The sequence below is a fragment of the Elaeis guineensis genome, chromosome 1, assembly GCF_000442705.2.
Source record: "Elaeis guineensis isolate ETL-2024a chromosome 1, EG11, whole genome shotgun sequence".
Classification (NCBI taxonomy): Eukaryota; Viridiplantae; Streptophyta; class Magnoliopsida; order Arecales; family Arecaceae; genus Elaeis; species Elaeis guineensis.
Window position 1 is genome coordinate 164,331,072 of NC_025993.2, and position 144,179 is coordinate 164,475,250.

A 144,179-nucleotide genomic window follows, 5' to 3' on the forward strand; every position below is an offset into this window, starting at 1 on the left:
ATTCATCATTGTAGATTTATTTTTAGTGATCGCTGGAGACAAGGTAAGCTTTCAAGTTTTATTAACTTCATGCATCTAATTTAGTTGCATAGAACTCCTTGTTTGAAATTGGTTGTGCATATTCATCTCAAATCAATTTAAGGACAACATCCATAACAAGATAAGGTAGAGATTTCATCACCCTCCTTTGGCCCAAAAACAACCAACCAGCATCCCACATTAACCCAAACCTAACTAAAATCAAGTAGACATTGACCCCTAGGATCAATTGAGTTCAGTTTGAGAAGAGTGGTGAAGTCAAGTGCAAAGTAAGTTCGAACTCACCCCTGAAACTAGTGTCTAAGGCAAGAGGTTACAAAGGCTCTGCCTAAGTGGACTCGTGGTTATTTAATTGGTTCCGTTAGCTTACCTGGCCAATTCAATTGGTGTCTAAGGCAAGCAACGGGGGGACCCCCACGATCTCACCTCTTACCTGGCTAGTTGAAAAAAGTGAGAACAAACTCAATTTGTATCTAGACTAAGCCACTCTACATCAAACTGTTAGGTCTAAGAAACCTGTAGGTGTCTAGGTTTAACTATTAGCTAACTTGATTGCAATTAACACTTAACCACAACTAATTCTTCTCATCTTACGTCTTTAGGTCTAAGATTTTTCTTAAGGATCTCACCTTTAAAATATTTTTCTTTCTTTCTTTTCTCTTCTTTTTCTCCTCCTCCTTAAAAAAAAAAAATTTCTCAACAACACACATAATAGGGTTTGCATTAATACATGCAGGTATAATTTTTCTGACCTAGTTGAACCTAATTCTGAAATTGAACGACTGATCCATGTTAAACATGATAATCAAATGGCTAGAAATTCTAAGAACCACCTAGGCAGATGAAAGAATATTTTATTTCTTCCACCTATAATCTATCAATGTTTCCATCATTCTATGAGATCAAATATTCAGACTCTAGTCCTAAGGCCGATCTGAACCTAATAGCCCAAAGATTAGATAAAGTCGACCTTCTTGCCTAGAAATTTGATCAGTTTCTAGCATTAGGTCAACAATCTCCTACACAATACACACCACCACCTAATTATCAGAAGATTTGTTCTATCTGTGCTAGTCCGTCCATCATGTGAGCGAATGTCCCACGGCTGCACAGTTTTCATCTTTCATTCAAGAACAAGTTCAAACTGCTCAAGGTTACTCCAATCCTGTTAATGACCCATTCTTAAATACATATAACCAAGATTGGAGGAACCGTCCTAATTTTTCTTGGAGATCCCAACAGACTCAGACTCAGATCCAAATTTTTTCTTTGCAAAACTTTCAGAGTAGGCCTCAATACCAAAACTATGCCTGTAATAGTGGTCAGCCTAGTCAACCTATCCAGCCATCCTATTACAATCAACCGTTATACCCACCTCCTCAACAGACCAATCTAGCCGATGATAGATTGAACCAACTTCAACAAATGATCATGACCCAACAGCTATCTCTCGCTAGGCTAGAAGCACAAATAGATCAATTAACTGAATCTACCATGAGGAGAGAACTAGGTCAATTACCAAATGAACCAATACCAAATTTTGGAAATGACCCACCCATCCACCAACTACCTGGACCAAGTCATCAATCCAATGTACCACCTAAGAATCTCCAATTTGAAAGTGACAATGCAATTTCTGAGCTTAAAAGTGAAAAGATTCTTAATGACCTATACCAAGACCAGGTGAGTGAGGCTAGTATGATGCTAGTCAAAATGTGAATTTAGAAGAAAAGGTTAGTACTGAAGCTAACCCAATAGAAGAACTTGAGCTTAGTACTGATGCTGATCTAAGTGAAGAAAAGAAGAGAGTGGATGAGTTACCCAAGCTATATTCACCAAAAGTTCTATTCCCTTCAGCCCCAGAAGCCGGTTCTTCCACTTTAAAATTACCTCCTCCAGAACTGAAATTACCCTTGGTCACATCTGAGTACACATGTTTAAAATCAAAAGACATCCTTTCAGCACCTATTACTTCAAACTTAACTCCTAATCCAAAAACTCAATTCATGAGCATTTTAGAAGAACAAATAGGAGAAATTCTCAACAAACAAGGATCTGTGAATGGGTTTGTGAATTATCTTTCTAAAATTAAAAATAGAAATGTGAAATACTTTCTTAAGATTGGCAACAAACTACTAAAATTTATTATAAGCCATCTTTCTGAGATTGGCAATCCGAAATCATTAAAATTTGTCAATCCAATATTCAACACGGGATAGGTGAGAGAATCTTTATATGGTCTGGCTGAAGATGGTAAACTTAGCGCTTCCTGGGAGGCAACCCAGTTTTCAATTTCTGCTTTTGCTTTTACTTTCTTTTGTATTTTGTTTAGGATAATCGAGTCTTGCTTTGTGTCTTTTGTAGGGATCTGAAAATAATATTGGCTAAGTTGGGAAGAGAATCAGTTTTGAAAAGACTTATGGATCAGGTGATATCTCTCCTTTTCTTTCTCTTTACATGCACCGTTCATTTTTTCTACTCCATTGAGGATAATGTCGATTAAGTTGGAGGGGATAATAAAAATTTTTAAATTTTTAAAGTTCTCAAGTAAGTTAGTATTTAGTATTTAAGCATCTGATTATACTTAAGAATTGAGTTAAACCAAGTATTTTTTAAAAAAAATTGATGTACAGATCAGAGAGTTTGTGAGATATTGAGGGATCAAGTATTAAGAAAACTCAATAAAGAGTTAAGTTTAGAACTTAAACAGTTTTCTTTGAATATTTCTAAATATTTTTTTTTTACCAGCATCAAAGGAGAGTTTACTTTCTATGGGTTTGTGTAGAGTAACTATATATTTCTTCATATATTTAAAAAAAAAAAATTTCAAGTACTTCATGTTGAGTAATCGGGCCTCTTTGCCTAAGCAAACATTGAGTTTCACGTCAAAAGGTATGAAGGGCAAAGAAGCTTTGTTGTAAAGCTAGTTTTAACTCGTAGCCTGTTTGATTCGAGCAAGTAGGTTCGAGGGGTATTTTATACCTAGTACCCTAAAGCCATCTGGTTTGGGAGTCATTGACTGAAAACTCGCTACATGAGTCAAACAGAAAGCTTAAGGGGTTAAGACACTCAATAGCGGTATAATATTAAAAAAATAATAATTATAATAGTAATAAAATAAATAATAAATGAAGGATAGAAGTAAATATACTTGTCCATATGAAAGTTAATAATTTGGAGATAAAGGTAGAGATAATTTGAAAAAGTTCAGAAAAAGTTTAGTGTTCTTAGTTTAACTCTCATATTGACTAGTATTAATACCCCAATGATATATCTCATTTATACTCTACTGAATATCAATAGTCTTTTGAAAATTATTTGATGAAATTCGAAACTTTAAGTTAAGCGGTACTTAATTCTAAATTCTTTCTTTACTCAAGGACGAGCAAAGTTCAAGTTGGGGAGTGTGATAAGTAGTATATTTTTATATTTATTGAAAGTATTTTTGGTAATTTATAGTGCTAACATCTTCTTAAAAATCATAATTTCATGAATTTATTAAATTTTTCTAAAAAATAAAGTGATTTTGAAAAAAATATGAAATTAGATATATTTATAAAAAAATAGATGTTAATTTAATTGAGTAATTTAAGCATCAAAATGAAGAAAAATTTTTTAGAAATTTAATGCATATTTTTTTTAATTTTTCAAGAGAAAATCAAAGCAAAAATGGAGCTAAAATATCCTAAAAAAATAAAAAAAATAGCCTCCGGTGTACGGTGGACCAGTCTGTCAGTCCACAGGAATAGTTACGCAGTCCACAGGCGTGGTTCACAGCGAGAATAAGATCTTGGGCGCGATCCAACGGCTGAGATTCAATCGACCCAGATCCGACGGTTCAGACTCGATGCCGACTTTGAATAGGATTCTTTTACGCGATCCGACGGCCAGAACTTCATCAAAACCCAGATCAGACAGCTGACATTTGATCCAACCCTGATAAGGATTATAACTCTAATTTTTAAGCAGATCTGGGCGGTCCGAAGCTGATCCGACGTTCAGAAATATTTTTAAGGAGATTTATACGATTTCTAAGGATTTTAGGACTCCTTTTCCTACCAAAAAATCATAAAAAATTCATCTATAAATAGGGAGTCCGAGAATAAGCTTAGAGAGCAGAAAAATTGAGTAGAGAGTATAAAAAAAAATAGAGAAAAAAAATAAAATAGCTTTAAGGACCCAAAGAAAAAAAGGAGAAAAGTCGGTTCGCTCTACGGAGTACGATGGAAGATGGAGAGGTCATCAACCATCTTTCCGACGAGGCTTGGCTGATCAACTTCAGATTCTTGTTATAGTTTTATTTTTATTTTATTTTATTATTTCTTTTAAATTTTTTGTACTTGAATTTTAATTTTAATTAATGTAAAATTTATTTTTTTGCACTTTAAATTTCTGTCTTTTATTTTTTGCACGAAGATGCTAGGATCTAATTAGTAGATCTTAGTACTAATTTATTTTTATACTTTTTAAATTTTTATTATTTATTTTTATTGTAAGTAGATGCTACGATCTAGTTAGTAGATCTTAGTACCCGATTTATTTTTCGTACTTTTAATTTTTATTTCTGACTTAAATTGCTTGCTCCAAAATTTTATTTTCTTTTTGTAAAATCAAAGATTTCAAATTAAAATCCTGATTTCTCTGTGGATTCGATCCGACTCACTACTTTCTACATATTTTTAATTTTTATTGAAGTCAGAATTTGATTGATAATCACAGTGTCTTAACGACAGCATCGCAATCGCATCAATTTTTGGTTAGTAAGTTATATTTACAAGAAAATCAAAGAAATTTAAAATTTTTAAAAATTACTTTATTTATTTTTTTAAATATATGAAGAAATATATAGTTACTCTACACAAATCCATAGAAAGTAAACTCTCCTTTGATGCTGGTAGAAAAATTTAGAAATGCTCAAAAAAAACTGTTTAAGTTCTAAACTTAACTCTTTATTGAGTTTTCTTAATACTTGATCCCTCAATATCTCATAAACTATCTGATCTGTACATCAAATTTTTTTTAAAAAAAAAATACTTGGTTTAACTCGATTCTTAAGTATAATCAAATGCTTAAATACTAACTTACTTGAGGACTTAAAAATTTTATTCTCCCCCCCAACTTAATCGATATTATCCTCAATGGAGTAGAAAAAATGAACGGTGCATGTAAAGAGAAAGAAAAGGAGAGATATCACATGATCCATAAGTCTTTTCAAAATTGATTCTCTCCCCAACTTAGCCAATATTATTTTCAGATCCCTACAAAAGATACAAAGTAAGACTCGATTATCTTAAACAAAATGCAAAAGAAAGCAAAGGCAAAAGTAGAAATTGAAAACTGGGTTGCCTCCCAGGAAGCGCTAAGTTTACCATCTTCAGCCAGACCATATAAAGATTCTCTCACCTATCCCGTGTGGAATATTGGATTGACAAATTTTAATGATTTCGGATTGCCAATCTCAGAAAGATGGTCTATAATAAATTTCAGTAGTTTGTTGCCAATCTTAAGAAAGTATTTCATATCTCTATTTTTAATTTTAGAAAGATAATTCACAAACCCATTCACAGACCCTTGTTTGTTGAGAATTTCTCCTATTTGTTCTTCTAAAATGCTCATGAATTGAGTTTTTAGGTTAGGATTTAAGTTTGAAGTAATGGGTGCTGAAAGGGTGTCTTTTGATTTTAAACATGTGTACTCAGATGTGACCAAGGATAATTTTAATTCTGAAGGAGATAGTAATTCTAAAGTGGAAGAACTAGCTTCTAAGGCTAAAGAAAATGAGACTCTTGATGGATATATCTTGGGTAACTCATCCACTCTCTTTTTTTCTTCACTTAGATCAGCATTAGTACTAAGCTCAGGTTCTTCTATTGGGTTAGTCTCAGTACTAATCTCCTCTTCTAAATTCTCTTTTTGGCTAGCATCAGTACTAGCCTCACTCACCTGGTCTTGGTATGAGTCCTTAAGAATCCTATCACTTTTAAACTCAGAAATTGCATTGTCACTTTCAAATTGGAGATTCTTAGGTGGAACATTGGATTGATGACTTGGTCCAGGTAGTTGGTGGATGGGTGGGTCATTTTCAAAATTCGGTATTTGTTCGTTTGGTAATTGACCTAGTTCTCTCCTCATGGTAGATTCAGTTAATTGATCTATTTGTGCTTCTAGCCTAGCAAGAGATTGCTGTTGGGTCATGATCATTTATTGAAGTTGGTTCAATCTATCATCGGCTAGATTGGTCTGTTGAGGAGGTGGGTATAACGGCTGATTGTAATAGGATGGCTGGATAGGTTGACTAGGCTGACCACTATTATAGGCATAGTTTTGGTATTGAGGCCTACTCTGAAAGTTTTGCAAAGAAAAAATTTGGGTCTGAGCCTGAGTCTGTTGGGATCTCCAAAAAAAATTAGGATGGTTCCTCCAATCTTGGTTATATGTATTTAAGAATGGGTCATTGACAGGATTGGAGTAACCTTGAGCAGTTTGAACTTGTTCTTGAATGAAAGGTGGAAACTGTGCAGTCGTAGAACATTCACTCACATGATGGGCCGAACTAGCACAGATAGAACAAATCTCCTGATAATTAGGTGGTGGTGTGTATTGTGCAGGAGATTGTTGACCTAATGCTAGGAACTGATCAAATTTCTGGATAAGAATGTCGACTTTATCTAATCTTTGGGCTATTAGGTTCAGATCGGCCTTAGGACTAGAGTCTGAATATTTGATCTCATAGAATGATGGAAATATTGATGGATTATAGGTAGAAGAAATAAAATATTCTTTCATCTGCCTAGGTGGTTCTTAGAATTTTCATCCATTTGATTTTCAGGTTTAACATGGATCAGTCGTTCAATTTTAGGATTAGGTTCAACTAGGTCAGAAAAAATTATACCGTGCATGTATTAGTACAAACCCTAATATGTGTGTTGTTAAGATTTTTTTTGTTTAAAGAAGAAGGAGGAGAAAAAGAAGAGAAAAGAAAGAAAGAAAAAAGTTCAAAAGGTGAGATCCTTAAGAAAAGTCTTAGACCTAAAGACGTAAGATGAGAAGAATTAGTTGTGGTTAAGTGTTAATTGCAATCAAGTTAGCAAACAGTTAAACCTAGACACCTACGGGTTTCTTAGACCTAACAGTTCTATGTAGAGTAGCTTAGTCTAGATACAAATTGGGTTTGTTCTCACTTCCTTCAACTAGCCAGATAAGAGGTGGGATCGTGGGGGTCTCTCCGTTGTTTTCCTTAGACACCAATTGAATTGGCCAGATAAGCTAACGGAACCACTTAAATAACTACGAGTCCACTTAGGTAGAGCCTTTGTAACCTCTAGCCTTAGACACCAGTTTTAGGGGTGAGTTCGAACTTACTTTGCACTTAACTTCACCACAATACTCAAAACTGAACTCGATTAATACTATGGGCCAATGTCTACTTGATTTTAGTTAGGCTAGGGTTAATGTGGAATGCTGATTGGTTATTTTTGGGCCAAGGAAGGGTGATGAAATTCCTACCTTATCTTGTTATAGGTGTTGCCCTTAAATTGATTTGAGATGAATATGCACAACCAATTTCAAACAAGGGGTTCTATGCAACTAAATTAGATGCATGAACTAATAAAACTTGAAAGCTTACCTTATCTCCAGCAATCACCAAAAATAAATCTACAATGATGAATGCTCCTAAAAATTAAGTTTCTACTCTTGTCATATAATTTTTTATTAAATTTATGTGGATGAATTTTAGATTAATTAAAAAAGATAGTAATTAATACTAAAAAAAATAGTTAAGGCTAGGGTTAGGATTGATCTCACCAACTTGGAAGCTTTCTATCTCCTCTCTTTTTTTTTGAATTTTTGAATTTTTTTCTGTAAAAAGATAAAAAAAGTTAGTAAGCAATAGTCATAAAAAAATCAAATAAATTAAACATTAAAATTGATGCCTTCCCCGACAACGGCGCCAAAAATTGATACGATCAAGATGCTGTCGTTAAGACACCATGATTATCAATCAAATTTTGACTTCAATAAAAATTAAAAATATGTAGAAAGTAGTGAGTCGGATCGAATCCACAGAGAAAGCAGGATTTTGATTTGAAATCTTTGATTTTACAAAAATAAAATAAAATTTTGGAGAAAGCAATTTAATTCGGAAACAAAAATTAGAAGTGCGAAAAATAAATCGGATACTAAGATCTACTAACTAGGTCCTAGCATCTACTTGCAATAAAAATAAATAATAAAAATTTAAAAAGTATAAAAATAAATTGGTACTAAGATCTACTAATTAGATCCTAGCATCTATGTGCAAAAAAAATAAAAGACAGGAATTTAAAGTGCAGGAAAATAAATTTTGTATTAATTGAAGTTAAAATTCAAGTACAAAGAATTTAAAAAGAATAATAAAATAAAAATAAAACTGTAACAAGGATCTGAAGTTGATCAGCCAAGCTTCGTCGGGAAGATGGTTGATGACCTCTCCATCTTCCGTCATACTCCGTAGAGCGAATCGGTTTTTCTTTTTCTTTTCTTTGGTTCCCTAAAGCTATTTTATTTTTTTTCTCTATTTTTTCCTACACTCTCTACTCAATTTTTCTGCTCTCAAAGCTTATTCCCGGACCTCCTATTTATAGATAAATTTTTCATAATTTTTTGGTAGGAAAAGGAGTCCTAAAACCTTTAGAAATCGTATAAATCTCCTTAGGAATATTCTTGACCGTCGGATCAGCTTCGGACCGTCCAGATCTGCTAAAAAATCAGAGTTATAATCCTTATCAGGGTCGGATCAAATGTCAGCCGTCCGATCTGGGTTCTAATGAACTTCTGGCCGTCGGATCACGCAAAAGAGTCCTTAAAACAGTCGGGAGCGATAACAGCCATTGGATCGCGTGATGGATTGCTTCTGGGCCGTCGGATCACGCAAAAGATTCTTATTCAAAGTCGGCAACGAGTCTGAACCGTCGGATCTGGGTCGGATTGAATCTCAGCCGTTGGATCACGCCCAAGATCTTATTCTCACTGTGAACCGTGCTTGTGGACCGCATAACTATTCATGTGGACCACGCCCTGGCTCTGTGGACCGACCGACCAGTCCACCATACACCGGAGGCTATTTTCTTTATTTTTTTGGAGTATTTTAGCTCTATTTTTACTCTGATTTTCTCCTGAAAAATTTAAAAAAATATGTATTAAATTCTTCAAAAAATTTTCTTCATTTTGGTACTTAAATACCTCAATTAAATTAACATCTATTTTTTTATAAATATATCTAATTTCATATTTTTTTAAAATCACTTTATTTTTTAGAAAAATTCAATAAATTCATAAAATTAAGATTTTTAAGAAGATGTTAGCACCATAAATTACCAAAAATATCTTCAATAAATATAAAAATATACCACTTATCACACTCCCCAAGTATGGCATTGTAGGCTGTGAGGGCGTTTAATCCGGGTCTTCCAAGTATGGCACTGTAGGCCGAAGGTACTTGGACGACCGCAAAGGTTAGGTGGACGGTGCTTTATCGTGGTTCGGTTTCAACTGTCACGAGAAGAGTAATTTCTCCTTCCACCGTGATAGCATCTCCAGCAAAATCTGCTAGGGATGTAGAGACTCTCTTGAGCCGATCAGCCGACAGTCGCATTCGGGAGAAGGTCAAGTAGAATAAAATATTAGTCGAACTTCCATTATCAACAAGGATCCTTCTTACATCATAATTTGCTATTGTTGTCGAGACAACAATAGCATCGTCATGGTGAGTTTGGATTCTCTGAGCATCTTCATCTGTAAAAGTAATTACATCATCTTGGTGCAGCTTCTTCGTCGACTCCCCTCCAGCAGTCGTCCCCCGATCCAGTCATTTGGAGATCATGTTGATGACCCCGACCGTGGGCTGGTTGTTCGCTGCCTCTTCAGTCGGTTGGGGTCGTCGGTCGGGGACGGGTTGAGTCGGCGGGCTCCTTCAAAATTTTTTGAGATACCCTCGGCATATGAGGGCCTCGATTTCATCCTTGAGTTGGATGCACTGTTCGGTGTTGTGGCCGTGACCCTAATGAAATCGACAGTATTTTCGTCGGTCGAGGCCCTTTGCCTTCAAAGACGGAGGCCGTCACAGATATTCCTCTCCTTTGATCTCCATCAAAATCTGCGTACGAGGAGCAGAGAGAGGAGTATAGGAGTCATACCTGCGACGCATCGGCCTCGACCTCCACCGTCGGAGCGATCTCAAGCTCTGTTGCTGGGGTGAGACCTGTTTGTCGGTCAGGGGCCCACTAGGCTCGGCAGGAGCCCGACCTTTCCTTCGCTTCTCCTTCGGGCCCTTGGTCTCGGTCAGGTGCCGGTCGGAAGCTCCTTCGTCTGCGCGCATGTATTTGTACGCATGCTCCAGTAGTTCAATATATGTCCGGAGGAGGGTCTTGTCCAAGGAGTATGTAAATCGGAACCCTCTCAGCCCCCTCTTTATGGCTGAGATAGCCATATCTTCGTTGAGGTCCCGAACCTCAAGTGTGGCCGCGTTGAATCACGTCACAAAGTATCGAAGCATCTCATTTTCTCCCTGCTTGAGGGAGAAAAGGCTGTCCGAGATTCGTGGCGGCTTCCGACTGATGCTGAAATGGGCCACGAAAGAATGCTCGAGCTGCTCGAAGGAGTGGATACTTTCTGAGCGGAGGCTGGAGTACCAAGCCCTGGCAACTTTGCGAAGTGTGGTGGGGAAGCCGATGCAGAGGAGGGCATCGATTGCCCCTTGGATCGTCATGAGAGCCTTGTAGCTCTCCAGATGGTCAACTGGGTCGGTGGAGCCGTCGTAAGGCTCCATATGAGGCATCTTGAACCGACTAAGAATCGACTCATCGAGGATGAGTCGAGAGAGAGAGGTTGGGCGGTGTAGAAGTCGACGTTGTTCGAAGACTTCTGTCCATCCACCTGGAGCTGGGTAAGCTGACGATCGATTTCTTCGAACCTACATTCGTAGTCGTCGATCCGTCAGTGTTTGGAGACCCCAGGGGTCAAATCTCCTGATGAATCTGAGAAGGAGGTGGATGGTGTCCGCGGCCGCTTCTCCTTCCTCGCTCGCTCCAGCTGGGAAGGAGAGGGATGCTGAGATCGGTGGGTGTCATGCCGTGGCCGTCTCCCCCCTTTTCGGTGGGAATGCTGAGACGGCTGCTCCTGAGGAGGAGATAGAGACCGACATGGGCATCGGCGGCTGCTCCTGGACGGCATCGGGTGCGCCGTCGGTTGCTCCGTCGGTGAGTGCGGCAACTGGGTTGGTTGTTGTTGAAGGCTTTTGACTGCATCCGTCAGCACAGTCATTTGCCGCACGATCGCCATGATCTGCGCCTCCGTGGTCACCATAAGATGCGGAGAGCTGGGTTCCGCCATGGAGGGTGGAGGAGAGGCCTCTTCCCGACGAGAAGAGTACCTCACCGATCCGGTGGCTCTTGATCGCCGACCCTGGTTCTTGTCATCTTGAAAGAATTTTTCAAGCTCTGTGGAGGTCGTGATCCCCCCTACCTGGCGCGCCAAATCTGTTGCGACCAATCCCCTCATCGCCTGATCGTCGGGAACGAGCACCTGCAAGAGAAGTCCACACTGACCGAAGATGCTTCCGGTGGGGACCCTCCAACGGTCAATTCAGAGAGGAGACTAGACAATAATAGAAAAGAATCAGAGGTTCAGCAGGAGAGAGCTAGGGAGAGAGAGAGAGAGAGCCCAGGAGCTTAGAAAAACCTCCTCCCCCCACCAACACTGTTGCCTTTCCCATTTTATAGTAGAGCGCGGCGTGGTCCCGCCATTAATGGCACAGACAACCGGGGAGTTATCAAATCGTCGGAGACTGTTAGAGTCTCCACGGACCGACAAGTCACCGTGGACTGTCAAATCACTGGGACTGACCTATGTCCTTGGCAGGACGATGCCCCCAGGGCGGCCACGTCGCATGTCCTTGTCAGGACAGCAGCCCATAGCAGTTGTACGACGTTTGTGGGAGCTGACCGATCATATATCGATATTCGACTGTGGGACGTCGGGTGAAGATCCGGAGACACCGTCGGCTAGTCTGGTGCATTGCGGGAGTCGGACATCGGCTGCCACCCCCGCCTGACAGTGAGTCGATAATCTGGGCTCCATCGCTCGGCTAGTCGGGAACAGAATGGGTCTGTCCGACCGACACACCTTCGATCGGATAATATCGACAGCTACTGTCGACAGTCGTCGGTCGGTGCAGTCGGTAGAGTCGGGCGTCGGTCGGACAGGTCCGAGGGTGAGTCGGCGTAAAAGAGATCGGTCAGTATATCCCAACACTATGCTCCCCTGAAAAAGTATCCTTCATTTTATTCATAACTCATGGTGTGGTTGATTCACTATAAGTGGCCAAAAGTCAAAGGAGATCAGATCATGGAAGGAACTTCCACATGTTTGGTTCAATAGAAGTGAACATTGAAGTGCCAAATTTATACCCTGATTCCCAAAGAAGTGCTACGATGACTTCAACTGAGGACAGTCAGAAGTCACTTCAGGCAATTTATAGCCCTCACTCTAATCACCTAAGGTGAACCAAACATGCCCTTAGATTGAGTCAGTACACCCCACTAGGTCAGTTTTACAGAAGATGAAGTGTTGTATGACTGCTTTATGCAACTTTAATAAAAAGAGTTTGGTTGTTAAAATCATGGAGTTCCAAATAAATTTAAAAAAATGTAAGCAAAACAAGATAGAAACTAATATTTTAGTAATAATTTCATGGATTCTATAAATCTCCTTCGTGAAAACTAGAAGCAAAATAAAAAGAATCATGATTTTGTCAGGACATACAACTGTACCTTTAGTATTTATAGTTCTTTATCTCCTTGTCCTTCTTTTCTAAATTTCATGGCTCTGATCTGTGCAGTGCAATTTTCTTTTAAAAGAAAAACACTAAAAAGGCACAAATTGATGTTCCAAAAGCAAGGAAAATAATCAAATCTTGCTCAGCAATTATAAAAGGAGAAAGTAAAGAACAAAAATGTTTTCACCAACTCACCACCTAAAACTGAATATATGTCACCGGATCTTTTCTAAACATCTAGCAAGAAAATGAAATTTAATGGATCACATTTGCTCAATCCTATCAAATGATCGTAACTAAGTCACGAATAAAGCAACCATATGCCTTTAACAACAGAGACAAAAACCAAAACCAGATAAGATGCTCTATCTAATCATTTTTTCATTTTCTTTCCTTTTCCTTATTCTTTCTTTTCTCATTCTCTGCAGTTACAAGGTATCGGTTACCTCTTATATCCATCCATGAGACAAACTTCTCTTGTCCCTCTTCATGCATGAAAAGCATTGCCATTCTAAGTATTCTAGTTCCTTCTCCTTGTTTGAGGAAGATGAAGAAGATGAAAGAGTCATTGGAAGAGGAACTATTGACATCGAAAGCAATTCCAATAAAGAGCACATGATACCATTCTCTCCTCTAAAAGAGCTAGGGCCATTAGAGAATGGCCAGCCAATCAGTGTTGATTGGGCTCCTGCAGTAGATTAGGAATCATCTAACTAACATTAAGGACTAAAGAGAAACAAAAGACTACCACATCATACCATCCTAGCTATCTATCAAAACTTAAACAAAATACATATATTCCCCCAAATAAATATAACAATAACAATGTTTTAAAAAATGGATGCAATAAGCAAGCGATCAATGTACCACATAGCACATATTAAGTATGCAAACCACACATACATGCACATCTGAAGTTACTATTTTTAAGGATACCAAAATGAATTAAAATGCATTTAGTATAATAAAAACAATTGTGATATTAATATTTTTATAAATAATATTAATATTAATAATAATAACTAACAAATAGTATTTATTATTCAGTGCTTAAAATTAATAGAGAAAATAATATTGATGAATAATATTAATATTACTAATAATTAATAGAAATCCAGATTCAACTTAACCATCAACTTGAACATGCTCGATCTACATAAGCCCATATAAGAGTGCAACACAAATTTGGCCCATAATGCTAAGCAGATCACATATGTAGCCAACCATACTGATTGACCCACACATATGGATGTGGAGTGTTAAGTTTACTGCCTTTTTGGCCCATATATGGTATTACCATAAACAGCGAAGGCATATAGCTAATGTGGTGCAGAAAATGGACTGCATATGCATGTACAGCCTCATGCATTGCATTTTAAAATAGGGACAATAACAAAACCCCCTAAGCAACAAGAAAGAGAGAAAAGACAACAAATAACAATCATATTTGGATATTTTGGCACCCAGATCAATGCTCCTGCTTTAAGATAACACTTATCCCTGACCCAAAATGCATCATAAGCACAAGAAAACCACATTGTTTCATCCTAGTGAATGCTTTTTCCTGACATTTGAATGGAGTAATATGCATATGGCACATAGATCCACATCGAACATGCAAATAATCTTGGGATTCTTAAAGTCGAATCCTAGGCTTACCTAACAAAATTGTAGTATGTGTCTCAAAAGATTCAGTCAATCGTATAATCATGTTGTTGCTGGGGGCCACCAAACCAAATGAGCCAGCTAGACCAAAAAAAAAAAAACTCAAGGTGGAATTGGTGTATATAAGGTTTACATGCAATAAAATTCTTTTGTTAAAGAAGCATTATTTCCTTGCCTTTCCAAAATTATTGCCTTCTCATAATAGCTTAATTTTGACACTTGAACCAAACAAGATGCATTCGACTTCAATAACTGAACAAACTAGCCATCACATCTATCTCTGAACCAACTAGCTAGGTCAATTTTGTCAACCACATTTCACAACATTGCTGCATTTTTTTCGATAAGTGAATAGGATTGAGCTCATGTCAAGATATTTCTCTCAGTATTATCACTCTTTGGACACCATTAGAACTGAAAAGTGAAACTACCAAAGAAACAACATCTTCTAGAAAGTACAATGACTAGCACAACAAAATATAGTTAGCAATGATGATACATGATCTAGAACAAAAGTGATAGTCAATAAAGCATGCGCAGACTATATATCTGGCATAAGGCACAAGACTAGTATTAGAACAAGTTTGCCTCCACCAACATTTCTGGATTAACAGACACTCCGACATTATTTATTTATTTATTGCTGAGAAGAATGATTATCTTAAAACATGTCAATCAGAACTCAACTCATAAACTTGTAGTCTAGAAGTGCGACAGATTACATGAGCCAAGAATACCTAAAAGAAATATTTGTATTTAGAAATTGCTGCCCATTGAACCCGGTGGTTTTAAGCATGATATATCACCTATATGCTAAATACAATATCTTACTACAAATGCAGCAAAGTGGTTCATGAAAATTTCCATCATATGCATTGTTATGGTCCCACAACTGAAGAGATCTTTTCATATGTAATATAATGAAAAAATATAGAGGATAAAATTAATTTCCATATCACTTTGATATCACAAATCACAGCTGAAAATTCACAAATTTAAGCAATGAACTACCACAAAAAAGAGAAATTACATAACAAGCTCATAACAGATGAATATATCATAATGATATCAGCAGCACTGTAGATACAACTGAAACCAACTGCCAGCAGTACCAGTTTTTCCTGTTTCAATCTATGATTCAGTCAGTCTAATGCAGTATTATTAAAGGATCCAAGATTCATGGATCCCTATTTGAAGGCATAACAAGGTAATTCTCCATTCAACATAACCTCGCACTGGAAATTTAAGCAAATGCCATATAATGCACATGATTGGTAAAACCAACAGATAAATAAAACTAGACTTGATGAAGAAAAACCAAACTGAAATGATGGTCATCATTCATCAATGATTTTCTCTACCATCATCACAAGAAATGACTCTACCTACCACCAAAGTGGAAAGGGTGGAACAAGAAAGATTTTAAAATTTTAAAAAAAAATCTAGAAATTAGTATCATCCAGGAAGAAGCAAGCATGGAAGGGAACAAACCAGCGCTGCAAGATGTGGGAGGATCCTTCTGCAAGTCCTTCAACTCCTTCAGAATCCTCTTGGAAGCCATTGGCGGTTACTCAAAAGTGTCAACCCTATCAAAGCCACTAAAATCCAATTGAAGAATAATCAACCATTTTAAATAAATATCATGAAATAATAGACAAAAGGTAATTTTGATTTCCAGAAAAATCAATAAAAGCTAATGTTACGAAGCAAAAGCTCCTCCATCACATGCTCCCAAATTCTAATAACAGTTTCCAGAATGACAACATAAATTTAGAATCCTCCAGTAAAAATCCGATCTTTTGAAGAAATACCCAATAAACACAAACATAGAATCCATCAAGAAAAACCCCAAGAAACAGAAGAATGTCCCAAACACAGAATCCAGGCTAAAAAACAAAACTGCTATATCGAATCCTCACACCGTATACCCAAACACTAGACCAGAGGAATAGATGTAAGAAACAAGCAAATAATTTATGGCACTTGCCAGGAAAATATCAACAACAGAAACGCAATCCAAGAAAACAAGATCGATCAGAGACAAAAACGTACCGATTGACAAGAAGAAAAATGAGAGTTCTGGAGCCAATCCTTCGACCACTAGGGTTTTTCTCCCGTTCTCAAACTCCCCTCAAATAGAATGCTTCGAGGTATTAAAGACCGGGGCTGGGAAGCCAATTTCGAGTTAGAGCAATGCTGCCCAAATTTGGGACAGTAAGGAGGCGTTTGGTGAGACAAATGATAACATGATCTTAGATCATACATTATCCTTATCCAGGATTATCTTATCCTGAATAATTTAAGATTGTCACATTTAGCATATTATGCTCTAATAATTAAACATTTTTGGATGTCGAATATTTGTAATTTTTATTCTCTTATTAGTTTTTTTTTTTTTCATCGTAATATCAGAAACAATATTATGTTTCTTATTAGAAATATGGAGGGGTTGCTGTCTACGTTTTGGCAGCCTTTCATTCCTTTATTTACAAACATCATGTGAGGAAAGAGAAGGATAAAGGGTTACTATGATGCTATGGTAGTCTTCCTCATGTCCATATAAAAGCAAAAAAAAATGCCACAGCTAAGATTCAGCAGCCTTCTAGTGAATAGAAAAAAAAATAGAGGTTTGCTGTGAAGCCTTTCGGTAAACAGAAAGAAAAATATGTATGAGTTTTGACGGGTTGGGTTAGGATTCGATGAATAGGAAGAAGTGGATGGATTAAGAGGGGAAAAGAAGATATGAGTTGGGTTTAGGGATGGATCGCTACCGGATTCATACAAATCAGTTAATAGGCATGCCAAACAGGTCGTAGGTCATTCGACTAATAGATTAGTGGATCCGATTAGGATTAGGGTTATGATAGAGGACCTAGCTAGGATTAGCTATCCGGCTAGGGTTAGGGTTAGGGTTAGGGTTAGGCTAGGGGGCTGGTTAGGGTTAGGGTTGGGTTTAGGTTCTGCTGAGGGTTAGGGTTGGAGTTAGGTTCTGCTGAAGGTTACAGTTGGGGCTCGAGTTAGGGTTAGGGTAGGGATGTAGAGAAGGTTGGATTGGAGAAGAGAAAATCCTCAAAAAATAGAAACAAATAATCGAAAAGAGGAAGGAAGGAATAAGGAATACGGTTTGCATCAAAACAAATAGAGAAAAAATAGAAAAGAAAAAATAATAAGTGCGGGATTAGGATTAGGGCAGGGTTGCAGAGAAAGTTGGATCAGAGAAGAAAATAAAAAAAATAGAAATAGATGATGGAGAAGATGAAGAGAGGAAAAGGGTTTGGATTTGAAATGAAGAGGAAAAAGATAGAAAAGAAAAAATAGTAAGTCACAAAATCTAAAGATGGTTAGAAATAATAGATCTTGAAAATGAGATTTACCTTGACTTATCTTGAGATGAGAATGCCAGCATGGATCAGAAAAAGGTGTAGAGTACCTTTGCCACTCGTCGTAGGGTTGGCTTTGAGGACACCATCCTCCATCGCATCATCTCTGAAGACGAAAAGTAGAAAGGAAAAAGAAACCAAAAATTGGTGCTGGGACCAAAAAAAATTCAAGACCACCTGTGCCGCTCTCTCCTTCATCCTCTCCGACAATAGAACAGCCACTGGTAGAGAAAATCCAGTGAAGAAAGGCCAATAGTGGTGGTCGGGGGAAAGTGGAGGAGTAGAAGAGGGTTTGGAAGCAGCAGCGGTGGTGGATAGGTGAGAAAAGATTAGGATTAAAGAAAAAAAATAGGCGCATAATAGTTCTATGGGTTCTTGACACATAGGAAGAAAAAAAAATTAAATGTATGAGGGCATCCTCATAAAAATTGTATAGAAAAACTATTTTTAAATTAATAGGGTGCATAGAAATTTTATGAGAGTAGCAGCACAAAATTTTTTTAGGTGTTTCCATGTAGATGGTCCTATAATTTCTCTATAAGTGAACTAACAGTATTTCTAATTTTTTTAAAATATTTTTTTTATTTAAATTAAAATATATATATATATATAACTGAATCGGCATTGTTCTTTTCTTCTATTTAAACAAAATTTTCTCCCTTTTTTAAATTTTTGTTGTTTAATTTCTCACATGAGACATAAAAATTCTATTTCTTTTGTTTAAGATTTTTTTCTAATAAACATAAATTTGTAATAAAAATTGTGGATCAATCATTTCTTAACCCTCTCTTTTATGAAGATTTTTTTGTACAAAAGTATTTCTTAAGTTAACTAATCATGGTGCTTATGAAGTAAAGAAACTATAGCTCTTCTATTTATTATTTCATCTTCTATTCTTCCAACTATATATTTGGATTAGGGAACATCAATTAAATTGATAATTTTCAATTCTTCGATGAATATTTATAATTCATAAATATTTTTATAATTCAAGCACACAATCACTATTTTATGTAATGCTTCTTAACAAATGTTCCAAAGGCATTAAAGATTGAGGATTTTTTGACTCTGCCTTCTATTTATTAAGGCCTGCAGCATAGTGCAGGTTTCATTGTAGTATCTTATTAAGATAGTAAGTCCAACAATTTTTATTTTTTGAGATTAACATAATTCTCATATTTTTCATACTATACCTACCTCTAAAGCTACAAATGGGTCAGATGACTTGACCCACTTAGAACCAATCCGATCCACTTTAAAGGATTTGTAGGTCGGGTCAGGTTCAAAAATTGGAGCCATTTCATTTATTGGGTTGGATTTGGATTCACTAAATTTGAACCTAACCCGACCGACTGGACCCATTTGATTTTTGAGTTAATTTTGGATTTTCTACTCTATGATCCGATCATACTTGATATCTTTAGGATCTGAATCTATTGGAGCCTTTAAGTTGTGATTTAAGACTTATATGAGTAACATTTTTAATATAAATATAAGTTTAAAATTATTTTTATATTCTAATTGTTTACTACCTATTTTGTATAGTTAATAGCAGTTTGTTGTATGGTCATTAAAATATAGTTTGCTATATTTAATCCAGATTTGACTCAGACTCGATCCTGATCCGAATTTTTTGAATATGGGCTGGATTATACATAGGGTCGACTCAAATAACCTATTTGGTAGAAAATTTTGACTGTAAATCCGATCTAATTCAATCCGATTTTCTATTGGGTTAAATATGGATCCAATATTAGAATTTGATCAAGAAACCAAATTAAGTTAGAAGACTTATAATCTAGTCTGATCCAATCCATTTGCATCCTTACCACTTCATTTCTGAGGCTACCTTCAATTGGAATTGCACTTCTATCATCTTTTCCAAATAGCAAGGGATGATACCATCTAACCTAGTAATAAGTTCAGTAAAATAATTTTAAGACTAGAACTTGGCATGCCCTATTTAGATGGGCATGTGAGATTTGTGGTCATACCTTACACACCCCATTTAATAAATATGATCTAAACTACAAGTGAGAATATACAATTTACGAAAAAATGATGACACAGCCACTTTCATAGATGGTATTTATGCAAATATGAGAAATTCATTATGAAATACAAATTTGAGCAATTTAAAAATATTTCCAACATTCGAATTTGATTAAAAAATCAAATCGAGTCTGAAGACTTATGATCCAGTACGATCCAATCCATTTGCATCCTTACCACTTCATTTTCGAGGCTACCTTCAATTGGAATTGAACTCCTATCATCTTTGCCAAATAGCAAGGGATGATGTCATCTAACCTAGTAATAAGTTCAGTAAAATAATTTTAAGACTAGAACTTGATATGCTCTATTGAGATGGGCATGTGAGATTTGTGGTCAACCTTACCCACCCCATTTAATAAGTATGACATAAACTACAAGCGAGAGTATACAATTTATGAGAAAATTATGACACAACCATTTCCATGGATGATATTTATGCAAATATGAGAAATTCATTATGAAATAAAAATTTAAATAATTTAAAAATATTTTGTTTTCTAGTATAAATTATAGTGAATTGTTTCATAACTGTCTTGGATCCACTAGTTGATAGCTTAAAGTAGGAGAAATTGCTATTTTAACACTTTTCTATATCATTCCTTGCTCAGCTTAAAGGCTTGTTGTTTCGAGGTAAAATATTATAAAAAAATTAATCAACTTTTTCATTGACTTACTCATATTCTCATGCTCTGGGCAAAAATATGAGGTTACTAAATTAGTTTCCCTCAAGCAGTATTTCTCAATGAAATAGATGGAAACACCTATCCATATAAGAGATGGATAAATTGGTTCTCATTGATCGGGTAAAATAGCTCTTTTTTTTTGTTCCAAAAATACACCTTTTATGCTGATATTCTAACAAACCTTAACCTCTCACTTGCTCTCTTTGTCTATAACGAAGCATAACCCAAATGGCGGCACCACTGCAATCCTCGATCAATTAATGAATTCTGATGAATTTTTCAGACTCTCACTTAAAATCTCATTCCTTTTTTTTAATTGACGAGTTTTTATTTTTTTCTTTCTTTTCTTTTTCCCCACCTAATGATTATGGGTGATTATTTCTTATTATTCTTTATTAGAGATTAGATCCTTTTATTTTTAGGTTTGTATGGGTTCTATTATTTTTCTTTTTATATACTTGTTGGTGCAGAATTCTGCCGATGTCGGAGAAGCTGAAGTTGAGGGAATCACGGCCGCCGTCGGGACCTGCAAGGAAAGTCTAAACCAGAGTTGGGGGTGCTCCGGCAAGATCCTCCGACGCTCAAGTCAGTACTCTACTTCAACAGAAATGGAGCACTCGAATGAGATTTTAGCAGAGTTTAGAAATAGTGCTTAGAGCTTAGAGGAGAACGTATCTGGGGGGTCTCTTTTATAGACGGAAGAGTGTAACCGATTGACAGTGACATCCGTAACTGCCCGATAGTGGGCCATTCGGGGCCACGTGGAGTTTGTTATGGAGAGTAGTGGTGTCCGTTATCGCGACTTGCTGGAGAGTGGTGGAGTCACGTGGAGTTTGTTACAAAGAGTGGAGTGGTGTCCGTTGTCACGACTTGTCGGAGAGTTCGGACCGGACGGCTGAAGCTCGGTTGGGACGTCTGGTGGAGCGGAATAGCTCCCTGTCTCAGCAATTTAAAAGAAGTCCGGATGTTTTTAAGGTTGCTGATGGGTTAACTGTTGTTGGATGCCTTAGACGTTGATGCTGCAGGCGGAAGTCATCTGCTGTAGAAGTTCGGACGAAAATTTTCTGTTGGAGTAATCCGGTTGGAGTCCGATTGCTAGAGAAATTCATCTGAAATTTGTCTGATGTAGAAGCTCGTCTGAAGACTATCCACTGGAGAGGTCCGGTTGCATGAAAAATCTGGCAGAAGGTCGACCAATAGCAGTATTCGGAAGGCGCTATAGGAGGTTGACCAATAGAAGAGTCTAGAAGGCATTGTGGAAGTTCATCCACTGGAGGAGTCTGGTTAGCACTGTTGAAGTCCGATTGGCGTTGTTGAAGGTTGATGGCTGGAGGGGTACGAAAGACACCGGAGACAGTCGGTCACTGTAGAAATTCGACTGCTGGAGCCTGTCCATTGTAGAAGTTCGTCTGGAATCCAATTCTATTATAGAAGTTTGGATGGAGTCCGATTCTTGTAAGAGTCCAGAAGGAGGCCGCTTACTGTAGAAGCTCGGATGGAGATCGATTGCTGTGAAAGCCCGGATGGAGATCGCTTATTGTAGAAGCTCGACTGAAGTCCGCTTGTAATGGAAGTTCGGATGGAATTCGCTTACTGTAGAAGCTCGGATGAAATTCGAAAGATGGTCGACCACTGCAGGAACTTGGATGGAGTCTGGTTACTATAGAAGTCTTGCTGCTGGAGAAGCTCAGACATTGATGAAGTCCAGAAGAAGCTCGAAGTAAAGTCGATCATGACAGGAGAAAGTTTGAAAGAGATTCGGAGAGTAGTTGATCATTGTAGAAAATCAGCAGATAGTAAATCCTAAAGAGCATTTGGAGCAGTCCGATAGACGACTGAAGAAGCTCATTATCAGAGAAATCTGGAGGGCACGAAAGGAGTTCGTCCGTTGGAGAAATCTGGAAGACACTATGGAAGGTCGACTGTTGGAGGAGTTCGGATGGTACTGTGGAAGCTCGGACGGTCGGGGGAGTTCAGAAAGACGCCGCACAAGGTCGGAAGCCGGAAGAGTCCTGGGAGGGTTGGCCTCTTACGAACTTCGGCTGGGATTATTTTATACCCAACACCAGTCTCCCTACTTTCAAGTTTGGGTTTCGAATGAAGGAAGTACGAAAAAATTTTCACAGCCGAAGTTTTCTCCCTTGATTTTCGTACTCGATTGTTTCTAGATATCTTGGCATTTGACGCGTCGGTGCTAGGATTTTTCAAATCGAGGCGATCCGAAAAGATTTTTTCGAAATTTTTGCTGGAACGTCTCTCCAGATACGGTGCAATAATGACTCTGTCAGTCATCAGCCGTCTGCCATGATGAGTAGGACACGCGGCGATTGTAGGTCGGCTAAAGAAGATCTGCAATCATTTTTGCGTCGGACCCTGAGGTCTATTTAAATCCATCCCCCTCCTTCAGGGGTTTCACCTCGTCTGAGATTTTTCTTTGGTCCCCTCTTCTTCTCTGAGAGCTTCATCCTCCTCCAGCATCTCTCTCGATCTTAGGCGCCCTTCAGGTCGACCTCCATCGCCTTCGCTGCCCTCCTGCATCTTTCGGACCAGCCTAGGTTAGTTTCGAAACCCTTTTTTTTCTTATTGTTCTTTCATTTTTCTTCCTCCGCATTCCACCCGTTTAGTTTCTCCACGCGCGTCTTGTTTCCTATTTTTTCTAATTTTTTTGAGATTTTTATTTGATTCAAAATATCCTCCAACACTTCCTCCTCTAGCAGTTCTAGAAGTTCGTCTACTCCAACCCCCCAAAATCCTGGTACTGTAGATGAATCCGCACTTAGGATCGAACCTCGTCCGATCTTTGCACTAGACACCATTCCCAGCTCTTTGACCTCGAACGAACTCTCGCTGATTAGGATTCAGTACGGGGTTCCTCCGGAGTATGAGCTTGAGCTTCTCGGCCCAACTGATCGGGCTAGCACCCCTCCTCCTGGCCACTTTTGCTTATACCAGAAAGCCTTCCGCATTGGGCTTCGACTTTCACTCTCACCTTTTGTTGCTGCTCTTTTTTGCTTTTTCAATATTTCTCTAGTTTCTGTAGCACCGAACTCCTTTAGATTTTTGATAGGATTTCTTTCCCTCTGTCATTTAGCTGAAGTCCGGCCAACTCTTCCCTTGTTTCGAAACTTTTATACCTTTAAGCGTCACCCTTCGACAAAGGACTGGTGGTACTTCTCCCCTCAGTTTGGTAGAAAGGGATTGCTGAAAGATGCCCCCTCTTCTATCCACAATTGGAAGGAAAGGTACTTCTACGTCCGATGCCCGATCCTAAGGCTGGGGTTGCCCCCTTGGGGCTCCCTGAGGGATTCCGTCCGTCGGGCTTCTAGCTTAGGAAAGGATGACCTTGAAGCCTCCAATAAACTTAAGACTTATCCAGCTCCTCTCCTCTCCTACCTTCTGAAAAAGCAACTTTTATTCAATGTCGGCCTGAGCCCTCTCAACCGTACCGATATTTTTTCCTTCTCAAGTCATTCGCTGCTTCCTCTTTCTCTTATCTATTTCTAAGCTATGTCGATCTTTTTTCATTGCAGATATGGATGCAGACGCAGCTTGGATACTAGCTAAGGATCTCAAAGCCCACAAGAAGAAAGGCGCCGCAACTTCTGGGTCGGCGAAGAAGGCAAGGGTAGAAGAGACAGGCTCGGTCGTGCTTGCCCAGGCAGCCATTGCTGTCCCCCGAGCTTCTTCAAGAAGCCCTCCGGTCGAGGTTCTTGCTCCCGAGTCTCGTCCTGAAGAGGTGTCGGGGGCCGAAAGGAAGAGAAGGAAGAAGACGGTGGTCCGCAAGATCAGCAGCAACAAGGCTGCCATCGAAAGGTCCAACGGCTCCGAAGAGGATCCGGGGGAGAATCCCTTCAATAACAGAGATTTAATAAAAAGGTTGGTCGATGGGTGCGTTTTGCCCGAGATCGTCCACAGGATCGTCCAGGCCGATCCTGAACAGTGGATTTGGGACTCTTTGGGATCCTTTTTTGAGGTAGGCCGGTTTACTTTTTTCTTCTTTTCGCTTCTTCACTTAGTACATTCTTTAGCTTTCATATTGACTTCCTGGCCGCTGTTGTAGATTGGACACCAGCTCATCGCCAATATCTAGGCGATGAACAATGCCAAGAAGGAAGTAGCCCAGGCGGAGGAAGGTCGCCAGGCCGAGGCCACCCGTCTTAAGGAGAAGGTCGCTGAAGTCGCGAGTCTCCAAGAGGCACTCCAGAAGGAGGGACAAACTTCGATGGATCTGAAGGCTGCCTTGGAGGAGGAAAGAAGAAAGGCAGAGGCCAAGGTCTCCAAGCTGAAGGAGCAGATCCCGACCCTAGTCTCGGAGGCAAGGGCCCAAGCAGTGGAGGAGTTCAAGACCTCCTCCGAGATGAGGGATCTGAATATCAAGTTCGGCCAGGCTGCCTTTATCAAAGACTTCGAGCTTTGCCAGGAGAAGGTGGTCGAAAAGTTTCTCGAACTTGACCTCAGCTTTCTGGATGAAGCGTCCGACGATGAAGTCGGACCTTCCGAAGCTGCTGCCGGTCTCCCTCCAGTCGGGACCTCTTCAACTGTCGCAGCCGCTATGACCGACCTTTCGAGGGCACCGAGCTCCTCCACTTCTGCTCCAGAGATCCGAGACCTCTAATTTTATACTTTTCTTTTGTTATAATTTTTTTTTCATCTTGTACTTAAGAATTATTCAATTAATGAAATCGAATTCCTCTTTCTTGCAATGATTTGCATTGTGACGCTCTTGTTTTCCGACAACAGTGTCCTACCGAAGCTCTTTTCCTACCGCAGGGGATTCCTTTGAAGTCCATGATCTGGGATCTGAGAAGAAAAGTTTGTCATTTGACAAAAAAATTGAAGAAGATGAACGATGAACTTCACAGACTGAGGAAGAGCCATTCGAAAGCCACTGTGGAGGTTACTCGTCTTCAGAACCTCCACAAAAAGGACTTCATGGACTACAACTGGAAAAAGGCCAACTTCGTGAAGGAGCTTGAGGAACTCCAGAAATGTGCCAGCACGGAAGATGATAGGTCAATTGGAAGGAAGCTCAACCTGGCTTACAACTCAGGCCGACCACGGTTGGGACTGGTCGAAGAAATTTTTCGACCTCCAGAAGCAGCTACAGGACGTCGAAACTAATTACAACACTCACTGAGTCGACTGGTGCGGGCAAATAGACAACTACAGAAGGAGGCTCAAGACGGTGACCGATGAGGTTGCTCGCGTTCAGAAGCAGTTGTCCGAAAGAGCCCAGGCCGTTTCGGTTCAAGGCTCCGACGAGCTCCGATCCTTCAGGGGGACCATGGAAGAACTATCCATAGCCCTTGGAAAGGAGAAGGCCGAACTGCAGCGGCTAAAAATTTAGCTGGCCTATGAGCAACAGGCGGTCAAGGATACAGAAGCGGAGTCTGAAGTTCTGAGGAAGAGGCTTCAAAAATCGAAGGGCAAAAGCCGGCGGTTTCACCAAATGTATCGGAAGATGCTGTTAAGAAAGAAGAAGCTGGAAGAAGAAGTTGAGAACTTAAAGTAATCCCTGATAATGGCTGGAACCGAGAGTTCGAAGTCAGAAGGAGTCGAGCTTCTTTAGAGCTTCTTTTACCTTTTGTTTCATGTATTCTTTTCTTTTTTTATTGTTTTTCTTTTTTTGGCCTTCAAAGACTTTTGTAATGCTCTCTTTACTAATGAAATGAAGAGAAATTTTCTCATTACCTTGTCTATTCTTACTCTGAGTTGTCATTTATCGAGCTTCTCTTATCTTTTATCTTATTCGATGTCGATGTTGTTTGAAGGTTCCTAATCATCGCCGCGTTGATTCGCCCTTTTTGATCATGATCGAAGGTCTTTTCGAGGCCATTCGAATTTGACGTTTTCTTTCGGTGTTCGAGCTTGGGGTCCGAACTTCTCGTTACTTTGAAAAAATCTATTTTCTCCTGCTAGTGTTGAATTCTCCCTTAAAGACTAAGGATTTTTTATAAGAGTTTTCTTCCTCGTTAAGACGAGGTTCCTTGTGTCTTAAATATAGTTCATTTTTCTCTTTTTCTCTACCCCTCTTTTTTTTTATGTTTGGGCGAGGGTTTTTCCTTCGCTCCTAACGGGGTTGTAGGGGAGTAGATGAGCCGTTGAGGAGGCTTTTCTTCTCATCTGATCTTAAACGATTAGGTCTTCATTTGTGTTAGGATGAGGTTCTCCTCTTATTCTCGACACAGTCAATTTCAGCTCATGTTAGGATGAGATTTTTCTCCTGTTCCTAAAAGGACTGTGGGGGCACATAAGGGCCGTTGCGAGGGCCTCTCCCCTCATCCGGTCTCTTAATAATCGAGCCTTCGACTTTGCTCATGTTAGGATGAGGTTCTCTTTCTATTCTTAATATGGCTGTGGGGATGCATAAGGACCGTTGCGAGGGCCTCTCTCTCCATCTGATCTCTTAATAACCGAATCTTTGACTTTGCTCATGTTAGGACGATGTTCTCCTCCTGTTTCTAACATGACTGTGGGGGTGCATAAGGGCCGTTGCGAGGGCCTCTCCCCCCATCCGATCTCCTAATAACTGGATCTTTGACTTTGCTCATGTTAAGATGACGTTCTCCTCCTGTTTCTAACATGGCTGTGGGGACGCATAAGGACCGTTGCGAGGGCCTCTCCCTCCATCCGATCTCTTAATAACCGGGTCTTCGACTTTGCTCATGTTAGGATGAGGTTCTCCTCATATTCCTAACATGGCTATGGGGGCGCATAAGGGCCGTTGCGAGGGCCTCTCCCTCCATCTGGTCTCTTAATAATCAGATCTTCGACTTTGCTCATGTTAGGATGAGGTTCTCCTCCTGTTCCTAACATGGCTGTGGGGGCGCATAAGGACCGTTGCAAGGGCCCTCCCCCCATCCGATCTCTTAATAACTGGATCTTTGACTTTGCTCATGTTAGGATGAGGTTCTCCTCCGGTTCCTAACATGACTGTGGGGGTGCATAAGGGCCGTTGCAAGGGCCTCTCCCTCCCATCCAGTCTCTTAATAATCGGGTCTTCAACTTTGCTCATGTTAGGATGAGGTTCTCCTCCTGTTCCTAACATGGCTGTGGGGACACAAAAAGACCGTTGCGAGGGCCTCTCCTCCCATCCGATCTCTTAATAACTAGATTTTTGACTTTGCTCATATTAGGACGAGGTTCTCCTCCTATTCCTAATCATGGCTGTGGGGGCGCATAAGGGCCAGTGCGAGGGCCTCTCCCCCCATCCGGTCTCTTAATAATCGGGTCTTCGATTTTGCTCATATTAGGATGAGATTTTCCTCCTGTTTCTAACATGGCTGTGGGGCGCATAAGGGCCATTGTGAGGGCCTCTCCCCCCATCCGATCTCTTAATAATCGAGTCTTCGACTTTGCTCATGTTAGGATGAGGTTCTCCTCCTGTTCCTAACATGGCTGTGGGGGCGCATAAGGGCCGTTGCGAGGGTCTCTCCCCCCATCCAGTCTCTTAATAATCGGGTCTTCGACTTTGCTCATGTTAGGATGAGGTTCTCCTCCTGTTCCTGACACGCTTAGTTTCGATTGTTTGAAGGAGCTACTCCCTGTCGTAATAAGCTCATGTCAAAAGAAAAGATATGCGAATATAAAACTTTTATTTAAGGCAAAGTTATCGGTAATACATTCGTAAATTTTTCAAATTTCATGGTTGCGGAAGGTCTGCTCCTCCGAGCTCTTTTAGATAGTATGTTCCGGGTTGGACTACCTTCCTGACTTCATATGGGCCTTCCCAGTTTGGGGCAAGTTTCTCTTGGTTCTGAGGTTGTGAGACAGCGGCTCGTCGAAGTACTAAGTCCCCCGCTCTGAAGGCTTTGCTCTTGATTCGGGAGTTATAGTAGCGGGCTACTTTCTGCTTGTAGGCTGCCATCTGAACTTGAGCTATCTCCCGCTTTTCTTCTAACAAGTCGAGGTTGGCCTTGAGATCCTGTGAGTTGCACTACTCGTCGAATGCCACGACTCGCACCGACGGAAGCTTGAGTTCAATTGGGATAACGGCTTCTGTTCCGAAGGCTAAGGCAAAGGGGGTCTCCCCTGTGGACAGTCTTTGGATAGTTCGGTATGCCCATAACACATGATAAAGCTCATCTGCCCAAGTTTCTTTTGCTTTTTCAAGTCTCGCCTTGATTCCTTGCAACAGTCTTGTTGGTCACCTCAACTTCGCCGTTTGCTTGTGGATGAGCTACTGACATGAAGTTATGGGAGATGTCTAAGTCCTCACAAAATTCAGTAAATTTTGCTCCAACAAATTGTCGCTCATTATCAATAATGAGAGTTCTGGATAAGCCAAACCTACAAACGATTGACTTCCAAACGAAGTCCTGCACTTTAGCTTTTGTGATTTTTGCCAAAGGTTCAGCTTCGACCCACTTGGTGAAGTAGTCAATTACCACCAGGAGGAACTTTCGCTGTCCAGATGTCATGAAAAAAGGTCCAAGGATATCCATCCCCCATTGTGCAAACGGCCATGGGGCGCTCAAAGGTGTAAGTTTGGAAGCGGACAGTCTTTGGATATTCGCATATCTCTGACACCGATCATACTTTTTAATATATTTAATAGAGTCGTGGTATATTGTAGGCCAGTAATAACCTTGTCGGAGCAGTTTGTGGGATAAAAATCTGATCCCCAGGTGACTTCCGCAGACTCCTTCATGTACCTCCCACAAGGCAAAGTCGACTTCAGAAGGCCGGAGATATTTTAGGAGGGGCAAAGAGTACGATATCTTGTACAGCTTGTCCTCATAAATGATATATCGAGAGGCCTGGTTTCTAAGCTTTCGAGCTTCTTTTGCATCATGAGGAAGAACTGTAGGAACCAGATCTAGGATTTCAGGGTTAGATCTTGAAATTTTTTCAAGATCATACAGCGGAAGATTAAAATAAATCAAAATTTATTTTCTAAAACCAGAGAATCTCTAGATCTAAGATCCTATTACATGATTATTACATAACATTAAATCAAAAATTAAAATATAGAAATATAGCATGAATTACATGTTGATCATATCAACATGTTTCCATACTACATATAATGTATGTGTTAAACAATAGATCAAATCTATTACCTTGCAAGTTAGATATTCTAACCTTGCTGATCCGGGCTTGAGGATGATGTTGTAAGCCACACACGCATCCAGCCTCTAGGAGTCATCCACACGAGCCCACGAATCTCGATCAGAAGTCCTGCTTCAGGAAATCAGCACAGTATGCTAGTACTGCGCTGATCCTTCTTTGATGGTTGATCAGGTGCCTCCTTCTTCTTGATTTAGACTCTTCCAAAGATGAAAAGTAGAAGGAGGAGTTTCAGATCTGAGACGCTCTCAGGAAACTCAAGATGGAGGGAGGAAAAATATGAAAATAAACAACCCTAGAAGAAGACCCTCTTCTTCTTCTCGTTTCTCTCTCTAGACACCCTAACTTGTATCTTTTATATCTCCATGACCCAAAGGTCTTTCTCACTTATTTTTGGATGGCCCAAAGGTCTCTCAAATCTCTATCTTCTAAAAAAATTTTATGAAGAAACTCATTTTATATAGAGAGATATGATAGAGTCCTTGTCTAGGTCAAATACCTAGTTAAGGCTTATCCAAACATCGCAAGTTAAGGGGCGCCCAACTCTTGAGCACCTCCTCCTTATTTTTATGTATGGATCACTAGAAAAGGGTGCATAATATGGACCCTAAAAATCATAAAAATTTTAAAAAAAAATTAGATAGATTCGGTGCAAAATTGAAAGAGTTTTAGATTTCTAAAACTCTATCTCATAGAATTCGAAATCCAAACTTATTCCTTTTTGATTTGATCCAAACCACCTTCCATGTAAGAAAGAAGAGAGGAGACCTTTTGTGAATGTGGGAGAGACTTAGGAGAGGGCTTTCATTGCACAAAATAAGAGGAGATTGGCGTTGAATGAGAGAGAGGACGTGGGGAAGGCTTATGTGGTGCAAGGTGGAATCCTAGTCTTATTAAGATTCTATCTTATGACTTGTTTTAATTTGATTTCTCAAACCAAATCAAATTAAAATTAGATCAACCTAATTAAAATATATCTTAACCCAATTAAGAACCTAGTTTAATCAGATTAAATTATATTTAAATCTGATTTAATTTTTTAATCAAATTAGAAATTAGATTGACCCAAGTCCTAGTTGAACTAGGACTAGTTTTTCCTTGCACTTGGCTTATCCAATAAACCAATTGGACTTGATCCAATCAAGCCCAAATTAAATCTAATTAAATCATATTTAATTAGACTTAATTTCAGCCCATTGACTTAATCAAATTAAGCCAATTAGCAATCGAATTGCTAATCGATCCTCCTGCAACACTTGCACTGGGTTAAATGTCAATCGTATTGATCATTTAACCTCAGAACGATTCTTAATCATTGATCAACCATCCGATCGAATCATGAACTCTAATGTGTGTGACCTCATAGGTCCGAACTTAAGCTGATAGCACAGGAATAAATTTTTGTACCAATCGAAGTGACCATCTAGCAATGGTACCCGACGACCGAATAGGTCGAATGTGTAGAACAACATCCTTAGAACCCATGCGGATATAGTTTTTATATAATTCATCCCCTTGACTAAAATGATCATAGGACACCCCAGAGTTCAACTGTCAACTCTGATCAGGTTGTCCACATTGTATTCTAAAATATCAAATCCATCTGATGGATTACCCTGACCAAGATTTTGCTAAATTGAATACAGCGACTCATTCTTCTCCAACTCTTGGAGTGGTCAATCCCATCTCGATCATACTCTGACTTTGTAAGTACTTGACTGTGCCCAGAAGCCTTCCATCCCTGAATTAGAAATTCAGTTAGTCCAATATCAAAGCATAATGAGTTGCTTGCAAGTCACTGAGGTGATCTCAAGTCTAAGAGACACTTATACCTATATCCCATCAGAGGCATTCTCGACAACAGAATACTCTGGAGTTGGTCACGTTCAAGATGTGCTTCGTCCGCTGATGTGCTTTGGGTTCCTTCGCCTGAGCTAGGCACCAATGCTGTCGCAGTAGAACAGGACCGGACCATCGAAAGAGGGTGCTACTCTGAGCTCGTTGATGAATTTTCTCAGCCACACAGCTTTCTTCGTGGCATCCGATGCTGCGATGTACTCTGCTTCACAAACAGAGTCCGCCACAGTATGTTGCTTGGAATTCTTCCAGCAGATGGCTCCACCATTCAGAGTAAAGATATAACCCGACACGCTCCTGCTGTCATCATGGTCAGATTGAAAGCTAGAGTCTGTGAACCCCACAAGTTTCAGATCTGACTCGCCATAAACCAACCATTGGTCCTTAGTATTTCTCAAATACTTAAGGATGGCTTTAACCACTTTCCAATGATTTTCTCCAGGATCAGATTGGTATCTACTCACTACTCCTAGTGAGTATACCACATCTGACCTTGTACATGTCATGGCGTACATGATAGATCCCACGGCTGAAGCATATGGGACTCTACTCATACGCTCTCTCTCTTCAGGAGTTGTCGGACAATCCTTCTTAGAGAGAAAAATTCCATGGCCTATCGGTAGATAGGCCTTCTTGGAATTCTCCATGCTGAACCTCTTCAGCACAGTATCTATGTACATGGACTGGGATAACCCAAGCATCCTTTTAGATCTATCCTTATAGATCTTCATCCCTAGGATGTAGGATGCTTCACTCAAGTCTTTCATGGAGAACTGTGATGACAACCAAACTTTTATTCCCTGTAGTACGGGGATGTCATTCCCGATTAAGAGAATGTCATCTACGTACAAGACAAGGAATACCACAACTGGATCATTTGCCCATTTATAGATGCAGGGCTCTTCTCCATTCTTAATGAAGCCATACGTTTTGATCACCTTATCAAAATGCATTTTCCAACTCCGAGAAGCTTGCTTCAATCCATAAATGGATCTCTGAAGCTTGCACACCTTGGACTCATCCGTGGATGTAAACCCCTCAGGTTGTATCATATACACCTCTTCGATCAGCTCTCCATTCAGATAAGCTGTCTTTACATCCATCTATCAGATCTCATAATCCAGATGGGCAGCTATTGCAAGCATTATCCGAATAGATTTGAGCATTGCCACAGGAGAAAATATCTCGTCATAGTCAATACCACAACGTTGACGATACCCCTTGGCGATCAGACGGGCTTTATAGGTCTCCACCTTTCCGTCTGCGCCCCTCTTCCTTTTGAAGACCCATTTACACCCAATGGGTTTAACCCCTTCAGGTGGGTCAACCAATGTCCATACATCGTTGACCTTCATGGACTCCATTTCGGATTTCATGGCTTCAAGCCATTTCTCAAAATCAGATCTCTGCATTGCATCCATATAGGTGATCGGATTCTCATTATTCTCATCAAGTTCGATGGGATCACCGTCCCAGATCAAGAAACTGTAGTATCTGTCTGGCTGACGCGGTACTCTACCGGATCGCCTTAATGGTGCAGGTACATTGGGCTCCGAATCTGATCTAATCATATCTGACTCAGGTTCAGCTATTGATGTCGGTCCTTCTACCTGTTGAACTTCATCAAGTTCAACCTTAGAGGCAATGGTTCCTTCACCAAGGAACTTCTTTTCTAAAAAAATTATCTTAAGGCTGACGAACACCTTTTGTTCATCAGCATGGTAGAAAAAATATCCTTTTGTCTCTTTGGGATACCCTATAAATGAGTATTTGTCAGATCTAGGTCCAAGTTTGTTTGTGACTAATCGTTTGACATAGGCCGGGCACCCCCAGACCCTAAGGTGTGAAAGTGCTGGCTTACGTCCCGTCCATATCTCATATGGAGTCTTAATTACAGACTTACTTGGAATCCTACTTAATAGATAACAGGCCAATTCGAGTGCATATCTCCAGAAGGATATCGGCAAGCTAGCAAAACCCATCATGGATCGGACCATGTCTAACAGAGTTCGATTCCTCCTTTCAGACACACCATTATGCTGTGATGTTCTTGGAGGAGTCCATTGGGAGAGAATCCAATTCTCTCTTAGATATGTGAGAAACTCACTAGAAAGGTATTCTCCCCCTCGATCAGATCGAAGAGTTTTAATACTCTTCCCAATTTGTTTTTCTACTTTACTTCAGAATCGTTTGAACATTTCAAATAAATTCGATTTATGTTTCATCAGATAGACATATCCATATCGAGATAGGTCATCCATGAAAGTTATGAAGTAGAAATATCCACCTTTAGCACTGGTGCTCATGGGCCCGCATACATCAGTATGTACTAGGCCCAAGAGCTCAGTAGCTCTCTCACCTTTTCCAGTAAAAGGTGACTTGATCATTTTACCAAGAAGATAGGACTCACAGGTTGGAAGTGATTCACAATCACTAACTTCGAGGATTCTCTCTTGAGTCAACCTGTTTATTCTGTTCTTGTTTATATGACCTAGCCTACAGTGTCATAAGTAGATATCTAACACACTATCTAATCTAGGGTGCTTGTCAGTAGAATAGACTCTTATCAGGCTTGATCTTTTTGGTCTGGCTCTGCACTGATGTCCCAGCCTGAACTTGCACCTTCTTCACTTTCTTCTTCTTGTTCTTCTTTCCTTTCTTAAAGGATCGAGAACCAGAAGACGAACCTCCCACTAAGTTCACCGACTCCTTGAGGAGTTGGTAATCCTTCTCAAAGTTCTGAAGCAACCCCAGTAACCCGTGGTAGTTTACTTCAGGCTTTGTCATTCTATAATGAGTGAGGAATGGGAGATAAGACTTGGGCAGCGAGTTCAGTATTGCATCTTTCTCAAGCTGCTCATGTAAGGAAAAGCCGAGCTTGCTCAATCGTTCCATCAGCTCGATCATGTACAATACATGATCAATGATAGAGGCACCATCCCGCATTTTGACATTGAAGATGGCACAACTAGTCTTGTGCCTCTCCACATCATCGGGTGTGCCAAAGGCATCTTCCAATACTTGAAGCATGTCCTTTGGCTGAGCCGTCTCGAATCTGCGACTGAACTCGTCGCTCATGGCAGCCAGCATAATACAGTGCACCATGATCCGATCACTGAGCCACTTTTGGTAAGTATCTCTGACTGTTTCACGTGCATTGACATCTGGCTCCTCAGGTGCAGGATCCATTATCACATATAGGATCCGTTCATGCTCCAGGACTATCTTCAACTTTCGATACCAGCTACCGAAGTTGGGTCCCACCAACTTATCATTGTCTAATAATGATCGGAGCGATAGGGAAGTGGCCATATTTGCACAAAAAAAACCATAACCTAATTAGTAATTGATTCATTAAACCTAAAGATTTGGACTTTAATCAAAAGGTTTCTCCCACTATTTTATTCGAATTGGTAGCCTCTACCTCCAATTCGAAGAATTACCCTAATTCCTTAGTGGGTACTAGAATCCACTTAGACTGCACACAAGCCCAACTTTGGTTGGCCAACCCATGTACATCTAAGGATATGTTCATAATCAATTATTTCTCTAAATAATTTCTAGTAATTTTAATTTTGCCCCAGAAATCTAATTAGTAGGCTTTGGCCTCCACTGTAAGGATCCGGTTAGGTCCAACCATTAACATGATCATACTTGGTGTATTTAACCAACGAATGATTAAGCCCAACTTTGGTTGGCTCACCTAACCACCATTAGAGAGACACTTCCAAGTCATCATATGATGAGTGATAATTCCATTAGTCAATAAGCACCAGGCCTTTGGGTCTACAATGATTATTGAGTTAATGGACTCATTATCAAATACCTTAATGGGAAGCTATGACTCAGTTATCTCCATAACTTTATCATTTTAAGAACCTAATAATTTTAGAAGATTTAAATAATATAGAGAATGAGGTCAGATGAACCAGCTTATCATGATCCTCCCACTGGCTTCACCAAGTCAACTTAAGGGAGACCATTAAAAGGGCTGGTCTAGGAGCACCTAAATCAGTCACACTGATTTACCTAGCTGACATGGGTCAGCTCGAATAGTCAAGTGATCCGATCAAAACTTAATTTCGCCAAGAGGCCAGGTAAGTTCGATCAGTGGGAGGGTCTGCCAAAGCTTGCCTTAGACACCATCAGAAATGGCCAGGTAAGCGGGCTCTCAATTAAAAACCACTGGTCTGGTTTACCTTAGACACCAACTGGTTTAATTAGTTTCGATTAGATCAACCTAACAGTTCGTGCTAGACCGCTTAGCCAAGAATCAAGTCCATTTGGTTCTCGTTAAAGACATGGACTTGACCAACTACAACTATTGTAATTGATCTAGAGAATCCTTGACCTAATCTAAGATAATAATTGATTAGATTTAGTCAATTCTCTAATTAAATCCATCGTTAATCTAACCATAGGTCTAACCCAATTAATTAACCTAATTCCCACTAACCCATTAACCCAATGTGTTATGGTTTGTGTCTTAGGTTCTTCAATTCACAATCCTAGAACCTAATCAAACAACTTCTTAATTCTTAATTAAGTTTTGGGCTGAGGGTTGGGTTCGACTTTTCAAAAATAATTTTTATATTTATAAAATAATTTTATAATATGATTCTACCAACCATATTGCATGTTTGATTCATAATCAAGATACAAGTGAAATAAATATGAAACTACTTTAGATCTAATCTAAACAGGTTCATGTAATTAAAATAATTTCAACTTTAAACAATTTCTTTGCACAAAAATTATTAACAAAGAGATTTTATTTCAGATTTAAATATCTTTTAAATCTAATAAATTATAAATTTAATCTAGATCATATCTAATAAATTTATGATTAAAGATAGATCTATACAAACTAGGACAACCTTTGCACTGTAAGGGGTAAACCTTACAGCAGGACAACCTTGCAGTTCGTGATTGATTTAAAATTTTAATTTTAGATTTAATAATTAAATTATAAATTAGATCTAATCTAAAAAATAATCTAAGTATGTATAAATAATCATGTAATAAAGAACCTAGGCTCTGATACCATTTGTAGGAACCAGATCTAGGGTTTCAGGGTTAGATCTTGAAACTTTTTCAAGATCATACAGCGGAAGACTAAAATAAATTAAAATTTATTTTTTAAAATTAAAAAATCTTTAGATCTAAGATTTTATTACATGATTATTATATAGTATTAAATTAAAAATTAAAATATAGAAATATAGCATGAATTACATGTTGATCATATCAACATATTTCTATACTACATCTAATGTATGTGTTAAACAATAGATCAAATCTATTACCTTGCAAGTTAGACATTCTAACCTCACTGATCTGGGCTTGAGGATGATGTTGTAAGCCACACATATGTCCGGCCTCTAGGAGTCGTCCACACGAGCCCACGAATCTCGATCAGAAGTCCTGCTTCAGGAAATCAGCACAGTATGCTAGTACTGCGCTGATCCTTCTTTGATGGTTGATCAGGTACCTCCTTCTTCTTGATTTGGATTCTTCCAAAGATGAAAAGTAGAAGGAGAAGTTTCAGATCTGAGATGCTCTCAGAAAACTCAAGATGGAGGGAGGAAAGATATGAAAACAAACAACCCTAGAAGAAGACCCTCTTCTTCTTCTCGTTTCTCTCTCTAGACACCCTAACTTGTATCTTTTATATCTCCACGACCCAAATATCTTTCTCTCTAATTTTTGGATGGCCCAAAGGTACCTCAAATTTTTATTTTTTTCAAAAATTTTATAAAGAAACTCATTTTATATAGAGAGATATGATAGAGTCCTTGTCTAGGTCAAATACCTAGTCAAAGCTTATCCAAACATGGCAAGTTAAGGGGCGCCCAACTCTTGAGTACTTCCTCCTTATTTTCATGCATGGATCACTAGCAAAGGGTGCATAATATGTACCCTAAAAACCATAAAAATTTTAAAAAAAATTTGGATAGATTCGGTGCAAAATTGAAAGAGTTTTGGATTTCTAAAACTCTATCTCATAGAATTCAAAATCCAAACTTATTCCTTTTTGATTTGATCCAAACCACCTTCCATGTAAGAAAGAAGAGAGGAGACCTTTTATGAATGTGGGAGAGACCTGGGAGAGGGCTTTTGTCACACAAAATAAGAGGAGATTGGTGTTGAATGAGAGAGAGGGCGTGGAGAAGGCTTATGTGGTGCAAGGTGGAATCCTAGTCTTACTAGGATTCTATCTTATGACTTGTTTTAATTTGGTTTCTCAAATCAAATCAAACTAAAATTAGATCAACCTAATTAAAATTAATCTTAACCCAATTAAAAACTTAATTTAATCAGATTAAATTAGATTTAAATCTGATTTAATTTTCTAATCAAATTAGAAATTAGATTGATCCAAGTCCTAGTTGAACTAGGATTAGTTTTTCCTTGCACTTGGCTTATCCAATAAACTAATTGGACTTGATCCAATCAAGCTCAAATCAAATCTAATTAAATCATATTTAATTAGACTTAATCTCAGCCCATTGACTTAATCAAATTAAGCCAATTAGCAATCGAATTGCTAATCGATCCTCCTGCAACACTTGCACTGGGTTAAATATCAATCGTATTGATCATTTAACCCTAGAATGATTCTTAATCGTTGATCAACCATCCGATCGGATCATGAACTCTAATATGTGTGACCTCATAGGTCCGAACCTAAGCCAGCAGTACAGAAATAAATTTTTATACCAATCGAAGTGACCATCTAGCAATGGTACCCGACGACCGGATAGGTCGAATGTGTAGAACAACATCCTTAGAACCCATGCGGATATAGTTTTCATATAATTCATCCCCTTGATCAAAATGATCATAGGACATCTCAGATTTCAACTGTCAACTCTGATCAGGTTGTCCACATTGTATTTCAAAATATCAAATTCATCTAATGGATTATCCTGGCCAAAGTTTTGCTAAATTGAAATACAGCGATTCATTTTTCTCCAACTCTTGGAGTGGTCAATCCCATCTCGATCACACTCTGATATCGCAAGTACTTGACTGTGCCCAGAAGCCTTCCATCCCTGAATTAGAAATTCAGTTAGTCCAGTACCAAAGCACAGTGAGTTGCTTGCAAGTCACTGAAGCGATCTCAGGTCTAAGGGATACTTATATCTATATCCCATCAGAGATATTCTCGACAGCAGAATACTCTGGAGTTGGTCACGTTCAATAATGATGTACCAGTACATCTCACCTGTATGCCATACCAGTATCTCCACACTCTTTGGTTAAGAGGACAACCAACCCATATGGCCTACAGCGACCTATGCTCGATAGAAGCTGTCATCCTTATTAACAGCCTATCATTTGGTCGTGAACTGTTTTAAGGACTAATCGATAAATCCTCTCTTTATCGAATCTAAATAGTCCTAAGGATTTCATCATAACAACGGAGTTCATTACAAGATGAAAGCTTATGATGAAAATACCAAATATATTTTATTTATTAACAAATCAATTACAATACTTGGTTGCTCAACCGTCAACAGCTTGATGATTGACTTTTTGGGACACATTTCCCAACAAGAACCCCATCTTTGAAGTATGCAACCAGTGGGTCAATCCAGCTGAGTTCATGGCTGATCTCCATTACAAGCTATGGTTCTTCCGTACTTGGACATTTTAGAACTTCAAAGAGGACTTTCTTGGGTAGTTCAGCCGAAGCCAGTGTAGTCAACTTGGAGAGAAGATCGACCCTGGTATTTTCTGCTCTTGGAATCTGCTTGATGTCAAAGCTGCCAAAGGCAGGGATAATCTCTTTTACCTTTTCGAGATACTTAGCCATACTGTCCTCTCGAGCTTCATAGTTTTCGCTGACTTGTCCCACCACCAATTGGGAGTCACTGTAGACTTGGAGCCGATCTACTTCTAATTCTTTGATGATCTTCAGTCCTGTAATCAGAGCTTCATATTTTGCTCCGTTATTTATCACAAAAAATTCAAAGCGCAGCACGTACTCCATGATAATTCCTTTCGGATTGATCAAGATCAGGTCCGCGCCTGCGCCTGACATGTTGGAGGAACTGTCCATGTAGAAGGCCCAAAAACCATCAGGGAGATTGTTCTTTCCTCAGGGAAGTTCGGCTGGAGCCCTGGGTTGTCAGCTTCATCTCGTTCAAGTTCGATTTCTTCTGAGATGGTGCATTCCACTATGAAGTCTGCTAATATCTGGGCTTTTATCGTCGGTCGAGGTCGATAGTTGATGTCAAATTCTGTGAGCTCGATCGCCCATTTTGCTATCCTTCCGGAAGCATCCGCTCGATGCAGAATTACTGTGATCGGCTGGTCAGTGAGCAGTGTTATGGTGTGCCCTTAAAAGTAAGGTCGGAGCCTTCGAACTGCAATCAATAAGGCGTAAGTTAGTTTCTCTAACTTAGTGTACCTAATTTCAGCATCTCTTAATACTCGACTTATGTAGTAGATCAGTCGTTGAATTTTTGCTTCTTCCTTAACCAGAACTGCTGCGAGAACCACAGGAGAGACCGTCAGGTACAGGAACAACTCATTTCCAGGTTCGGGCTTTGCCAATAACAGAGGTGAGTCGAGATAGTTCTTCAATTCTTCGAATGCTAGCTGATATTCAGTGGTCCAACAGAAGTTCTTCGACTGCTTGAGGGTCTGAAAAAAAGGTAGGCTCCGTTTGACCGACCTTGAGACGAAGCGATTCAGAGCTGCTACTCTCTCAGTAAGGCGCTGAACTTCCATTATTGACTTCGGGGCGGTCATTTCTTAGATGGCACAAATCTTTTTCGGATTTGCTTCGATCCCGCATCTCAATACCATAAAGCTCAAGAATTTTTTTGAGGTTACTCCAAAAGCGCACTTGGTTGGGTTCAGCTTCATCTCATATTTTCGGAGGGCGCTGAAGGTCTCCTCAAGATCGGCGACGTGGTTCATTGAGAACCTACTTTTTACAAGCATGTCGTCCACGTAGATCTCTATATTGCAGCCGATCTGCTCTTTGAAGATCTTGTTCACCAGTCGTTGATAGGTTGCCTCTGTATTTTTGAGGCCAAAAGGCATGACCCTGTAACAGTAAAGACCACGGTCAGTGATAAAAGTAGTCTTTTCTTCATCTTCTGGTGCCATCCTGATTTAATTGTAGCCGGAGAATGCATCCATGAAAGTAAGAAGCTCGTGGCCCGAGGTTGCATCTACTAATTGATCAATTCTGGGCAGAGGGTAACTATCTTTCGGACAGGCTTTGTTTAGCTTTTTGAAGTCTATACACATCCTCCACTTGTCGTTCGTCTTCTTGACGAGAACCACATTGGAGATCCAGTTCGGATAGTTGACTTCTCTGATGAATCTGGCTTTTCAGAGTTTATCAACTTCCTCAGCTATTGCCTTCTGCCTTTTCGGTGCATGACCTCGGATTTTTTCCTTCATCGATCGATGTTTGGGATTAACAGTTAGACGGTGTTCCATGACTTTCGCATCAATCTCCGACATGTCCGTCGGAACCCAAGCAAAAATATCCATATTCTTTTGTAGAAAATTGATGAGCTATATTCGTACCTCTTCTCCCAAGTTGGAGCCGATCTTCACCACGTGCTCTTCATTCCCATCGTTCAAAGGAATTGAGACAAGATCTTCAATTGGCTCACCCCGTTCTTCAGCAAGGTTATCGCGGGTGTCTAATCCATCAACCAGATAGAGGTCAGACTGACCATTTCTTTGTAAGGCTATGTTATAGCAGTGTCTTGCCAAGACTTAATCTCCTCTGACCTCTCCGACCCCTTGGCTTGTAGGAAATTTCAATTTCAAATGGTAGGTCAATACCACAGCTCGGAGGGCATTGAGGCCAGGTCGGCGAGTATGCATTGTAGGCAGACGGCGCCCTTACTAACAGGAAACTCACTTACGCTCTAGATTGCTTCGGGTACCGACCTGCAACTACGGTCAAAGTTATTACTCTTTTCACTGGCACAGCATCGCCAGTGAACCCTACCAATGGGGAGCTTATCGGTCCTAATCGATCATCCAAAATAGATATTTTTGAGAATGCATCGGAAAATAAAATATCGATTGAGCTTCCATTATCAACAAGAATGTGACGTACATCATAGTCAGCAATATTTAAAGAAACTACGACCGCATCATTATGGGAGAATTGAATCCCCTGAGCATCTTCTTCAGTAAAGGTTATATATTCCTCAGTCCTCTACCACTTGGACGGTCCGATCGATCCACTAGCTACTCCCCGTCGGGATCCTCCAGAGATGGTGTTGATGATTCAGATTGGAGGCCGATCTTCATACTGTTCTTTCCTCCTTGGCGGCTCTGATTGTGGTAGGGCTCTCGATCGATCTTCCCTACCTTCAGACAGGTGTCGGATGAATCTGTTGAGCCGACCTCGTCTGATGAGCTCCTCGATCTCATCTCGGAGCTAAATATACTCTTCCGTATCGTGGCCGTGGTCACGATGATAGAGGCAGAACCTGTTAGGGTTGCGCTTCCCAGGGTGTGTGCGCATTCTTTCTGACCTTGGCAACTGCTCCCTCATCTCCATCAGCACTTGAGTTTTTGGAGCATTAAAAGGGGCGTAGCTGTGAAATCTTTCTAGGGGAGAGCTCCGTCGAACTCTACGATTCGAGCTTCTCTGCTTACAAGCTCGGGGGGGAGTTCGGACACGCTTGTGTCCGGAGGGAGTTCGAGAACATGACCGAGCTTCACTCGGCCCTTTTTCAGCTGCGAACTTGCTGGAGTCACCCGCCTACCGCTCCTTCACGACCTCCTCATCCTTCAGCTTGAAGGCTTCCTCTATTCGGGTATATCTTTCGGCCCGAGCCAGCAAATCAGCGAAGTCCCTGGGATACTTCTTTTTCAGAGAAAACAGAAGATCATTCTTTTGAAGACCGCTCTTCAGGGCAGCTATTGCGACTGATTGGTCTAAGTTCCGAACCTCCAATGCGGCGGCATTAAAATGGCTGACATAAGTTCGGATGGATTTTCCCTCCTTTTGCTTGATGTTGATGAGGGACTCCGAACCTCTCCGGAGATATCGACTGCTGATGAAATGAGCCGCAAACTGGTGGCTCATTTGATCAAAGGAGAAGATAGTACCCGACTTCAATGTCGAGTACTAATTTTTTGCTGCTCCCTTCAAGGTAGATGGAAAAGCTCGACACAGGATGGCGTCTGGCACGCCATGGAGCAGCATCATTGTCCGAAAGGTCTCTAGGTGGTCAACCGGATCTGTGGTCCCACCATAGCTCTCAAATTGGGGGAGCTTGAAGTTCGACGGAATCGATTTCTGTATAATCATTTGAGAAAAAGGAGGGTCAATACAGATATCCTCACTGTAAGCAGGAAGAGCATGGCGGAGCTCTTCGATCCGCCGGTTCATCTCTCAGAACCTTTGATCCAGGAGATCTTCTCGATCACGAATCTCGTGGGTCTTCTGGCAGAACGAAAGTAGGGACCCTCCGGAGGTAGAATCGTGATCAGACAGAGGGCTCTCCACTTTCTACTTCTCCTTTTTGGGGGATACAGGATGACTGGCCCAAGTGGGCCGCCCGATCGTCAGATTTTGGAACTCCAGCGATACTCTTTCCAGCCGCACAGATGCATGCGGCTGCTGCTGCAGCTGCTGCAAGCCTGCACCATTTCGGTGAGGCCCCTGACCTGCTGAACCAACAGATCGAACTGCTCCATGCCGACTGCCGTTGCCGGAGGAAGAGGAGCCTGAAAAACTGGAGACGAGGTCGGAGCTAGCGGATCTTGCTGAGATCTAGCCATGGAGACCGTAGATCGCCTGGTGGATGCCTTTCGGAGAGGCATCAGGTTGGGATCTGACCGGAGAAGAAGAAGAAGATATCAAAGAAGATGACCGGAGACAGTTCCGTTGAGTACTCCTTTAAGAATAAGGGTCCTGCGAAGACACAGCCCTTCTTCTAGCGTCAATTATGTTGGTGCAGAATTTCACTGATGTCGGAGAAACTGGAGTCGAGGGGATCACAGCCGCCGTCGGGACCTGCAAGGAAAGTCTAAACCGGAGTTGGGGATACTCCGGCAAGACCCTCCGACGCTCAAGTCAGTACTCTGCTTCAACAGAAATGGAGCACTCGAATGAGATTTTAGCAGAGTTTAGAGATAGTGCTTAGAGCTTAGAGGAGAACGTATCTGGGGGGTCTCTTTTATAGACGGGAGAGCGTAACCGATTGACAGCGATGTCCGTAACTGCCCGATAGTGGGCCGTTCGGGGCCACGTGAAGTTTGTTATGGAGAATAGTGGTGTCCGTTGTCGCGACTTGCTGGAGAGTGGTGGGGTCACGTGATGTTTGTTACAGAGAGTAAAGTGGTGTCCATTGTCGCGACTTGCCGGAGAGTTCGGACCGGACGGCTGAAGCTCGACTGGAACGTCTGGTGGAGCGGAATAGCTTTCTGTCTCGGCAATCTAAAAGAAGCCCGAATATTTTCGAGGTTACTGACGGGTTAACTGTTGTTGGGTGCCTTAGGCGTTGATGCTGCAGGCAGAAGTCATCTGTTGTAGAAGTATGGATAGAAACTTTCGGTTAGAGTAATCCGGCTGGAGTCCGATTGCTAAAGAAATCCGTCTGAAATTTATCTGATGTAGAAGCTCGTCTGAAGACTGTCCGCTGGAGAGGCTCGATTGCATGAGGAATCTGGCAGAAGGTCAACCGATAGCGAAATTCGAAAGGCATTATAGGAGGTTGACCAATAGAAGAGTCCGGAAGGCATTGTGGAAGTTCGTCCGCTGGAGGAGTCTGGTTGGCACTATTGAAGTCCGGTTGGCGCTATTGAAGGTTGATGGCTGGAGAGATACGGAAGACATCGGAGACAGCCGGTCACTGTAGAAATCCGGCTGCTGGAACCCGTCCGTTGTAGAAGTTCGTCTGGAATCCAATTCTGTTGTAGAAGTTTGGACGGAGTCCGGTTCTTGTAGGAGTCCGAAAGGAGGCCGCTTACTGTAGAAGCTTGGATGGAGACCGATTGCCGTGGAAGCCCGGATGGAGATCGCTTATTGTAGAAGCTCGGCTGAAGTCCGCTTGCAATGAAAGTTCGGACGGAATTCGCTTATTGTAGAAGCTCGGATGAAATTCGAAAGGTGGTCGACCACTATAGGAACTTGGATGGAGTCTGGTTATTGTAGAAGTCCTGCTGCTGGAGAAGTTTGGATATTGACGAAGTCCGGAAGAAGCTCGGAGTAAAGTCGATCGTGACAGGAGGAAGTCTGGAAGAGATTCGGAGAGTAGTCGATCACTGTAGAAAATCGACTGATAGTGAAGCCTAGAGAGCATTTAGAGCAGTCCGATGGACGACTGAAGGAGCTCATTATCGGAGAAGTCCAGAGGGTACGATAGGAGTTCGTCCGTTGGAGAAATCTGGAGGACACTGTAGAAGGTCGACTGCTGGAGGAGTCCGGATGGTACTGTGGAAGCTCGGATGGCCGGAGGAGTTCAGAAAGACGCCGCACAAGGTCGGAATCCGGAAGAGTCCTGGGAGGGTTGGCCTCTTACGAACTTTAGCTGGAGTTATTTTATACCCAACAATACTGTTGTATCATCTAACTTTTGCAATCTTATACCAGCTAAAAGCCTAAGGATGTTGGGCTTCAATCAGGAAGGATGGTACATGATATGTAAATTGAGCTTTAACATATAAATGATATTATAGAAAAGATGGATTGATTTTAGTAATTTATCTGAAAAATTATAATGCAAAAGAATATGCATAGCACTTCCCAATGTGAAAAAAATATGAATAAATTATTTTTCTATCAAAATATTATCCGAATAACACTTATCTATAAAAATATAGATTTTTGAATAAATTTTATGCTCTTAAAAAATAAGATTAAAGCAATATTATACTTCAAAAAAAAAATTGCATAATTCAGCTATTATAAAATATTACCAAGAAGTTCATAAATCTACAGTATCATGGGTCTTATTTATCGTAATAAAGTTAAGAGTAAACAATTAAAAATTTATTTATCCAAATAAAAGAAAAAACACTAAAAGTTCCATGCTCAACAAAGGGTTCAGGGCAGAAGATTCACGGTTGATGTTTAAAAAAATATAAATTTCAATTAAAAATTATAAATTATAAATGTTAAAAAAAATTAAATTATACAACTGAAAGCTGATTCATTGCTGCTATTAGGACTTTTTCTTCCATTTTATTTTTTAATCAATATTTTACAAGGTTTTTATTTTATTTTTTTGGACTTTTTTTTTTATAAAATATTTTTTCTGACTATTTTGACAAGATTTTTTCGGACTTGAGTTGACTGGTGAAGAATTAGCGGGATAAAAACTTCAAATGACATTAGAATTTTGGTACATTAATTAATTGATGCAGATCTACACAACTCCAACCTTCTCCTCTGATTAAGGTTTACTCTACGTTAACCGAGCGCGCGGAGTGAGGCTCTACCTGACTCCATGGTGGTCCCACGACTCGATCAAGAACCCACCAGATAGACGGTCGAGATGGCGCCAGACATTAACCAAATCAAAATCGTTACAGTAATAAGCGATGCGGTACTCCGACGCGATTCTGTCGACCTTCTGTTTCTCTTCTCATTCTTCGTCCCATCCTCCTCTCAAAACCCAGAGAGATCCCATATCCTCTTTTCCGCTCGTTTGTTCGCCAAATCCGAGGGGACCCAGGTCAAATCGCACGAAAAAGGTAGATCTCCTGCCTCTAGATCTGTTTCATTTCCGTGGGATTTAGGGTTTTTTCATCGAGATTGCAAGAATTTAGGTTTTTTCCTGTCAAGATCTTGTAGTTGTGGTTTCAGATCTCTTGTTTCCTTTGTCGAGTTTCCAGTGCTCGATCCACGCTCTGTGCTTTGATTTGGTTTATTTTCTTTATTTGGATATGTAATGACTTCATTTTCAGTTTTGATTTGGGTTTTACTATTGCATCTCGATAGATTTATAGTATTTTGAATCCAAAGTTTATACTTTTTGATGCGTCTAGTTCGTTAATACTAGCTACTCGATCCGTAGATCTGCTACTTGGATTTAAAAAAAAAAAAAAAAAAAAAAAAGCGGCACGTTTGTTTTGGATGGGCCTGATTTAGGGTTCTTGGTTGCTTTCCAGGTTATTGGAATAGGTTTAAGACCTGTGGTCTCCATGGCACCGTTGATGATCTCAAAAAGGTGCTTTTCTTTACTTCCTTTATTTTTTCTTCTGATTACATGTCCTTCCAATGGCTTCTATCTCCCCGGGAGTTATATGCACACCTACTCTCAAGATGAACCCATCTCAGTCAAAGTAAATTCACTCACGTCTATCGAGACGGAGCTGCCATTTAGCTACTATAGTCTTCCTTATTGCCAACCCAAGGGTGGGATCAAGAAGAGCGCAGAGAATCTGGGAGAGCTGCTCATGGGGGATCAGATCGACAACTCTCCATACACATTCCATATGAACGTCAATGAATCGCTTTATCTTTGCACAACGAAGCCGTTAAATGAGCACGAGGTGAAGCTCCTGAAGCAAAGAACTCGAGATCTCTATCAGGTGAACATGATTCTTGACAACCTGCCTGTAATGAGGTTCACTCAACAAAATGGTGTCACCATCCAGTGGACTGGTTTTCCAGTTGGATACACACCCATTGCAAGCAATGATGACTATATCATCAATCACCTCAAGTTTAAGGTCTTGGTCCATAAGTATGAAGGGAGTGGTGTCGAAATCATTGGCACAGGGGAAGAGGCGATGGGGATGCCCTCAGAGACTGATAAGAAGAAGATGTCTGGGTATGAGATAGTTGGATTTGAAGTAATCCCGTGCAGTGTCAAGCACGACGCAGAAACCATGTCAAAGCATAACATATATGACCGCATCGAGCCTGTGAATTGCCCCTTGGAGCTTGACAAGTGTCAGATGATCAAGGAGCAGGAGAGGATCACATTCACCTATGATGTAGAGTTTGTGAAGAGCGACATTAGATGGCCCTCGCGGTGGGATGCCTATTTGAAGATGGATGGTGCCAAGGTCCACTGGTTCTCGATCATGAACTCCCTTATGGTCATCTTCTTTTTGGCTGGAATAGTGTTTGTTATTTTCTTAAGAACTGTTCGAAGGGACTTGACAAGGTATGAGGAGTTGGATAAAGAGGCCCAGGCTCAGATGAATGAGGAGCTCTCAGGCTGGAAACTTGTTGTGGGCGATGTGTTTAGAGAGCCAACATGCTCTAAACTGCTTTGTGTCATGGTTGGAGATGGTGTTCAGATTACATGTATGGCAGTTGTGACAATTGTGTTTGCTGCCCTCGGGTTCATGTCTCCTGCGTCACGGGGTATGCTCTTGACTGGGATGGTCCTCCTTTATCTCTTCCTTGGTATTTTTGCTGGGTATACTGGCGTCCGGTTATGGAGTACCATCAAAGGCGGGTCTGAAGGGTGGAGGTCGGTAGCTTGGTCTATTGCTTGCTTCTTCCCTGGCGTGGTGTTTGTAATTCTCACCTTCTTAAACTTCTTGCTTTGGTGGAACAATAGCACAGGGGCTCTCCCAATCTCATTGTACTTCACTCTTCTGTCTCTGTGGTTTTGCATCTCGGTGCCCCTCATTCTTTTGGGTGGTTTCTTAGGTACCCGGGCTGACCCCATTCAGTTCCCAGTTAGGACCAACCAAATTCCAAGGGAAATTCCAGCGAGGAAGTACCCTTCATGGTTACTTGTCCTTGGTGCTGGGACCCTTCCTTTTGGGACCCTCTTCATTGAGTTATTCTTTATCCTCTCCAGTATCTGGCTTGGAAGGTTCTATTATGTGTTTGGATTTCTACTCATCGTTCTTCTCTTGCTTGTCATTGTCTGTGCCGAAGTGTCTGTGGTTCTGACTTACATGCATCTGTGTGTGGAAGACTGGAGGTGGTGGTGGAAAGCATTTTTTGCTTCTGGTTCGGTCTCTCTTTATGTGCTCCTATACTCCATCAACTACTTGGTGTTTGATCTTAAGAGCTTGAGTGGGGCCATGTCAGCTATGCTCTACATGGGTTATTCGCTTATCATGGCTCTTGCAATCATGCTATCCACCGGCACAATTGGCTTCCTGATGTCGTTCTACTTCGTTCACTACCTCTTCTCATCGGTGAAGATTGACTGAGGATTGCTTCAAGCTGCAATGGTTTCTTGCATTGAATTGCGATGCTTCTTGATGAATTTTTGATCTATATCATGCTCAGAATTCCATATATGTTTGAGGTGCGTATAGTGATGACCGGGTGCGGTGAATGCTTATTTCATTGAGGATCTTAATGACCCACAGCATTTATATGTTCCCTGTTTCTTTTTTTTTCTATTTTTATTATTTTTTAAAATCATGATGTTATCCGAGACTTCTTTTTTTTTTTAATGCTTTTAAGCTTTATGTAGGCAGCATGGCAACTTTTTTCTATTTTGATTTATCACTCATGTTATCGAACCTTCAACCAGGTTTTGCTGGCTTACAAATATAGCAATTTCATTGGTAATGTCTATTAATTTGGTTTTATTAAATTCTGAGATGGTGAAGAATTTATGCCAGCTGACTGGCCGTTGCTTAGGAATTCGAGAAAGGAGCTGCTTGTGGTTCTTGTAGGATTTTAAATGATGCTGTAGTTGCATTCGGGAACCTTGCAAATGGTTTTTTTTTTTTTTTTTTTCTCAAACAGTTAATGCGGATTTACTACCTACTCCATGATTTGTTATTTATCTTGTTCACTTGGAAAGGGTTATTTAGTGCTATTGCTGCATATAAATTGTGTGCCCAATGGCAATGTGATATGTGATGACGGTACTAGGTTAGAACTTGTCAAGTCTTTTCTTTCTTTCTTTCTTTTGATGAAGAGGAATGAGGGGTACAATTTATCTTCAAGTTTGTATGATATTGATGACATGATTGCTGCAGTTGGTATTTGTTTTTAACGCTAAGCAAGATTTCAAGCGTGCTTACACAAAAAAGAAAGATTTCAAGCGGCCATCGTACATGTTGCCATTGGCCTCTGCATTGAGTTGATGATGCATGTTATCCGCTGACTTGACGGCAACAATAATCTTGTGATTGGTCAAAGTCTTGTGTACGTGGTAGAACTGCTTATCCTCATGATTTCTGATCTCTGATTCTTATCAAGATGTATGGATGGCAAAAATACAGGGAAATTTGAGGATTTTTTTTTCTTTTATTTTTTTATATTGTTTATTATATAAAAAATATACAGGGAAATTCTCACCAGCAACCCGTGTTTTTTAACTGCATTCTAGTTGAAGTTATGAAGCCGGCGGTGGCGTCTCTTTTGGCGGCCCTTTACAGAGGCTGCTTTATGCTGGCCTTGCCGTCATTTATGTCTTTCTTCCGTCCTTCCCTTTCTTTCCTCCGTCGGCAAATCAAGGAAATGCAAAAACATTTCCGGTGATACCATTCGCTCGAAGGCCCATTAGTCAAGTCTTTTAATATTTGTATGCGTCTTTGGGTTAATTTTTCCATTAGACGTTGGGGAACGATGGGTATAACTAATGAGTTGAAAGTGTTCTTATTTTTCGGTGAGAGCTAACCAAACAAGAACTGGTCTACGATCAAGTCCCACATAATTGGTGCTAAGAAAGGTACAATTAATTGGAATAACTATGGCTATTGGAATGACGCCCAACTAATGTTGCTTTTATCCACTACAAAGAGGAATAAAAAAAGTGAGGTACAAATAAGGCTTTACATCAAGAATAGCTTATGATCAGATTTCATGTTTGCTCTTTCACAGGAGCCAAGAATCATGTCATTAGATTTCATGTTTGCTCTTTCACAGGAGCCAAGAATCATGTCATGCAGCCGAATTTCAATATTAATATCACAGCGGCACGAAAATGGTAACGCTATATTAATCACAAGAGAACCAAAGATCCCTCGGACAACCACACGACTACAGTAATAGAACACTGCAAATGAAAACCATAACCGAGATTTGAAGCAAAGAGGGTCATTAGTCGACTAACAAGGACTGCATCCTTATTTAGTCCAGGAAAGATAGAATACGGTATTCATATACAAGCTAGAGAAAGGCTTTTAACCCATGGCATACTTCTGGGTCCAGGAGCGGGCGGTGGACTCATACTTGGCTCTATCGGTCTTGTACATATGAGCAATCTCAGGAACGAGCGGGTCATCTGGGTTGGGATCCGTCAGAAGTGAACAAATGGACAACAATACCTGCAAATTTAAGAAAATACATAGGTTAAAAGCAAGAACATAGAGAGTATAAAATTATCAATGCCCTAAAAATAGAAAAACAATAGCAGAACCATAATTCCAACATGGCAGCTGCTGCAGCCAATTCAACCTGGTCCAGCCATCTTCAAGTGCATTTCTGAACTACAATTGCTGTTGGGCCCAGCGAACACAATGACTGGATATACTTGCATCACTTATGGGCATTCAAACCCATGCTTGCTTAAGGGCAAATCAATTTTTGTAACTAAACATTGATGCATCCAATAATTAAGAGAACGAAGGTGCTTCTGAACATATAATTAAACAGAAAAACAGAACTAATTACCTGCAAAAAGAAAAAGAAAAAGAAATACCAAACTAGGTTTCAACCTTTTCTGGAAACAGGAAGACTAGCTGGAATATTAGAAATTACCTTTGATATAGTGAGAGCTGGGCTCCACTGCTCCTTGAGAATGTCAAGGCAAATGCTACCATTGCTGTTGATATTTGGATGAAAGACCTTGGTACGGAAAGAAACCTGAAGATGAAATTTAGTGTTCTGCACTAACTCATCCAAGACATGCATGCCAAGAGAGAAAAAATGGAACATCAATATAAAACAAAGTCAGGGCTTGTTTGGCATTGTTGTAGCTCTTGCATTTTTTTTCTCTCTACGAATTAGTAAAATATCAAGTAGAGATTGATGTTGAACATAGCATTTGCACAGAACTTCTACTATCCCTTGCTCTTTTTTTTTGCTCTTTTTTGAGAGCAATAAATGGTTGCTTCCAAAAGCTCTAAAGTTCTACGAAAAGATTAAAAACAGAAAGGTTTTCATCAGACATGTTCAGTCTAGTTCATTTTTCTTCTTGGGCTTTTGAAAAACAAAAACAAGAAACAAAACCAATAGCAAACAGGTCCTCAGTTTGGAACATTGCTTAGAAATTCGCAACACAACATGTAAGGACTGGTGTGACTGTCTGGCAAAAAATTGCAAAGAGATATTAAAAATGAAAAAAAACAATCAACATAAACCAAACTTGGCTTACATTATTGCTTGAAAAATTTATGATAAACATGTCAGGCCTGCATCTGCCTCGTGAAAAATATAAGCTCACTTCTGCTTTGATACATTTTATTGCAATCCTCACATGGTAGGAGAGTAGCCAGGTAGTGAAAGTTACAGTAAAAAAAGTTAGAGGGTTCATAGGAGGTTGCAGATAACCCTCAATCCCAAAAATTATGGGTAAAATATCCTCCACAATTAGAAGAATAGGATGTACAGGCTCGTCAAAAATTACACCTTTTCCACATAATCAGATGATACTGCAAATAATAAATTTGGGCGCACCATACAAAATAATTGTAAAAATGAATGTTCCCCAAGTCCTGGTGTTTTAACCAGTATATCATTGTAACAATATTGGCCTTGGGCAATCAGCTTTATTTAGACACCCCAAGTATTTGCAAATACTTGAAAAAAAAAAAAGAAAAAAACAATGTGTGAAGAGGGTGCACCTTCCCCTAATAGGCGCCAACTCACATGTACTCTTCCATGAGGCGTGGGAAGCAAATAGCTGATGCTGAATGCATCAACAATAGCAGACTCACTAACCTTAAAGAACAGTAAAATACTTCCATAGTTTTGCTCAGAGAACACAGAGTCAATGGTAGAACCATTAGCCTGACAAGATAAATGCCAACCACTTTAATCCCCACAAAAATTAGCTTCAGGGAAAGAAGTTCTCCAAAGGAGTCATTTACCAGACAACAGCCAGTATGCTTCCCACCACATATGAACTAACCTACTAAAAAATAACCATGCATCATAAGTCACCTTTTGTTTGAATGAAAAGTGCACTTAAAGTTTAACAAGGTATATGTCCTCATGGATGAATAGAACCTTTCGGTAGCTAATCAGAATGTTATCAACTGATTATCAGCATCACACACTCCAGCAATCCAGTCTGAACAATACAATTTTCCCTTTTAAACCCAGATAAAGATTTTTATTTTGTAACCCTGATTCAGTTTTCCAGTGATCAATAGGAAGCCTGAAGAAATCAGTTTGTAAGCATCATCCCAACAGCCATCTATTACACATTTTCTAGCAATGATGGGTAAAATGTGAAAGTGGATACAAGCTTCATTAGTTATTTGGTCAGAGTAACGTGGAAAAGGACAAATATTGTTGATTCTTTAAAAATAATTTTTTTAAAGTTAAGTATTCCGTAAAAATGATTTACTACAATGAAGATATGCATATGAACTGATGAGAATTGCCCGAGACATGAAAAACAGTTACCTTGGGCGGCTTGAAAGGGTAATCTAGTGGGAAATGAATTGTCACAAGAAACACACCACCTGCAAAGGGACTGTCAGCAGGTCCCATGATAGTCGCTTGCCAATGGAACATGTCCTCAGCTACAGGACCTAACATCATAGAAAGAGCAAAAACATAGTTGTAATAAGAAGCCATATAAGGGATAAGATATTGCCAATCTTTCTTTGCTGAGCCATTAATTTCTTTGCTAAACAAGCATCCATGGTCTAAGTTTTATTAAGACTGTCAATTCAGTGCCTGTAGTTACAAAATGAAAATCTAAACCATTGGAACCTAAAATATCCATAAACAGAAATTAATATATTTTATAGATATTTTGCTTACACATCAAATTGGCCCATATTAGTAGTTGTGGCAAATATAGAATTTTGATTTTTGGACAACTTGATGAATAGACAATTATGTCTCCATTCTCGAAAACCTATTTTCTTCTTCTTCTTTTTTCTGTTTATAGGCATGTGTATTTGATTAAGAAGACGTCTTACTTGGGTAGCTCCTCAAAACTTCAAATTTGAATTTTTGTTTTGCTCTGACTACAAGTGTGCTCTATGAATTGAAATCCTCCAATCTTCAGCCGAGAACTACACATTCTGAAATTATCAACCGAGAGCTACAATACTTCTATGTGATTCATAATAACCAAATCCTTCATAGTTCATGCTTTCACAAATATCCATCTCAAAACTCATCTTCCTAAAATCGATCTTATGCACCCAGGTGCACCATGCATGGTCTTGTAAAAGCCAAACAACATGCCCCAAAGCAGTTCTCCACCCGATCCAAATTTTATTAAATTGCTTTCAATTCCATTGACCATCCCATGTAGATATCAAAGATGACAAAAGGTATAAATTTGGAAGTTCTCAGCAATAAATTTTAGGAAGTTTTCCTCCTGTTGGGGAATACCCGCCGACCGACCGGCCGACCAACAGTCGGAGCGACCAACCGACGGGCGCCATCGCCGGCCAACTCACGGCCCTTAACCGACTGAGGATGTATCGGTCGGGCATACTTTTCTCAACCGACTGAACCTGGAAGTCTGATGGCCGACTCACGTAAGACTCGCTGACCAACAAAGGGGCCCGAATCTCCACCCGATGCCACACAGCTGGCCACCGACCTAGGGTCGGTCGACTCCTCCGATCGCTGTACAGCCGCCAGAGCTTGTCAGTACTGACAGCAACATGCGGCACTGCCACCTAGGGGCGTTGTCCCGCCTTGGGGCATTGTCCCGCCTAGGGCATTGTCAACCCTAGTGATTTGACAGCCCCACGGCGATATGACACTTTTACGGCGACTCTGACAGTCTACAGTGAGTTGATAATTCCTCAATTGTCTGCGCCATTAATGACGGCGCCATACCACGCTCCACTATATATATCGGGGAAGGCAACAGTGCTAAGGGGCCACTTTTCGACTTCGAAACGACAGGCTTGCTCCTCTCTCTCTCTCTCTCTCTCGATTGAGCTCTCTGTTTTCATTTCACTGTTGCCCAACCACCTCTCTGACTTGACCGTCGGAGGGTCCCCCGTCGAAGCCGCCTCCGATCAGTGTGGACTTTCCTTTTTGCAGGCGCTCGTTTCCCGACGATCAGGCGACGAGGGGATTGGCCGCAACATATTGGCGCACCAGGAAGGGGGAAAAGGCAGACACGGCACCAAGCCTTCTCAAGCAGAAGATACTGATGACGAAGACAAGAGCCCAACGATCGAGGGTCACTGGGTCGGCGAGACGCTCTTCCCGCCGGGAAGAGGCCTCCCCGCCACCCTCAGCGGCGGAGCCCAGCTCTCCACACCCCGCGGTGACCACGGAGACACAGATCGCCGCCATCGTACGGCAAATGACCGTACTAACAGACGCGGTCAAGAGCCTCCAGCAACAACCGGCGGCCCATCCGATGCCCTCCAGGAGCAGCCGCCGACGCCCGCGCCGATCCCCATCGCCTCCGCGGAGCGCCCGCAACAGCGCTCCCACGGAGAGGAGGAGGGACGGCCATGGCGCGATGACCGACAGTCCCAGCAGCTCTCTCCTTCCCTGCTGGAACGGGCGAGGAAGGAGAAGCGACCGCGAACACCGTCCGCCTCCCTCTCGGAATCTTCCGGAGACTCCACCCCTGGGGTCTCTCAGCACCGACGGACGGACGACTATGAGCGCAGGTTCGAGAAAATCGACCGTCGGCTTGCGCAGTTGCAGGTGGACGGCCAGAAGTCTTCGAACGACGTCGACTTCCAGACCGCCCAACCTCTCTCCCGATTAGTTCTCGACGAACTGATCCCCAGTCGGTTCAAGATGCCGCACGTGGAGCCATACGACGGCTCCACCGACCCAATCGACCACCTTGAGAGCTACAAAGCTCTCATGACGATCCAAGGGGCAACCGACGCTCTCTTTTGCATCGGCTTCCCTGCCACACTCCGCAAGGCTGCCAGGGCCTGGTACTCCGGTCTTCGATCGGGAAGTATCCACTCCTTCGGGCAGCTCGAGCACTCTTTCGTGGCTCACTTCAGCACCAGCCGGAAGCCGCCGCGAACGTCGGACAGCCTCTTCTCCCTCAAACAGAGGGAGAATGAGACGCTCCGACACTTCGTGGCGCGATTCAACACGGCCACGCTTGAGGTCCGGGACCTCAACGAAGACATGGCTATCTCAGCCATGAAATGAGGGCTGAGGGCGTCCCGATTTACCTACTCTCTGGACAAGACCCTCCCCCGGACGTACGCCGAGCTGCTGGAGCGCGCATACAAGTACATGCGCACGGATGAAGGAGCTTCCGACCGATGCTTGGTCGAACCCAAAGGCCCGAAGGAGAAGCGGAGGAAGGGTCGGGAACCCGCCGGACCCAGCAGGCCCCCGACCGATAGTCGGGTCTCGCCACCGCGACAGAGCCAGAAGTCGCCCCGACGACAGGCCCCAAGGCCGACACGCTCCAGGTATGATTCCTACACTCCTCTCTCCGCTCCTCGCGCGCAGATTCTAATGGAGATCGAGGGGAAAGAATACCTGCAACGGCCTCCGCCTCTGAAGGCAAAAGGCCTCGACCGTCGGAAGTACTGCCGATTTCACCGAGGCCACGGCCACAACACTGAGCAATGCATCCAGCTTAAGGATGAGATCGAAGCCTTCATTCGTCGGGGGTATCTCGGTAAATTTCGGAAGAACCCGCCGACCCAACCAGTTGCCGACCGACGGCCCCAGCCGACTGAAGAAGCGGCGACTAATCAACCGACGGCCGGGGTCATCAATATGATCTCCAAGCGGCTGGGCCCGGGGACGTCTGCGGGAGGGGAGCCGACAAAAAATCCACGCCCGGACGACGTAATCACTTTCACAGAGGAGGACGTTCAGGGCATCCAAACTCCCCACGACGATGCTATTGTTGTTTCGGCAACAATAGCAAACTATGATGTAAAAAGAATTTTTGTTGATAATGGAAGTTCGACAAATATTTTGTTTTACTCGACCTTCTTCCGGATGCAACTATCAACCGACCGACTTAAGAGGGTCTCTATGCCCTTGATCGGCTTTGCCGGGGACGCTGTCGTGACGGAAGGAGAAATTACCCTGCCTGTGACGGCCGGCACCGAACCGCGACAAAGCACGGTCACCTTAACTTTTGCGGTCGTCCAAGTGCCTTCGGCCTACAACGTCATACTTGGACGACCAGGACTAAACGCCCTCAAGGCAATCGTCTCGACGTACCATCTCCTCGTTCGGTTTTCGACCAAAAATGGGGTCGGGGAGATGCGCGGGGATCAACAGCTCGCCCGACGATGCTTCCAGATCTCCGCTCAAAACGACGAGTTGAAGGGCTCCCTGACGATCGACAAACTGGACCAACGGGAGGAGGAAGAATGGGGTTCGCCGGCCGAACAGCTCGTGTTGATCCCGATAGCAGAAAATCCTGACCGGAAGGTATGGGTCGGATCTCAACTGCCCGACCCCGAACGACGACGATTGACGGAGCTGCTGACGGCCAATGCCGACATATTTGCTTGGTTGGCAGCGGATATGTCGGGCATCCCCCCAGAGACAATAACCCACCGACTCAACATCGACCCGACGATGAGGCCGGTGAGGCAGAAGAAGAGGTCCTTCGCTCCAGAGAGACAGAGGGCCATCGACGAAGAAGTGGACAAGCTACTCGAAGCGGGCTTCATCCGAGAATCCACGTATCCCGATTGGCTCGTCAATGTTGTCATGGTCAAAAAAGCCAATGGAAAGTGGAGGATTTGCATCGACTATATCGACCTGAACCGAGCCTGCCCAAAAGATAGCTTTCCACTTCCAAAGATCGACCAGCTGGTGGACGCAACGTCCGGATTTCGACTGCTCAGCTTCATGGACGCCTTCGCCGGATACAACCAGATCCGGATGGCGCCTGAAGACGAGGAGCACACTGCCTTTGTGACCCCCAAGGGCCTCTACTGTTATCGGGTGATGCCCTTCGGGCTGAAGAACGCCGGCGCCACCTACCAGCGACTTGTCAATAAGGTCTTTAAAGACCAGATCGGATGCAATATGGAGGTATACGTGGACGACATGCTGGTGAAAAGCGCGCAGATCCTGGATCATGTTTGGGATCTCGAGGAGACCTTCCGCACTCTACGACGACATCGAATGAAGCTTAATCCGACCAAGTGTGCTTTTGGGGTGACCTCGGGGAAGTTCCTCGGATTTCTCATTTCTCAGAGAGGGATCGAGGCCAACCCCGAAAAAATAAAGGCGATCATCGACATGCATCATCCGAACACCAAGAAGGAAGTCCAGCAGCTGAACGGAAAAATTATCGCTCTCAGCCGGTTCATTTCTCGAGCAGCTGAAAGGTGCCTCCCATTTTTCAAAACTTTGCGGCAGGCAAATGATTTTTCTTGGTCGGACGAGTGCCAACGTGCCTTTGAAGATTTGAAGAAGTACTTGGCTTCCCCGCCGCTACTCGTAAAGCCGCGGGATGGGGAGACCTTGTATCTCTACTTGGCCACATCCTCTGAGGCGGTCGGTTCGGTGCTCGTCCGAGAAAATGAGAACCGAACCCATCAGCCTATCTACTATACCAGCAAGGTGCTCCACGACGCCGAAGCCAGATATTCGGAGACGAAAAAGATGATTTTCACCCTGACCGTCTCCGCACAACGACTCCGTCCATACTTCCAGGCTCATGCCATAGTGGTTCTCACCAACCAGCCCCTGAGGGCGATATTGCACCGACCGGATACATCTGGACGACTGGCAAAGTGAGCGATGAAGCTTAGCGAGTTCGACATTCAGTACCGACCGCGGCCTGCCTTGAAGGCTCAGGTCTTGGCCGACTTCATCGCCGAGTGCCCGACAACCGACCAAGGGTCGGGAGCTAAGGACCCGGGACGAGACGCGGTCTCCGAGCCAGATCCGGTCTCCACCTGAGTACTGCATATCGACGGAGCTTCAAATGCTCAGGGGAGCGGGGCCGGGCTCCTGCTCACAAATTCGGATGGGGTGGTCACCGAGTATGCCCTCCAATTCGACTTCAAGGCCTCCAATAACCAAGCCGAGTACGAGGCACTCCTCGCTGGCTTGAGGATGGCGAGGGAGCTGGGCGTCGACAGCCTCCGGGCATTCTCCGATTCTCAGCTGATCGTGGGGCAGGTCAAGGACGAATTCGAGGCACGAGATTCGACCATGGTCAAATACCTTCAGAAAGTGAAGGACCTCGTAGCACGCCTCAGGTATTTTAAAATTTCCCACATTCCTAGGTTGGAGAACGCCCGTGCCGACGCACTCTCCAGACTGGCGACTTCGGCTTTCGACTCTTTGGGTCGGACGTTCGTGGAGAACCTCGAGCAGTCGAGTGTCGACCGGATCGACGAGGTGCTACAACTAACGGCCGAACCAAGCTGGATGGACCCGATCGTTCGGTATTTGACCGACGGGATCGGCCCCGAGGATCCCGCGGAGGCCAAGCGGCTCCGATGGTCGGCCTCCCAATATGTGATCATGGACGGCCGACTCTATAAGAGGTCGTTCTCCCTCCCCTTGCTTAGGTGCTTGGGACCGACCGACGCCGACTATGCTCTCCGAGAAGTGCACGAAGGGATTTGCGGGAATCACTTGGGGGGCAAATCCCTAGCCTACAAGATCCTGCGACAGGGTTACTACTGGCCTACCATGAGGAAGGACGCGGCCGAGTTGGTCCAGAGGTGCGAACCTTGCCAGAAGTACGCCAACGTGCAACACCGATCGGCCAGCCAAATTGCTCCTATTGTTGCTCCATGGCCCTTCGCTCAGTGGGGGGTCGACATTCTCGATCCTTTTCCTCCAGCATCGGGTCAAAGAAAGTTCATAGTTGTCGCCATCGACTACTTCACCAAATGGGTGGAGGCCGAGCCCCTGGTGCAGATTACCAAGCGGAAGATGGAGGACTTTATCCAAAAATCCATCATCTTCAGGTTCGGATTGCCGCATACCATCATCACCGACAATGGACGGCAATTCGACAACCAAGACTTCAGAGATTTCTGCGCAAGATTTCACATCACGCACCGACTGACTTCAGTCGGGCACCCACAGTCCAACGGCGAAGTCGAGGTGACCAACCGGACCTTACTCCACGGACTTAAAACCCGACTAAATGAAGCCAAAGGCCTCTGGGTCGACGAGCTAGGCTCCGTCTTGTGGGCTTACCGAACGACCCCCCGCGTTCCGACCGGGGAGTCGCCTTTCAGCTTGGCCTACGGGACGGAGGCTATGATCCCACTCGAGGTTGGACTGCCGTCTTCAAGGGTCGAGCGGTATCAAGAGTCGGACAACTCCGATTGTCGGAGGGCCGACCTAGACCTCCTCCCCGAACTGCGAAACGAGGCTCAAATTCGCATGGCTTCGTACCGACAGAAGGTAGCTCGGTATTACAATACCAAAGTCAGACCAAAGCTCTTCAGGCCTGGTGACTTGGTCCTGAGAAAGGCAGAGGTCTCGAAGCTCCTGGACCAAGGGAAGTTGGCTCCAAACTGGGAAGGGCCCTACACGGTAGCAGAAACCTATGATCCGAGAGCCTACCGACTGGAGACTCTGGAAGGGAAGCCCATTCCCCGAACGTGGAACGCCGATAACCTGAAGTTGTATTACCAATGAACTCTGTACTTGTCCAGTCGGAATACAAATCCAGTTTGAAATCTCGAAGTTTATCTCTTCGACTGACGATCGGCGCTCGCCAAGGTCGAGCCCCGATGTGCCAACTCGGACTTAGTATCCGTGCGAAACCAACGGCTCCATAGTCAACGAAACATCGGACTCTTACGAGGATCGATATATCTACATTGACGGGAGTTGACACTCCTTCGACGGTCGACGATACATCAGACTCTCACGAGGACCGATACGTCCATATAGACGGGAGTTGACACTCCTTCGACGGTCGACGATACATCGGATTCTCACGAGGACCGATACGTCCATATTGATGGGAGTTGACACTCCTTCTACGGTCGAACTTTCGGGCCAGACCATCGGCTAACATGCCGATCGGGCCCCGACCAAAGAAAGGCGGAATGCCTGCGCGACCGCCGTCGCGACTCCCGACTGAGCTACGGTCGGTCGAAGGATATTCGGCTTGCCACCGTCTATCGTACAATGCGACCTCAGTCACATTCGTGACTTACCGACCGGGCTACGGTCGGTCGGACGATATTCGGCTTACCACCGTATATCAAGAGGCGCAGCATGAATACCCGACACAAGGGGGTCGGGGTCCGACTTGTCGTCGTTTCCCCGACTAAACGCGCCAGAAGACAACCGACTGAACGCGTCGGAAGAGACCTGACTGCCAAGCCTTCAGCCGGCGGTCGGTCGACTTCCGACTCAACAAACGCGCCCGACTCACGGCTGGGGAAAGGACGCCCGACTGAAGACCTCGACCATCAAAGGCCGATCCAAAGTCGGGACTTGTCCTACCTTCGTGGCGGCACGAGCTGCCGAACGTCCTAACCGACCTATATGAGTTAGCGACTTACGAAGACATTCTACGACACATAAAGAAAAAACAAGCAGAGAAAAAGGTTTAAGTCCCAAAAACTTTGATTTCATTAAAGATCAAAATAGGATTTACAAAGGTAGGCCGAAGCCCGATTACAAGCCAGAGCAAAAGCAAAAAGGAAAAACAAAACCGACTAATCGTCGGAGTCGACCTCCTCCACTGGACGGCGATGGGAGATGGTCGGTGGATCCGCTCTGACTTCCGCAGTCGGGGCCGACTAATCTTCGGTAGCCGGCTCTGCGTCCTCTTCGGCTTCCGCCCTGGTGGAAAGGCCTTCCGACACTGGTTCGGCCGTCTCCTTCGCAGTTGGGGCCTCCGACTCTGGCAGAACTATGCCGCTGAGATCCAGTTTCGGGTACAAGCCTCGAACGGCTTCCCGAGCATCCTCGTACCCGACCCGGTACGAGAGGAAGCCGCTCTCCAGAAGTTCTTCTCGGTACTCTTTCGAGTCCCAGAAGTCTTCGACGGCCCGACTCAGAGCCTCCTTCGCCGACTTAGCCTCGGCCTTTGCGATGTCCGCGTCGGCCTGAGCGATGGATAAGCCTTCTTCGGCCTTGGCGAGGTTTTCGAGACTTACTCAGAGCTGCTCGCGGTCAGCCTCCAGCTCTTTGGCGACGCCGTCTCGCTCGTGCCGGAGCCGACGGATAGTCCGGGACTTCTTCTTCGCGTCGTCCTTAGCCGACTGCAGTTCCGACTCCGACAACGCCAAAGCTCCCTTGAGTCGGGAGACCTCCTCCGAAAGACGGGAGACCTCCCCCTCAAGTCGGCCCTCCCGGTCGGTCGACTGTTGCAGCTGGTCGACCAAGATGACCTTGTCGGCTTCAAGACCCGCGACCTTGTCTCTCCAGGCCGTGCGCATGTCGCCGAACTTTCTGTATCTGGCCTCTAGCTCGGATATGTTGAAGACCAGCTGCACAGAATAAAAATCGACCGTCACGGAACCAAACTTACGGGGGCTGCATCAAAAAGCAAGGGAAAGGGGAGCTTACCCGAATCATCATCGGATAAAATGAAGACAGCATGTCAGACACACGCTGGTTCTTCATTGCATCGATGTCGGCAAGGAGGAGCGCCTGGCACAATTTCCTGGCCAAGTCGTGGTTGGCCAGGCCCGACGCACCTTCAGGTAGCGGGAAGTCGGTGGATCCTCCGCCGGCCGACCGCCCTTCGTCGCCCGATGCCATGGGGGCCTTGCCTCGGCTAGTTGCCCAGGCCCTGACGTCGGAGATTGACGGCAGGCTTGAGCCCGACCGAGTCTCGACCGACGGCGCTGCGGTAGCAGGCGCCGGTCGCTCGGGTTCGCGGGCCTCCTCCTGGACTTTCGCCGCCTGCTGGGCGGTCGGTGCGCCATCTGCGGACTCAGCAGCCCGTCTGTCGGGTGAAGCGGCGCCCTCGACCGACGGTCCCTCGGACGGGACTTCGACGAGCACTGTCGGTGCTGACAGTGCAATGACCGGCTCCGCCTCCGACCCAGTCGGTTTGCTCAGCGGAGCCGCACGGGGCCTCTTGGGAGGCTGCGACGGCCCGGCGCCTTGTGCCGGCCTCTTCCTCACGGCGTACTGACGTACGTCGGCTGCCGTCAGTCGTGTCCTCGGTGGCATATCTGAAAAGAACGGTAAATGGTCAGTGCCGAAAAGAAAAAACAAAAAGAAGAAAAAGGGGTAAGGAAAATGAAAAACCGACCTAAACGGGGGACCGGGCTAAGGCCGGCGTCGTACAGGGCCTGCTCGGTGACAAGCTCGCTCTGCTTCGGCACCGAGATGTCCTTCAGCCGGTGGAAGTCCTCCCGATCTTCAGCCTCCACCCGACTGTTCTCATTCGGCTCGATTTGGGGATTTCCCCAACGGACGGGAAACCCCCAAGGAGCGGAAGACGACGCAAAGAAAAACTGATTCTTCCATCCATGAATGGACGATGGAAGATCAGTAATGAAGGAGAGCCCTTTTCCGAGGAACAAAGTACCACCACCCTCGGGCTTTAGGGTGGGGTCGGAGGATGAAGAAGACTCGGAAAAGGGAGATCCGAGGTTCGGTCGGCAAAAGCCGACACAAGAGTGCAAAACTGACTATCAGCCGAACCGAGTTCGGCGCGAGTTGTGTCGGGCACAGCCCGTAATAGTCAAAGATATTTCGGACGAACTCCGAAACCGGAAAGCGAAGGCCGGCCCGGAGGTCCTCCAGGTAGAAGGCCACCTGGCCCTCGGTCGGACTGTTGACCCGACCGTCGGCGCCAGGGGCGAACAGCCGAAACTGCTCCAGGATGCGGTACTGCTCCCGGAGCCGATCGACGTTCGGCCCCGAAAGTGAAGAAACCTCCACCTCCAGGGTCGACCGAGTATCGTCGGTCGGCTCTCCCGACCGACTACCTCGTGGAGACGTCCTGGCCATGGGCCCAGACGAATGGAAGAAGAAGAAGAAGAAGGAGACGGGGAAGACAACGGAGAAGGAACTGCCAAGGAAAAGAGGGGCGGAGGAGGGTACCTGGAGCGAGGACTCTCGCAGGCAGAGTCTCGACAGTGAAATGAGGAGGATAAAAAACCAAGTGGGGGCGACCCTGTATATATAGTGCCCCCTGACGGTCGAGATGAAGGCACGACCAACGAGGACTCCCCAGATCTTATCGCGTGGTGTCATCCGGGCCGTCCGTCGGTCCGACGATTCGACGCACCTGCCTTCGGATCGAGCCACGTCACCTCCATCCGCTCCAAGGAACCCGTCCTAATGGCCGCACGCCACGTGGCGTAAAGGCCGCGACGTTTCGTATCCCCGAAGGGACGGCGGGAACGGCGGTTCCCCTTCCCGATGGGACAAGACGTCTGACACCGACATAATGTCTGACGCCGACGGGACGTCCGACACCTGCAGGACGTCCGACGCCGACATGACACCTGACGCCGATGGGACGGGGCATCTGACACCGACTAGACGTCTGACGTCAGAGAATCGCTCGGCATTCATGAGACGCCTGACATCGTATCAACCCGCGGTACGGTCGGAATCTGGCATACGATGAATCCACTCCTTTTCGCCCGGGGCTGCTGCCCAAATAAAGGCATCGGCCAGCTCACCGTCCGACTCAGGAGTGGAGGGGGGCAACTGTTGGGGAATACCCGCCGACCGACCAACCGGCGGTCGGAGGGACCGACCGACCGACCGACGGCTGGAGGGACCGACCGACCGACCAACAGCCAGAGTGACCGACCGACGGGCGCCATCGCCGGCCAACTCACGACCCTTAACCGACTGAGGATGTGTCGGTCAGGCATACTTTTCCCAACCGACTGAACCTGAAAGTCTGATGGCCGACTCACGTAAGACTCGCTGACCGACAAAGGGGTCCGAATCTCCACCCGACGCCACACAGCTGGCCACCGACCTAGGATCGGTCGACTCCTCCGATCGCCGTACAGCCGCCAGAGCTTGTCAGTCCTGACAGCAACATGCGGCACTGCCACCTAGGGGCGTTGTCCCGCCTAGGGGCATTGTCCCGCCTAGGGCATTGTCAACCCTAGTGATTTGACAGCCCCACGGCGATATAACACTTTTACGGCGACTCTGACAGTCTACAGTGAGTTGACAATTCCTCAATTGTCTGCGCCATTAATGACGGCGCCATACCACGCTCCACTATATATATCGGGGAAGGCAATAGTGCTAAGGGGCCACTTTTCGACTTCGAAACGACAGGCTTGCTCCTCTCTCTCTCTCTCTCTCGATTGAGCTCTCTGTCTTCATTTCACTGTTGCCCAACCACTTCTTTGACTTGACCGTCGGAGGGTCCCCCGCCGGAGCCGCCTCCGGTCAGTGTGGACTTTCCTTTTTGCAGGCACTCGTTTCCCGACGATCAGGCGACGAGGGGATTGGCCGCAACACCTCCAATTAATGTCTCCCAAGTGATTCATTTCATGCTTAGAAACTTTTGAACAATCATCTTCTAAATTGAACTTCAATTTACAATTATATTGCATTCCCATATCACCAAAATTGTCATACCATCCACAAAGAATATAAAACATCATTCACCTCCTAAATACTGATAGGCAATTCATCTATCACAAGCATAAGAATTTAAAAGCAAGGGCAAAATCTTGGTATATAAAAGAGTAAATAAAGGAATCACGGGTCCCAATTTGACATTAACTGCTGTCTTTTCCATCATTTAGGAGATTAAAGATCTCATGCACAGTTTTCTAAAGTTTTAATCATGTATTTGTTAGACTTTGAGTTACTCTGATATAAAAGATAACATTAGATCTCACCATAGTCTTTTTTTGATATATTTGATACCTAGTTGAGATATAAGATACATAACCGATCCAAGTCAAAACCAAATGGCCAGTTAGGTTTCAAGCAGCCTGCATCTTTTTAACAAGAGAAAAGAAGTTTACACCAGTAAATCTTCTTATCATGGGAAACAAAAGGGGATCCAGCTCCTTCCTAGAGTTAAGAAGAAAAAGCCAAGAGAGACAGCAGGGGAAGAATAGAAAGGAAGAGAACATATTGCTCTACACAGCTGTGGGCTACCTATGCTCCCGTGAAAAAGTATCCTTCATTTTATTCATAACTCATGGTGTGGTTGATTCACTATAAGTGGCCAAAAGTGAAAGGAGATCAGATCATGGAAGGAACTTCCACATGTTTGGTTCAATAGAAGTGAACATTGAAGTGCCAAATTTATACCCTGATTCCCAAAGAAGTGCTACGATGACTTCAACTGAGGACAGTCAGAAGTCACTTCAGGCAATTTATAGCCTTCACTCTAATCACCTAAGGTGAACCAAACATGCCCTTAGATTGAGTCAGTACACCCCACTAGATCAGTTTTACAGAAGATGAAGTGTTGTATGACTGCTTTATGCAACTTTAATAAAAAGAGTTTGGTTGTTAAAATCATGGAGTTCCAAATAAATTTAAAAAAATGTAAGCAAAACAAGATAGAAACTAATATTTTAGTAATAATTTCATGGATTCTATAAATCTCCTCCGTGAAAACTAGAAGCAAAATAAAAAGGATCATGATTTTGTCAGGACATACAACTGTACCTTTAGTATTTATAGTTCTTTATCTCCTTGTCCTTCTTTTCTAAATTTCATGGCTCTGATCTGTGCAGTGCAATTTTCTTTTAAAAGAAAAACACTAAAAAGGCACAAATTGATGTTCCAAAAGCAAGGAAAATAATCAAATCTTGCTCAGCAATTATAAAAGGAGAAAGTAAAGAACAAAAATATTCTCACCAACTCACCGCCTAAAACTGAATATATGTCACCGGATCTTTTCTAAACATCTAGCAAGAAAATGAAATTTAATGGATCACATTTGCTCAATCCTATCAAATGATCGTAACTAAGTCACGAATAAAGCAACCATATGCCTTTAACAACAGAGACAAAAACCAAAACCAGGTAAGATGCTCTATCTAATCATTTTTTTCATTTTCTTTCCTTTTCCTTATTCTTTCTTTTCTCATTCTCTGCAGTTACAAGGTATCGGTTACCTCTTATATCCATCCATGAGACAAACTTCTCTTGTCCCTCTTCATGCATGAAAAGCATTGCCATTCTAAGTATTCTAGTTCCTTCTCCTTGTTTGAGGAAGATGAAGAAGATGAAAGAGGCATTGGAAGAGAAACTATTCACATCGAAAGCAATTCCAATAAAGAGCACATGATACCATTCTCTCCTCTAAAAGAGCTAGGGCCATTAGAGAATGGCCAGCCAATCAGTGTTGATTGGGCTCCTGCAGTAGATTAGGAATCATCTAACTAACATTAAGGACTAAAGAGAAACAAAAGACTACCACATCATACCATCCTAGCTATCTATCAAAACTTAAACAAAATACATATATTCCCCCAAATAAATATAACAATAACAATGTTTTAAAAAATGGATGCAATAAGCAAGCGATCAATGTACCACATAGCGCATATTAAGTATGCAAACCACACATACATGCACATCTGAAGTTACTATTTTTAAGGATACCAAAATGAATTAAAATGCATTTAGTATAATAAAAACAATTGTGATATTAATATTTTTATAAATAATATTAATATTAATAATAATAACTAACAAATAGTGTTTATTATTCAGTGCTTAAAATTAATAGAGAAAATAATATTGATGAATAATATTAATATTACTAATAATTAATAGAAACCCAGATTCAACTTAACCATCAACTTGAACATGCTCGATCTACATAAGCCCATATAAGAGTGCAACACAAATTTGGCCCATAATGCTAAGCAGATCACATATGTAGCCAACCATACTGATTGACCCACACATATGGATGTGGAGTGTTAAGTTTACTGCCTTTTTGGCCCATATATGGTATTACCATGAACAGCGAAGGCATATAGCTAATGTGGTGCATAAAATGGACTGCATACGCATGTACAGCCTCATGCATTGCATTTTAAAATAGGGACAATAACAAAACCCCCTAAGCAACAAGAAAGAGAGAAAAGACAACAAATAACAACTATATTTGGACATTTTGGCACCCAGATCAATGCTCCTGCTTTAAGATAACACTTATCCCTGACCCAAAATGCATCATAAGCACAAGAAAACCACATTGTTTCATCCTAGTGAACGCATTTTCCTGACATTTGAATGGAGTAATATGCATATGGCACATAGATCCACATCAAACATGCAAATAATCTTGGGATTCTTAAAGTCAAATCCTAAGCTTACCTAACAAAATTGTAGTATGTGTCTCAAAAGATTCAGTCAATCGTATAATCATGTTGTTGCTGGGGGCCACCAAACCAAATGAGCCAGCTAGACCAAAAAAAAAAAAAACTCAAGGTGGAATTGGTGTATATAAGGTTTACATGCAATAAAATTCTTTTGTTAAAGAAGCATTATTTCCTTGCCTTTCCAAAATTATTGCCTTCTCATAATAGCTTAATTTTGACACTTGAACCAAACAAGATGCATTCGACTTCAATAGCTGAACAAACTAGCCATCACATCTATCTCTGAACCAACTAGCTAGGTCAATTTTGTCAACCACATTTCACAACATTGCTGCATTTTTTTCGATAAGTGAATAGGATTGAGCTCATGTCAAGATATTTCTCTCAGTATTATCACTCTTTGGACACCATTAGAACTGAAAAGTGAAACTACCAAAGAAACAACATCTTCTAGAAAGTACAATGACTAGCACAACAAAATATAGTTAGCAATGATGATACATGATCTAGAACAAAAGTGATAGTCAATAAAGCATGCGCAGACTATATATCTGGCATAAGGCACAAGACTAGTATTAGAACAAATTTGCCTCCACCAACATTTCTGGATTAACAGACACTCCGACATTATTTATTTATTTATTGCTGAGAAGAATGATTATCTTAAAACATGTCAATCAGAACTCAACTCATAAACTTGTAGTCTAGAAGTGCGACAGATTACATGAGCCAAGAATACCTAAAAGAAATATTTGTATTTAGAAATTGCTGCCCATTGAACCCAGTGGTTTTAAGCATGATATATCATCTATATGCTAAATACAATATCTTACTACAAATGCAGCAAAGTGGTTCATGAAAATTTCCATCATATGCATTGTTATGGTCTCACAACTGAAGAGATCTTTTCATATGTAATATAATGAAAAAATATAGAGGATAAAATTAATTTCCATATCACTTTGATATCACAAATCACAGCTGAAAATTCACAAATTTAAGCAATGAACTACCACAAAAAAGAGAAATTACATAACAAGCTCATAACAGATGAATATATCATAATGATATCAGCAACACTGTAGATACAACTGAAATCAACTACCAGCAGTACCAGTTTTTCCTGTTTCAATCTATGATTCAGTCAGTCTAATGCAGTATTATTAAAGGATCCAAGATTCATGGATCCCTATTTGAAGGCATAACAAGGTAATTCTCCACTCAACATAACCTCGCACTGGAAATTTAAGCAAATGCCATATAATGCACATGATTGGTAAAACCAACAGATAAATAAAACTAGACTTGATGAAGAAAAACCAAACTGAAATGATGGTCATCATTCGTCAATGATTTTCTCTACCATCATCACAAGAAATGACTCTACCTACCACCAAAGTGGAAAGGGTGGAGCAAGAAAGATTTTAAAATTAAAAAAAAATCTAGAAATTAGTATCATCCAGGAAGAAGCGGGCATGGAAGGGAATAAATCAGCACTGCAAGATGTGGGAGGATCCTTCTGCAAGTCCTTCAACTCCTTCAGAATCCTCTTGGAAGCCATTGGCAGCTACTCAAAAGTGTCAACCCTATCAAAGCCACTGAAATCCAATTGGAGAATAATCAACCATTTTAAATAAATATCATGAAATAATAGACAAAAGGTAATTTTGATTTCCAGAAAAATCAATAAAAGCTGATGTTACGAAGCAAAAGCTCCTCCATCACATGCTCCAAAATCCTAATAACAGTTTCCAAAATGACAACATAAATTCGGAATCCTCCAGTAAAAATCTGATCTTTTGAAGAAATAACCAATAAATACAAACACAGAATCCATCAGGAAAAACCCCAAGAAACAGAAGAATGTCCCAAACACAGAATCCAGGCTAAAAAACAAAACCGCTATATCGAATCCTCACACCGTATACCCAAACACTAGACCAGAAGAATAGACGTAGGAAACAAGCAAATAATTTATGGCACTTGCCAGAAAAATATCAACAACAGATATGCAATCCAAGAAAACAAGGTCGATCAGAGACAAAAACGTACCGATCGACAAGAAGAAAAATAAGAGTTCTGGAGCCAATCCTTCGACCACTAGGATTTTTCTCCCGTTCTCAAACTCTCCTTGAATGGAATGCTTCGAGGTATTAAAGACCGGGGCTGGGAAGCCAATTTCGAGTTAGAGCAATGCTGCCCAAATTTGGGACAGTAAGGAGGCGTTTGGTGAGACAAATGATAACATGATCTTAGATCACACATTATCCTTATCCAGGATTATCTTATCCTAAATAATTTAAGATTGTCACATTTAGCATATATTCTCTAATAATTAAACATTTTTGGATGTCGACGAGTAAATTGTTGGGTATTCCACCAACAAAAATCCAAGATTATTAAACATATAATACTAATACTATCCTTGATATGTCATATAAAAATATATTCCTTAACTATATAAAAAAATATTATAACAAATTATTAATATTTTTATTGATACTCATAATAAATTATTATTGTAATCCTAACATTTTTTAATTAGGAAAATAAGGATAAAAGAAATAATAAATTAAATAATTTCATAATATAAAAATAACATACAATAATATATTTCTATTATATTTAAAAAATAAAATTAAGCAATAATATATTATCGATAATGTATTATAAGATAATATATATCATAAATACTATATATGTAATATCAATATAATATTAAAATATAATATTGATATAATATATTAATGATATATTGAGATATTAATTTTTCTCACTACACAAAAGGATTTTTTTGCCTCCTAATTTGAGCCCAAGTTCATTGCTCTAGAGTGATCTTGGATATCTATTCTCAATGATAGATTTTTCATTATTTAATAGGACGACGATTTGAAACATATGAATAATCTATGATCACTACTATATAGAATCATCATCACGATGATCTTATTATCTCCATTCACATCATCTTTGATCTTTTAATCATCCCATACCAAATATCTTTTAATAGTGGGACAACTTATGTAGCACCATAACATATATATTTCTTGTTGGATTTATGAAAAACATAATTTTTTTTTTTTTATGTTGCTTTATCTCCTTCCACTATCACCTCTCATCCACCATCCCTCTTCGCTATTCCCTTCGGTCACCATCCCCATGCCCAGCCTCAAATTCTTCTCTAACTCATACCAGGAAAAAAAAAAATGTTTTGGAAAATATCATAAGTTTGTAGGAGTTGTATATTTTAATATTGAGATCACTGGTAAATAGCAGCCATTGTAAGCACTATGGCGATCAGTAATTTTTACCGTTAGTGAAACTTCACACTCACCATGAATGGCTTCCGCTCAATTTTGACCATTACCATGAAGAGGCTCCAACTACTAAACAGACCGCACCTCTTTAATGTTAAACAAAATCACATGTATTGTATATTCAAGTAACCATACACCAGCAAATTTTTGTACTTGAAGCTTCTTTCAGTTATAAAGATTGATTCAGAATGGTCCAAATTACATAATGAAAGCTGTTTGTAATGTGATCAAGGCACAAATCCGGACGTGCTTGAAAGCAGCTGTGCCGTGAGGCAGAATTCAAGTAGCACGGCTGGAAATGTTGCTTAGAGCTATGGGTCATCGTATATGAAAGTGACACCTACTTGGGCATAGGGCTGAGGTGATATCACTTGTACAAAAGGCAGAAGCATACCTAATTCACACAAAAAGAAAGCAACCGTATTTACTTAGATGCTGACCTTATCGAAGCCTCCAACAATCAGAAATAAGGTGACTCACAACTTGTCCCGTTAGAAACAAAATGAATAGCTCCCTGAGGCCAACAATCTTGTACATCATTTAGTACTGAAACCGAATCGAATATGGATCGAATATCAATATATTTATATCTATATTTATTTTTTTTAATAAATATAAATATGAATATAAATATTATTTGAATGAAAAAATTCATATCAATATTTATTATAAATAGATATACATACAATTCAGATACTAAAAATATGGATATAATTACATATACAACTTAGATAATCAAATTTTATGACTACAAAATCAAAAATATTAATAAATAAATAATAAATCAAATTAATAATATATTTATATAAATATATTTTTTTAAAAAAATTAATAAATACTATAAAAATTATATAGGGTTATATATCGATTCGAATATTCGGATACGGATTAAATAATTGTCTATCCATATCTATATTCATTTTTTTTTTTACGGATATGGATACGGATACTAGTCGGATCCTTAAATTTCTATATATATCCGGATTATTTAGATAAAAAAATAAATCCAGATAAATAATATTCATACTACTTCCACCCCCAGCAACAAATTATAAATACAAAAACTTCACCTGACTCTTCCAGATTGGTTCAGAAATTTCCTGCCCAGCAAACTCGGGCCTGATTTATCATGATTCCAACCTTAAACAAAACTACAAACATACTCCATGTCATAGATTTCACTAAACGCAGCTGGCCCTGATCCAACATGAATGAAGTCAGTCGGTTCAGGTTAAATCATTTCTCTCAGATTAAGCGGAATCATCGTTCATCAACTAGATACAACTTACATTTTAAGTTACATTCACCAGTTAAAATAAAGGAAAATAATTGCCCCCGGGGGCAGGGTTGGTTGAGAGGTATCAATACCTTCTCAGGAAATTACTGTTATGATACAAAGCTATGAAATGGAGGGTAGGTCAAGATGATCGGTGTCGTTTGTGGTTGGCTCGACCTAGGAAGCAGAGTCGTAGGCGTTCGCTTAATGTTTCCCCCTTCTCCAGCTTCTCACGCTTTGATTTCCTCAATATTGGGCTGCCCTTCTTCTCCTTTAGCTTAGCAGATGACTTCCATTGTATCCGTCTCAGAGGCGATGCGAGTGCCTTAAGTGTCATATGCTGACAAAATCAACCATATCCCTCAGTATTAAAGGTCAGAGGTAAAAATCTACGATGTACGTGATTTTTGTCAATATTATATTTTATCAATAGGTATTTCTGTTTTATATACTGTAAAGCATCAAAATAGAAAAAAATATTGTTATTAAGTAAAATGTAAGACGAAACTAATCAGAAAGGAATTATGTACAGAATATGAGTAAAATGGCTTGCATTGTTATTTCTTTACTGTACGATCCCTGAGACTGTTGAAACTCATAAAAGCCATTAGGGAGAGGAGGACCTGGCTTTTGCTATTTGAACTTCCAGTGCACTCTGCCGAGGATGATCCCTCGCTTGCTCCCCCTAGAGATGAACACCTTCCCCAGCTCTCCCTGTTTGAGCTCGTATAGGAGCAGCATTCATCATTTTGTTCGTTCGAGTTATCCTGGAAATGATAGCAAATTTAGAAAAACAGGTGACAATAACAGGTTTGGCATTAGAGAGTTTCATAGATAATGTTTTCTAGATGACTGTGTCTAGGTGTTCCAACACATGATACATTGCAAGATATTATCACACTCAGGAACATCTTTACTAACAAAAACAGCAGTATTGGGAGCAGAAATGGAAGACATCGATCATGAAGGAAATTCATGTAAAACAGAAGCACCAGAACTGGGAAACTTCTGCAACTACACTGACAAAGTGTCGTGTCTGATGTCATAACCATCCAAAAAAGGAGCCTGTAACCTTAGATATCCAAAGACATACTATGCATTCCCTTTAAAAGCACCCTGAAGTCAACCTACTCCTTGTTTGGTTGGCTATAAATAAAAAGACAATCAAAGACTAGGCTCTCTTGCAAAATATTCACAAAATAAATAAATAAAGTGTAGCTTTCCTCCAACAAATACAATTCATTAAACCATAAAAAAATTGACAATCACCACATCTAAATCTTCCCTAATCAGCTATTCCCGAAGGTCAAAGAATAGAAAGAAGTAAATACAGATGCTCACTGTTCTCAAATGGTAATTTATTGATTTGTTAATTAGAAAAGAAAGAAAAAGGTGAATTTGACGAGGCTAATTTGGTAATGACAGTGAGAAACTCAATGTAAAATAATTCAATAATAAAATGATTGCCAGCAGTAACTATCTCTGAATAACAAACAAACATATGATTTACCTGCAAATGAGATTCTTCCATAGTATTCCCACCCGTTCCAGTAGCGGTGTTGTCATGATCAAGAAGAAAATCCTGCATTAGTGGTAACTAATGGTTAGACAGCCAACTTTCACTTGACGAAGAAAATTTGAGGCTTTTTACTTACCAACTCATTATTTACAGACATATTAGCTACACTTTCTGATAGCAATTCAACTATTGATTCTGTGGCCGAACCTATAATGGAACCACATGATTAATGAGAAAAAAGATAATAGTACCAAATAAAAGTTACATATCAATGCTATAAAAGTCAAGGAGATTGGTTCTGCACCATTTGGATTGCTAGGAGGAGCTGACGACGAACTTGCTGCATTGGTACGAGCTGCACGGAGACCAGCAATGATCTCATACAATAAACTCTGGAGACAATAACACAGTCAATATATCTGCAATCACCTTGTTTTACACTTGTACATCACTCAGAATTAAAAACATGAGATTGGCAAAACAGCAGCATAGCTGCCTTTATATGTCAAAATTTACCATGACAAGCTAACATCATGTCATAACTACAAATTTGATTTTCCAACATTCATTCCAGTGCACAGCTTTAAACTGTGAACCCCTTTCAGGAGTAAGTTTAACATGCAAGGATCTGGAAATCACCTCATCTGTACCAGCAGCAATCTTCAGACCTCCTAAATCATAGTACTTCTCCACCTTACTAGAGCATGTTGTAGATATTTGAGGGGGATGAAGGACATTGTAGAAGAAAATTGAAACAGAATCATAGTAAAATTGTGGTCTGGGGGAGTTGTGATCACCCTCAAATTTGATAATATTCTTGTCTCCCTGCATGATAATAGAAAAACAAATACACTAACTAACATGCACCTTTTTATGCGATATTCACAACCTACATTCAGAATATAACAGCAACCTCCGTAGGACTCAAAAAATACATATGCAACAATGAAAACCAAACTACTCTAGCAGAAGTAAAAATGATGCCTTACCGCATATGCCTGGTAAATAAGATCAGAATGACGTGGCTGAATAAATATGTCCTCAGAAGCATGTCCAAATAATGCTGGGATAAAGGTTTTTGGTGCGAACTGTGGATAGCAGAATGATCATACATATTTAGTTGAACTTTGAAAAGTCAGGATCTAAATTTACAAGTTGAAAATTAGGGATCCAAAATTACAAGTAAAGGCAAAAAACAGTCTTATAAGATGAATTCCGGTACTTTGGATTAATACCATAGAAAAATGTACTACAGCAATTTAAGATTGTATGATCAATAAGGGTTCAGAATTAATAAGAGACCACAAACCAATGAATGTTCACAATCAATAAGAGACCATTTATCCCTCAGCCATTCCCTCTAGTTTGGAGCTTGATGGGCAACCACACAGTTCAGGCAACTGAGACCTAAAGGGCACATGGACTAGCCAGTTTTTCCCTTATATCAAAGAAACTCCCATCTCTATGCAAGAAAGGCATATATTTTTGTCTTTATACTCTTTAGTTTGAACTGCTGTGAAAGTAGTGAACACATGAATATTATAGGAAAACTTGATTATAGAAGGGTGTTCAAAGAAGTTCTATCAAAACCAAACCTGTACAGCATTTAGATCCATAATGTCAAATTTGGCCTTCTTCTGAATAACACGCCGCATGTACTGAAGAGCCATTCTGACCTGTGGAATACACACTTCATATCAATGATCAAGATGTTGCAACTTGCAAGTATCTACAGAAGTGCTGAGGAAACAATGTGAACACTCCAAAAATAAGCACTAGTCATGGAAACACTCCAGCATTAAGTATTATGACAGACATAAATATGTATTAGTAAGATGTATATCCAATATTTATTTGAGAGGATAGCTGTCATATTCATGGATATTCAATGTAATCTTAGTGAATTGGAAAGTGGAAAATATACTGTGGTAATATTTAATAACTTTACAAGCCTCGCAAGCTTTCCAAACTGAGAGAACTAAACAGAAATACCAGGAGAAAACATACATTAAAGAACATTTCAGCCATTCTAGAAGTCCTTAATGAGTCTCTTTTGGAAACAAATATAGCAGTAAAACATGACTGTTCAAAAAGATTATATATAGAATGTCTTCATGAATGAGTGTTCAATACCAGCCCATCCAATTCATCACATTCATATGGAACATGGAATCTTGTAGTTACCCCCCAAAAAAAATTACGTCATGACTAAAAAGCTGGGACTTTTTATTATGACTATGATAAAGCATTTTTTATTCATTACTAATCGAAAACAAGTATTGTTTTCTTAGAAAGAAAAAGTGTAAAGCCATGCAAGTTATGGACATTCAGTTAAGTTTATGCTCCACAGGTAGAGAATATGATCAAAGCTAGATCTTAGCACAGGCAAAACACATGATTATTCAGCAGATAAGATTTGCAAACATGCATGGCAAACAAGATGCAACGGCTTTCACTCTCACATGATGATATTAGAGATGACTATGGTCACACATGTAGCAGCAGCAAATGTATAAAGTCACTATATTTTTAAATGATGAGTTCAACAAGTATGTATGACATTTAATTACATGTGCAGCAACTTTATGCGATGGACTGCAGGGTTTGACAGTAAGGATGATGTCTAGGATTTAGTTTCTTAGTGGTCTTTATGAATTATGTATTCCATTCACATAATCTAACCTCATTACTTTGCTGCTGTATTATGTCCAGTTTCTTTTGCTCGAGTATTTGTTTGAACCGCTGTTATATTTACAACAGCATGAAGTTAAACTGACTCCAGAAATGTCTCTATTTACTTTTGGATGTGTTGGCTGTTCCACATGGTCAGCACTTAGTAGCAGGAGACTTCTATCTAGGGTAACATATCTGCTTCGCTCAGAAACTTGAATCCACACCCGCTTACTAAGCGCTTTTAGTTCCGAAGTGTCAAAATGAGGCTTGCTAGTTCAGAAATGGCCCTTATTGAGACTACTGGATGCAATCCATGCCATTTAACATGTTAGGATGTTCTATATGATAGCAGCAATTTACCATGGCCAGTAATCATACATCATAAAGCTTGGCCTTGCTCTTATAGAAGAACTGCATTTGCACTTGAGGGAGGCTACTTTGTTTTTTTCCTTTTTTTTTTTTTGGGTGTCATTGCAGCTATTTGGAAATGCCATTGCAGATTTCTGTTTGTGCCTTCGACTTCTCCATCAGTTACCTTTTCCTATCTTTTTTTCATTCTTATTTCTTTCTTTAAGGCTTAAGCGATGATTTTTAGCAACATTTGTATTTCTACACACTCCTTTTGGGAGCTGTGGATAGCCCATTAATTAAAGATCAAAAGAAATATTGCAAATGTCAAATATTCCAGAAGAAGGCCTAAAACTACATAAGTTAACCCCCCAAATATTGTTTATAAGCCACCAGAATAACTGGCTAAAACTTTTCGAGTATGATCATGATCAACAGCTGAAAATAACCAAACCATCATGGACTAAATGATACCAATAAACATGGTTCGGAGTATCAGTTTCAGTACCTGTACCAATACCATGCTAGTAAATTGTTGATACGGGTCCCCCATACCAAGTATTGGTTCACTAATGGGATGGTACAGTATATTCTCAGTATGGGATAGCATGGTTTGGTACAATGAACCTTCCCAATAATTTCAATCAGTGAATACATATATAAATCAAGTTATAAACCTTCTTTTTTTTTTTTTTTTGGCTAAAGGTAAGTGATAAGCATTTAAGGCATGACATGAAAGGAACCAGAGATAATTGTTTGGCAAGGGCAACATCTGAGCTCCTCTGAAGACCCCTTCAAAGAATCTATTTTAAACCCTAAACTCAAAGGACTAAGAGAAATAAAATGAAAAATTTCAGACTAAGATTTGTGCAAAATATTATGATTGTTCATTGTACCAAGCACATAGATCATAAAGAGATTAATAGAAAAAAAAAAGGGAGAAAAGCAGGATTTTGAAATAACTAAAATTTGGAGTAGACTAGATGCATAAAAAATGAGGATTAAAGAGCACCTGCAAAACACCATGCAAAGCCACTAGCATTATAAACATCAAAACACTAGTTAAAACATTCATTTGGTGTCGATCCAACTTACATTAAAGCTATCCAAAAACATCTTTACCACGCCACTATATCATGACCAAAGTTTGGCATATCACCCCATACTGGCATTACCGTACCGTACCAATAAGGTTCTGGTAAATGAGATTCAGTTTGGTATATGAGCAGAACCATCCCATACCGCATAGTTCCATGTTGTAAGAATCCATAGCATCTGGTTTCGGATGGTACCATACCGGCATAAGAAATACTGTGTCAGTAGGATATGCATACCACACCATACTGGTATGATACCAGTATCTGGTACCAATACGACAAACCTTGATCATGACTATCTCACACACCCACAGCCGGCCCTGGGGCGGGTCAAACTGGGCGACCGCCCCAGGCCCCAATTTTTTTTTTTTGTCTGGGTAAACCAAACGCCTTCTCCCTCTCCCGAGTTCTGGCACCCCAACGGCTTTTCTGGGTAAACCAAACGTCTTCTCCCTCTCTCAAGTCCCGGCACCCCAACAGCTCCCAGCAACAGCCTTTTAGCCCTCAATGTCCTTCGGATCCGACGATCTGTGGCTCCTCTCCCCCGCCTCCTCCTCCGTCTCCGACCTTTTCTCCCTATTCTGTTGTCCATCGGTGATACTTCCTTATTTTGGACACCAAAAATCAGATCAAAATCCGTCAAAAAGTCAAGTAAATCTCTTCAATCCTCCTCTTTCAATCTGCTATGAATTTTAAACTTGATTTTTTGCCGATTTATTGTCAGAAAAAATTTTGAAATCCTAGTTCAACAAGTTCCCCTGTTTTTTTGTTTTTTTTATCTTTCCGGCACCGTTAGGCCGCCGTCGGTCACCGGAGCTTGTGGTTGTCGTCGTCCGGTCATCGAAGACTGCCCCTTTAGTTGTGGGCGGTGTTGGTCGGGGAGGAGGATCTCCCTTGTGGGTTGTGGCCTTGCCTCAGGAACAGGGATAAGTTCTTTGTTTCGTTAAAAAAAAAAACAGAGAGAAAGAGTCCCTGTTTTACCGTGGAAAAAGAAGGAAAAAAAAAAACTATTCGACCACTGTTGGCTGAATTGGATTTTTTGATGCTTTATATATAAGTTTTTTTTTTTCTTTTTAGATCCTTGAATATGTTGTACTCTCAGCTTCTCTTGTTCTCAGCTCATTGAGTCTTCCAGATGAACTTTTTCTCTGACCATTCTCTACGCACATGTAACAAATTTAAAATTAAAAAAAAATCACTGGAGCCTGTGGTTATCGTCATCCGATCGTCGGGGACCGCTCCTTTAGTTGTGGACGGTGTTGGCCGGCGAGGAGGATCTCCCTTACGGCCTTACCTCAGGAAGGAGGAATGAATCCTCTATTCCGTTAAAAAAAAAAAAGAAAAAAGGATCCCCTATTTTACCGTGGAATAAAAAGAAAAAAAAAAGAGAAGAAAAAATGATCCATAGTTCATACAATAAAAAAAAAAAAAAAAAAAGATGATCCACACTGTTCCGTTAAAAAAAAGAGAGGATGAGTCTTCTGTTTTACTATGGAAGAAGAAGAAGGAAAAAAAAAGATGGTCCACAGTCCACACAATAAAAAAAAAAATGGTTCATATAATATAATTACATGAATTTGTTAATTATAATCCAATTGGTTTAGGTATATGAAATTTGGCCCGTCTATGTGAGAGTCTTAATCAATAGGTCAGTATTCTTGCATATGATGGAATATATTTAATTTTGTACACCTAGGACTTGCTTTTTTAAATAAATATAATTATGGTCTTTATATCCATCTTATTTTTTAGATAGCTTGTGGTTTCACTTCATTTTCTTATTGTTTTTACTATATCTTATTCTTAAAATAATTGATTAATTGTCATGTTTTATTTTTCATGTTTAAATTTTTATTACAATTACAGTAGCTTTTGCTCAAATTTTATTCCATCAAAAAAGCCTTCAAGCAAGTTCTATTGTTCTATCAAAAAGCTTTAAATCAGGTTCTATTGTTCTAAACTTCAAATTTATTGATTACTAATTTTAGCTAATATTTATTATTTTATTTATCAAAATGATACCTAGAAAATATCCTTCGAGTCATAAAAAACTTAAGAAAAAAAGAAAACAAGAACAATTGACTCAATCATTAAAAGGAGGTCTTGATAAATTTATTATAAGTAAAAAAAATGATATAGTTGAGAATTCAAATAATATTGCTAGTGAATTTGTCAATGAAAATACAAATGTTACTTGTGAATTAGATAATGATAATAATATTATTAATAATGATAATACTAATAGCACAGATGATCTCATTAGTGGTGATAAAAATTTAATGAATGAAAAATCAAGTGAATCAAATACTTTTGACATTTATGATCCTAGGATATGGGATAGTCTTGATACAAATTCTAAAGATTTATTAATTGAAAATGATCCTAAAAGAGATATTAATATAAAGTTCCCTCTTGATCAATATAATAGACATTTTTCTTTAACACATTATGATCGAACTTTACCAAATGGAGAGCAACATGATCGAAAATGGTTAGTATATTCAAAAGAGTTAGATAAATTGTTTTGTTTTTGTTGTAAGCTATTTAAATCAAATGATAATAGTAGTAGAAGTCAATTAGCAAGTGATGGCTTTAGAGATTGGAAACACCTTAGTGAAAGACTTAAAGCTCATGAAACTAGTAATGATCACATTCATAATATGACCGCTTGGATTGATTTACAGAATAGATTTAAAAAAAATCAAACAATCGATAAACATATTCAAGAGCAAATTAATAAAGAGAAAGAACATTGAAAAAAAGTATTATTAAGAATAGTGGCTGCTGTTAAATTTCTTGCTCAAAGTTCCCTGGCTTTTCGTGGAACGAATAAAAAAATTTATCAAAATAGTAATGGTAATTTTTTACGATTAATTGAAATGATTGCTGTTTTTGATCCAATTATGCAAGAACATCTTAGACGTATTCAAAATAATGAAATTCAATATCATTATCTTAGTCATAAAATTCAAGATGAGTTAGTAATTGTATTAGCATCTAATATAAAAAATTTAATAATTAAAAGAATTAAAGAAGCAAAATATTATTCCATTATACTTGATTGTACTCCAGATGCAAGTCATCAAGAACAAATGTCTTTGATCATACGATGTGTGAATATTTCAAAAAGACCAATAACAATAGAAGAATACTTTTTAAAATTTTTAAAAGTGGATAATACATCAGGTTTAGGCCATTTTAATGAATTACAATCTATTATAGAAACTCTTGATTTAAACATTGATGATATAAGAGGACAAGGATACGACAATGGATCTAATATGAAAGGAAAAAATCAAGGAGTACAAAAAAGATTATTAGAAATAAATTCTAGAGCATTTTATACACCATGTGCTTGTCATAGTCTTAACTTAACACTTTGTGATATGGCTTCATCTTGTAGTAAAGCTAAAACTTTTTTTGGTGTAATACAACGTATATATAATGCATTTAGTGGTTCTACAAAGAGATGAAAAATTTTACTTGATAATATACCTAATTTAACATTAAAGCCATTGTCACAAACACGTTGGGAAAGTCGCATTGAGAGCGTCAAAGAAATAAGATTTCAAACTCCACAAATAAGAGAAGCTTTATATCAATTAGCTGAAATTTGTGAGGATTCAAAAACAAAGAGTGAAACTGAATCTTTAGCAATACATGAGCTTGAAAATTTTGAATTTTTATTAGGAATGATTATTTGGTATGATATATTATTTACTGTTAATTTAGTTAGCAAAAATTTACAATCTAAGGATATGCGTATAGATGTTGCCATTGATCAGTTAAAAGGATTAGTTTCATTTTTTGAAAGATATAGAGAGACTGGCTTTACTTCTGCCATGATTTCAGCTAAGAAAATTGCAAATGAGATGGGAATTGATCCTATATTTCGTATAAAATGTCAAGTAAAAAGAAAAAAATAATTTGATGAAAATATTAATGTAGATATTGAACAATCACCAGAAGAATCATTTAGAGTTAATTATTTTTTATATTTAGTAGATCAAGCTATCTTTTCATTGAAACATAGGTTTAAACAATTTCAATTATATGAAAATAATTTTGGATTTTTGTTTGATTTCAAAACATTAATTTCATTGGATGAAGAAAGTTTAAAAAAATCTTATCTTAATCTTCAAAATATTTTAACAAATAGTAATCATTATGATCTTGATGGGATTTATTTATTTTCAGAATTAAAAGTTCTAAAAGCAATTATGCCAAAAGAAAAAAATACTGCTATGGATATACTTAATTATATTAATGAAATGAATTGTTATCCAAATACATCAATTGCATATAGAATATTATTGACCATACCTGTCACTGTTGCCTCTGCTGAAAGAAGTTTTTCAAAATTAAAATTATTAAAATCATATTTACGATCAACAATGTTACAAGAAAGATTAAATGGTTTAGCTATGTTATCTATTGAAGAAGAATTATTGTCAAATATTGATTACAAAGAAATTATAAAAAATTTTGCATTACAAAATGTACGTAGATTAATTTTTCAATAATAATTAATATTTAAAATATATTAATTTTTAATAGAGAAGATTTTTTTTTTATTTGGCCCCAGGCCTAAAAAATATCAGGACCGGCCCTGCACACACCTCTACCATGACTGCAACATTTAGCTTGTGCTTTACTTTTTCCTTATTATCTATATTTTAGTGCTCAAAACAGCCTGCAAAACCACATATGTTACCCTTTTGGAAACCTGGCAACAGCTCTCAAACCACACAACATGGCCTTCCAAACCCAGATCTACTAATGCCATCAATGTCCGTTAATCAACATCCTTGCATGTCCAAATATGTCCTTTCCTGATGTTAATTTATTTTATCTCACATCTTGCTTGCTGAAGATTTTAGAACAGTTAGATTATCTATTCTCTGTCTATAGAATCATAGACCTACTGCCCTAGAGATAACACCACAACCGCAAACTACTATACAAATTGAAGTGCTAAATTCTAATCTCGTGGAATGCAACTAAAATAGGTTATGTTTTAAAGATCCGTCAACAGGCGATAAATAGGATGAATAGGCCATCAATGTCATGATTTAATTTGGCTATCCGGTCATAAACCTTACATTCTTCAGCTTTGCTCAAAGTTTAGACCAAGGTTTTAAGTTTCGGCCAACCCAATCCCCTTTGACCGATCCAAAACTGACACAATATTTCAGTTAGTATCAGCAAGATTCAGCTGAAACCAACCAAAACTGCTGTTGTTTAATGTTTAAAAGTATGTTTAATTTCCTGGACGTTTATGGTCAATGTGCTACAATGTTAGGACATGAACACATTTATGTGAGTTCTGTTTGATATTACCACTTCAACATGAGCATGCATACCTTCAAAATACCATTTTTTAGGGAAAAAACAAAGCTGGACACAGCATTGCAATGTGTGGAGAAAGTGGACTTTAGGCCTTGGTCAAAAATTTTTTTTCAGGATCAGGCCCGAGCCTGACCCAACCTGAACCTGAGCCTAGCCCGAGGGCCTAGCTGGACCTAGCTTGATAAGCCTGCTTAGCTCCATCCCAGATGATCCAATTAGTTCCAACCCAAACCCCAGTCCAAAACTCTAACTCCAACAACCCCAATCCAAAACCTCTCCATATCGTACACGGACAACAAAGTTTTTTTTTTTTTTTTGAACTTTTCTTTTTACTCTATAAACATGAGCCACCCAATCATGTTGATCCATTGACGATATGTCGGTGCTGGTTAAAATCCAGCTCCCATCACTGTGTGGTCCGCCACCCATCATTGTTGCATGATCCGATTGTCTGTGGCCGCTGCACCAACCCATTTTTTGTGGTGCTTAAGAGAAGAGGTGAAAAGCAGAGAGATTGAGATGGTGGGAGGGCAGTGTGAGGATAGGGGTTCAGGTTTAAAACCGGGTCAAGGTTACAGGCAGGCCAGGCCAGGTCAAGCTCCCAGTTGGGCTCGGTGCCAGACTTTTTTTAGTCTGGGCTCTAGAACTCAAGCCCAAACCCAACTAGAATCAGGCCTAGAACCTGACTCGAAGCTGACCTGGCCTGATGGGCCTCAGGTCCACATAATCCCATTTCCAGCTGAGTTGTGAACAAGATATCAAAACAAGACAGTATTGGGGCCAAGCAAGGATCAGAGTTAAATGCATGTTTAAAGGGGCCTACACATCCCACTAGTTCAGGAAAAAGTGGAGGATCATCAACTGATAAAACATGGACATAGTGTCAAAAGCCAACTAGGCTCTGTCGATAAGAGGAGGCTTGGTTTTGTGCAATATGATATGAAAAAGAGGAAGATGTTGAAAGTACCATACTAATCATGTTGAAGAAATAGTGGCAACAACGATTAAAATATGCATATAACTTCTTGATAATAGCAATACACATATAGATTAAAGTGATCCAGAAGTATGACCAAGAAAAATATGATTTTTTAATACTAAAGTCCCTTATTCCATCTCCAGTCACCACAGAGTTTGCAACAGGCAGCAGTGTCAGCCTATCAATCCTACAATGACCCAAGAAGCAACAAAGCACTTGTGAATCAAGAACCACATATATAACTAGAAGCGACTACATCAATATCATTTATGTCAGGTCAAAATAAAAATGATGACCACAATTTACTTAATTCACACAGCAGCTTTAGAGATCCTTCTCTCTCTCTCTCTCTCTCCCCCTTTTTTTTTTTTTTTTGTGGGAGGGTGGGTTGAGGATTGGGGGTCGGGTTCTGAGACATACTGTAAATTTGGGAAGCCGAATTTTGTAAACATCCACAAGCTCCATCATTAGATCAAATAAGTTAGAGAATGCACTATCCAGAACCAAGCCAGCAATTGAGGGGTCTTCTGCTCCATAAAGAAGGCTGCATTACATTCAAGAGAGTAAGGCATCAATAGTAAGCAAAGATCCTCTATCGTATCAACCATCAGTTTGCAGTCAGATGCAAAAATTTGTACATATTCTATGTAAGAAATTATATCTGTTCAGAGATATTGGGCGGGTATCATTGATGGCCTCTAACATGAATGGATGGTAAATGTAAGTTGACTCTTTGCAGATCCACATCAAGACTAGAATGTATGTCAATCACAATGCCACAAAGGTTCCCTATAGCTAACACTGGAAAGGGGGAAAAAATGAGAAAGGCACATCAAGTAGAAGACTGTAATTTTATATCTAAAGGGAAACATGTTGGGTACAATTGATTTCAAAAGCCAGATATCTCTATCCCAAATGAACATAATTTCTGAAATGCAAACTACCCCCAAAAACATATGTTACACTATTGCAAAAGAATTATAATTTCAATAGCCTTGGATAAGACAATCCAGAAGAACAGAAGAGAAAGATCCAAAAACAAAAAAAGAAGAAAAATGCATCATAACAATTTTACCACTGATGAAATTCAAGGCCATAATACTACAAGAGGATATACCTTGTGACAGCACCCATGGATCGACCCCAAAGGCCTATACAAGAAACTTGCTTATTGCTTCGCAGGAAAGAGACAACAATTCTGAGATCATCTTTCTGATGGTTAAGTCATTGATGAAAATGAGTTGTTAGAAGATTTAGTAAGCATAAGCTAGCAGGCACTGAAAGGCATTAAGATACCTCATGCCAACCAAGGCTGACATAGTCACCTCCAGATAGGCCTGAGCCTGAAAAGTCAAGAGTGAAGACTGTAATATTCGAAGGAAGAAGGATTACGGCGGCTTCATTTGCATCTGCTCTGCATCCACTGCATTTGTCACCAAAGAAACAAGCAGGCTTCAGCATCTCAAAGGATAAAATTTCATAATAAGAGAAATATGGAACTAAAATTAGAGCAATGTCAAACACAATCACCTTCGACCTTGGATCGCTCACTGGCCCTATTGCAACAGTTGATGTTGCAATAGATGGCAATATCAGTGAGCTATAAAGAGGGGACAGACATGGATTTTGTCACATATGGATCAGTTAAGCATCCCTCTAATGAAGAAACAGTACATTTTTAAAAAAATAAAAAAAAAATAAAGATACAATATCAGGAAATAAAGCCTCGAATAACAATTTCAGCAATTTTCCCCTTTTCATGTGCATCTTAAACTTCACACTTTTGACCAATTCTTTATCTTAGCAAAGAATGAAACAAGGCTCGTTGCCCAGTATGGACCCTGCACCGGTAACATCCTATCAGTATTGGTACTATATGGTACATCTGGTACCATAATGCTACTGACTGGTACAGCAAGCAGTGAAATGAAATTCATTTTTCTTCTAAAAGAACATGTAATTGCAGTTTGCACCAAGCAGGTGCACACTAGTGCAACAATATATATGCAATCTAAAAATATATGGGGGTAAATGATGGCACGAATGGTCTCTAACCTATTTCCATGGCAGTAAATGACACAAGGAAGAGCAGTGTCTTCTGGGATATCAGAGGGAACATAGTGACTGCACTGCAATGTATGACCTCTTGCATTTGTAAGCTGTCAAATTTCAATAGAAGTCAAAATCAGCAAGTATTAGACTTCTGCCATAAGCATCTCACCATGAATTGCAGAAAGACAGAAGAAACCTCGATAATTGATGTCCGTACTTGCCTCCAAGTCTAGGCGTTTGAATTTTCTGCTTGCAAGAGTGAATTCTGATTCCCATAAATACTGGTCTGGGTTATACTCTGCCCTGTATATCACCAAATCAAGAAGGGTACAAGTAGTTGAAAAGCCAAATATTGTCTTAGAATAATGCATTCCAAATTATCATAGGTGAGAGTACATTTGACTGCATTTGCTGATTCATTCTGAAAATTTTATATTATCTTCATGGAATTAAAAATATTACTGATAAACACCACTGTTTGACATACTAGATTCTTAGTATAGTCAATAGTGTATATTATGTATGCAGTGGCAACAATGTAAAAGCAGTAGAATACAATGACAACCTCTGGACAAGAAATACTGACAGACTTAGTGACTACTAGTTGCTTCAGGCATATCAATTTTAATCAACATTGACAAATGATTACAAAGAAAGGCAGTCCTTGGGATAGTTCAGATTGACTCTAAATGTGGCTAAGTTCTTCGACTATAAGAGATTCAGAAACCTTAAACACAACATAAAAGATAGTAAAAGAAATATCATATAATAAATGCATATGAGAAAACAATTAAGAAAAGACAAACTTAATCATGAGAAGAAATAGTATTTTTTAGGAAGGTTAAAGCAAGATCCAACAAACAGAAGCAGTATGCCTGTTTTATGATGCCTCACTAGGTCATCTCTTGTGGCCCCTCCCAACAAGGTTGATGAGTCACCACCAGCAACCAAGGCACAAAAACAGAAGATAGACTCATCCCTTGGCAGCACTGCTAATCTATGGCAACAATGCAATGGTCCTGAAGTTGCAATTATCCAACAGGCAAGACAGCTGTTTGAAAACAATTAAGAAAAGACAAACTTAATCATGAGAAGAAATAGTACTTTTTAGGAAGGCTAAAGCAAGATCCAACAAACAGAAGCAGTATGCCTGTTTTATGATGCCTCACTAGGTCATCTCTTGTGGCCCCTCCCAACAAGGTTGATGAGTCACCACCAGCAACCAAGGCACAAAAACACAAGATAGACTCATCCCTTGGCAGCACTGCTAATCTACGGCAACAATGCAATGGTCCTTAAGTTGCAATTATCCAACGGGCAAGACAGCTGTTTAAAAACCACCGCTAGCTCCATACTCCAGCGACCATCATTTCGTCCTTCCACTTCCCTCTTCGAATTCTGTAGCTATACCTACCACTTTCCCACCTTTTCCCACCCACTAGTTCATTCCCTTCTTGCTTCAGCCTACTAAGTTCTAACAACCCACCATTATCCTGTGCTTCCTCTTCCCTCATTCAATACTATAGCCATACATACCACTATGCCACATTTTTGCACTCTTTAGCTCATTCCATTCCTGCTTCATCCTACTAACTTCTAACCACCTAAAGCCCAACCAGGCCAGGCCCCTCCAACTACCATTAACCCATCCCTCTATGGCACCCACACACCAAACCTCACAGTTTTTGCATCATTAAACTCTAATCCCATGTCCTCCTCTTAGTTATCTCTTTGTACACCAAATCCAAATGGCCAATGGTGTGGGACCAAAACAAGATCCTCAACTAGGGGAGCAAATGAGTCGAGCTGCTTGCAAGCTACTCCAACTCAACTCGAGTCTAAGCTTGACTCGACTCTAGTATTATTGAGCTTGAGTAGCTCAAATAGTTTTTCAAGTCGAGTTTGAGTAGCAAGATACTCAGACTCGAAAGCTTGCAAGTCTATTGAAGTTTATATATATTTTTAATAATATTAGTTTTATCTATAATATATATGTATGTTAATATATGTATTATTAGTAGGTTAAGGCTCGAATTTGAGCTCGAGTATGGCTCCGTTAATATTCAAGTCAAGTCTATTCGATCTCGAGTCGAGTTTTGAGACTGAGTATTTTGAATCGAGTCAGCTCAAGCTTCTAGCTATTTGATTCGGCTCGGCTCAATTGCACCCTTATCCTCAATTGCTTGTCAGATATTTCTAATGCCTTAGGCCACCTTAGGCCCATGAATCAGGTCCAAACTGACCTAGGCCCTAGATCAAAGTCACCCAACTCCTGCCCTCCCTTTTCTTTCCTCCCTGCATGTGCATCCAATACCCTATCCCCTACTCTTGTTCTTCATTTCTTCTTCTCTTCTCACTGAGTGCCACCACCACCAACATAGCCACCCCATTGGCGCCTCCTGTCCCAACAACCAAGAACACCTCACCAGCCTTCCCCTTCCTCTTCATCTCTCTCACATCTCATTCCTCTCTCTCTTGCTCATCACCCACAACCACCTCCTTCCCCCTCTCTATCTCTCCCAAACGAGCCGCTTTCCCCTTCTCTTCTCTCATTCCTTCTATCCTTGACCTATTTGGGAAGGTAAATCTCTCTCCTAACTCTCTCTCCCTCTCTATTGTAGCTTTTCCCTCTCTAATCTAACCCTAATATGGGTTTTCAAGTGTAGGGAGAAGAGACCACCCTATTGAGTGAGGAGAAGCCCCAGCTTCTAGACAAAGGCCTCATTAAGGTAAACACCAACCTTGTTATCCTTAAATTGTTGAATATTGTTGTTTGATGGTAGATTTGAGAAAAATCTAGGCTTAGATTTATGTTGTCAGTCAACTTCAGCAAGTTTCCAGCCACCTCCGGCAAGTTTCCAGCAACATAGCCTATGTCTATAGAACTATCATACTCTAGGGATTTCAATAATATTGATATTATAATTTTTATGATAAATTTTGTTAATTATGGATCAATTTTATCGTAGAGAGGGCTAGGCTTAAGATCGATGGGATCCATTGGAACCACTTGATTTGGCCAAAAGTAAGCATAAATTGGTTCTCTTATTTATGTAAAATACATTTCACTAAGTTTTAATTTTTGGAGCTTTATTTCATTAATCGTGAATACTTATGTTTCACATAAAATTTTGGAGGGGAATTGATTAAGAGGATAACATGGGTTCCATAGGGTACTTGGACCAATTAAAGGGCTCTAGGGCTAGATTTTGATGTTTAGATTGTTCATACTTGCTAGGCATTAAAGAAGACTATATTTGAGTTGAAGGGCTCTCTTCACGGATTTAGCATATTCAGTAAATAACCTCAACATAACTAGAGTATTTTCAACCATCTCTTAAATATATGTATATTGTAATTGTTGCAAAATATCTTGAAAATTTTATACTTTACCTTGCGAAATGCTTCTTTGAATTAAATTGCATATTTTTCTGTTTATGCTTAGGGTTTTAGATTGTGCCCATCCATATCGTACGAAGCCTCCATGGTGTCAATCTGGAGCTTGGTTGGCACAAGATGTATGCCACCACTAGCACACATCAGTGCTGTTAGCCATCAGCCCAGCACCAAAACCACAACTTTAACCTTTGTTCTTGCAAATATTCCTTGTGCACATGTACATTAGATCAAGCAAGAGAATATCATGATATTGAAACTCTTGGATTCTTTGAGATTCATTTGCATTCATAATTATGAGCTATTATCATGTTTGCAGATAGATATTAAAATGATTGAAAACCTTTGCATTAAAATTTGAAGTGCTTGAAATCATGATCTGCCAGACCACCCTGAGCATACCATAACATACCAGTACTGTCTCGTACTATACCGAACTATGTACCAACACTGTAATAGGATGGAACCAGTATGAGTCTAATATCGAGACGACAAACCTTACTTGAAATACTTCTTTGAAATCCATCTATATATGTAAAATATTTAAAACTGTTTGGTTACTCATGTATGATTGAGGATTTCATAAATTGTTTGAGCAATCTTTATAAATTGGATAACATGATGTACTGGTATTATTGGTAAAAACAATTGAATTTTTTATGTTTTATTTGGACTCTCAATCTGGCTGCATTTTGGACCCCAGCAATAGAGATCATACATTGGCACTTAGATCATTCCAAAGTTTGGTTTACTTTGGATCTACTCCATAGGGGTTAAACATACATTCAACCTACTCTTTTGAGGTTAAATGTCATACTTTGGGCCTACTTTGTGAGGGTTAAATATAGTATTTTGGACCAACTCTACAAGGGTTGAATATGATACTTTGGTTCCCATTACAGGGATTATAGACTAATGAGTTGAGAAACCATATTAGAAAATGGGCATAAATAGCTTATGTAAAATGAAACTTTGGTTTTGGTAATAACATAAAATATTCTTTGGCATCACATTTGGAATATTGAATTGGAAAATGATTTACAGACAGCTCCTTGGATGTATTTGTGCAATTTTAACTATGAAAACCTACCTTTGTTAGATAAATTATCTTGAATCATGCATCCATAAATTGCTCGATGTTTCTTTTGTCATACTTGCTTGATCCCTTTAATTATGGCTGTTAGTTGCTTACTGGGCTTTTAACTTGCCCTTGTTTCTTTCTTTTTCAAAGCCCGAGGTATAGAAGGTGATCGGTGGAGATTGGAAAGTGAGCATAGAGCAAGAACGTAGACTTCGACCCGACATCGCCACCCTGATTTTGTTGGAAGCCTCTTTGATTTTGTGGTTTTGCAACTGGTTGAGCCTCTTAAAATTTTTGAAAACTAAATTGTAGTTCTACCTTGATGTTTAGCTTGTGGTTGTTTTGGGATTGTTGTGTGGCTAATACAAGTTTGGAAATAAAGTTACTTTTAGAATTTTTTTATCAAGCATTTGTTGTCTTTGTTGTTGTTATATTGGTTTGTATTTGTTGTTCGACAACTTGTTGCCTTTCAGGCTTGTAGGGCCAAGCCCTACATGTGTGTGGCAGGTTGCCATGTCTCTCAACATGTGCTTTTGGATCGGGGGTGGGACAGTATGAATCCAGGTTTGAATTCTATAAAATATGTTCATCTTTAGAGCCAAATTCATACAGGATCTACTAGAATTCTACTTGCCACCAACCTTTCAAGTTTACCATTTATTTCAATCCTATATTCTAAAACAAATAATTATCATCTGTTATTTAGTCATAGGCAAAATTGAGAAGCACATAAGAACAAGACTTAACTATCATATCTTGTTAACATCAGTCAATAACAGTTGATGTTGCATAATGCTAGGAATTAGCAACATCAATATGGAAAGTTAGGCAACCTAGCAATGAATGCCATACAAATGCAAAGAAAGATATACTAGGTAACTTACCTACGCTATTTTGAATGGTTCTACAATGAAAAATTGTTAAATGAATTTTGAATCCATTTTTAAATTCTTATTATACTTCATGCAACATAAACTCTCAAGCAAATGTTACCACACTTACTATTGAACAAAGCAGCGACCCCATGCAACAGACTAACATCAAAATTTCGTCAGATGGAAAAGAAACAAAATCAATGGCAATAGAATTTTTGTCTGACATAAATCAATTATCTCTTCCTCAAAAAACAACTATCAATTATGACAATATGAATTTGCATGATATTAAGTTATAAGTTGTATGATATTGGATGTTGAGTGACATTATAAGTGCTATTGACCAATACTGAATTGATACTTCTCAAGATGTGACTTCCAAAGCCATGCAGCTTTGCTATGCTAACCAAGTCTCAAAATCAAAAAGAAAGAAAGAAAAAAGGTTACAAGGAAAGCAATAAGAGAAAAGACAAATGAAATGTCAAGGAACAAAAGCTAAAATAAACTTCTTCAAGGGTTTGTCAAATAATAATTACTTTGAAATGGGTACATATGGGAAGGTGAATGTCTAAAGGATTGGTCTTCAGTGATGCAAATACTAACTAGTTTACCTTGTTACTAGGTTTTAGCCTTTTTTTTCCATTTGAAGTTGTATTTTCATGTTATAATTGGGAAACTAACCTCATGCATATGATTTTGTCAAATTCTTCTAAGGCTCCACATCAACTCACGTATCCCTCATTAGACAACTCAAATGGAAACTAAGAATTTATTGAGTAATGGATCCCATTTTCCATGATTGCAAGCTGGACTTCTTACATAAACATTCCATTCATAAATAAATTTCTCCCATTTCTCATTTTAGGACCTGTTTGGTTCCCAAATAATTTTAACCTGGATATTTGAATAATTTTATATAAATTTGCTGCTTAGTCCTCATCAACCACGTAACACTGTGACCCCTTCCCACAAATAATTTTGAGGATAAAGCCAAGTAAGTAGCAGAAAAAGAAGCTCTTCAGTTTCACAAAAATTCCGAATGTACCCCTTGTTATTGGCGCTTTATTTAGGTTCCCAAAAAGTTGTTGCCCGAATAATTCTGAATATAGCTGAAAAGATGGACTTACTTCAGGCTTATTCACGAACCAACAAGGCCTTAAAGAGCATCCAGTCAATTTCTCTTTTTTTGCATCTGAATATTTTCTTCTATGAAACAGGGCTAGCTGTCTTGGAACATATTCATCTTCCTCCTTTCTACCTTTGCTTTGTTCAAAAAATCTCTTCCATCTACCTTTCCATTTCATTCTTCGTTTTGATATCTATTATTTACCATGACTTTTCTAAATTCTCTTCTGTCTGAACATCTTTCATTTGTTGCAAATACGCACAACTTTTCTCATTTTTGTGTTCCACAATTTAATATCCATTACTCTGAAACAAGAAATTTTTTTAACATGGCTTGTGCAAGATGCTATATCACTATTCTTCTTTTCCTGAAGCATTAGATACTTCAATGCACTTGTTTGCTTTAATTTATAACAAAGAACCAAGATTTGGATGAGTATTGCAAGATATTAAGAGGTGACTCTTAAAATACATACAAAGGCAAGATCAGGAACCAGTTTGCTGAAGCCAAAAAACACTCATGTGAAAGGTGAGTGCTTTATAATCATGACAAGCTTTTCAAATCTTCTACCAAGCCTGTTTAAGGATAGCTTTTTACATAAAGGAGCCTGTCTCATACACCATTACAGCCTTAATGAAGTTGTGAGCTGGAAAATTGGAGTGAAGATTACAGACATCTCATATGACAACTAATAGAGGATAACAAAGTGGCGTATGCTGACAGATTATAAGGTGACTGAACTAGAACAAGAAATGACAAGAAAATAAAGAACTGAATGAAGCTACAAAATGAGAGGCGAATAAAGAGCTTCAAGGACAAACATGAGAAATGCAATGAAGGAAACATAAAATTTAAAGTTTATTTCTACTACAAAGGGTACATTCTAGTGAGTAAACTCGCTGTGGAAATTGCAGTGTACCAAGAATGAAGTAAATACTTTCAACAACATACAGAGGCTTTAAGGCACATTGAGACAAAGCTAAAGAAGGCCCTGGTGTGCCATTGTACACGAAAAGATATGTTGAGGAAAATAGTTTATAAAAGAAGCTTCAAACTTCATGGAACCAATTGTACAAATTTTGATAATAACCAGTACATAATTTTTACATAAGGCAGGTTTTGATGGCCAGCTGGAGAGGATGTGTAATAATAATTCTATATTGCATAGAAGGAACTACTTTAAGGAAATGCAATCAAGAAAACAAATTAATATAAATTCCACGAGACCAAGTGTAGAACTAAGACAGCCAGTAGAAGCTCAGTCTTGACAAACATCAATGGAAAGCTAGGAAAATGCACCTCACATCAGTGAATTGTTTCACCAAATCTCATCAACTTTCACCCCGTGGAATCTTGCTTAAGAAAGGCATGTATAAAGAAAAGGGATGAGTCGTTTTTTAATGAAATATAGACTTCATAATTGCACTTGAAGTAAAACTTGTGGTCCAAAATCATTACTTTGTTAATTACAGAAAACAAGGGAAAAAGAATCCAAATTTAGGTGAGTTTGGCATTGCATGTCATGGTTCAGCACTACCAAGAAGGTTGTGGACACAACTTGGCACCATGCAAAAATATGTGGGGAAAAAAAGTGTCATTTCGGCCATAAGCTTGATGTACAATGCTAACATTTCTTCAGTTCTTCAGTAATAAGTGCAACAGACACAAGAATTCCACATAATACTGATCTAAGAATACATCTATTCTAATTCCAAAGTCGAACTCCAGAGTGATCAACATAGAGCTCATGTCACTTGCCTCCTCTCTTTTGCCAAAATAACCACTCCAACATGAAATGAATGTTACTCAGTCCAGTTTTGCTTTGAGAGAAATAAGGAAAGTCTACCTCTCAAAAAAGATTGGGGGTTTAATAGTCATTTAACATAAATAATAAAACCTTAACCAGTTTGGAGAATTACAGCTATTCATAATACTTCTCACAAGTATGGCACAAGCAAGACTCTGGTAAAGAAGGTAGTTTTTTTCTTTTTTTAAAAAAAAGAAAAGAGAAAGAAAAATAAAACAAGCTCTTACCATACATCCAGGGATAGTGTTCGTACAGTTATCTAATAAAATTAATCAACAAGCTCAACTAACACAGATACGTGTGCGTGTGCGCGCAGACATACACATAAATAGATATAGACATTGGCATGGAAGTAGAAAACTGTAGTAAGTTGAAAGGTCAGGAAGTTATACGCACAAATTATGGGAAGAAGTAAAAGGTACTACAGATTAATCAAGAGAAAGATTAAGAAATATACCTAGGAGGTCGAATCACAAAATTGATGAACTGATCGATCATTTCCTTTCCTTGGAACCCTCAGAGCTACTCCGCTTTGAGTTATTGCAAAATGCGGAGTCTCTGAGAACATCAAGATATTAAATTTCTACCATTACAAAAATCCCCTGTTCTGCAGATAATTTCAGAAGTACAAGACTGCCGGACCCAACAAAAATTAAAGCCTTAAAACCGTATTAAATGGCATGCATCTCCATCCACCCTCATCTTCTAAATCAGAAGGTCTGAAATCTTCCCGAGTTCCATTAAAGAAAGAACCGACACCTAATAAAGACACATGGAAAAGTTTCGTCTAATCTCCCAACTTTCATGCTCAACAACAATACCAAGTCTCGAAATGTTTAAACTTCTGACAAACAGACAGACTCTCCCCAAATCCAAAATCATCAAGAACTCAGACCGCTTGCAGAATTAGGACATGAACAAACAAAGAATGAACGAGACCTAGGATTAGGATCAGACCTCGAAATTTAATCCACAGTGCTGACACAAATAACATCAAAATTCATCCAAATTTCTAATGTACCGGCACAGATTCAGAGATTCTATTTGTTATGATAAAACCTCACAAATCATCGCAAAGATAGTCTCAAATTCCACCTTTCCCCTCATTATCCCACGCTTGCAAGATCTAACGCCACACAACCCTCGAAATAAAGCCTAACAGCACAACGGAACTCGATCCATAGATCAAATCACCGCGACTTCGACACACCTGTACCAAACCACATGAGACCTTCTTCAGACCTGCATACAAAGCAAGAAACCCCTAAAAGCTCCAGACAAAACTTCAAATCTCCAAGCGAGCACCGAATTCCGCCCACGTCGACCGCGTTTGCGCAGATCCGATACCGGAAGCACTCCGAATCGGAGAAACCCTAAAAAACTCGGCAGATGGCAGCGATTGGCCGTATCGAATGCATTCGAGGAGTAGGTGGGCGGGAGGAAACGGGGTTGGGCGAATCGGGGGGCGAGCGAGACGAGAACTCTCACCTGGGACTGGGAGCGATGGCTGGGCGAAAGAGAACGTTGCAAAAAGAGAGGAAAGAGAGGGTGGGAAATTAGTTTTCCTTAATATAATTAAATAATAATTTTTCTCGTACGTTGGGGAGGAGCACCGGCTTTCTCTCTATCTCGGGAAATCAATTAACTGGCGGATTTACAGACACCCAATCCGGACGCCTTCAGCCGCTGCCTCCATGTTGTTCTCACGTGGCTATAAGAGGGTGCATTATTGTGCGTGAAGCGTTGGGTGTCTCTAAGAATACAAAATATTTTCTTATCGTTCTGCCACGGCAGACTCTATCTGTACTTTTTTCCGGACAATTATACCGTCCAACAATGCAAGAATTTACACAATTTTTTCGGTACTTCAATTTTGGACAACCATACACTGAAGTAATAAAAAACCTACGAAATGCCCACGGTCTCAAGAATTCGTACAGGGGGAGCTACGATCCCAGCCGTTGCAATGATGGTTCCCTATCATCACCACGGAAGGGTAAACATTTCTAGAAATATAACAACACGGTTAGTTCTAAACCGTTTGATTCTGATCCGATGATTTCGATGAGAGGATTTTAATTTAGCCATAGAGGTATTTTGGTCAATTCCTCTCGAAGAGACGTTAGTGCTCTCTGGGATCTGAATGTAAGTAATGGGATAAGGATCTTTAATTATGCGTATCAACTAACAGAAAGCACGCGCTTTTAGTTAAGCACTCACTTGTATCACCAGATGTAATAATTTACCCAAACTAGATTATCTATTTACGATAGCCGCCATCATGGACTTTTGCGTTTCCAAGTAGAAGGCTAATTTTTTAATTAAGAGCAAAAAACTTGGTAGACAAGTAGAGGCAAGGTGGGCTTATCCTGGTCCCCCTCCCCGACCATCCGGACGGCTGGACCACGCGTGGCTTCAACGGCAAGTTCGTACGGATTACGGCGTTGGGTAACGGAGGCGTCCACGCGGCGACGACTGATTGGGCCGTCTGTAATACCGTTGGCGGACTTGGGTGCGTAAGCGGAATCTCCGTCCGAACGGGTCTGCCCCGTCAAAGTCATTGCTTACTTGGCACGGGGGCCTAGCTAAGCGACGGACGGCGACAAAGTTTCGCCACGTGGGACGCACCCATGCGACTTCTAAGTCAAAACGCGTTAAAATGATATGTGGATGAACGGCCAGGATTGCGCGTGAGCACAAGTTGATGATGGTGATCGTCTGAATCCCCCCTTTGCGCAGGCCGCTTTTTTAATTGAGCCATTGTTCGGTCAATGAAATTCTGCACACGTAATGGATGTGGGAACATAGGGAAACAAAAAGGGAGCTTTTTTTTTTTATTTGAAAAAAAAATGTTAATTCTATTTCTAAATGAGGAGGATGAAGAGTTGAATATGGGAAATTAAAGGAGGAAAGATACTGAACTTGGAGATATGACTCCACGTGGAAAAACATAAAAGAGAGTCATCTGTAAAGTGCCATAGGGAATGGCTAGATCTCCAATTTTATTGCTATGTGTAATAGAAGGTAGTGACGATTATGTTATTTATTTTTTATTTTTGCATTGCTGATATAATATTTTTTTTGGTGAGAAATGATTTTTTTTTTTGAGAATATAATGGATTATGTTCTTAATAGTTTAACATTTTTAAGTGAACAAGGGTTTACTGTGTTGTTGAAAACTTTTAAGCTATCTATACCTAGAAATGAACACAAAACTTGGAAGCAGTGGTGAATTTTGCTTTGATCATCATGTCATGAGACTAGGAAACTGAAAGAAGCTTGATGAATTTGATGGTCACCATACGAAAGCTTGAGATCCTCTTGCATAGAACCCTTTAACATTTGAATTATAAGATCCACGAGAATATGACATTGCAATCGATTCAATGTAAGATTAGAACGTATAAATTAGATTGGCTTATGGCAATAAAGCTAGACAAATGTGTAATCTCATAGCCACAAGCAACATGACAATGCTTTTCTTGAGTCCAGAAAGATTTTTTGGATTATTGCTTATTGACTTAATGAAATCATGCCATGATGTTTATAGAATATTTTTGACCAATAATAGAAGTTCCATGAAAAGCCCATCTATTGTGAGTGAAACTTCTGAAACTTGACACATGACATCAATTCTAGATAGTCGACTATTGGTAATAGATAATTATAACATTTACTCCATCCTTTTATAAATCATTATCAACTTTAGCTATGTTTTATATATGGCACTACAGCCATACTATATCTATTATATGAGGGAAGAACATATTATTTGAGATTCTATCTTTCAAATTTTGCGACTAGAATATCATTAGTTTCTCTTTTTATGAAATTCTATGAAAAAAATGAAAAAATAAATATCCAATCTATGAATCTTTATTTATTTCTTTGCCTTTAATCTTATCTGCATGATTTCTCCTCGACATCCTAAACAAGTTGGATTCTATTCCTCTAGAAACAATATGTATCCATCTCTCATCCAATCCCAAAATATCTGACTCTTTTTAAAATTTAAAAATAAATAAAAGATATCGCTAATCTTCATCCAATCAACATATTTTATCTCTTTTATTTCTCAATTATTTGAACACATTATTATTATTTTTAACATGCAATACACATGCTTATTGCTAGTGTTGCTGCAAGACTCCGAAGGAAAAAAGATGAGGTCGGTGTTAAATTGAGCTAGAGAGCTGTTAAAGGTCAAATCGATATAGACCACGAATGATCCTATAAAAGAAGTCCTAAAATCGTGAGGTATCCTCTAGTTTAGGATCTTTTGATACTTAAGTCAGTCAGGGCTTTGAGAACAAACAATAAAAAATAAAAAAGTAGAAAGCAAGGAATATAAATTGAAATAGAGAGAATTCAGATTCCCTTCAGTAAGAGAATTAGAAAAAGTTTAGTAAAGTCTGAGCTATGTGAGTGATGACTTAAACTTATCCTCCGGAGAGTACCTTACCTTCCTTTATGTAGAGAAGGTTATTTAGCTGTTAAGCCATAGAGAAAATTCGTTAGGCAGTTAGTAACTGTTTGATTCAGAAAATCTATTTGTTAGACTGTTAGTTTGTTATAATTGAATGACCAGTTATAGTGAGATTGTGGATTATCATTCATCTATATAAAGTATAGCTGTAATATAACTGTAGCATAGCCATAATCCAACTATATTATAGCTGAAAGATAACGAAGTTGAAGCTTTATTAGCTGAGTAAAATCAACTAAGTCTGATGAGATCGGTCAAATCTAATGTCCCCTTACTAGAAAATGAGTAATATATCGGCAGGTCAATAATAACTTGATATGGCTTAAAGCAGTGATGATAAATTTTTAGATCAGCTGATGCAATATGGTGATGTTTCTTCTGCACATCGGCTAAAATCGATATCCCACTAATACGAACTGAGAAGGTCGGAGATTGGTATGAGGCTGATGTCTTTCGATATTGCCATATGTCAGAGATCGACATTCTGATAAGGTCAATTATTTGATCATATCGACCTTCTGATGAGCTCGATCTTTTGATGAGATTGGTATTCTGATGAGCTCGATCTCTTGATGAGATCGACTTTCTGATGAGATCGATCTTCTGATAACATCAGTCTCCTAATGAGCTTGGTCTCTTGATGAAATCAACCTTTTGATGAGGTTGGCTTTCTAATGAGCTCGACTGTCAGCCTTCTGATGAGATCCACAGTCAAAGCTTACATCGATATTCTTATCGATCCAAGAGCTCTTAAGCCCTGAGAATATTGACTGAGGTGATATAATCCCACAATATTTATCCTCCACTTCTGAGTCCGAAGAAGTCACTTCGGACGAAAATAATCTATGAAAAAATTTTCAGCTTATCCAAGATGGCGAATATGTGCTGCTTGATTCTTCAAATGAACCACTACAACTCTTCGGATAAGTTTTCCATACAGATTACTGATGTGTATTAGTCGATGGCTTCTTTTATCTCGAATCCTATCAAGGTTGGCTTTCTTTACCTCAGATCTTGTCGAGGTGACCTAAGATCTCATCGAAAATTTTTGGACGATCTTAGATCCTATCAAAATTAGCTTCTTCCACCTTGGATCTTACCGAGACGATCTCGGGAGGATTTATATATATATATTGATTTGTCCGACCTCACATAGTCCGATCTGGGTTTAATTATCCCATATAGAACTTAAAAATTATTCATAAAAAATATCATTTGACTTCGATTGGATCAATCATGAAACTAATGTGCTCATCATGACAAGTAAATGTCAGAACATTAGAATAATCCGACATTAAGAATTAGATCGGTTAATTAAGAACAAACCGATATTAATGAATCAAATGTATATGATAGAGGTTTTAAGAAGTACCTCTATTTAATGTCAACATGGGTAGACTGGGTTTCTCATATATCAGATGAGTTTTTTTTTTACGATGTCTCTTCTTCTCTTTTAAGGGCATATCGTTTGAGAATTTAAGTCAGAACTTAAGTGTTCTCGAATAGATATATTAATTATTTGTAAGGTTTAATTCAAAGATCGGATGTCTCAGATTAAGTTGTCCTGATTTGGTTGGGATTTTCATAGCTGAAGTTTGACTTTTTCCGACCTTATTTGAACAAACTTAAGTCTTTTCTTGTCCTCCTTTAGTTGGATTTCATGACTTCATTTGGATAATTTTTTGTATATGATCTCGTTTGGATAGATATTATTGCAGTCAAGGGATCAGATGGCTCAGATGGTCGGATTAACTCCACTTTCGCATACATGAGGTATTGTCCGCTTTGGCTCACGACCGTCTTTAGACTTCAGTGGACCTTAGGTTTCAATAAACCTTGGTCATTTGGAGCTTTACGATTTTATCCTTTAACATAGGGAGAGAAAATTCTAAACCATATAAGTCATACTCCCTCTTGACTCACAACCAATGTGGGACTAAAGATGCCATCTTTGTCTTTTTAGGGAAGGACTCTTAGCTGCCCTTCGATCTCCATTGAGATCTAAAATTGTGTTAATGATCCCAGCAGTAGGCTGATTGTTACGGATTGGTTGTTGACTATGTTGAGATAGAATTTCTTAAAGAATTGCCGCTTGTTGCTGCTCTATGGTACATTGAAGCTATTATACTACAGCAGTAAGAGTTTAGATTTATTGAACTAGAATATTAAATTATTACGGATCTATCACAACTAGAGATGGGACTGCTTCTGATATGCACGTCTCTCGGAGAAGGTGGTGAAGGCACAGAATTATTTTGTGCTCTCTGACTTATCATTTTTCATAAAATTTTGGGCAAAGCTCTTCCTCTAGCGCCAATCCGTTGTTGCAAGGCTCCGAAGAAAAAAAAATGAGCTCGATGTTGAACCAAGCTGGAGAGCTGCTAAGGATCAAATCAATGTAGACCACGAATGATCCTACTAAAGAAGTTTTAAAATCATAGGACACTCTTTGATTTAAGACTCTCTGATGCTTAAGTCAGCCGGAACTTTGAGAACAAATAATGAAAAATAGAAAAGTAGAGAGTAAGGAGTGTAAATTAGAATAGAAAAATTTAGATTTTTTTTAGTGGAGAAATTAAAAAGATTTTAGCAGAGTCTTGACTTTGTGAGTTATGACTTAGACTTATCCTCCAGAGAGTATCCTATCTCTCTTTTATATAGAGGATGTTATTTAGCTATTAAGCCATAAAGAGAGTTTGTTAGGCGGTTAGTAAGTGCTTGATATAGAGGATCTATTTGTTAGGCTGTTAGTTGGTTATAACATAATGGCCAGCTGTAAGAAGATTGTGGGTTATCATTCACCCACATGGAGTATAGCTGTAATATAGCTGTAGTATAGCCATAATCCAACTGTAATATAGCTGGAAGATAACTAATGAAGCTTTACTGGCTAAGTGAAATCAGCTAAGTCCGATGGGATCGGTCAAGTCTGATGTCCCCTTATTGGGAATTGAGTAATATATCGATAGGTCGGTAATAACCTGATCCGGCTTAAGCAGTGATGGTGAATTTTTAGATCAGCTGATATAATATGGTGATGTTTTTCCTACAGATCGGCTAAAATCGATATTCCGCTAATACAAACTAAACAGGTCAGAGATTGGTATGAGGCTAATATCTTTCGATATTGCTATGTGTCAGAGATTGATATCCTAATTAGGTCAGCCATCTGATCACGTTGGCCTTCTAATGAGCTCGGCCTCCTGAAGAGCTTGATTTTTTGATGAGCTCGACCTCTTGATGAGGTTGGCATTTTGATGAGCTCAACCTCATTAGTTTCTGATGAGATTGGTCTTTTGATAACGTCGATCTCCTGATGAGCTCGATCTCTTGATAAAATCAGTCTTCCGATGAAGTCGGCCTTCTGATGAACTCGACTGTCGACCTTCCAATGAGATCGATCTTCTGATGAGGTTTACAATTCAAGCTCATATTGGTATTCTTATCAATCCAAAAGCTCCTGAATCTCGAGGATATTGACTGAGGTGATATAACCCTACAACAGCTAATTTCATTAAAAATGCCCAAATGGTAATAATATATTTGACTTTTTTTCAAAAAAGAAAAAAAATAATGACTCAATGAAGCGTATCATTTTGGTGATCATATAAGAATGTTCCTAAATATAGATTTAAATAATTTATTTTCGAACCTCTGAAAAGTGACATGATAGTTTTATTTCTCTACCACTACAAAAATAATTGAGTAAATTATAAAAACGTTTCAGAGATATAAATTACACTTGCATCTAGTAATTTGAAAAATCTACCATTACACCATTGATGTTTATTTTTAACCTATACTTTAACCTATGCCGTTAGTCAAAAAATTAATATTAAATAAAATTCAAGTGGCACGTCACAATAAATTTATAAAATAATAAAAGTAATCCTGAATAACAAAATGGCCAAATTGAAGTTGAAAACTCTCCTTCATTTTTCTTCTTCTGGGAAAAGATGCCTTTCGCTCTCGTCGAGCTGCTCTGCCAGCTCTCCATCCATGGCAGCCATTGCTCGCGTCGAGATCGGCAAACGTGAGTTTTTGAGGAGCCTTCTCGAATGTGGTGAGGTTGATGCTCAAAGCCTCCTTCGTGGCTATCAGGTTCAAGTTTGGAGTTGGCAGTGCCAGAGTGAGATCAACTGTTATTGACGTAGAAATCTCATGAGCTGTTTTTGCTTTCTTTCTTCCGCCTCTTCCTCTTTCTGGTCTCCACCGCAATAATAATGAGACCAGTACAGAAGAGGGATAAAAGCAATACCATCGGCACACTCCCAGTGAGGGAGGCCTGCTGGCGGCGAGACTTCGATGCTGGCCGCTCAAGTTGGCATTTGCACTCCCTTCACAAGATGGTAGAGGGAAGCCACAGAGGTCGGAATTGTTCCCATACTTGTACCGCGGGATTGTGGCCAATTACCCCAGCTCAGGGATGGTTCCGTTGAGCCCGTTGTTGGAGAGATCGATATCGGAATGCATGGAGAGGCCAGAGAAGGACAATGGGATCGACCGTTGGAGAGCATTATGAGAAAGATCCAAGACACCAACGTAGTGCAAGTTCAGAGGCTGTTTCTAGAACAAGATTAGGTTTCAGCATTTTGAATACAGAACTAAAATTTTTCAACAGGGCGTTTTATATTTATACAGATTTTAGAATTTGGAAGAAATGCAGAGTTCATTAGATGTTCGTGAAGCGCACATAAAAATAACACCAAAAAAAAAAAAAGCTAAAATATCTAAATTTTACATCCACTCTTCATACAAAAGACGCAATAAATGAAAACAGAATTTCCCAATCTCAAAAAAAAAAAAAAAGAAAAAAAGAAGAGAGAGAGAGAGAGAGAGACCAGAACTAACATCAAGGCATGAAAATGTTATAATTGGTATTTGATACATGAGGAAAATTTGTATGAATGGTCCGTAAAATAACTGAATAATTCAATTGCCTTTAAATGGTTTGTATGAATTAGAGCGGGGGGTCTTTGCATAGCAAGATTTTAAAAAATATCCAGAAAGTATGAACCTCAATTATTTTTTTTAACACCGGAATGTGAGATTTAAGCCATAAAGGATTTTTTTTTTTTTTTTTTTTTTTTTTTTTTTTTTGGTGGGTGGGGTGGGGGGGAACAAGACCTCACCATCCTAAGAAATCTGCACCAACTCAATTGGTAGGATAAGCTTGATCTCTTGCCTTTTGCACCGACTCAATGGATGAATTTCTTTGACAGGTCTAGAGATAAACTGATTTATTCCAACGAAACGTAAGTAGCAGCATTTTGTAATGGTTCTGCATGTTTCAAAATCAGTCCCACTTGTTTAAATTTTCATCACATTATGATGAGCATCAACAGAAGCATGGTTAGATCAAATCTTTTCACTAAAAAGCAGATCTGCACAGGAAGAAGGGAAAAATAGCCAGTTGATCCTAAGATCCAGCTTTGCCGAAGTGTCATTACAGCTTTGCAAACCTGCCACCGGCCTTAATAGCATCATCCCTAATATCATTAGCCAGAGCCTGCCAGTTTCTCAAATCACCTATGTTTGAATAGGCATGTCTCTTCTTTCTGACTTAGAAATGCATGCAGGCATCCCTTGAAGCGGGGATAGTTGAAACGTTACAGGTACAAATATCACGTCGTTATCATAATACCTACTCCTCCTGACAATATTTCTCTCGGCAATATTAAGAAGCCACCATCTAAGAACGAGCACTGCATTAATTTGATCATACATCACTTCCAGAGCCATTCTCCAACCTATCATCATCGCATGTTGAAGTGCCTGAGGAATCAAAATGCCCTCCACCAGCTGGGAAAATCGGACATGGCTGGTGGAACTCTGAGCCAGAACTTGATTCAAGTATGTGATGAGCAAGCACCAGCTCCGTCTTCCCATTTCCTGGACCACTGGCTCCCCGCTGCCTCTTGATTGGCCTCTCGCGCCTCGGGCTCTCAGGAGAGCCGGCACGGCAGCTGGAGTCAGGAGTCAGAGGCTCACGGCGGGAAGAGAAGGAATCATCACGGGAGAGGCTCTTGAAGAGCCCGCCTGTGCCTCCATGGTCCCCACTAGCAGCCTTGTCTTGGAGTGGGGACTCTGAGGTTGGGGCAGGGGTTGAGGGGTCAGTCTTGTCGGAGTCTAAGCAGTGGTCGCCTGAGATAGGGGCCGGAATGCTCACACCTGGTGTTTCCGCCAGCACGCCACTGAGCCGCTGTTGTTCTTCAATGATCTTCTTCAGATACTTCCCTTGGGCTTCTATCCTCAGCTGCAGCTGCCTTTGTACCTGTCAAAAGCTTTAAAACTAAGATCATGTATAACTCCACTTTATCAAAGCATGTTACTCCAATTTGCAGATTATCATCATGGCATTTTGGGTGTTTTTGGTTCCCAAATAAATTTAGTCTGAATAATGTCATGCCCTTTTCCAACTATTTGGAGATGTTTTGATGCATCTCCTTTTGCTGATGTCGTCAAATTTTTGAAGGGGAATAAAGGAAAAAGCAACCGATATACCTACACATGCAAATGCATGAAGAAGCATCAACGAAGGGAAAAAGGTGACATCAGCAACAATGCACAGAATCAAATCTATAAATCTAGTGCACAAGGCTCCCATCACTGTGGGGTCCAGGGAGGGTAATATGCACGGAGTTTTATCCTCATGTGCGGAGAGACTATTCTATGTTTTGAACCCATGACCTCCATGTTACAATGGAGCGCTGTTGCACCTAAGTTCACCCTCATAGAATCTAATCTATTGGTGCAGAAAAATATATTAATTAAAGTGTGAATAATGCCAGCTTATGAAATTCATGAGCACCAAACAATTTGAAGAAAATTTTGATTGTTCATTATAAGTTGGAGCTTTATTAACATGCAGGAAATGTTTCTGACTACACTTCTACCTGGGATACATAATAAGGCTAGTCCAATGTTGCCACTTGCAAATTATACAACAAATATGTTACACATGCATCATAACGGTTGTTCGTGACATCTGATCCAGACCAACCGATCAACCAACCACATTATAAACTTATAATCAAAGTAGAAGTTCTGCAGCACAGATGTCCTTAACTGCTATTTGACCGTTTACCAAAGATAAAACAAGAGCATCAGAAAACTTTAATGTGCAGAAGGTAATTCTGTTCCTAACAGTTTCTGTTCAAGGGCACAAGCATCATTTGGTCAAGTGATCCAGCATACGATGATAATGCACATTATGTATGGTGGTATTTCAATAGAATTGCAAACATACTGGACACTTTGTCCATTGTTAGTTGTGCATGGTTTTAACTTTAATGGTTGATAATTCATATTATTAATTATTTTTTCTTAAATGAAGTGTCTTTTTTAACTGATAATGAGGGAATCTACCAACAGAGGGAATCTACCACATTAAAAAAAGTGGTTCTACAAATAGAATACATCCTGTTCATCCTTTCTTCAATGGAGACATTCTATTTACAATATTTATGCTAGGAAGGCTATTGATATTTCAATTTCTTTACAGCCTGGATCAATTAAAAATAGCAATACAAAGCAATCAAATGAATTGGTCTTTTTATTTTAGGTATAATTGGCGGGATCTTACTACAATCTATACACAAACATTCGTGACCACCTGAGAAGAAAAGTTTCCTACATTATCAAACTATAGGTCTGTTTATTTGTGAAATAGTAAGTGATGCCTTGGCCTCAACATTGTCATTCCTGACTAGATGATATACGGTGGTGGGTGAAACATTGAAATAATAGGGCTGTGCTGCTATTTTTAGTCCAGCTTGAAGGTGGGGCCTAGTAGGTACGCAAGTACATCAGGATTCTTTTTGGCTTTGGATTCAGTTTATGCACTCATTGCAGCTAAGTCAAATGCATTAGCATGCACACACTCTCAGAAAAGGGAAGCAAGCAAGGAAAGAAATGAAAAAGAATGAAAGATGCATGCAGCTGTGTGAATCTTGTTCACCATCTTCTTCTTGTTTTTTTTTTTCCTTTTTCGTCATACATGACATTTCTCTAAAATATTGAGCATCGTTAATGGAACAGCAAGCAAGTTGATGAAACAATCTTGATCTAGGATTTGTGGGAGGCAGTTTTCTTGCTTTTGTTGATCTTGATGAATTGCTCAACTGCTTGATTTGTTACATTAGTTTATCATGCGTGCTGTGCAAGCACTTAATTTTCTCATCAAGATTAGCAGAGGACTGGTTGTTACTTGTGGCAATGTACACAGGTGGCAAGGTTTTAAATCCCATGGATGGGGCTGTTCTGGTTTGCCCATGGAAAAAGATGTATCGCCGTCTAATGCAATGCATCAAGCCATTATTTTATTTTATTTTATTCATCAAATTATCATTTTTTTTTATTTTGTTTGTGGTGTTTGATTCGATCTAACTCAATTATTTTGAAAAAGCTTGGATAGGTTGACCCACACCCGAACCAAATCTTTTTATTTATTTTTAGCCAAACAAGGATGCCAATCTAGATTTGTGAGGATCAAATGATTCTCCAACAGATTTATCTTTTATTAGAGACGAGAGAAAGAAAAGAAAAAAAAAAAGGAGAAAGTGGAAAAAAGAGAGGAAAGAGAAAAGAGGAAAGAAAAAATGACACTTTTGGACCGATCAAAAAGAAAAAATAGAAAAGATAGAAAGAAGAAAAAAAGGGGAAAGAGAAAAAAAAAGAGAAGAGAGAAAAAAAATGGCATTTTTGGACCAATGAAAAAGGAAAAAAGAAAGAAAAAAGAAAGAAGGTTACAAATATTCGCCCTTAGGTCTTAGGAAGGGGAGAAAAAAAAAGAGACTTCACAAAAATCCTAAATCCTCCTCTTTCTACATATAGCTTTCCCTCTATCTTCTAATTCATGGTCGCCTCTTCCTCACGCTCGGATGGGTCTCTCCTTCCTCTCCACTTCTGGATCCTCTTGTCTTTGATCCTTTCCGTGCTAGAGTTTGTCCACCACAATGCCGCTAACCTTGATGGTCGTAGATACCCCACGTCTGGTGAACTGGTTGCAATCTTGAATCTCGCCGACCTTTGCCTTCTCATCAAAGATAATTGACATGTCACGTAATCACCGTAACATATTATCTTTTTAACCTTCCATCAAAATCTATCCACTTTCTTTTAATAATTAGGCCTGAAAAGATTCGATTCCTGAATGTTTCTTTGGGACTATTATGTGTAGTTGGTGTTGGTGTATTGAACTCAATTGTTGATCTTTCACTTTTAGTTCTCATGGTTGCTATTAATCTAAATCTAGATTATATTGCAGCTGAAATCTACTTTATTTCCTGCGCTAGGCTCTTAAGTTCAACTTAAAAAATCTTATTAAATTTAGCTTCAAAATCTAGAATTGCATTTTGTCCTTTAAAGCCCTCTTCCCACTATACTGCGATAATAAAGTGGCTGCAGCATTGCGGCACTTGCGGCTACATTACTGTCTCGCCCCATTTCAACACTAGGGATGGAGGATGTCCTAAGAATGGGAGATGTCCCAAGATATACCGATTGGGATGCTAGGATAATGATGGAATGGTCTTGTCTCAAACTAGTGGCGATAGCCTGTTCCCTTCCCCTGGGATGCCCTACTAGGATTTAATACCATGTCGGTCAAAGAGAAAAAATACAGAATCAAAGGAACAAAAAGGTAGAATAGGACAACGCATGTCTATTTGCCTCTCCAATGGTTAAGTAACACTAAGAAAGAAGTTAGGGCATTCTAAAATCAACAAACCACTATAATTCTTAGAACCACACACTCGACCTCTTTGACATAAAACTATCATAGATTATTATTTTTCTTGAAAGTAAAATTGCCAGGCATCCAATAGGTATTTCCTTGTTCAAGAAAATTTAGGTCTGGCATGGCTGTTCTACGCCAATATAAAAAGTACACAACAAGCATAGTGGACAGATGCCAGCATTCATTAGTTCATTTTAGTAGAATGCAAACATTAACAACTGAAATCTTATTATGCTCCACTCCTTGTGTAACTTATGCATTTGTGGTGGATATTCATAGGCGTACCATATATAATTCTTGCTCATTAGTATGCTTATCATCCAAATCATTGTGGTTAAAATATCTCACTTGAATGGGTTTCTCTTATGGCTTGATCTTGAAAATCATTAGAGGATCTGCCTTTACTGATATCACAATATCCTTTTCATGGACTTCGTCTCACTATAGCCTTTTGATTAAGCTTAGACTGCAACCTCAGTAACTCATGTTTACCAAGCTCGGCTATCACACAATTATTGGAATCACATAAAGTTGAATCATCATATCATATTTACTAGAACATAATGGTTAACTTACCTCTAGTTGTTCGTGTAGCCGTTTTTGCACCTCCATTTGCAACTTAAGTGCTTCAGTAATTTGTATCCCTCTGACACCAAAAATTTAAAATTAAATGAAAGAGTTTCATCTTGATTGCATATCCATTATTTGATTAACAATATGCATGAAGACTAACTTGAGAAGAGCAAGATGGAGAAAACAACAAAGCCAAACACTATAAACAATCAGTTTTGTTATTAAGTCTATGATGACGGAAAAGAAAAAGGGAGCAGACAAACATTTTGATAATCATATCTACAGAGAAACAAATAGCACGGACACAGTTCCCCTCTGTCCTGTTATCAATTATGACCATTATCTCCAAAAAGAAGGGTCATAGTTATGAAGGCTAAAAAAACTGATACTATTTAATAGATCGTAAATTCTAGATTTAAATGTGAGTGGCATGAACAAGAAGCGAGGAATTAGTTAAAGATAAAACTGGAGTCATTTAGAAGTGAGCATCAAACAGTGGGTATTTGTGCCTAGGCCAAGGTTCCCGCAACAAAGTTGATAACAAAAACTAGTTTTAATGAGGTGAAATTCGAGTTATCTTTGAAAAGTGAAAAAATTATCAGCACCAGCATGGTTTATTTTCCATATTAATTTGTGCAACAAAAGAACAAATACTTTATACTTACGAGGAGTTTTCAAGGCCTGAAAGTAGGTCCTCAGGATCTTTCTTTTCGGCCTTTGAACCTACATGAATGGAAACCCTGTTAGATTTGAACCGTATAATGGAGATCAAAGATTCAGCCTTTCAGGTCCTTGTTTTCATATAAACAAATAGCTTTCCTGATCAAAAAAATTAGAGACAAAGCTTATCAAACCTTCTAGAAGGCTACCTTGTAACCTACCATCAGATGAAGATTCAGGAATATATTTTGCAAGCCGATATTTCTGGATGCATCACAAATATAGAATCAGGAAAAGCAAAAATAACTAATGGAGAAGAAAAGCCATCGATGCAAAATACCTGCAAATGACTTTTGACATGGTATATGGTTAACCCTGGTACACCCATTATTCTGAGTACACCTTTAGGAGTGGCTCCTGTCATAGTGTAAAGCAATTAAATGACCACGTTAAAATTGACAAGGTTATCACATATTAACTAGGTAAATGGAGTCTCAAGTTTTACCAGATAAACCAAGCTGTGCATCCATCAAAACATTTTAAACTTAATTGGCTCATTTCATAGATGATTGAGTCTTGGTTTACTATTTTGATTCTCCAAGGACTACATATGTGTTTATGTATGTATGTGTACATACTTGGATACATATGCACATACGTATCTACATACATGCATACATATGCATGTACAGTACATACATACTTGCATACATACATACATTATACATATGTACCTACACGTACAAACATACATACAAACATATATGTGCATGCATGCATACATACATACATATGTGCATGCATGCATACATACAAATACACACACACACAAACATATATAGACACACATATGTACGTATGTATATACACATATATACTTATATACATACATACATACATAACTAGTTTCCTTGGCAGAAATAATGAAATTATGAAATCCTTAAACGGCTAAAAGTTATGTAGTCCTGATATCTTAGGATTTAAATGAATAAAATGATCACTCAAATTGATGCAAAATATGAGAATACAGGGATGGAGTCAAATAGTTGAAACAAGCAATTTGAGCTGGTAAGATTGCAAAAACAAAGCACTAACTGTCAGGTCCTCCAAGTTGCGTTACAGCATCAACAAAGCGTTCATGAAGGTCATGTGTCCATCGCAACCGCTGCCTTGAGGCCAGATTAGGGTTATTTGGGTTGGTCCCTCCACTTCCCGGGCCCATACTGTGGCCAGTTAACTCTAATGGCTGGTCACGAGCTAGTGGATTGTTGTGAGCCGAGCCTAAATTGGAGATGGCTTTTGGTTGATACATTTATCATATCTGTGAAAACAATGACAGAAACTTATATCAGCTAAACATAAAACACTGAACGATTTGGCAGAATGTACAGAGATAAATACCAAATCACAGATATTGATAACCATATAGATCAGATATATAACAAGAGGCAAAAGTAGACTCCCACAGTCAAATCACAGATAACATTAAATCTGACAAAGATACAAAAAGACCATCTCAGGCATCTTTTATTTTATTTCATAAAATAAAAAGCAAACAGGGAAATGATACATAAAATCAACCTGGCTAGAAGTATGAGGACAGATTACATTAATCCTTCTGCATTTACTACAAGAACAAGAGTAACCAACAAGAAACTGCTGTTATTGAAAGATTCTCTTATAACTATCTGTAAATACCAAAACAAGATTATTTATAAATACATTAAACAGATGCATCAGAAACAAGCAGTCGCACATTAATTGGTGAATTTGTATTTATAAACACTTGAGATGCACAAGCTGAATTAGCGTTTGGAACCAATGGAATATTCCATGTGTCACATAGAATAATCTGAAACAAGAAATTGGAGGAAATTTTAACTTTTAGAAATTTCTAATATGATTTATCTATGATAAGAACGTTGGAGAGCTCATATGCATTCATTAAGTCCCAATTTTTTCAACTTCCACTTTCTTCAGTCTTTCATTATAAATGAAGCTTGCACCTTTTTTCTTTTTATTTTTTAATTATATAGTTAAATTATATAAGTCAAGCCATGTCCAACTAAAACTGAGGTGAATGCTTAAGTGACAGGAGGCTGCAATCTCGCATTAAAAGACTCGACTTTCCTTGTCAGTAAGGTATTACTATGATAGTCCTTCCAACATCTCTTAGATCCAAGGCATTTTGAGGAAAATTTATCAAAACAACCAAACTTCGAGGTTTAATTTCCCATAACCAAACCACACTTGTAGAGCCATTGCTGACAAGAGATGACTTTCTCCAACTTTGTCAAGCTGGTGGCCGTTCGCCATTGCAAATAATATAAAATCAAAAAATGTTATGCTGCTTCTGCACAAAACTTCCCCCAAAGCTACTCAAATAATTTTTATGATACGACCATCTGAAGAGACCTTAAATCTTAAAGAAGGGGATGTCATCTTAAAACTGCAGTCTTCCAAGGTGATCTTAAGGCCCTAGTGGTGCTTAACATAAAACAAGCTTTACCAAACTGACAGTTCCAATCAAACTACTGCCTTTTGATTTCGGTAGGGAAACTCAGTTTGTATCAGCAAATCTATTTTTCATTATATAAAAACAAAAGCAACTCACGAGGTAGGAACTACAGTGCTATTCATGCATCTAAGCAGCTTAACCAGTTTTCCACAAATGTCTAGCCAGCCAATATATTGTTCTGTCATCCAGTTGACAGTCACGGTTCTTTAATTAGTTCTTGTAAATCAAATGAGGCTTAAAATCCTCACACTGTGACAAAGATCTGGCTAATTCTATAGTGAATTAACTGAAATTGATGAGGTGTTTACCAAGAAACAAAAAGACCCAAAAAGTAAGGCTTTTATTGATCATCTTAGATGCTTAAGAAATACAACTCCAAATAATTTTATTTTCCATTGTTCAAGCAATTTGTTCAGCCATCCTGAATCCAGTGGAGGATGTCAAAAGTTTTCTTAACCACTCCCTAGGCCATATTAACTGAAATTGATGAGGTGTTTACCAAGAAACAAAAAGACCCAAAAAGTAAGGCTTTTATTGATCATCTTAGATGCTTAAGAAATACAACTCCAAATAATTTTATTTTCCATTGTTCAAGCAATTTGTTCAGCCATCCTGAATCCAGTGGAGGATGTCAAAAGTTTTCTTAACCACTCCCTAGGCCATATCTTTCCAAAGTTTGGAAAACTTTTTGGTGTTTACTGCCAGCTTTTGAAAAGGAAATATTTTTATTTTAACATGAACAAGAATTTGCTACCCTTTAAAATCTTGCAGCTCGTAACTTTATCTGAGTTTGCCAGAAACAATCAAAACTTTTGAGAGTAGAAAGCTCCTGAAAGGGCATGTACCCTACATATGTTGTTATCACGAGTACCCTAAGTTTAATACTTTAAGGTCCAATTATTTCAAAATATCAGCCGATGTCTTCAGCTAGTCTTGCATTCTATTGCTTGCCCTCCTCAATTGCGTCACCAAAATCAACATATGAACGTGCAAGAAATTCAGTTGTAGAATATGACAACCAAGAAAAACATAGACTGGCTATGGAGACAAAGGAAAAGAACCCGAGTACAAGAACAGCTACTGGATCAGTGACTATCAATTAACTGTTCTTTACTAGCAAAGACCACCAACCAGCAAATCACCAAAAAAAAAGGTGAGAAAAAAAATCAACATCACCTGAAAGCACCCTTAGTTAGATTTCAACTTTAAAAAAATAATTTGAGTGCCGGAGGTTAGCGCTTAAAGGGAGATCCTTCACAGAAATCTAAGAGAAACCTAATGAAAACAGTTACTCCTTAGCTTCTGCTACGCCCTTCACTTCAATGCCTTCAAGGGTTTTCTCATCCGTTAATAGAAAGTGATGGGAGGATGGGTGCTACTCCTCTGATATCCCTTTTTCTCAAGAATTAGGTTTGGAGCCACAATCATTTCCCAAATCTATCGAATCAGAACTCAAGATTCCAGGAGAGAAATTAAAAAAAATCCAGGAAGGACCAAGAAAAAGGAAGTACCTGAAAATAGAAACCTACAACTGTTCCAGGTTTCGGGGGAAAACAACATTGAAAACCACTTTTCTCACATTAAATCTCAAACGCCATCAAATTTTTCCGACAAAACAACACAAAGCCACTGATCAAACGCCCTCAATCCAACCCAAATGGCAAAAGAAACCATCAAATCCACACGGAACAAGAAGAAAGCGAAAAGATTGATACCCAGATCGGAAAACCGCATAAGTCGTCGGAATTGGGAGTCCCGGAGGTATCAAAAGTCACTGATTCCAGAGGCTCTACTGCCACGGAGAACTCAATTGACTGGCAAAAAAAAGGGCAGAATTAAACAGATAACCATTAGATCCGGTAGTTACCAGCAACAATAATCAGATCTTTTTTGTAAGATTCAAGAAATTATTGAGAAAACTTACGGGGGTTTTGGGGGGGGGGGGACTTTTCTTACGGGCTCGGAGATTCGTCGGTCCTCGGCCAATCATAGAGAGATGGGGTCGAAATGTCGAATTGGCGTCGCTTTCAATCTTATAGGCCTGCCCGCAGGCTGGTCCTGGGGCTGCCCACTCTTCGGACACGGGCCCCCACTCGCCTCTCCTTCTAATTGGCCTCGAATAGGGTACGTGGCACTTTTCAATTGGCTTCAGTCTTTGATTTTTGACTCGGGTGGCTTGATATACACGCAGTGAGGAACCTCTGATGTCTTGCCGCGTGTGCTATTTGAAGCTGGGCTATCCGTTGAAATTTCGAATTGTTTGGGACGGCAGCCGACGGCACATAAAATCCGATACTCCGTTCTGGGAGAAGATATTCGTTGCAACGATGATATCATCACAAAATTGATAGGATAATATAAAATATTATCATAAAAATTAATAAAATATAAATAAAAATTGATAAAATATATGCGGCCGATGAAACACAGATATTTTCGTTGATTAATTATAAATTTAACGTGACATCATCATTGTAACAAAATTTCTTTTTTTTTTTTTCCGTTACGGAGGGATGGCCTTTAAATCCGCCAAGCCCGACAAAATTTTTTCCGTTGTAACAAAGCCCGGAGCGAGAGTTCGAGATTTTGTCGGGCTTGGCGGATTTAAAGAAATGTTAAGGGCGTGGTGGTATGCTCACCCACGGAGGTGTATAAGAAGCTGCATTCTTTCAGCTCGCAAGGCGTTTGCCGTGGAAGATCTCCATGTTATTTGTTCAGTTTTCTTTTAAAAAATAAAAAATAAAAAGGGCAATATGGTGGTCATGTGCCACCAACAGAATTACTCATTTATGTTTTATGGACCAAGGAAAGCAGAAATTATGGAGAAAATGCTCGTACCGCGCATAGATAGTAGGTTACAAACTAATTAAAAATTGGAGTCAACAAGTCCTGATTATTAAATGACAAGCAAATTACTAGTGAACTCATAAGCATCATGTTTACTGAATATATCTTCATGTTCAATTGTATCATATCTATTAATTCTTTCCTTTGTGGAGTAATCCTATGTTCGAATTTGAGAATGATTGAAATAAGATATCGGATTATTTCAAAGTGATCGACATAGGTAGTCATATCCAAAGAAAAAAACTCAATATAAACTCAAGATGTATTCAAACTTGAATGTCCAAGTGGACCAAATCATGCTAGAACTTGAGCAAACATGACCAATCTGTTGTGGATTACAAATGCTTATGACATTTGTTTGATGTCAGTAACCAAAAGTGATGGATAAATAGCAATGCATGAAGCTAGATTTATGACGATTTTTATGCTACGATCAGTACACTAACATGAGCGCTAGGATGACATAGAGATTTCAATTTGGGCCCATCCTAATGTTTGGGATAGCAATGAAGGTGGAAACATATTTCTTGGAGAATCAATATTCCTTTCGAAGGAGTGGCAATTCTATGCTTGAACGGAAAGAACGGTCATTCCTATAAAAATAGGAATAAATGATTATTTGATGATATATTAATTAATAAAATTTATCATATAAATAGGATAAATATTATTTCTGACATGAATTATTAACAATAATTATGATATAAAACAAAATAAATAATTGATAAAATATTATTTATTTAAAAAATGATAATATATTTAGTACGTGTTGTAATATTATATGAACTGTTATTTAAAGGTTTGCTATGTATATATAGAGAATTCTATGGTGTATATTAAAATTGACAAACTAGAAACATAAAATCATTAAGTAATATTAATAAAAAGATAAATATATTAGATGAATAATAAAACTAAGAAAATAAGTAATTAAAATAAAAAATATCAATATAATAAAAATATGCATTTAAAATAAAAATATAAAGCAAAGAGTACAATTAGAAGTTATAATAACTAAATAAAATGCCTATAATAAATAAAATGTCCCACTACCAATAGCCGTTATAAAATTAGTTCTATTGCTTAGTTAATGGTTGTTTTGAAGAACAATATAAGATTGATTAGATTTCAATGGTAACTAGTTGAATTGGAAACTGGAATTCAACTACTGTCTTTTTTTTTTTAATGATGCATTCCCTTGTTTCACTTTCAAACAATGGGATGGAAATCACGATTTTGATTCCTCGCCTTTCATTTCCATTCCTTTTTTTTATTGTTTTTGTGGTCTTGAGAATCAAACATAGCATTACCATCTTCGAATCATCTGTACAACCCATGACACCTGAGCTTAATTGCACTAGAACAAGCATGGTCCGAGATCAGCTCCTTTGCAAAATGAGTTGCATGGCAGAGATTCCAGAATCAGTTGCTTTACCAGTTATTGGGTGACCACAAATTATGTGCACTTTCCGAAAGTCTCCCTGTCCACTGATAGACCTCACGTGAACAAATGCGCCAGCATCCATTTCAAGGTCTGATAAGAAAGATTCTCCAAAGACCATGATCATCATGCCATGCTAGACCCTGGGAGGAACTTATAAAATATCCATGGAATAATATCATCCCATCATCTTTTGAATAGATACAGAACAAATGACTAGTCATTATGTTCGGTTTTAAAAGATGTAGTTTGATTTTTTAAGCACATGACATGGACATCACACCTCTTAGAGATAAACTCGCATACATACTTTCAACAGAGCCGTCTAATCAATGACAGAAGCATCTATATTCCCAGGTCTATGGCTTGAAGTTTGATACCTTTCTGTCTTATCCTATGCAAAACAAGTTCATTCATTTCATGTTTAGCGAAGCAGAAAACTCCAATCAATCAGGCGATCTGATATCATAACAGTAAAAAATAATCGGCAGAGCATCAAAGCCTGCTTCTCCTGCAAAGAAGATATAACATTGAAGCAGAAGAACCAAAGAAAAATAAGACACAACCTTTTTGGTGAAAAGCCATTGGAAGCAGTATCACGTGAGAATGTTTAGGTCATCCTTACAAGAAAACATTTTGCTACTTCAGTCATTGGCCTGGTTTGCTTGTCCCTGAAAACTTTAGGTAAGGCTTGCCTACAAGACTAGAGGAAACAATGCCATTGTCTTAATCTTTATAATGAGGCTTCAGCATAACTTGCGTTTTAGCTCAGGGGCCTTCAGGTAAAAGGACTGTCCTTCAATAGCCGAAGCGGGGGAAGTCTTGCCCCCAGGGCTGTGCAAACTAATTGCACCCAGAGATAACTGATGAAACACTGATGGGCTCAGTGGGTCGGTTGGGGAGCACATGACCCCAGCAGTCAGGTCAGGAAGGTCATGCCCGGTTGCGTTGAAACCACTTGATGCAATTTGATCTGAGGCTATCTTGCATGCTTTCTCTAGCAAGGAATCAATGTATTTATGGTAGGCTTCCATTCGGATCTGCACGTGCTTCTGGACCTGGTCATGCAGCCAGGCAAACGTTTAGCGCAATCTGCTTAAATAATCAGGGCTCATAAGAAACTGCGCAGATAGAGGTGTATCAGACTAAGATGAACCAAATGTCTGGGATTCAATTGGCAGAATTAACTAAAGTGCTTCTTGATTTCTTATCACATGATAAGTATGGCTAACATTAAACTTTGAAAATAAAAGTGATATTCAGGTTGGGAACGGGTAGTCATGCTGTTGGATTTAGATTATCCAGCCAAGCTTCTAATTGTTGGATGACTTTACAGTCTTCAATGCATCCTATCTCATAATGTAACTTCTGCAAAGATTAAATACGTACAGTTTCTCACTTTAAGAAAAAATAATCAGTTATATTATGCTACCAGGAAGAACGTAATAATACTGTAGGCATTTAAATATCTCATGAATGAAACATATAGTTCTAGGACCTTCTGAAGGGGAGGAGGAGGAGGAGAAGGAGAAGAAGAACGTAATAATACTGTAGGCAGAAAGCAGTAGCTTCACCAAATGTCATTTAAATATCTTATGAATGAAACACATGGTTCTAGGACTTTGATTTGTCAAACGTCATTTAAATATCTTATGAATGAAACGTACGGTTCCAGGACCTTTTGTCTGCTTTAAGTCAGGTCATATAATGGTTCAAATTAGTAATACAGAAACCCCACCATAAGGAATTTTTAGGAAACCAGTAATACTTTGGAGAGGTAAAAAAGGCTTACAAAATAGCTGTAGGATTAAATAGAATATTGCTTTGACAGCTTCTGATGGTAGTTATGAGGTGATGCAGAGAAAACTTAAAGGTAGAGAAGCAAAGAAGAACAAGAATTACCAAGCAAAAGAAAACAAAGGGAGTTACCTCCACTTGTTCATGCAGTCTTCGTTGTACTTCCATTTGTGCCCTTAGTGCCTCTTTGACTTCCTGACCCCTAAAAGCAGCAGCAACATTAGGTGTATATTTTTTGGCACTATATAACAAATTCATCCATTGAGAATATAACTCATGCATTATGCAACTCTTCAAATCATTTATCCATAATCAACATTTAAACAAACTTTTTCTTTTGCAACATTTTTATGAAGCTTAATATTTCAGAAAAAGATATTTTGAAAGTGGGATCTTACTCATTCACATCAGGAGTAGGCAATCTTGGAGACAAACCACTGCTGCTCGGGTTTTCTAAAGGGTAGGAAGCTGAAATTTTGAGATCCAGAGCATAAGAATATGTTAGTTTAAGGCTCAGCATAACCTAGTAGTTTCTATGTCATATAAAAATGAAAGAGAATATATGGATCTTCTAAAGTGGATTGGATGCTGAAGTATAAAGGTCATGGCCATACTACAGCATAGTAATTTCACTAAGAAATAGTAATTGAATAATTGCATTCTGCTGCAACTATCAGCAGCTTATAACCCTGGTCCAAATTACAAGAAATGAAAGGAAAGATGTTGACAATTTATCCTTTTTAATTTGAAATGCACAGCTGTAGGTGCCAGCTGAGCTGGAATGCTTAATCAATCCAAGTAACCAGTAGAACTAAAAATTGTTTGAAAAAGTTGACCTTGATTAAAGGAGATAGTTTTTTGTTTACTATTAATATTGAACAGGGCTAAAGGCTAAGCTCCAAATGTAAATTTTTCATACATCCGGTTTACCATCCATGTAACACTGAAAAACAATCTACATCTGCCTGTCTATTGCATCACTTTCACTCCACAATATATGCAGGCATGATGCAAAATGCTGTAGATGCAAAGGTCTTTCATAGCAACTTGAATCGTGGCCCTGGTTTCAAGTGCCAGTGATGCTGATTCTTGAGACACCAGAACCAACACTAGACCAATGTGGGCATAGCAAATATTTACTCTTTTAATGTTTCAAAGTCAAGAAAATGTTTTCTAAACTTTTTTTTTTTGGGTTCAGCATGGCATCACATATACCATGCTGTCTGGTGACTGGCACACCCTCCAGCGCTGATGGTTAAAACCTTGATGGCAGCCTAGCAACCTCAAAAATTTTTATGCAGGCATCTGAACCTGGCCTTGTCCTTAGGCCAGTAAAAAGCTCAGAATTCCCACATTATTCGATTTATAACAGATAGAATAGCTTGAACTAAAGCTTAATCAAGCTCAAGATCAGTTTGACTGCATTTGAAGACATCTATGGTATTTTCAGTTTTGCACATAGCAAAAAGATGTTTACGTTAGATCATGTTGCTCATTTAATTCGCAAGAAAATATGTCCCTAACATCTTGTCTGTTAAAATAAGAATAATGATGATGATGATGATGATGATGATCAGGATGCAACAAACTGGTACAAAAGAAAACATATTGGCAAACATGAATCATAAAGGAAGGAAAGACCCTAAAAACCTACCATCTTTGGATTGATCAGTCATTTCTTTGCCAGACTGCTTGCCTAATCTGTATTTCTGCCAAACATTAAAAATGAAAAAAGTGAGAACTTCTGTATGGCAGTAGCACTACACTTAACTGTAACTGCAAGTTAATTAAAGAAAGACAAGAAATTCACCTATTAGACTGCAAAAAAAAAAAAAAGCTTTGGAATACCGAGATGTTAAATGATTGCAAAAATACCTGAAGATGACTCTTCAGGTGGAAAAGAGTAAGCCCCTTCACGCCCATTGTTCGCATGATAGTCTTTGGTGTTGCTTCTGCATAAGTAGTAATGCCCTCAACCATATAATACATAGAGTTATAGTGATATCAGAAAGCTCAGATCCTAAAAGTTAGATAAGCTTTTCAGAATGATCGAAAGAATCTTCCATTTGGCATTCAATTTTCATGCCTAGAAGATGACAGTTTTTTTTTTTGGCCGGAGGAAGATGATGGATGTTTACCATATGGCCGCATAAATATAACACAAAAAGAGGAATATAAAGATGAATGTTTCAATCACATAGTTATTCCCAAAATCATCTTACAGAGAATGACTTTTTGCTGGAAAATGTTGCGTTACATCACGTATCACAGATCGACTAACACATGTAATTTTACCAGCAGACAGCATTAAAAGAGTAACATTAAGACAAATAAGTAAAAACTAGCAGAATGTAGCCAATTTTGAAAATTATTTTTATTAAATTTAAGGAACAACCATAGTAATAGCTCGTAACATCTATCGATATGGTAGAAGGGTCTAAAGTAGTATGCAACACTGGATGCAGTGATGCTAACAAGGCAGTGGCAATAAAGCATAACAAAATGAAAAATGTACAACATATTGCATGAGATAGAATATCACTAAGAAACTAGCACAAATACTTTATCTGGTGCCCCTACGATATAAAAATATCAGACACCATGAGTTTCTGTGATTGAGGTATCTTTACCATGAAAACATAGAATTCTTAAAGGTAGAGAACATTAATTTTCAGACTCAAAATAAACTATAGAAGTATAACCTACAGGTGTATCAAGACATCTGTCTTTCTTCCGACTAACCATGTTGATCGCATCAGAAGATTGTCAGGTGAACTGCCTGGTAGAATATCCAAGCTAGGAGGAAAATAATAAACAAGGACCAAACTATAAAGTAAAAGAGTTATCATTAAACTAACATGACTTAGAACATAAGTTGTGACTTGAAGTACAAATAACCTGCAAAGCTGATTAGCACAAATTGAAGAAATGTCAAGATAGAATAGACTATTAGGTATATAGAAAACCAAAAATGGTGCATGACTTTGATAACAGCTATATAACTGGCCCTGTTACCAATGCCCCCTGAAGCATTTCCTAATTACACAGCCCCTCTTTATAAAACTTAGATGGCATCACCAGAGAATTCAATTTTTGTAAAGAAAAACCAATTTTTATAATATGCATAGAGCATGAATGCTGAAAATGCTAGATCCAGCGGGTGCGATGGAAAAAGTGATGCCTATTGGTTGTGGGCTAGGGTGTGGGATGCAACACTACCATCATATGCTAAGTTAAACAAGAGATCTTGATGGAGCAACTATGATATATATTCATTGATGTGCCATCAAAAGTGCACAAAAAATAAAAAAGGGATCATAATTTTATCAAAGCAGCAGTTACGAACTTCATCATGAAATTAAGTGGATTTGACCAACTCTCTTTTCGACACAGAAAGACAAAACCCATAAATGTCTCCCAGAATATTGTCTGGAAATACTAACTGACATAGACAATATTGTAATATGCAATAAATGGAAGTTGCTAGTCACCATTAATTGATGTTGCACAACAAATAAAGGATGAAAAGAACATCAGTAGAGATATACTGCAGTTATCGACCAATGAATTTCCACGTAAAATAAAGGAGTATAAAGGCACAAACAAAGGACCCACATCTAGCAGTTAGCATCCAAGCCCCCAATAGAAATATTTCTTTTTTCAGTAAATCCAATAGAAACATTTTGGATGACAACATTTGAAATTTATCTCAGCACTCAATCCAAAGCCAAGAGAATTGGAATTAGGAGAGAAGCAGTAACAGTGGAAGGAGAAAAAATATATATATCCAAACTAAAAATCACCAAATCACCACTTAAACACAAAGGTTATGACCAAAGTACTACGAATTTGCTGCTCAATGTAAAACAATATCAGCAAACAATAAATGAGAATATAAAACCAACTAAAACAACGGCAGATACAGAAAAACCAGGTGCTTAAAAACCCCTTAAAATCCAAAAGATGCCAACTTTAAGGAAACAAAACAGCAAGATCACAGAAGAAAATCACAAGAAAAAAGAAGGGCATACCTCGCAAGGCAACAAATTCCTACGATCTCTGAGATATTTTGTGGGGGAAAAAAACAAATTCTAGAGAGGAAGGAAGAGAAAAACAGGATAAATTTAACGAAAAACAAACACCAAGATAGCAGACATACCAGCATATTACAGAATACAGAAGAATCCTTCAAAAAAAAATTGTGCATTCCAATTTGCAACGAAGACTGTAAGTGAAAAAAGAAAAGCTTTGGGGGAGAGAGAAAGAGAGAGAAAGGGAAAAGGTACCAACTTTCTGGCCCTCCGAGCTGGGTGACGGCGTCGACGAACCGCTCGTGGAGGTCGGCCGTCCATCGGAGCCGGGGCTTGGGGTCCGCCGTGAGGACGAGCCTCGGGCCGTGGGCCTCCTCCTGGGAAATCGAAGCTTCCGGGCGGTGGAGCACACCAGAGAACATCTCCTTTCGAGAAAAAGGGAACCTTTTGCCCAAAAGGCAGAGAACCTAGAGGAGATCAATCAATAATAAAGAAATAACAACAACAGGGGAAGGGGGAAGAGAAGACCCACTTGGGCTCAAGGGGAGAACCCTGTGGGTTTTTCTATTCTCCTGCACCTCAGCTCATCTCCTGGCAGTTTAGCCCAGCACAGAGAGAGAGAAATGGGGAAGGTGGGGGGTTCCCGGCTCTTAGCGCTGCTGGTGGTTGCCTGTCTCCGTGGCCTTAATGTGAGGTGAGATTTGGCCCTTTTTGGGTTTTGGTCAAGTGGAAGAAAGTTGGGATTTTTTTAGGCTTCTTGCTGGTGTTTTTTATTGGATATCAATGGGTGATGGAGATTTGAGATCAATGAGCAGGTAGAAGTCTAGTTTGTGGAAGAATACAGGTTGGAATGGCCATGTGAGAGGACCTTTGGCTTGCTTTATATTGTTGTTTTTCCTTTTTTTTTTTTTTTTTCTTTTGTCCTAACTCTATATAATGTTGATTGCTTGGTGTGTGAGCTTGCCTTAGTACTTCAAAAAAAAAAAAAAAAAAAAATCTTTTGTGGTGCATGAATGCTTTGTGACTATCCTTTCTTCGGAGTGATTGATTGTTATATTAATTGGCTTTTGTTATGTTTGCATGGTTAACTTGACTGAACTAACTAAAATTGTACCAGATGGTAAATCAATAACCAATTACATGGCTTATCTAGGTTGTGATCTAGTAATTACCTAATTGATGCCATGCTTTATTTAGGTGATGTGTGGAACGCAAATTTTCATTTTTATGTGGGCATGATTGAAGGCATATGTTGTTGTTGATGGAAATGTAAGATAAAGACTTGAGATAAGGATTAAGGGGACATAAATACGTGGCATAAAATGACTACTGGCAATGAAAATGCTTCCACCCCAATGTTATGGTGAATTGCCAGTCTTTGGTGTAATATAACATGAACATTTTAAAATCCTACAAACATTTGGCCACAGTTGTAGGCTCTTTCAATGCGTGGCAAGCATCTTCAAGGTTCATCTTTTACTTTCTTTGCTTTTCTCATGATTGTTGATTTATGATACTTAGAAGCATCTACTTAATTTCATAATGCAAAATCTTCTGCATGATTTCACATGCAGCTAACTCTACTCAAAAATTATTATAGCTGTTTATTGCAACGTTAGAGAGATTCTGATACAGATATAGAATCAATGCATTTTATAAATCACATAGGCTATTCATAAAACATTCTCTAAAGGAACAATAGGGTTGCTGTGGATGTAAGCATCCATCGGTTATATGTCTTTGTTAAAAGGATTTTCTGAGTGGAACTCCAAACTCTTTTGGGATAAGACCACCACAAGTCTTCGTGGCTCTTAGGCACCCCTTCACCTACACTCGTCACAAATCAAAAGATGATCTTTTAGTTTTCGGAAAAAAACAGCCATTGATGTTATCTAAAACATACTTTTTGACACCATTCTCTTTTTGATTAGTCACACACATTGCATGGGTTGAATGCTAGTTGAATGACCATAAGAAAATGATACTGGTGTACAAAATGGATATGTATGGTAAAGGTGGTGGTTTCTTCTCTCTCCATGTTAGTCTTTGCAGAAACAAGCTATATATTTGACACCTCTGCCGACAACAACCAATTACAAAACCTTGCCATATTATAGATAATGTAGATGATTAGCATTTTTTGAGCTCCATTTTTTTCATAATTTTGATGGTTCTAAGTAAAAAAAGATGCTAGCAAAATGATAACACCAATATTCAAGCATGGTTTAAATTAATAACTATTGTAAATATTACAATAGCCGAATATCTTTTTCAAAAAAGAGAAAAGAAAACATGTGCTGGTAGTTAGATTTTTTTTCCCTTTTTGGTCCTGACAAATAATAATGTTTTTTTATTATTATTATTGACCATTGCATCCTATAACAACGTCAAATAACAATTATGATTTTATTATAAAATAATCTCAATCCAACTATCCAAATAAATATTGGTGAGCTATAACTTTTATATTGGTCAACAACAATTTCATAAGAGAGCACTTATGATTATAGTGTGGCATTATCGAACCCTACAATCAATTTGATACACCTCATCAATTCATCCTGTGTGTACATAATTTGCAAGACTCCTCCAAATCTTTTCTTCTTAGAAAATCACCGACCATTGTTGACAAATCCATCTCAAAAACTTCTCATTTACAAATGCATATGCATCTTATCCAAAAATTGCATGTTGTAAAAAAAACATAATTTTCAAACAAGCGGCTATGCTGGAGAGAGCCAATAGTCTTGTTAAAGAGTACAGCTATTTTGACATTGCTGACTGATTCCTTATTATCTCGAATTCATAAAGCTCTCTTGCTATGCATGCAGTGATCTGAAAGATTTTTTTGATATCCTAAAAGTCTCCATTCTCGAGATTTATCAACGTCAATTTTGATGACAGTATCAGAGATGACAGAGATGGTGCGTACTATGTCATCCAGGATCTAGATGTCAGGCTGTTGACTACTGAGAGTTTATTCGTATTCAAGCCATTAGTTCTCGAAATAGAGTTCTGTACCATCTGGACGGCATCATCCGCGCATGATAGATGTTGCGGGTGGAGAAGATATTTATCGAGGATGACTTTGTCACTATTATTAGTTGGATTCGAGATGAGGTGAAGCATCTGGAAGTTCATTTTCTGTTTCGAGACATCTGAAAATTCTTTAATCATTTTATCATGACGATTGTTTGACATATCTTTCGGAAGACGAACAACGTTGCGGATTGGATTATCTTCTTTGCTGTCGATCATATTAAAAATTGAATTTAGCATCAAGACAGTGAATATTCAGAAATCTTGTATGATATTTTGTATGTTATTTTCTAAAGTTATACTCATACAAGGCTGGTGTGATTGTCCGACTGTATCAAAAAAAAAAAAAAAAGAAAAGAAAAAAAAGGCAGCTGTGCTTGCTTTGAGCACCACCAAATGGTTTCAAGTTTAATAATTTTGTTTTTCCTCCGGTAAACTCAACGGTTGCAGAAGATTACTGGAAAAAAAAAGGTGAAGCTCTACTCTCAAAATTTTGCAAAACTGCAGTGCTCAAAATAATTGCCAAACTTTTTCTCGGTCACACATGGTGCCATACTCATCAAAAGCGCTATCTGATCTGAATTGCAGCAATCTCCTCCCCAGACCAGTTACCAAAGAATTACCACGAAGAACACAGCCACCATGACTTGCAGTAACCCCCCGAGCAACAGGAACAATTTTGATTAGAGGTTTGGGCCGCGTAGCAGTTCTCTTTACGAGGCCGACTTCTTTTTTCTGAGGGGGGGCGTTAAAGCCGACTCCTTTCAAGTCTTCACCCCCTAGGCGGCGTCCGGCTGATCCCAGCCGTTGAGAAAGAACCGGCTCACAAGAAAAGAGATTTTTTTACAGGTCGCCCCACCCCCCAACCCCTCTCCCCCGGCTCGGTTTCCTGGTCGTCTTCATTTTTCAGGTATCCGATCACTTATTTACTTTAGACCAGCAACAAGTTTGCTAATGGTGGAAACAAATATTCACGAGAGCCGTGATTTGATTACTTCTGGCCTTCGTTCTTATCTCTCTGTTTAATTTACAATTCTAACGTGCAATGTGGTGCCTTTCATCTGTTTGAAGAAATGCCCAGCACTCCGTTCATAGGGATAATATACGCATATACGTGTAACCGTCAAGGAAACTATGTGACGTATTATTAAAATCATCATTATTTTGTTACATACTGATCTGAAAATTGTTATTATAGCGTGAAATATGTTGCAGATAAGCTTATGAATAAGCAAATCCAAGACTTCCAATAAGCCCAGCCCAAAGGACGGACCTGAAATCAGTACAAATTAGGTCTCTGTATCGCCCATTTCTACCAATACTTAACAAATTCTAGAATGTTTCTCTTTTTTTTTATATATATATAGTTTTCCCTAAACTACACAAAAGCCTCACATGTCATCACACACAGAGGTGCTGTCCATGTGAATGATTTTAACCATTTGTTGCATCCTATGCTTCTGAGTTCTGAAAGAACATGCAAACCAAGAATCAAGTGGTTTGGATAATTTTGAACAAGCGAGTAAAATAGTCTGTTTGCTATGTTATTGAAAATTTGTTCATATAGCGGCCCCTTGACACATAGTAACTAATCTCCAAAACCCTGGAGAATATTTAAAATTATATTTTAGGGCATTTCAAGCATGGCACAATGATTGGTGTTGACTATCAAGTTGGATGTGCGACTATATATTTTGTATTCTAAGGGATTGCTACATTGTTATGACCTGAAATATATAACTGTGGATACATTTTGTAACCACATAACCAATTGCATATCTTTCTTCAGCAACATTAGATAAATAAGGAAATGTTAGTTCACAACAGTGTTCTTTGTATGTGAGTCTTTTATGTTTACATTCTTACTTCTCTTAAAGATCAATTCATCATAGTTCTTTATATATGAGTCTTCTAGTTCTATGTGCACCCATCTTTGTTTGCTGAAACAAGTAAGGCATCACTGGTCAGAAAAACATGTAAACCATCAGAGCTTACAATTAACTCTGATATTTAGTTGTTAGCATATTTCAAACAGACAACAAATACAACCTAGACATGTCAGAACTAAGTTAGAAGGTCATATTGTTCTTACCTTAAAATAAAGCATTGTTTAGTTACTAACTTCTAATGAATTCCTAGTTGATTATGTAGTTACTGTAGGTTCTTAACTTCATCATATTATACGAGACAGCATAAGACAGTTCCTTTTCCTTTTGCATGTATCCGCAACTTCTCATAATATCTGTTCTGTCAATCAGAATATATTTTATAGGCAGATGACTGGAAATTTGTCCATCCACTGAACTGGATAGGTTTTCTGTACAGGATTTGAAAGGATGCTACTTTTCACTCGTTATGGATTACTATTTTATATAATTTTTTAGTGTGTAGAAGCAACATATCTGGTGTATAGTTTTGCTATGGTTTATATTAAGCATTAGGCTTGAGCTACCAAAATTTGGGAAAAAATTGATTATATATTTAAGAGTAATTGATTCAAAGAATGTCACTTTGCCTTTTGTGTACACACGAATTATATACCTATTTCCGATTTTTTTCTGACATTCTCACATGTTTTCTCCATGTTCATGTGCATCTCATGTGTCAAACAACTGGACCTGGAAAAATTACCTAGTTTAAATGCTATTTTATTCCCTCTTCTCCTTGCCGGTGAAGTCACTTAAATCTTCTTTGTCTCTCAGCAAGTCAGAGCATTGAGTTTAGATATCAAAGATATTGGCTTGATTGGATGAGCATTCAGTCTGTTCTAGATCAGATTGAAAGTGTTATCTGATCCTTTTTGGTGCTTGACTGAGCTCATCTTCATTCTATTTACTGAATTCCAGTGCTTGGATTCCACAGTGGTTTTCTCTTGAGCCACATAGTCTATTTATACGGGTTTTGCCAATATCACAGATATTTCCCTTAGAAGAGTTTGTCATGCTGCTTCCCTTACTTTTTTTGTGCATGCTCATTAAATCAAAATTCCCCTTCATTTATTTTGTCTTAACTTTTATGATTTCGTCCTTTCTTTCGGGCATTTGCTTGAATTTCCTGGAGATAAAGAGGCCTATAGCTCATGAGCGTTTGAAGGTTTCTTTTTAAAACCTTTTCCTTGCAATTCTATATTCTTTTACTCTTTTACTTAATTGGCTTCAAAAATCCTTGAATATCTGGGAATATGATTGTTTAAGTTTGAGACTCTGTTTATGTTGTTATTTTGAGTAGTTAGTGTTACACTTTTGCCCAGAAGCCCTTCTTTAATTTTTAAAATAACATTCACTTAAATTTATTTTCTTTTGAAATTTTCCTGTCTGTATATTGCCTCTATATTTTCTGTTACATGGTTTAAAAGATTTAGGCCCCCATGCTGAACCTGAAGTTTGAACCCATGGATCAAGTATGGATCCCAAACTAAAACCCAAATTTTGATTGTTTGAATATGGATCTTGCAGAATTGGATCTCATCTGATTGAACCAGGTTTTGTCTTGGGAAATGAATTAAAAGTTCGGGGTCCTGGCCATATTGAGAAACAATACAACATCCTTCTAAGCTATGTATATGCAGCCTCATATTCTATAATGGATATTCACTGGTTCTCCCATATGATACACAAGGTGTTTTGTAAGGGTGGTTCTGACCAAGGGAGGATGGATTTTGATTTGCAGATGTTGATTCCATTTGCCATGATGTGGAGGTTGAATGGAAATTCAAACAAAACTATTCGATAGAAGATAGGATCTCATTGTGTAGTCTCGTGGTTATTGAAGCAGCAAAATTCTGTGAGTTTGCTTGGGTGGTGAATGAACACGATTAGATTATTCATAATTCTGCTGAGAACCAAAATGGATACCCTTTCCCTTTGTGTCTAGAGCTCTCAGCTTACATGTGATGTCAATGCCATGAAAAATCCAGATCAACTCCTAGATCCACTTCTATTCTTACTTCTGAGTTCTGACTCTATGTTCTCTTCAGTAATTTGATTTCTGGTCGTCTGAAAATCTTGAGATTCAGATATTTGTGGAAAAACCTCTACCAATCAGACCTGTTCATCCTTTTGCCTCTATTACCTCATCCGTTCACTCTATCCAGCTCATGTTGGGAATATCAATGTATAATCTGAATGGTTTTCCAAACAGGATGTGAGAGAACAGGGTGCATATTAGAGCTTTACTTCGTTAGCTCCATCCAGTATGATCTGTTATTTTCTTGGAGGTATTCAAACTGTTACTTAGACAAAGCCTCTAACGTAGGGAGGAATATCTGGCCCTTTAAATTTTTGGTCTTTGGTTATGACACTGCATATGTTTGGTTAGATTAAGATTGTTAAAATGGAGGATCTGACCTCATAGAGTATAGAAGTTTGGAAGAGAAATTGCACAGTTAGAGTTTCAATTGTTAGGTTGGAACCGACTATGAGAGAAATACTGAAAAGCTCATCCCAAATGTATGAAGAGAGTGCTAGGTGATACGTGACAAAAAGATTCATGTGAAATATTGCATTTGGTGATATCCGTGTTCCTGCATCTGTATTCCTGCACCCGTCTATTTGTATACCTCCACCAATTTGCATGTCCTTTTCGGGTTGGATTGATGTGTTTATTGTGTGAAAAGGGGGTATAACATGATGATTCACAGCACGCTACTTTTTCAAGTACAGCTAAATGCTGAAAAGTATACTGATGACCGTGATGGCAAACATCAGAGATGATAAAACCATATCTCAATACTATTATGCAAATAAAGCATAAAAAAATGTTATATTCTGCATGTGCAATATAATTTCACATCAACTTTTGGAGTAAGTGGCAAAATCAGAATTTATTTGCTGGTTTATCGTGTTGCTTCCTTTTAATAGTCAAGAGCTCTTCGGGAAATATTTGAACATGTTTGAATTGTAATTTTGGTTGTAATCTCACTTTTAAAGTTCCTTTTTCCCCTCATATTTTGCAGTTTGGATATCAGCCTCTTCAACATGTTCGACAGACAGGATCCAGAATTCTTGTTTGTAACACTCAGGAACCCTGTCATCCTTCTAGTACATTCAAAAAATATGATCGACATCCTTAAAATGTTGATCTCCCACCCATAGTGCCAAAGAATAAAAAGAAGTCTTCCCCTATCCGAATGAAAATAATGATGCAGGCTGCTAGATAGGATAAAAAACTGGCAGAAATGGGTATAGAGAAGCCTCTTGAGTCCCAAAACAATGGGTTACTGGTACCTGATCTTGTTCCTGTTGCTTATGAGGTACTGAAACATTGGAAAGTGCTGATCAAAGGCCTCTGACAGCTTCTGAATGTTGTTACAGTTTATGGTTGTTGGTAAGTCACAGATAATATATGATATGTATATTTACTTATCTCCTGAAGACTGTGTGATCTTATATTTGTATTCATCTTCCTATAGTCTCATTTTTTGGATATTTTGCAGATTAATCCTTGAAATCTTCTGTAGTTGTGTATGAATCTATGACTTTTCTGTCTTTATATTTTTAATCCTTGAAATCTTGTAACTCATTGCTTATACATTCTTAAATATATGATAACTGAATATTTTGCTTATATTCTCCGAGGGTGTCAGCTTCATATCTTTTGGATTTTTTTGTCCCTATATCTCATAGTTAATCGATTCCTTAACCTATGCCCTTTGCTGTTGGTCCTCTAGCAGCCAAGTCATGACCAGGGAGTGAGTGAAGTGAGCGAGAAGAGGCTGAATCTAGAGCCTCATTTGCTTTTAAACTGAGCATTTTATCCTTCTACAACCCTGGTTAGCCTTAACCAGGGTTTAGTCCACAAGAACTAGCTGAAGGGTACAATTGTGCAAATGGATAATTTTACAAGAATTTTTATATAAATATGAAAAAGATAATATTTATATGCAAATATGGAAGATGTTAAGGACTAATCTGCAAAATCTCTTTTTTGTTGTAATTTAAGAGATCGCCAAAATATACATCATTCATTCAGTAGGGCAATTTTTTGACTTCTGTTGAGAGCCCCTACAAATTCTTCATGTTGGAGTAGTTCTTTTCTCAAAGAGTATTTGTACATCCTAGGTTCTTTTTCTTTTACTCATATTAGATTGAACTTGATGCCCCCTGATGTATTGTGAAATTAAAATATTCATGGAATAGAAGAACATCCTTCTGAATCATATTTAGATATATCATAAAAATCTGATTTTTCCTGTTTTTAATTTGAAAATTATATCTTTCATTGATTGTTTTTATCAAAAAAATCAACTTGGGCAGCAACACTCTTTGTTATATTGCTTATTGGTAACAGTTGCAATGTATAATATTTTTATGCATGTAATCAATGAAACTATTTCAACAAATGCATGATCCATCAGCACTCATTGCAATTTGCTACTAAACAATAATCTCTTCACAAGATTTAGGCTTAACTTAGAATAGTCGAAAACTAGGAAATTGAAAATTATGGTAAATGTGAAAACATAAAATCCTTGAATTGTCCAAGTTGGTTAGCTAATAACCTTCCTTTTTCCATAACCATCATGCATATGAAACTGGAAGGACTTGGAGTTTTAATATATTTTTATTTACTGTTAATCGATCTCAGATGATCCTTCCCAGACAATGTTCTGAAGTCCACGTTGGTCCCATTGGCTAACAGATTTTGGACTGCAGAGGCACTAGAAGTGAGCAGCACAGGATCCTCTACTGTTGGGTTTGAGGTTGTATCAGTGATGTTCTTATCCCCATTGAATCATACTACCTGTTGCGGATGAAATTCGTCCTGGGCCGGAGGCGCTGGAACATGATGAAGCCCGGCGAGTCGACGACGGCCAGATCTGTAAGAAAAGTCTCCACTGGAGGTGGCTCCGGTGGGGACTCTCCGACGTTCAAGTCAGATTTCTCGCAACAGAAGGAGAAGAGCGAGTTTTTTTGAGAGGACGAGGAGGTGTATCTTTGAGTTCTCACTTTATCTTTATTTATATAGGGAGGCTGGATCCGTGGGGGAATAAAAAGCCATCTTTTTGCCCCTCATGACGCTCTTGGGAATCATGTCTGGCCCTTTGGTTGTCCAAAGGTTGAATAGTGGTGTCGTATCATGGCAAGTGGGAGTCGTCCTTATTAATTGTTTAAGTTGACAATCAGGAGATTAGAATGGGGCTTGCTTAGCTTTATCCATGACTATTCTCTTTTTTAAAATGGGGTGATGTGACAGGACTATTATGAAGTCTCTTGGGGGCCAACGACCAAAGTCAGGGGCTAGAGGCCGATGTTGGGATCGGTAGCCAGCACGAGGGGCACCACCATGGAGTTCATCAACCGAGGTGGGGTCGGAAGAGCATGGAGAGCGCAGGCATCCATGGCCATCTTTTCTCTCTCCTCTACCCTTTCTCTTTTCTTTTGTTTTGTTGTGTGCTCATGGGAGGATGGGACAAGAAGCAGAGAGGCAATTAAAGCCTCTGTCAGGTCTAACTGACCTAGGGGAATTCTCAAAGCTCATGCATGGTAGGTAGCACGGTAGCGCGGTCTGAAAGACCTTCGGGTCCCACATTTTTGGCTAGTATCGAAATACCCCCAACAGTAGTCCCCCCACTCCCAAGTTCGAGTTATAATTGGATCGGATGAAGAGAGTACCACAAATTTGTTGAAGACGTGCCAAGGTCATCCTTTGTCGAGGATGGAGTCTACTCGGCGAAAAGTGAGAAGTCGTCTTCGCGGCGGAGTTAGTGTTTGAGGCACCCTTTTGGAAGCTACTTTTGTTCGAAGATGAGTTGCTACTTTGAGGTGCGCGTGGGCACGGAAGTCTTGGAGCCGGTGGACGAAGTCCTTCCGATTGTCGAGTCCATAAGTCCAAGGTGCATACATGCAGGAGCTTCTTTTCTTTTTTCCTTTGCAAGCTGGGGCCCACTTTTCAGTGGTCTTAGCATTGCTGTAGATGACTTTAGCATCGGCTAAGGGGCATGCATGGGGTTTTCTTTGTCTATTTCTCCCTTACTGACAAGTGGGTTGGCAACCAGTGCAGGGGCCAAGGCCGCCACGGGGTCCGTATGTCGAGGTGGGGATCGAACAAATATGAGGAGCTCGGGCACCTGCGGAGAGAAGCTATGGATAAAGCTAAGCAAGCTCCATTCTCATCTCCTGGTTGTCAACCCAAATAATTAATGAAGGTGGCTCTCACTTGCCATGATACGATTTCACTATCCAGCTTTTGGACAACCAAAGGGCCAGACGTGATTTCCAAGAGTATCATGAGGGGCAAAAAGAACTTTTATGGCTTTTCATTCTTCCACGGCTTCAACATCCCTATATAAATAAAGGTAAAACGGAGACCTAAAGGTATGTCTTCTCGTCCTCTCAAAAAGACTCGCTCTTTCCCTTATATTGCGAGAAATCTGACTTGAATGTTGGAGGGTTTCCACCGAAGCTACTTCCGACGGGGATTTTTCTTGCAGGTCCGGCCGCCGTCGACTTGCCGGGCTTTGTCATGTTCCAGTGCCTACAGCCCGGGACGAATTTCATCCGCAACACCACCTGTATGACCCCTTTGGCCGGCGCATCAAGCACGAGACTAGTTTCAATTATGGCAGAATCCCAGCAGTTGTAGAACTATGCATTCAAGCAGGAGTTGATTTGCCAGAATACCCTTCATGCCAATGAACCATGTCCATCTGAATGCTTGGGAAAAAGGTGATTGACAGGGCTGGAGACATGGAGCAGCCCAAGCCATATCGAGCCGAAGACTGCATGTCGCTGCTAGCAGAGCTTGACACCTATGGAGCCCAGACTGATCAGCCGACCTTGCCAGTATCAGATACAAGAAAGCTTGCACACAGGACTGTAAAGCATACAGCACTGTGAGACGGGGTGTAAGGCAGCTGATGAAGAAGTACACAGTGAAGACCTGTGGGTACCGCTCAGAGGTCCATGTGGGCCCATGGGGACACAATGCAAAGCTTTGTGGGGCCTTCAAGCGCCAGTGGAGGGATGGTAAGCATGGTTGGCAAGATGCAACATTGGATGAGGTGATCCCCCCGAACAATGTCTGGTATGTGCAGGACCCAAATGGTCCACCCCTAACAACTGCACTCAAGAGATTCTGCCGCAAAACCCCTACTGTGGTGGAGGTATGCGTGGAGGCATGAGCAGAGAGACCCGATTGTTATCGGCTTACGATGCGGATGGACGTTTTGGTTCCAGAATCTGAGGAAGCTCGACTGATGGCATGAGACTGTATGGTTGCAGGATGAATAATGGCCTTTGCTTAAAAAAAAATTGGAAGATACTGATCAGCCTCGTACTAAAACTGAGTGTAGTTTGTGAATATTCCTAAGGTCCTCTTAGTGGGCAATATGTCTGGCCTAACTACTCAAGATTGTAAGATTCTTTACCTGACCTCTGTAACCATGGTGGTGGTTCATTTGTCTCAGAAATCATATTCTGTGGATGCTAAATATGGGGCATATGACTTGCTTGGAGGTTCTCCACTGTACATTCTACATCTGTCTTGGAAAGAAATGGCTATTCTCACAGTATTATGCAGTACACGTCCCTGTAAAGAATTATGGCTACTCTCTTCATGCATGGTGTCAAACAACAAGATGGGTCTTATTTGTTCAGATACTTCCTAATTATCTGTTACCTGTACATTGTAGTTGTGGTTATCTCTCTCTGTTGGTCAAGTACCTCCGTTCTTTTGTTGGACTTCTCCAGCCACCAAGATGTTTGTCAACCATTGGTGGCGATTTATTTCCTACATTCTTGCAATGAAGTTCCGGGAGGACATGAATCAATGTATACTTGCTGACTCGCTCATTTTTTTCAGGAAATTAGCATTGTCAACAGTTCAGCATGGGAACAAAATCTGGGGTGTGAGATATGTAAAAGCAGGACTAAATGCAAACCTACAAGGCAATGGAGTGGATTTTGTTACGCAAGTATTTTCTTGTGTATCCTCTTTTGTAAGTATTTTCTTGTTTGCCTTGTTATGAAAGTATTTTCTTGTGCACTCTGTTATGAGGATTCATTTCTGAAGATACTCAAAAAAGATGACTACTAAGGAATGCCATGGACCTCCTCCTGCCATAGGTGAGCCGGAGATGCTTCTACCCCAAGCCCCGGTAGAGGGGCGCAAGACACTGGACACAAGCAAAAATCAAATAGTATTAATATGCAAATCTAATATCATCAACATCTGCTAAGGGGTTTTATGCTATTTGCCTTTCACAAGCTTGGCACAATGTCGGTGGTAACGTGTGCCGGCATTACTTTGGGCATTTGACGCATAAGACCCTGGCGAATTGTTGGCGTAAAGTCCCTTGCTCGTAAATCAAGTCGGCAAACGCTTACCGACATTGTTTTTAGGAGTCAGCGTCCTTCTTGCGTCGATCACATTCATCGAACGGACAAGATTAATTCTACCGTCTGAAGGGCTCCGAGAGCGAGTCGGCACCTGGGCCTCAAAAAATTTCGGGAGCCTAGCCCTGGACACGTTCGTTCCCAGCTCCCCGGCCTCTATGCATGCGTCCCCGGAATGCTCATCGAGAAAATCCCAGTCTGGATTTCCATCCTAAAACCCTAACCCTAGCCTTTGCCTTGGCTCTCTTCTACTTCCCATCACCCTCTCTTTCATTCTCCTCTGATCTCCTGATAGCTTTCTTCTTGGTTTTGTTCGGCCGCTAATGATGATTGATCTCAAAGATCTGAGCGGGATTTCTGTGAATCCATGCGTCGATGACCTGATTTCATGTCGTTACACGCACTGAAGCCCCCTCTATTCTTCTTTCTCCAATCTTGTATTTCTTTTTTCTCTTTTTTTTTTTTTCCTTCAAAATGCTGGAAATCTTGATTTTTAAAAGAGAAAAGTTGAGGTTTTTCGAATAGATCTTTCATCAAAATATAATTTTGATAAATTTCTGCCAATTATTGAACCGATTGATTTTTTTTAAAAAAAAATTAGGGTTTTGACTTTGGTGGAAGGAGGAATTGAAGCGACGACGCGTTTAAAATTGAGGAGTGGGCAGTGGCGAGATGTGTTAATCATCTTGCCGCGAGCTTTTCCCCATTATTAAACAGACTTCTCCTTTCGCTGAACCCCAATTTTCACCTTGGATATCCTAAGTTGAATTACTTTTGTTTCATATTTTTCCGTTATTTATTCGATATTTTGTTATTTCTTTGGTTTTTTTACACGATTTTTTTTTTCTCAGGTTTCTAGAGGTACGACTGTTTATATTGTTGTCGTTAGTAGGCAATGAGGAGGAACAAAGTCATGCACCACTCTGATTTAATCGGTGTTGATAATTGACTCATAACCCATATTTATCTGAGCCTACTCGACTTTATGTTTTCCTCAAATCGGTGTGGATCTAGGGTTGGGTAGCTAATTACAGGAAATATGGATTAGGGATTTTTTCAACATTTGCATAACTTTATCGTGATATTTTTTTTCTTTCTATATTTATATTGAGGTGGAGTAGGTTGTGGGATCAAAATAAATAAATTATATATATATATATATATATATATATATATATATATAGACACATGCGCTCACATCCACACCTCCCTTTCCCCTCCCATCATATACTATGTATGTGTGTGCGCACGCATACATATATATATATATATATAGACACATGCGCTCACATCCACACCTCTCTTTCCCCTCCCACCATATACTATGTATGTGTGTGCGCACGCATATATATATATATATATATATAAATTAAATTTTTGAAGATTTTAATTTTATTTAATTTGCTCGAATCATTCAATTTTTAAATTGATTTAATTCGAGTTTGACTATAATTTTTATTTGTCTATCGTGGTAGAGTTGTCATATGATGTTATATGATCTGGTTACGTAGTTTTTTTTTTTTTAATGTTCAAACTCTGTAATATAACAACTAGTTAAGATTCGAATTGGATCAATTTAAAAGGTGGATGATCTTATTGTATTAATTAAAAATTTGAGATAAAATTAAAAATTTTTAAAAAGTTCAAAATATTTTTACATGATCAAACTAAAAAGTAAAATTGTCCCAATCGTGGACCACCGGCTATGCTTTTTCATTGTATATTTTTTATTTTTTATAAAATTAATAAATATTTACATGTAAATTTCATCAATATTTTATATGTAACCTATTTTTTTTATATGTAAATTTCATCAATATTATTTTATTTTATGTGTAACCTATTTCATGTTTACGAGGGCTGTGACAGACTGATGCTTTAGTTCGTGCTCCGGAAGCGATGTATTCAATAATCGATGGTCGGATGTGGTGAGATAATGAATTGCTACTAGTTACAAGAAATTGAGATGGCTGATTCTTTTGCTGGAAGGCAAGATGCCAAGAAACATATGAATATGTTCAAGAGATTAATTACTTATAGGAGTAGCATTCTTATTTATGTGGAATTCTGCTTTTTTTTTTTTTTTTCCCCGATGCTCTTCTACGCCTTATCATGATGCTTGATCAATACACACACACACATATATATATATATATATATATATGAATAAGATGTAAATATATGCAAAAGATCTTTAACAAAGATTAGCATCCGTATGCTGTTATAATTGCATGATTATAGATGTACTTGCCAAGAGAAGTTATGACATCTTATCTATATGGTATATGTAAAATCTTAGTCCTTACTTGTTAAATCTTATATATCATATTGATTGATAAGGTATTAGTATGTTGGGTGATTTATAATATTTTATCATTTGAAATAAAATTTTAAAAAAATTATAAAAATATTGTTCAATTTTTTTTTAATTTTATTTATATTATTTATATTTTAAAAAATATTAAACCGATCTTTCTAGTTATTGATATGTTCCAATATGGTCTAATCATTCACTTATCAATAAACAGTATTATGTTTTTCTCTCAATGGATAAAAATATCCTTCATTTATGGATGGATTTGGAGAAGGAAAAAAAAGATGAGGAGGAGGAGCAGGGAGCTGCATGAAGGAGGATGGATTAGAGGAGGAGGAGGAGGAGGAGGAAGAAGGTGATTAATCCGAGAGAAGGGAGGAAGAGGATGAGAAAGGGGAGGAAGGAGAAAGAGGATGAGGGGGCCGCATGGAGGGAGATGGCTTATAGATGGCTTAAAGGAAGAAGAAGAGGAAGGGAAGAGAAGGGGATAAATCAGAGAGGAGAAAGAAGGAAGGAGGAAGGAGAAAAAAGGGAGGAGGATAAGGAGGAATGAGCGGAGATGGAGGAAGCTCCCATAGAAGAGGAGAATGGATGAGGAGGAAATGAAGGAAAAGAAAAAAAGAGAGATTTTGCGATGGAGGAGAAAGGAATCAATTGGAGGGGAGGGGGTGGGAAGAGAAAGGAGGAGGAAGAAGAGATAGTGGAAGAATGGATGGAGATGGAGGGGACTACTATGGAAGAAGCAAAATGGGTGAAGATAATGAGAAGAAGAAAAGAAGAGGAAGAAAAGAGATACTTGCAATGAAGGAGGAGGAGATCAATCGGAGAAAAGAGAAGATGATGAGGAGGAGGAGGAGAAGGAAGGGGGGCGTGGTGGTGGAATGGGCAGAGATGAAGGGAGCCGCCATGGAGAAAGAGAAATGGGTGATGAGAAAGAGGAGGAAGGAAAAGGGAGAAAGAAGATCACCGATGATGGAGGAGGGGATCAACTGAAGAGGAGGGAGAAGATAGAAATAAAAATATTTTTATCATTTTATAAAATAATGATATCATGTGATGGTCACGTGACATTATTTATTAACGGAGATAGACAGCTAGATCATATTAGAACATTTCGATAACTAGAAATGTCAGTTTGACACTAAGTATAAGAGTATAAGTAAAATTGGACTAAAGTTTGGGAGGTGTTCCTATAGTTTTTTTTAAAATTTTTAGTAGATAAAATTAAACTTAATGACTGAAAACGATATTAATCTTAACACTACTATTTTAATCAACATACTGATATTTTGGTTTTTGTATATCATGAATGAGTAATTTACTCCATGCTTGAATACTATGGGTCTGTTTGGTTACATTTTTTGATTTTTGATTTTTAAAAATATTTTTTATTTTTATTTTTTCTATTGAATAAAAGTAAAAAAGTAAAAAGTATGTTTGGTAACTATGTTGCTATAAAGTAAAAAGCAACATATAGGGATGGGGCAGGTAAAGAGCTCGACGAGAGAGAAAGGTTTAGGAAGGTAGGGAGAAAGGAGTAGAGAGGCGAAGAGCTCGATGAGGGAGAAGGGTTCGGATTTTTTATTTTTTGGTTAGACATTTTAAATGTATAAAAATAATAAAAATAAAAAAATAAATTTTAAAAAATAAAAAAAATTATTTTGCATATAAAGTAATTATTTTAATTTTTTTAATTTTTACTTTTTGCTTTTCATGATGTTACCAAAGATTGCTTTTAATTTTTAATTTTTAAAAATTAAAAAATAAAAAAATATTTTTTTAATAGCTAACCAAATGCACTCATAAAAAGTAAAAGAAAAAAAAAATAATGGTTAACCAAACACACCCATAGTATTGCGATTGCCGATGATTGTGGATGCCACTTTTCCTGCAAAAAGTATATTGGCGATGAAGAATGATTATGAGGGCGGCTCTTTTTTTTGAAATGATTATCAGAATGACTCGAGATAACATCTTTGGATTAAATCTATTTGGCTAGTGATTGGATCTTCATCATCGGAAAACATTTTGGAGAACTAGTCGGAGAAAATATTTATGTATAAAATCCAATTTCATCTCTCTTATTCATGCTAGGGATATTATGTAATAGAAACCCAGTCTTCCCTGTTCTTGCTGCAAAGTTCACCCAATGGATCATTCTTCAGGGGAGGAAAGAAAGCCTTATATAAACCTCCTTGTGTCTTATAAACCTTATCTTTTAACCTATACCATAGCAGTTGCAGCTAATTTATTTAGAACTAATATGCGTGAAATAGGCTGAGGCCATTCATTTTGAGTGAAAAATTATTACCTCCCCTGTTTAGGACTTGTATCCATTTTAACACATTATAACTATTCCCTTTTACAGAAATATACTTTTTTTAAAAAAAATTAGCTAATCGAAGTCTTCTTGTTGAAAAAAAGCTAATGGATAACTTTTACTATGTTACTGCAGATGTTTACCAACAAGAGGTTACTTGAGACTCGGAGAAGACCGACTGCCTCTGATTATCATGCGGGGCCAATGTTGTTAGTGTTTATGACCCATGCATCGAACATGGATTGACGATTAAGATTTAACTATGAATTCAACCAGGTTAGATTTAGTTTTCTTATTTATATAATTTGAACCAGCCTGAACAAATCTAATTTGATCCAATGAATGCTAGTTGTTGGGGAATACCGACCGACCCCGCTCATGCCGACTCATCGACGGCTGCCGACCGACCGACGGCTACCGACTGACCGGCGGCTACCGACCGACCAACGGCTATCGACCGACCGAGGATACGTCGGTCGGACGGATCTTTTCTGCTCTCCCAACCGACTGCACTATGGAGTCCGATGCCCGACTCCTGCGACGTGCCCGACTGACTGTCGGATGGGCCCAAATTTTCACCCGACTCCCCTCAGTTAGCCGCCGACCTACGGTCGGTCGGCTCCTCCAATCGCCGTACTACTGCCAGGGACCGTCAGTCCTAACGGCACTGCCGCCTAGAGGCATTATTCCACCTAGGGTATGGGTCAACCCTAGCGATTTGACAGCCCCACGATGATTTGACACATCTACGGCGACTCTGACAGTCTCCAGTGAGTTGACAATTCTTCAATTGTCCGCGTCATTAATGACGGCGCCATACCACGCTCCACTATATATATCGGGGAAGGCAATAGTGCTATAGGTCCAGGCCGAAAACTATCAGGCTTGCTCCCTCTCTCTCTTTCCCTCTCTCGTTGAGCTCCTTGTTTTCTTCTCACTGTTGTCTAGTCTCCTCTCTGATTTGACCGTCGGAGGGTCCCCGCCGGAGCCGCCTCCGGTCAGTGCGGACTTTCTTTTGCAGGCGCCCGTTCCCGACGACCAGGCGACGAGGGGATTGGCCGCAACAGATTAGCGCGCCAGGTAGGGGGAGCATCAGGTCTTAGTGCTTCATTGACAGCACCAGGGATCGTAACCCCCACAGAATTTAAGATGATAAAGACAAGAGCTCAGCGATCGAGGGTCACCGGATCGGCGAGGTGCTCTTCCCGTCGGGAAGAGGCCTCTCCTCCACCCTCCGCGGCGGAACCCAGCTCTCCACATCCTGCGGTGACCACGGAGGCGCAGATCGTGACGATCATATGGCAGATGACTGTGCTGACGGACGCGGTCAAAAGCTTTCAACAACCACCGGCCTGGCTGCCGCCTTCACCGATCGGGCAGCCGTCGGCACGTCCAATGCCCTCCAGGAGCAGCCGCCGATGCCCGCGTCGGTCTCCGTCGCCTCCGCAGGAGCATCTGCCACAGCACTCCTACAGAGAGGAGGAGGAGCGGCCGCGGCGCGATACCCACCGGTCCCGGCGGCATTCTCCCTCCCAGCTAGAACGAGCGAGGAAGGAGAAGCGACCGCGAACGTCGCCTGCCTCCCTCTCGGAATCTTCCGGAGACTCCACTCCTGGGGTCTCTCAGCACCGACGGACGGACGACTACGAACATAGGTTCGAGAAAATCGACCGTCGGCTCGCGCAGCTGCAGGTGGACGGACAGAAGTCTTCAAACGACGTCGACTTCCAGACCGCCCAACCTGTCTCCCGACTCATCCTCGATGAACCGATTCTCAGTCGGTTCCGGATGCCGCACGTGGAGCCCTATGACGGCTCCACCGACCCAATCGACCACCTGGAGAGCTACAAAGCTCTCATGATGATTCAAGGGACAACCGACGCTCTCTTTTGCATCGGCTTCCCCGTCACGCTCCGCAAAGCTGCCAGGGCCTGGTACTCCGATCTTCGATCGGAAAGTATCCACTCCTTCAGACAGCTCGAGTACTCTTTCGTGGCTCACTTCAGCATCAGCCGGAAGCCGCCGCGAACGTCGGACAGCCTTTTCTCCCTCAAACAGGGAGAAAACGCGATGCTCCGATATTTCGTGATGCGATTCAACGCGGCCATGCTTGAGGTCCGGGACCTCAACGAAGACATGGCTATCTCGGCCATGAAACGGGGGCTGAGGGCGTCCCGGTTCACTTACTCCCTGGACAAGACCCTCCCCCGGACGTATGCCGAATTATTAGAGCGTGCGTACAAGTACATGCGCACGGACGAAGGAGCCTCCGACCGGCGCTTGATCGAATTCAAGGGCCCGAAGGAGAAGCGAAGAAAGGGTCGGGACCCCACCGAACCTAGCAGGCCCCCGACCGACAGTCGGGTCTCACCCCCGCGACGAAACCAGAAGTCACCCCGACGGCAGACTCCGAGGCCGACACGCCCCAGGTATGGCTCCTACACTCCTCTCTCTGCTCCCCGTGCACAGATTCTGATGGAGATCGAGGGGGAAGAGTACCTGCGACGGCCTCCGCCTCTGAAGGCAAAAGGCCTCGACCGACGAAAGTACTGTCGATTCCACCCAGGCCACGGCCACAATACCGAGCAATGCATCCAGCTTAAGGATGAGATCGAAGCTCTCATCCGTCGAGGGTATCTCGATAAATTTTGAAGGAACCCGCCGACTCAACCAGTCGTCGATCGACGACCCCAGCCGACTGAAGAGGCGACGACTAATCAGCCAACGGTCGGGGTCATCAATATGATTTTCAAACGACTTGGCTCGGGGACGTCTGCTGGAGGGGAGCCGACGAAGAGGCTACGCCCGGATGACGTAATTACCTTTACGGAAGAAGATGTTTAGGGCATCCAAACTCCCCACGACGACGCTATTGTTGTCTCGGCGACAATAGCGAACTACGATGTAAAAAGAAATTTGTAGATAATAGAAGTTCAACGAATGTTTTGTTTTACTCGACCTTCTCTCAGATGCGACTATCAACCGACTGACTCAAGAGGGTCCCTACGTCCTTGATAGGCTTCGTCGGGGACGCCGTCGCGACGGAATGAGAAATTACCCTGCCCGTGACGGTCGGCACCGAACCACGACAAAGCACGGTCCATTTGACTTTTACGGTCGTCCAAGTACCCTCGACCTACAACGCCATACTTGGAAGACCCGGACTAAACGCCCTCAAGGCGATTGTCTCGACATACCATCTCTTGATTCGATTTTCGACCAAAAATAGAGTCGGAGAGATGCACGGAGACCAACAGCTCGCTCGCCGATGCTTCCAGATCTCCGCCCAAAGTGACGAGTTGAAGGGCTCACCGACCGAACAGCTCGTGTCAATCCCGATAGCAGAGAGCCCCGACCGAAAGGTA

General features: G+C 39.7%; 6 protein-coding genes, 1 long non-coding RNA gene, 1 other non-coding gene and 1 pseudogene across 20 annotated transcripts in view; 4 read left to right on the top strand and 5 right to left on the bottom strand.

Annotated features, from left to right (window-relative positions):
• LOC105036134 (ubiquitin-conjugating enzyme E2 28) overlaps positions 1-16,773 on the bottom strand; it is a 36,892-nt gene extending 20,119 nt beyond the window's left edge. Inside the window, exons 1-3 of one of the 7 annotated variants that reach the window (XM_073246748.1) lie at positions 16,571-16,773; positions 16,010-16,116; positions 14,513-14,599 (exon numbers count right to left, since the gene is read on the bottom strand). In XM_073246748.1, the coding sequence (XP_073102849.1) occupies positions 14,513-14,599; positions 16,010-16,079 (157 nt within the window). In that variant the 5' untranslated portion in view covers positions 16,080-16,116; positions 16,571-16,773. Of the gene's footprint in view, positions 1-14,512; positions 14,600-16,009; positions 16,117-16,570 lie in introns of those variants that run through there. The other 6 variants (XM_073246751.1, XM_073246753.1, XM_073246761.1 and 3 more) reach the window with 6 other exon arrangements.
• Positions 16,774-46,085: 29,312 nt separating this feature from the next.
• On the top strand, positions 46,086-49,056 carry LOC140852886 (transmembrane 9 superfamily member 12-like). The gene is made up of 2 exons (XM_073246766.1): positions 46,086-46,253; positions 46,671-49,056. The coding sequence occupies exons 1-2, from the start codon at positions 46,101-46,103 to the stop codon at positions 48,681-48,683; spliced, it is 2,166 nt and encodes a 721-aa protein (XP_073102867.1). The 5' UTR covers positions 46,086-46,100; the 3' UTR covers positions 48,684-49,056.
• Positions 49,057-50,376: 1,320 nt separating this feature from the next.
• LOC105060475 (ubiquitin-conjugating enzyme E2 28) lies at positions 50,377-70,055 on the bottom strand. Of its 2 annotated transcripts, XM_073246769.1 has the most exons (6): positions 69,873-70,055; positions 69,318-69,418; positions 67,816-67,902; positions 53,065-53,192; positions 51,193-51,297; positions 50,377-50,759 (listed from the first exon to the last, which is right to left on the bottom strand). In XM_073246769.1, exons 2-6 carry the CDS (start codon positions 69,379-69,381, stop codon positions 50,616-50,618), a joined length of 528 nt encoding a protein of 175 aa, XP_073102870.1. In that variant the 5' UTR covers positions 69,382-69,418; positions 69,873-70,055; the 3' UTR covers positions 50,377-50,615. The 2 variants fall into 2 exon arrangements, with proteins under 2 accessions (XP_073102870.1, XP_073102871.1); XM_073246770.1 differs by lacking the exon at positions 67,816-67,902 and having other exon boundaries at positions 69,873-70,054.
• Positions 70,056-72,362: 2,307 nt separating this feature from the next.
• LOC105060476 (uncharacterized) lies at positions 72,363-96,259 on the bottom strand. The gene is made up of 14 exons (XM_010944192.4): positions 95,173-96,259; positions 86,652-86,733; positions 86,434-86,537; positions 85,675-85,801; positions 85,496-85,590; positions 84,799-84,922; positions 75,528-75,608; positions 74,922-75,020; positions 74,572-74,757; positions 74,237-74,324; positions 74,069-74,139; positions 73,924-73,995; positions 73,037-73,180; positions 72,363-72,753 (listed from the first exon to the last, which is right to left on the bottom strand). Exons 1-14 carry the CDS (start codon positions 95,211-95,213, stop codon positions 72,556-72,558), a joined length of 1,512 nt encoding a protein of 503 aa, XP_010942494.3. The 5' UTR covers positions 95,214-96,259; the 3' UTR covers positions 72,363-72,555.
• Positions 96,260-104,600: 8,341 nt separating this feature from the next.
• On the bottom strand, positions 104,601-114,698 carry LOC105060477 (myb family transcription factor PHL7). 3 transcript variants are annotated; one of them, XM_010944193.4, is made up of 8 exons: positions 114,616-114,698; positions 114,407-114,505; positions 111,269-111,494; positions 110,514-110,590; positions 110,383-110,437; positions 110,179-110,236; positions 109,517-109,586; positions 104,601-105,475 (listed from the first exon to the last, which is right to left on the bottom strand). In XM_010944193.4, exons 3-8 carry the CDS (start codon positions 111,483-111,485, stop codon positions 104,921-104,923), a joined length of 1,032 nt encoding a protein of 343 aa, XP_010942495.1. In that variant the 5' UTR covers positions 111,486-111,494; positions 114,407-114,505; positions 114,616-114,698; the 3' UTR covers positions 104,601-104,920. The 3 variants fall into 3 exon arrangements, with proteins under 3 accessions (XP_010942495.1, XP_010942496.1, XP_029116387.1); XM_010944194.4 differs by having other exon boundaries at positions 110,395-110,437; positions 114,616-114,659; XM_029260554.2 differs by lacking the exons at positions 114,407-114,505; positions 114,616-114,698 and adding an exon at positions 114,203-114,338.
• A 2,836-nt stretch (positions 114,699-117,534) lies between these two features.
• On the bottom strand, positions 117,535-123,544 carry LOC105060478 (protein PHR1-LIKE 2). Of its 4 annotated transcripts, none has more exons than XM_010944199.4 (7): positions 123,340-123,544; positions 123,067-123,251; positions 120,652-120,728; positions 120,431-120,485; positions 119,175-119,244; positions 118,909-118,978; positions 117,535-118,037 (listed from the first exon to the last, which is right to left on the bottom strand). In XM_010944199.4, exons 2-7 carry the CDS (start codon positions 123,227-123,229, stop codon positions 117,726-117,728), a joined length of 747 nt encoding a protein of 248 aa, XP_010942501.1. In that variant the 5' UTR covers positions 123,230-123,251; positions 123,340-123,544; the 3' UTR covers positions 117,535-117,725. The 4 variants fall into 4 exon arrangements, with proteins under 4 accessions (XP_010942501.1, XP_010942499.1, XP_010942500.1 ...); XM_010944197.4 differs by having other exon boundaries at positions 123,067-123,274; positions 123,340-123,542; XM_010944198.4 differs by having other exon boundaries at positions 123,067-123,274; positions 123,386-123,540.
• Positions 123,545-126,326: 2,782 nt separating this feature from the next.
• On the top strand, positions 126,327-135,833 carry LOC140852892 (uncharacterized). Its single transcript, XR_012135885.1, has 3 exons — positions 126,327-126,756; positions 130,801-131,171; positions 135,648-135,833. It is a non-coding gene; the product is annotated as an uncharacterized lncRNA (long non-coding RNA).
• On the top strand, positions 134,222-135,787 carry LOC105060480 (APO protein 1, chloroplastic-like; annotated as a pseudogene).
• Positions 135,834-137,070: 1,237 nt separating the features above from the next.
• LOC114912711 (small nucleolar RNA Z221/R21b) lies at positions 137,071-137,155 on the top strand. The gene has a single exon (XR_003798503.1). It is a non-coding gene; the product is annotated as a small nucleolar RNA Z221/R21b (small nucleolar RNA).
• The last annotated feature ends 7,024 nt before the right edge of the window (positions 137,156-144,179 follow it).

Coding starts and splice junctions, on each gene's coding strand:
- LOC105060476 (XM_010944192.4), bottom strand. CDS start 95,213: ATGATCGATCAGTTCATCAATTTTGTGATTCGACCTCCTAG. Junction 85,802..86,433: donor ATTTACTGCCATGGAAATAG/GTTAGAGACCAT, acceptor TGACAAATGCAG/TGGATGCAGAGCAGATGCAA. Junction 72,754..73,036: donor GTTCAAATAGCAAAAGCCAG/GTCCTCCTCTCC, acceptor TGATTTTGTCAG/CATATGACACTTAAGGCACT.
- LOC140852886 (XM_073246766.1), top strand. CDS start 46,101: ATGCGGTACTCCGACGCGATTCTGTCGACCTTCTGTTTCTCTTCTCAT. Junction 46,254..46,670: donor GGTCAAATCGCACGAAAAAG/GTAGATCTCCTG, acceptor GTTGCTTTCCAG/GTTATTGGAATAGGTTTAAG.
- LOC105060475 (XM_073246769.1), bottom strand. CDS start 69,381: ATGGCTTCCAAGAGGATTCTGAAGGAGTTGAAGGACTTGCAGAAGGAT. Junction 51,298..53,064: donor ACCCTTTCAAGCCGCCCAAG/GTAACTGTTTTT, acceptor TTTCATCTTCAG/GTTTCTTTCCGTACCAAGGT. Junction 50,760..51,192: donor CAGCTCTCACTATATCAAAG/GTAATTTCTAAT, acceptor TTAAATTTGCAG/GTATTGTTGTCCATTTGTTC.
- LOC105060477 (XM_010944193.4), bottom strand. CDS start 111,485: ATGTATCAACCAAAAGCCATCTCCAATTTAGGCTCGGCTCACAACAAT. Junction 110,591..111,268: donor GCAACTTGGAGGACCTGACA/GTTAGTGCTTTG, acceptor ACACTATGACAG/GAGCCACTCCTAAAGGTGTA. Junction 110,438..110,513: donor ATGTCAAAAGTCATTTGCAG/GTATTTTGCATC, acceptor TGATGCATCCAG/AAATATCGGCTTGCAAAATA.
- LOC105060478 (XM_010944199.4), bottom strand. CDS start 123,229: ATGTTCTCTGGTGTGCTCCACCGCCCGGAAGCTTCGATTTCCCAGGAG. Junction 118,979..119,174: donor CCTACTCCTGATGTGAATGA/GTAAGATCCCAC, acceptor TGCTGCTTTTAG/GGGTCAGGAAGTCAAAGAGG. Junction 118,038..118,908: donor GACTGCATGAACAAGTGGAG/GTAACTCCCTTT, acceptor CTGCATGACCAG/GTCCAGAAGCACGTGCAGAT.